Below are 144,179 nucleotides of genomic sequence, written 5' to 3'. Positions count from 1 at the left end.
GGGTACAGTGCGATTATTTTCTCATATACGATGATTCTTAAAGAATGTGAAAAGAACTCCCTCTGATACCTCTTTTTTCTTTTCCTAAAACTATATATCCCCATGTCTTTCAAATGACCTCTTCTGGGATATCCTTTCTAGTTACCTTGCTTTCCAGTTCCTTTCCTCTGAACTCATTTTACATTCAATGAGCCTTAGAATGAGGCCCCTGATTGACTAAAATCAGGGCCAGGTGGGATTTATTGGGTAGGGGACAAAGAGATGATGCAGTACAGTGACTTAGGTAATATGGAAGGTTTCTCTGTGGCACATAAATGTTCAGAGGTGAGTGGTCTGAGGTTAGCAACATTGCTCAGTGATCTTTAACCCAGGCCTCCAGGGTTTCAATAATCTTTCTTTCCCAGCTAGCAGTATGGGGGATAAGGAACATGCAATGATAGCAGCTCCATCTTTAAGGACATGATTGGAGGTTTTGCACTGCTTCCAAACTTGTTTGGGTGGCTACAATGAGCTGTTAGGGAGAAGAGAAATATCACTTCAACCTGGGTAACCATATTCCTGGGGAAGACTCAAGAGATTCTGTAACTAAAAGAGAAAATTAACATTGGAGGCAATAACAGATTCTGCCACCTAAAGTGAGGCGTAAATAAAAAGGAGAAGGTAAGAGAATGTGTCTTGTTGACCAGAGCATGAATATAGGCACCAGGAAGTTTCAGTTATTTTGTTTATCTAACCTTTAGAGAGTCACAACTTACTAACTTTACCTTTAATTCTAAAAGAAAGTTAATTGCATTTTCTTTTCTATTTCACAAAGATAACTGTGCTGTAGTTATAAAAGTGATTTTACTTGTTGAATTACATGACTTTATACTGGAGTTATAGGCAACATGATTATTCCTTAAGTGATGTGTTTGGAAAGAACAGATCATTAGGACTCAGAGAAGTAAAATTACAGAAGATAGAAGATTCTCAAATTCAGGAAACAACAATGAAGTTATTGAGAAACATGTTTCTATACGTTAAGTATCTTCAGCAATTTTATACAACTTTGAGGAAAGAGAAACAGTTTGGTGTTAACATTTTTATTTTCTATTGTTCAGCAGATTTGATGTGATTATTTCCCCCCACCCACACCTCCATTGAGATTTTTGGAAGATACAAGCTGATTCTGATAATTCTTTTTTTTTTTTTTAATGTTTTTATTTATTTCTGAGAGAGAGAGAGAGAGAAACAGCATGAGCAGGGGAGGGTCAGAGATAGAGGGAGATACAGAATCCAAAGCAGGCTCCAGGCTCTGAGCTAGCTGTCAGCACAGAGCCTGATGTGGGGCTTGAACCTATGAACCGTGAGACCATGACCTGAGCTGAAGTCGGATGCTTAACTGACTGAGCGACCCAGGTGTCCATGATTCTGATAATTCTTAAGTAGAGATATCATTTATATGGTAACTGGTTGTACCGTGGATGATTCTGAGCATTTAGAGTTTGCATAGTAAGTAAACCATAAACTCTGCTGAACCCTGGGCATTTTCACTAAGGTTTAATACTGTGACTTCTACTCACAGCCTAGAGTGCGTGGCCAGAGGGGGAGAAATTGTGACTTTCACAGGAGGGATTCAGGGTCAAAAAATGCATACCCACTTTCTATCCACCAGGGCTTTCTAGAGATGAGGATATGAGAATGCATGTAAAGGTCCCAGACTGCCCCTGCCTGGGTTCAAATTTATTACTACTTTACTTATGTTAGACCTATCTACTCTTCACCCCATGCTTCTTGATCATTTGACTCTGATGAGGTGGTCTGTGAGGAACTACTGTTTGAGAAGATTTGGATCCCATTTCCAAGCCTCATAATCACAGTTGGCGTCTGTTGCAGAGACTGCTAGAATCTGTTGTTACTTCTTCCTTTCTAACAGACTTTGTTACTGGAGTGCCAGTATGCCCAACTCAAAGTCTACATGTCCCGGTGTCTCTTACAGGTTGGGGGCAGTGGGGGTGTGCTCAATGGTACAAAAGTCCTTGCATAGTGCCACCCTGAAAGCTTTTAAGCAGAACTAAGCATATTGAGGTGTATTCTTTTTTTTTTTTTTTAAGTATTTATTTTGAGAGACAGAATACATACACATGAATGGGGGAGAGGCAGACAGAATTCCAAGAATTCTGCACTGTTAGCACAGAGCCCCATGTGGGACTCAAACCCATGAACCATGAGCTTATGACCTGAGCCAAAGTCAAGAGTTGGATACTCAACTGACTAAGCCACTCAGGTGCCCCACGTTAGGTGTACTCAAGCTTTTATCCCTTCCTCCTTTCTTCGTCCTGAAATGTGGATGTGATGGCAACATGGTGGCATCAGCTATGAACTAAGAATGAAGGGTGGGAACATCAAAAAAAGCTTGGGTTTTTGATAACTTGTACTTCCCATACAAGCCTGAGTCTGCCTATTCCCTGATTTCTTCCATATGAGAGTCCAGTAAGACCCACAGCTAGTTTTTATACTGTGTTAGGATGAGCTGTGTAGAAACAGCCTCAGGCAGGGATTTGGAGACAAACATAAAAAGAGTGATATATGATAAGGAAAGGGGAAGCAGGAGAGTGAGAGAATGTGGTCTTGGCAAAGTCTAATCATGGTCTGATCTACAGGGACCTGGGGGATCTCTGGAACATAAGTTGTCCTGCAGAGCTGTCCCACTATGAGGCAAAAAGGCTTGCCTCTTAGATGACATAAAAGGTAGCCATCGGCTGTGGACTACTACCTCCATAAGGGGATATATGCATAGTTTAATGGGTAAAGCTACTTTTATCAACTGAGAAGAGCTCTCCAGAGAAGAGTGACAGAGTGAGCAATCAGCCCATGCCTCATAGTCTGGGGTCTGTGTGTGCCAGCCCAGTGAAGTAATCTAGGCAGAGCACTGCAATGTCTTTTAACAGCCCACCTCTTACATTGCTCCCATCCACGTCTCACATTATGTTTATTCTATCCATCCACGTCTCACATTATGTTTATTCTATCCAGCCAGATTCTCCAGGATTCTGGGTTCAAGATTCCTGGGGAAATTTTCAGGAGGAAGATTAGTGGAATGAACTCTAGAGCTGCTACTGAGGCTATGAATGATATTCATTATTTCCCATCTCTACCATTTCATTTTAGAGGATTCTTCCTCATCTCAGGTTTGCCTGCTAAGGCTTGCCTTAGCATGATTCAGACCTGCTTCCCTCAGAGACTCCTTGTTATCATGCCCTTGTCAGGCCATGATTTCTTTACTTTCCCATTTAGAGTTAAAGTGGGTATGGGAGTATCAAGAAGTGACCCAGCAGATAATCTGCATGTCAAACATATGCCTTTCAGCCTCCCTTCAGTGATAGCAGTCCTTCCTCATAACTGTCAGGGCTAATTGACAAGTATGAAAACTCTGTTCTGTGGCAGCTGGTGTATTGACACCGGATATTAAATAATCCTGTGCCAGCTTTAAATATAATGGGTTCTTCACTGTGTCTGCTGCCAGAAGTGGCCCCCTCTGGGAACCAGCACCCCTAGAATCACAGACCCTAAAGTTGTGGATATAGAAAGCACATGTTTTCCAAGTGGTCACTAAGGGTGATTGTGGGAAGCCCATTCCTTCTTTCACTCCCTAGTTTCTAGAATGCTCATTGCATACCTTTTTTTCCCTCCATTTTAAAGAAATACTATGATCAGAATAATGATATAAAAGTACTTTTTCATGAGTTGAACAGAATGATGGTTTAATGTTAATTTAGCCAATGTTGTTATTTCTTATGTGATCAGTTTGGAAGAAACCTATGTAAAGTGTCTGTTGGTTTAAGAGTAGAGTGAATCCTGAAGGATGGCCCACCACCCTCATCTCTAAGTGGCACATTAGCTCTGTGTTTAATAAACCATTTCATCATTCTATTAGGAGAGCAGCTTCTGGAAGTATGTGGTAGGATTCATGGAACCCAGGGCCATAAACTGCATCACCCCCTAATAAATATGGGGAAGAATTAATTTACCACCTACCACCTATACAAGGCTCTGCTCATCTGTTTTAGTAAAGATACTACATTTAGCACATAAGCCTCAGTTGGGGCTTCTTCTTCGTTAAATTTGCTGTTTAATCCATGCTGTCTTCCCATGGTCCATCCATTTCTTTTGATATGCTGAACCAATTAGTTATATGACATTATGATATGAACTATTATTCCTGCATCCTTTTGTCTTTGACGGTGGCCCTCATCTCTGCCATTCCACCTAGATGCAGTACTGGTTTTTATTTACCATCTTACTTAGGCATGCAGAGTAGGTCTTTTGACTGCTACTTGATCGTTCCTATTGTGCTAGTTTTACCATACAGGTAAAGAAATCAATGTGAAGCTTCTACCAAATGCTGGTTATGTCCATTATAATACATTTGGGAATCTGAGAAAATGACCACCAGTTGTTTTGCAGACCCAGGGGAGGCCCTTTGAAAGATACATAGGCTAGAACTTCATAGAACCATACTGGCATTTTGGTTCTTTGGATATCACCATTTATTTCACCATTTATTTCCCTGGATCCTGTATCCACAGCCCTTGAAAGAACTGGATAGTCTGTCTTTCCCAGTGCAATATTATCCAAGAAAATGGTTCTACATCTTTCTGGCGAAAGACTGGTGGAAATCACTTGCCATGGTGCTTCATGGTCTGTTGATCCTAGGGACCTGGCCTCTTCTTCAGTTAGTGGGTCATGGGCCTGAGAAAGCATTGGTCTGGAAACTGGGCAGGGATCATGACTTTCCACTAGGGTGCCCAATTATATTGCTCCCAGGAACACCATGTTTTATTAGCCATCTCCATGAAATCCTGAGGGTCAGGCCATGCACCACCCCTGTGGCTGCCAGTTTTAACTGGAGGCTGATTACTGTCACTATGCCCACACTGCTTTTGATGCCTCAGTGCTGATACCTGGCCATGATAGCCTAGTATTCTACCATCTCTCATTGCTACTAGAAAGCCCAGTTCTGCCCCAGTATTTCCTAACATCAATGTCAGCCTACAGAAGTCAATCATCAGTGAGCAATGAGAGATAAATCATTGTTAAATCTTGTTAGAGAATGTTTCCCCATACCAAGAAATCTTCCTTTCCCTAACTTTATAGTTCACCCCTCCCACCCTGATCTAGCACTAGATTCACTCCCAAGCATAATGTCTAGATACCTGTAGGATATGTAGACCAGCTTTATACCTCTATTGACTTAGAATTCCTCTTCTCTTTTAGCACATCCACAACTTTGCCAGTTGTATCAGAATAAGATGTAACTTTAGTTTTTGGTCTGGTATCCAGAAAGTGGGTGAGAACAGATTCTGAGAAAGGCCAGAATTGTCTTATAAGGCACCTGCCCCATTTAGGATTTCTTCAAAGTCATCTAGCAAGGGAATACTTGCTCTTTCTGCAAGCCCAGAGAGTACAGGTTTAACTGGTGGTTCAAAGCATTGAAGAACATCTCTGTAAATCTCCCAATTCCAAGTGGGAATAGCTCTCCTTATCAGGGACCTAACTTTGGCATAAGAGACCTAAGATAAGAATTCCATTTTTTTCCTGAAATTCTGCCACATTTACAATCAGTCCCTGTGCCTAATCTTCAGTTTTGTCTACTCTTCAGCTACAGGGTGTAAGGATCTTTTTCTAATATGTAATATTATTAAGGCATAGTTTACTTATCATACAATTCACCCATTTTGGTTCACAACACTTACACAGTAAAATGATTTTTAAGTAAACTTATCAACTTGTAAAATCATATCATCATAAATCAGAACATTATCATCACCTCAATAAGATCCCACATGTCCACTGACTGTTAGTGGAAATGGAAGGTGTCTTAAAATGTTCTGGGCCTGTTGTGGACTACTGTCCAGCACTTTGGAGACCAAATGTCTTTCCATTTGAATGTACTTCTAGAACCAGAATGGGGTGTATGGAGCAGTAATGGAGTCTATGAATAGAACAAGTACAGGAATATGTTTTCGAGCAAAACAGCCTGCAAATGGGTAATGTGAGAATAATCCAGGTCATTGCTCTCCCTGGAGCAACAATCCTAGCAGTGATCCACACACACACACAGTTGCTCAGCTAGTGGTTCCTAAATTGGGAGGAACATCAGCTTCGCTAAGAAAATATATCACACATGCGTAATTTTGGGCCCTGCTGCCAGAGATTGTAATTCACCAGGTCAGGGGATACAGATTTACATTCTTGGTGCAATACCTTGATGATTCTCCTAGCCTGCCAGATTTGGGAGCTGTTATTTGGGGTTTGCTTTTTTAGTCGTATTTCTACATTTTTTCTAGGAATCAGAATACTTCAGAAACACTTCAGAAAGTATTGGCTATGTATTGTTTTCTAATCCATGGTTCCCTGGATGGAAACAAAACCAGCACGTTGGTTATTTTATACTCTTGTGTGTATAGAGATGTATATCTTTTTTCTGAGGTGGAAAAAGTGTTGCCTTTGCTCTCAGAGAATTAGGCCTGTAACACTTAAGTGTATTCAATTAATGATCATAAATATAAGGCAAGCAAGGATGACTTGTGAACATGATATGACCCAGAGGTAAAGAAGCTGACGTTCATAGCATATTGGAAATCGAGAATGGGAGTCATTAGGATTTCCAGAGAAGTTGTCACTTCTACAGAATTTACATAAATGAGTCCAGACCATTGTGTGTCGGAATCTCACAACTCTGATTAAGTAATATGATTATTAGAATGAAAGGGGTTATTTGCTCATAAAATAGATTAAGTATTAACCTCTTCTCCCTAGCTTTCTGGAGATGAGTCCAGGGTCACTGAAGGGAAATCTAACTCTTTGCAGCCCACATCAGGTGTCTCAGCAAATCCTCACATCTCTCCCTTTAAATTATTTCCAGAATTGGACTACTTTGGGCTACATTCCCATTATTTCTTATGAATTATCACAATAACCTCTAATTGGGCTCTCTCTAGCCCTTGCCACCTACTAAACATGCATGTACACATTCTATTTGCATTACAACAGACTAATTGATTCTGTGAAAATCCCATCTCTACTGGAAATCTTCCAGTAGCTGTGCATCTCCTTCAGGGTAAAAACCAATCCCTTTATCATGACTGCAAGCCCCCCCGCCCCCCCCCCCCCCCCCCCCCCCCCCCCCCCCCCCCCCCCCCCCCCCCCCGCCCTTCCCCATCTAGCTCACTCTTGCTGCTCTTTCCTTTGCTCATTGTGCTTTAGCCACAATGGTGAGCCCTCTGTTGGTTGAGCACACCAGGCAGGTTCCTGCCTTAAGACATTGATACCTGCTGTTTCCTCCATCTGGAGTGCTCTTCCCCAGATGTCTGCATGGCCCACTCTCTCTGCCCTTTCAGATCTTAGCACAACCATCATTATCTTAGTGAAGCCTGCCTCAACCATCCTATTTAAAACTTTAATCTTGCCCAGTACACTTTTTAATCCCTCTCCATGCCCTGTTTTATATCATCAGCACCTAGCATTATCTATTTATTATGTCTTTTACTTATGTACCTAACTGTCTGTCTCATCAACCAGGGTAATAAAAGCTCTGTCAGAACAGTGCCTGGTTCTAGGTGCTCAGTAATTACTGGCATTAGTGAAAAAAGATCTGTTCTAGGGACATCTGGGTGGCTCAGTTAGTTGGGTGTTTGACATCAGCTCAGGTCATGATCTTGCAGTTTATGGGTTCACGCCCCATGTTGGGCTTTGTGCTGACAGCTCAGCCTGGAGCCTGCTTCATATTCTGTGTGTGTGTGTGTATGTGTGTGTGTGTGTGTGTGTGTGTGTGTGTGTATGTGTGTGTGTGTGTGTGTGTGTGTGTGTGTGTGTGTGTCTCTCTCTCTACCCCGCTCCAACTCATACTTTGTCTCCCTCTCTCTCTCTCAGAAATAAACATTTAAAAAAATCCGTTCCATAATTCATGGTTAAGTCTCCATTTTAGCCTAGGAATTTCTTCATTTATGTTGTGAGTGTGATGAAGTGTAACTTTGTTCCTTGGAGCTTAAACAGGTAGAATGGATCACAGAGAAGGTAGAGAACATTGGATATTATAATCAAACCTGTTTGTGTCCAAAACCTCTGACTTCAGCAATCAGGATATGAAGGCTTCAGTGTGTTTCAAGTAATATTTAGTCCAGTTTTTGTATTTTACAAGTAAAGAAGATGGGGCTCAGAGCAAAAAAGAAACTTGGCTGAGGTCATTTGAAGTGAGTGGCGTGTGCTCAGCTGCAAAACCATGCTCTATCAGTTCTGCCTTCGTAGGTCTTTTGTTCCACAGCAAACATGTTCTGATAACTTTTGAACTGAGAAATATCATCAACAATGGTTATTCTCGAGAAGAAAAATATTTTGGATTTCCGCAAAACTTTGTTCAGTCTTTCATCCATAAATGTTTCATACCCAATGAGTGATTGTTAAAATATTTCTGTATATTAACATGCATTTTTTTTTACTACATGTAAACATGATGAACTACATGCAGTTTTGACAGGGTACCTATGTTCTGGAAACCTGAAGGGCAAAGGGCTGACATTGTATGTATTCAGGTATGTAGGAAGTACTAACTGAAAATCACCAATATGTGCAAGAAATTATCCTAGGCACTGAGATTTCAGTGATAAATAACACACTTGGGGCTTTTGTAGAAGACATGGATGATAAAGAAAATGATGAGATCACAAATAATTTCAGATAATAGTATGTGCTTTGAAGAAAACAAAGTAGAGATACACAGTAGAGTTTAGATCAGAAAAAGAAATTCTAAGAAAGCTACATCTGAAAAGAGGCCTGAAGGAAAATAACCAATCAGCCACTTGATGATATGGGGATGGAGTGATATAGACTAACACCAGTAAGAACAGAGGTTTTATACTGGAATAGGCTTATGATCAAGGAAGAAAAGAAAGGACAAGTAAATTGTGGCATTGCAAATAAAAGGAAGGAAGGTTGGTAGAAGATGAGGTCAGAAAAGGAGCACTTTAATCACTGAACCTCATACTCCCAGTGAAGATTTTGGGAAACCGTAGTGGGAAGTGGTTTAAATACAGGGAGTAACTGCTTTGGTTTAGATTTTGAAAATCCCACAATGCTGAATGAGTAGAGAACATCTTTCAGAGGAATAAAAGTAGAAGCAGTTAGATTATAGGGGGAACAATGAGTCAAGAGAATATGGTAGCTGGAGGAAAGGATGTTATAGTGGAGACAGGGAGATCCCGTGTATTTGTAGGTACCACACTAACCACTGCTCAAGAAACCAGATCTCCTAAAGTGTCTGGGTACATACAGTTGTTCCATTTTGACAAAATCAAAATGCCAGATGGGCTTGGTCAATTCCATTGAAAGGGGGGTAGGTTGTTGTGTATCTGCTTCCAAGGCACACCTCATGAGTTACTGGTTCAAGATATTATTTAAAAAGATGCAGGGAGAATTGTTCTGTGGCCAAATAAGTGTGGGAGACAGACGTAGTAGATTCCCATTTAGAGATTCACAGTGCACACTAACTTACTGCATTCCAAGGCGTCTAGCAGTAAAGAGAGACATTTAACTTTGTCTTTCCCAACTTTCCTAAAATCCTTTGATGAATAGACCTGTTTCTTTCTTGCTTTCCTCGCAGAACACTCACTAGTAAGCTGCTGGACATAGTTTTGAGTAAGCCGATAGAGTGGAACAGAGAACATTGTGCTTTACTGTCATCCCTGGCTTCATTTTGTGTGCTATTGGACACACCACTTTTCCTCCTGGAACTTCAGGTTCCTCATCAGCAAAATTTAAGGTCAGAATAATCATTAACTTGACTTTCTTTTATCAAGTTGTTTCGTGTAAAGTAGTTCTTCCTATAAATTCTCAAAGGGTAGTTGTTTTAGATAAGGCTGCCAACTCTGGTTAAATGATAGTTTGTCAGCACTGATTCAGTCTACCCTTATCTCCCTGAGCTGATCATAACTTGCTTTCTTTATACACTGTGAGCATTTTTTTTTATCATCTTCACTTGCAAAGAAGGCATTTAAAACTGGATCAGCACTGCTAGCCCAAGGTCTGAATCTTCTAGGAGCAGAGTTATGATACTGTGAAGGTGGGTCAGGCCAAATGGATTTAGAGTGCAGCTGTAATTCTCACTTAGATGTTACTAGGCAGCTGTACAGGGTGGGATGGAACAGATATTGATACTCAGGCTGTGTCTTGTAAACCCGTTTGCTTCAAATCTCAAGGGATGTATTTCTTGGCAAAAAGAGTTGAATATTGAGAACACATTCTTTTGTTCAAAAAATTTTCTGTATTCTGTAAACAATGAAAACATAATCCAGGCTTTGCATGTTGACAGCTACATTAGCTCTGTTTACCAAAAGATCCATCCTTCCTTCTGTACTTTCTTCATTTTTTTTCTTCCTTTCTCATTTTGAGAATGAGTCATCAGTCTATTTCTTAGGAGCCTGAACATCTTTAACTGTGCCTATGGAAACTGTAAGCAAGCCTGAGGAATAGGTGGAACAAAGGAAGACTATCAAGAGGCTTGTAGAGGGAATGGGGTTAAAAAGCCATGGAATCATGGAGTTAAGAGAGAGGAGGAGAGTGAGATATGATAAGAAATGTTGATTGTGAGGGGATGCCTGGTGGCTTAGTCAGTTATTTTATTTATTTTGGGAGAGAGAGAGCATGTGTGCACAGGCAGGGGAGGAGCAGAGAGAAGGAGAGATAGAGAATTCCAAGCAGACTCCATAGTCAGTGCAGAACCCAAAACAGGGCTCAGTCTCACAAAATGAGAGATCATAACCTGAGCAGAAATCAAGAGTCAGGCTTAACCGACTGAGCCACCCAGGTTCTCCACCAACAAGCAATTCTTGGGACACCACCTGGCTGTCCTCCAATTCAACTTAATTCTGATCCTACCCAGGGAGAGCATCAGATTCCACAGGTAGAGATTCAATCCCACAAGATGCCCCCCCCCACCAATAAAAAAAAAAAAAACCCTCTCTGATGCCAATTGCAAACCCAGGGTATTACCTGTGCTTCTGACTGACCTGCTACAAATTAGAGGTCCCCATGATATTCTCCTTGGACTTCAGATGCCAATCACAAGTTGAGGCTGTTTTCTGTATGGCTAACTAAGGTTTCTAAGACCCTTTCCTCAGATGCAATTAATTTGCTATAGCTGATCATAGAACTCAAACATTTTACTTAACTAGATCACCAGTTTGTTATAGGATGTAACTCAGGAAAGGAATGTATAGGGTTGGGCATGGAGAAAGGGCACTGAGCTTCTATGCTTTCTCCAAGCATGCTGCACTCTCAGCACCTCCATGTCTTCACCAACCCAGGAGCTCTCTGAACCCTGTCCTTTTGGGTTTTTATGGAGCACTCATTACCTAATCAGAATTGATTACATTGGCCAATGGTGATTGATTCACCTTCCATCCCTGCCCCCCTCCAGGAGGTGGGGGTGGGCACTAAAATTTCCGGTGTTCTAATCACTGGTCTAGTTCTCTAGGTAGCCAGCTCCCACCTTAGTTACCTAAGGGCTTTCCAAAAGTCATTCATTAACATAACCAATGACATCTCTATCTTTCATATCACAGGAAATTGCAAGGCTTTAGAGACTGTTTGCCAAGAACACAGACTTTTGTCTCGGGTAGCTCAGTGTCTGGGTTTTTCCTCAGATTCCAGTAATGAGTGTTGGGAAAGGAGGTAGGCATGGCTGGTGAAGTAGACTGAGTATAAAAAGTGAATAGGGGAGGGAAAACCTACCAGGTATAGAAGAAACTAATATGTTAGAAATACAAGGACAGGAGCAGAAGAATGGACTGATGAGGGAGCTTAATTTGGCAGGGGTTTCAGTGAGGTTGAGAGTGAATTGGGGCAGAAAAGAGACTTTGGAGCAGGTGTGGCTATAGGAAAAATAGTGTGAAGAAGGGGAAAGAAGATTTTCAGCAACGTTTCCATGGAGTGTAGATTGGAGCTCCTTCTATGACATTATTAATGAAGCACCGGTAAAGATGGCGATGACTTGTAACTGCTTCTCATCCCTGTTTACTGCCTATGACACAGGAAGGTCTAGATGACTTGCAGTGTGGTTTATACCAGGGTTGGAAAGGAGCAGAAGAGCTGAGAGGGGTAAATGAGAAGATACACATACAGAAGCAAGTGCACAGTAAAGAGATGGAAATGTTTCCTGTTTCACTGAAGACTCAGAATTCTAACTAAGAAAAGTTAGATTAAATTGAAATGCACTTGTTAGTTGTACAAGCGAAAATTTTTTGATACTCACATAACTTGACAAATCTGATTCCTGGCAGTTTTAAGAAAATGTTTACTACTACGGCATCTCTCTGGCTTACTGAGAGAACACCTCTTCTGTGTTGAGCAGGTTTCCTGTCTGAGCATTTGTGATTTAATGATTCAGTACCTCTAAAATGAAATGTTTAAATAGTCAAACACCAATTCTGAACTCTCATCCCAACACATCATTTTCACTAGCTTTGCCCTCTAGAGATTTATTTTCCATCAAAGTTCTTTACGTTGCTTTCTGTCTTACCTCCTAGGCTGCATTCAAAGAGGCTAGATAGAATGAAATCACCATCCTGTTTCTATTTGTACAAATGTTCAGCAGAGCTTGAACTTTTACAGGAACCCCAGAATCCTGTGGTGATCACTATGCCAGTGACACTGACAAAGTTCAGAATGGTTTGAGAAAAAGTATCGGCATACAGAATTTGCCACAAGTGTGCTCCCTGGAACACTGAGCATGGAAGATCTCGTTTGGCATAAGAGTTTCATAGTCAAATCAGTTTGCACACTCCAAGCTCTGCTGGATAAGCTAAAAGACATTTGATTAAGAGGGAAGGGACCAGATATCTGGTACCGGGCATGCACTTAACATTCTGTGTTACTTATATCAGCCACTAAAACTCTAGGACTATAAAACAGAGGTCACACTTTTTGTCTTCTCTAAGGTGTAGGCTTTCTGACCTATCATTTAGTTGTGGTCTGTAGATTGAAGTCCTGATTGTATGGTCCCAGAGCTTCTATTAGAATTCTGGCTCTGCCTCCTAAAGCTGTGTGACTAGGTCATGTTACTAAACTTGCCTGAATTTTAGTTTATCCTTAGGCGTGAATAACAGTATATTTATGACCCAGATTGTTAGGCTTAGATAAGATGGTTGATATAGAAAAAGTAGTTGTCATCCTAGCACTACTTAAATAATTATTAGGTCAATCATAATTAACAGTAATATTATAATTAGCAGTAACCATAATTATTATTAAACTTATTAAAAATATTTTTGTTTATTTTTGAGAGTGAGAGAGAGAGGCAGAGTGTGAGTTGGGGAGGGGCAGAGAGAGAGGGAGACACAGAATCTGCAGCAGACTCCAGGCTCTGAGCTGTCAGCAGAGAGCCCAACGTGGGGCTCCAGCCCATGAACCAGAAGATCATGACCTGAGCTGAAGGCGGACACTAAACCACTTGAGCTACCCAGACTTCCCTAAACTTATTTTTTTTTTTTTTTTGTTAAGGTAGTAATAGCAGCAGGAACAGCAGTAGTAATTGTTGATTGAGCACTTTTTTTTTTTTCCAGACCCTATTCTAAGAACTTACAGGATTTTTATGAGAAATAAATAGGTATCTAATTTTACCCACTCTTACAGAGGAGGATGCTGTGGTTCAGGAGATTGAATCTGCTCAGTCTTGTGGCAAGTATGTACTCCCATTCTGTCCAGTGCCAGAGGATTTTTTAAAAGTAATCTTCACACCCAACATGGGACTCAAACTCACAACCCCACTACCAACAGTCGCATGCTCTAAAGAGTGAGCCAAACAGGTACCCCAGTGGCAGAGGGTTTTAACCTAATTTCTCTCCTAGGTTAAATGTTTTCTCACTTGCCCCTTGGTGCTATTAGCATCTCTGATTTCCAGCTCTGTGAGGGCTTTAAGAGGAGAAGACTTATGGCTCTCTTCAGAGTTCTCCAGTAAGTCATTACCAGTGGAGGAAAAAGTTTAAAGACCTACAGACAGGATGAACACTAGAGGCACTAGATTTCCCCACTGATCTTTCTTTCTCAATGGCAATTATTATTTAAATATTTCATTGTAATTGAAAGGATAGTGCTGTGTATTGGATATAAAGGGATAATTTTTATATGCTGATAATTGATCAAAAAAATTAAAGTGGATCGTACTGAGTTATCAGAGGGCTAATTGCATTATGAATCCATGAGGGGAAGAGCTGAGCTGTCTGTGTTTTACATGTAGTACATGTTCTGGAAGTGTTGAAGGAATGGGGCTTTGTAGGTATTGGAAGAAAAATGGGCAATATTGCCATCTAGTGGACTTGGAGCCAACCTCAGCTCAAAAACATTTGTTTTTTTGGTGAAACCTACTGTCTAAAATGATAAGTAACCTAAATGGGCTCTTTATTTAAATATGTAATGGAGAAATGTAAACTGAGTCAGACCAGTACACAAACTGAGTTCTGAGTTGGTCAATAGAAGACTAACAGGCATGTTAGAGGTTCAGATGCATAGGATATTAGTGCTAAAGAGATTCTGAGATTTCAACCTCCTCTTTTCATAGCCCAAGGAAAGGTAGTAACCTCTTAGTGTCACATGAGCGTGGTGGCTTGTATGTAGGCTTCATAAACCTGTGTCCAGTGCTCAGACTTTTATACTGCGTATAGAGCAGAGCATTGTCCTTCATAACATAAACAAAAAATGGAAATTCATCCCAAATTGTATGAATCCTCCCAGTTAGCCATTAAGAATTCATATTTACAAAAGGAAGATGGATGTTCTAAGCAGTAAATTTTTTGAACTCTTTTGGAAATGTCTCTGCACACCATGGAAGCACTACTTAACATCATGGTAATGGAAAATAACAGTATTTCACTCAGGGTTCTAAAGCATTTCTCCATATCCACTGTTGAGGGATTTGCTAAATACACATAACTGAAGAGTGTAAGAGTATATTCTGGGAATCAGTTAGTAGAAAAGTTTGTTGACTTTTATTCTACCCTCATTCGGCTGTTAACCTTTGACTTTGTGCTCATGTTTTCACAAAAACAAATTGAGGGGAGAGGAAAACTTAAAAAGAGTTTTACCACATGGAAATGTCAGTTGAGATATTTCAGATGTCCACATAGGGTGATTCCTATTTTGAGTCCTGGCTGCATCCTCTCCAGGCTGTGTTATCTGGAGTTTTCCTTTTGTTTCTTCATCTCTGAAGCAGAGATTGTGATAATATGCCCCTCAGCTGAGGGTCCTTGGAAGATTTAAGAGGCATGAAGTGTAGTCCAGTGGTCTGCAAGGATTCTACTTTTCTTCCCCACCATCTCCGCCTTCCTCTCTCCTTCCCTGTGGAAAAGCTGAAAGAATAGTTCACTGTATATCCAAACATCCTTCCAGTTGATTCACCAGTTGTTAATATTTGAAAGTTGTATCTTCCACTCCTAAGTTCTTCTGTGTGCATCACCTAAAGATGACCTTTTCCAATAAAACTGCAATACCATTAAGACCACTATGAAAGTAAATAATAATTCTGTAATATTATCTAATACTATTTATATTCCAGTATATTCTAATACTATTTATATTATATTGAAGTTACATTTGGATGGCTTTTATATTGTTATTTTTTTTAATCCAGGAACCAGCCACGGTTACATTTAGTTGTTTTGTCTCTTTAGTTTTTTGTCATTGAGAATGGTACCCCTAAAATGAAATGCTTTATTCTTCAGGTTGTTGACTTTTTGAAGATTTGAGGAGGCAGATTATGGCTCTTAGTGATACCAACTTTGATCACTTGATTAAGACGGTAACTGCTAGGCATCTCTGCTATAAAAGATGTATTTTTCTGGTTGTATTAAATATTTGTGGGATAATACTTTGGAGCTATATGAGCCTTCTGTCCCCAAATATGTTTTGACCCAAAGGTTTTATTCATCATTAATGAACTTCATCATTAAGCTGATTTGTTAAGAGATTGGAAGTTGAAAAATAGTAATATTCCTCCTCTTTCTTTCTACAGTGATTATCTGGCAGTCTTTTACAAAGAGGAATTTATTTTTACTTTTCTCTCAGGGGCTGTTATAGTCACAAGGTTTCTTTTTTGTTTTTGTTTTTGTTTTTTTTTTTTTGTTTGTTTTTCTTTCTTCTTTTAATCCATAGCCATCATTTTCCTTAGAATTCAAGTTGTTGCAAAGTTGGTCAATGATAGCTTCTAGGAACTGGCTCCTTTGTTCTTAGGTGTACTTGACCATTCTCTTTCTGCCACAAGCGGTTCCAGGCTCCTCTTGCACTTTTCCTAACCCAACCCAGAATTAGGAATTCACAATTAAAGGAATGGAGAATAATACTTCAAAACAGAGACCTAAATAACAGATGGAGCAGTATACAAAAGTTTATAAAGCCCTGCTATTAGTGTAAAATAAGATTTAGAGACAAACATACCCAGTTTTGTATACTTGGTTGGATGGCCCCTCTGCTTGGTTAAATCCACCTTCAACTTTATAATTTCCTCAGAAAATATCAGAAAAATCCCAAATCCCTCAGGATTAGGATCATTTCCCACTTACATACCTGCCTTCGGAGCCCTAAACTTTCCAAACACTCATCACGTGTAAATATTCAAAGTGTAGCTCGTCTGAAGAGGGAACTCTGAGAGTTCACACATATCCCTCTCCCCAAATACGTATAGCCTCTCTGGCCATCAACACCTGCCACCACAGTGGTATATTTGTTACAGTGTGTGGCACATTATTAGCATGGTCGCATTATTATTGCCTGGTGTCCATGGTTTACATCAGGGCACACTCACAGTGCTACACATTCTGTGGGCTTTGACAAATGTATAAAGACATGTATTTACCATTCTAGTGTACAGGCTAGTTTCACTGCACTAAAAACCCTCTGTGCTCCGCCTAGTCATCCTTCCCTCTCTCCTCACCCCTGCCAACTACAACCTTTTTTCTATCTCTATAGTTTTATCTGTTTCAGATGCCCTATATTTGCAATAATATGGTATGTAGCCTTTTCAGACTGACTTCGTTCTCTTAACAATATGCATTTAGAAATTCATGTTTTCTTTGTGGCTTGATCACTTCTATCTTGTTATTGCTGAATAATACTCCCTTATGTGCTTGTCACCACAGTTTATCACCTACTGTAGGACATCTTGGTGGCTTCCATGCTTTGGCGATTAGTGACAAAGCTGCTGTAAATATCCACTTGCAAGTTTTTGTGTGCACACAAATTTTCAACTCATTTGTGTGAAAACCAAGGAGCATGAATGCTAAGTTGTATGGTATGAGTAGGTTTAATTTTATATATATATTTTATATATATTATATATATATAAACTTGGGGCATTTTTTATTGTATTAAATTCAATACAAACATCCTCAGAATTGCCTCCTTTACATCATACATATGGTGCCACAGCTAATAGGTTGGGTACTATTGTTACTTCTCTATCAATGCCTTTTTATTACTTTGCAAATTTTTCCATCCATTTCTCCAAAATCAGTGTAGTGATGTGGGTGCCATCTAGTGGACATAATGAAAATGTGTTTTCCTAGAACAACAACAACCACAAAAAGATTCATTCACAATCAATCAATCAAAATTCCAAATGTATTGTGCCACATAAGAAAAACATTTCAAGGTTCTGGAACTTGAGAAAGTGTTTGGCAGGACGCCTGTGTGGCTCAGTCGGTTAAGCGACCGACTTCTGCTCACGGTCATGATCTCACGGTTCCTGGGTTCCAGCCCAGGGTCGGGCTCTGTGCTGACAGCTCAGAGCCTGGAGCCTGCTTCAGATTCTGTGTCTTCCTTTCTCTCTGAACCTCTGCTGCTTGCTCTGTCTCTGTCTCTGTCTGTCTCTCAAAATATAAATTAAAATAAACATTTTAAAAAATGTTTGGACTACAATGGAGTCCAAAATTTGGAGAGGCATAGTAGAGAATTGGCAGAATTAGGCAGCAAGTTAATATTCTGAACCTGAATTTATTCACCAAATGATTTACACCTTGGGTGAGCTGGAGATGGTGTGGGGGGAAGGAATTAAAGGCAAATAAGTGGTCTTGACTCCAAGTCTCCTACTCTTTCTGTAGGAGAAAACCAATTAGAAACATACCAGCTAGGATGATTCAGTATTAAACTATAAATTGCAGAAGGGAGAAGAAGGGATGCCCCAAGGGCAGATGGCTCAGGGTAAATGTCACTGAAAAATTATGAATGGACACAAGTCCTGAAATATGAGGAAGATACGGATAGGTAACAGGAAACTTCATGAAAAAAGGATAAATTCAGGGCAATAGGAAAAAAAAAGCTTGAATTACAGAGGTCTATGCAGAATATCTAATTCATTTGTTCTAATTCATGGGGACTTAGAGAGGAGGCAGGGGGTAAATGAAGTAATTGAACTATCTCTAGGAGACTCCAGTAAAGAGTAACCGAGATAATAATAAAGGATAAGGCTAATACTAAAATGATGATCGGGAGAGCTAACACTTGCTGATGTCTTCTGTGTATCGACACTGTCCTAATTACTTTAATGTATATTATCTCATTTAAACTTTGTCACAATCCTATGAGGTAGGTATTACAATCTTCATCATTTTGAGGAAACTGAGACCTCAAAGAAATTATTTTATAGCTTTGACTTAATTACAAAGCCAGAAAGTAGGGGAGCCTGGATTCAATCCCAGAAGTCCCATTTCAGAGCCTGTGATCTCTTGAGTTATTATTTTTTTTAAACAAATAGTTTTTTGTTTTGTTTTGTTTTGTTTTTGCTGTATCATATGACAGTTTTATTTTTTTGAGGAGCCTCTCTAATATTTCTTTCTTTCTTTTTTTTTTTTTTTTTTTTTTCAAATAGTTTATTGTCAAATTAGTTTCCACATAACACTCAGTGCTCATCCCCACAAGTGCCCTCCTCTATGTCCATCTCCTCTCCCCCCCCACACACATCAGTCCTCAGTTTGTTCTCAGTATTCAAGAGTCTCTCATGGTTTGCCTCTCTCCCTCTCCCCCACTATTTCCCCCCTTCTTCTCCCCCATGGTCCTCCGTTAAGTTCCTCCTAATCCTCCTATACGTGCAAACATATGGTATTTGTCCTTCTCTGCCTAACTTATTTCACTCAGCATAACACTCTCAAGGTCCATCCATGTTGCTACACATGGCCAGATTTCATTTTTTCTCATTGCCATGTAGTATTCCATTGTATAGATAAACCACATCTTCTTGATACATTCGTCCATTGATGGATACTTAGGCTCTTTCCATGTTTTGGCTATTGAGAGTGCTGCCATGAACATTGGGGTACATGTGCTCCTATGCACCAGCACTCTTGTGTCCCTTGGGAAATTCCTAGCAGTGTGTGATCTCTATTATGCTAGCTCGAGGCAAACAATTGGGATGAACAGATTGAAGAACCTGAAGTATGGGCATATTCTCTGGTTATGTACCTTGGGCAAATCCCATTCCGTTCCTGGGCATGAGCTCCTTCACCTAGTTAGTGAGAATATCAAACCATATACCTCTAAGATATCTGTTGGTTCTAAAATATGTTGGTTATATTTAGAATGCTCAATGCTTTATTCTGATCATTGAATAATAATAAAATATCTAAAGTTATAGAATTCAACTACTTTAGAGTTTATGTCAAAACACAGGGGCCATGTAATATACTCCTAATTGATCACCCTTCTTTTCTGTAGTGTTGATTGTTATTTCTCCTCTCTCATTTGGGATTTTGAGTTCTTTCTTTTTTTTGCTGATACGTCTAGCTAGAAGGTTCATTAATTTCATTGATTTTTTTTTTCCCCAAAGAATCAACTCCTGGTTTTATTGATCTGTTCTATTGTTCTTTAGTTTCTGTATCATTGATTTCTTCTCCAATCTTTATTATTTCCTTCCTTCTGCTGTTATAGATTTGTTTTTCTAGCCACGCTTATTTGCTGATTTAAATTGCCTATTCCATAAGGCAGGTGTTAAGATTGTCATATGTGGACAACTCTATTACTATTGGCATGAGGGAAATAAAAACCTACTCAGTATTAAAATACTATTGAAGAGTCAGCTCAGTGAAAAGGGAAGCAGTGGAAGGCTAATCATCCTTGACTCTTATTCCTCACCACTTGTGTCTATCGAGTCCTAGTGATAGAACTCAGAAAGCTCTCCTGAGTCTATCTGAAGCTGTTGAATTTATACAAAGTTCCTTTGAATCTTTTCAGAGCACTCATTCCCACCACCTTTATCCTAACTCAGGATATCATTACTGTTACTGGGAACTGCTTTAATGGCTCATTTACAAGTCTTCTGCCTCTAGTATGGCCTCCTTCCAATCCATTTTTCAAACTATGGGACAAGTAATCCTTCTCATGTAATTCTGATTTCCTTCCAGTGTATCTCATACAATTCTGATCTCCTTCTCCATGTACTTAGGATGCCTTCTCAGAATTTTCATTTTGTTCATGTGGTTTAGGAGGTATTTCCTATTTAAGACATTGCTTAACTTCCAGCCCCAGGCTACATTGTTCCCTATCTTGAACTTTTAAAGGTTGGACTTTACTATTATTGAGAAGCATCCTTTACTTTCATACTTACAGTATAAGCTGCCTTGGCATTCTGTGGTGCACTAGTCCTTGCACCTACTGTACTATGAGGCAGTCACCTTTGTTGCCTACAGGACTGTAAGAACCATGAAGGCAAGAATCTTATCTGCCTGTTCACATTCATATTTCCCATTTGAGTACACTATTTATTAAAAGAGCAAATGCTAAATGAATGAAGGAAGGAAGGAACCAACAAACTGAAAAATCAATATTTAAATATCTAGGAGATTTACCAAAGTCCAGGGTTAGATGGGGACTAAAGATCACATCTCCTAACTGCCATGTACAGCCTGCTTGCTTTGTGTACAGTGTAAAATGGCACTCCTCATCTGCTAGTCATAGGTAAGATAAACCCCCCATTTGTAAAGGCCTCAGCTTCTGCTGCTGTACTGAGCTCTCTGACCCAGAGGCTCCCCACTGTGATACTGAGTACTGTCACCTAGATATGAGCCCCTCTTCTGCTTCCCCTGACCCTGGAGTTTCCTCACCCTCTTTCCCTCTGATTGGTGGTCCCTGTGTGTGGCCTTTGGAAGGGTCTCCTGCTTTGGGGGATTACCCTCTCCCCTCCACACACACTCCCTGCTCCTCTCCATGCAAAGTTGTCGATGTGGTATTCAAATAAAGCTTGTGTGCTACTGCCATTTCACGGCTATCTTTTTCCTATATCAGCTGTGAAATACCTTGAACTCATTACAGTCATTATAATGATGTTCAGTTTTATCTTTAGGGTAACGGGAAGTAACTGAATGGGAAGTAGTCAGAGGGGTGACGTGATCTTATGTTCTAAAGTTCTCCACAGTTGGAAAGGACCAAGAGGGGACCAACACCAGTTAGTAGACAGCTGTTTTAATCCAGGTGAGAGGAGATGAGGATGGGATTAGGGCAGCTGTAGTGAGGATGGGGACAAGGGGATGAAAGCAAGATAAATACTGCATTTAGAGTCCGTACTACTTCCTGATTGCTTAGAAGTGGGAAAATGAGGAATCAAAAATATTTGAGCAACTAGATATATGTAAGGGCCAATTATAAAGATGCATGAGATGGAGAGGAACAGGTCTATGGATTGAAGGGAGAGGAAATTCAAAGCTCAAATTTGATGTATTAAATTTAAAAAACATGAGTGATTTCCCCCCCCCTCCCTGTTTCTGGAATCTCATAGGATCTACTTTCTATCAGCAGTATCCTAAAATGTCATCATGTAATGATGCCTTAAAATGAGTCTGTTTTTTATTTATTGTTCTGGAAATTTGATGGCTGCCCTCGATCTGTAACATACTCTTTGAGTCTAAGACTTTAAAAAAATTTTTTAATGCTTTACTTCCCCAAATGTACTTTGTTCTTCATTTCTAGAATTTCTATGATTTGGATCTTAGAATGCATAGAATATTGCTCCAATTTTAAATCAAGCTATCTGGAGGCACCTGGGTGGCTCAAAGTGGTGTCCAGCTTTGGCTCAGGTCATGATCTCAAGGTTCATGGGTTCGAGCCCCGTGTCGGGCTCTGTGCTGACAGCCTGGAGCCTGCTTCAGATTCTGTGTCTCTCTCTTTCTCTGCCTTTCCCCTGCTCATGCTCTGTCTCTGTCTCTCAAAAATAAATAAACATTTAAAAATTTAAAAAATAAATCAATCTGTCTATATTTTTTAAGTTTATTTGAGAGACAGCACAAGTGGGTGAGGGGCAGAGGGAGACAGAGAATCCCAAGCAGGCTACATGCTAGCAGCGTGGAATTCAATATAGGGCTCAAATTAATGAGACTGTGAGATCATGACCTGAGTGGAAACCAAGAATCAGATGCTTAACGGACTGAGCAATCCAGGTCCCTGTCTCTCTCTTTCTCTTTCTCTCTGTCTTTTTGCTCTACTTTCTAGTTTCCCTAAACTTTATTTTGTAACACTTTTGTGAGAAACTTAAGTTTCTGTTAAACTTTTTAATATGTAAGATCTCTGGTTTTTCAGAAACATACTCCTTTTTGCATCCTAGACATGTTTTACTGATGAAATATTTGCTATTAGTTTGGAAGGTATGTTGAGATATCAGTAAGATGTTTTTTAAACTACTTGGCTTTCTGTCAGCTGCATTTTACGTTTGGGGCTTGATATTTTCTTTAAAAAATTGTCAGATGTTTGGGATTCTTGTTTCTCATTTAAGAGTGGGCCACTTGAAATCTAGTAGAAGCATTGAGCATGAGGTTGGTGCTGGTCAACAGTGGGCTTTACTGGAGGTAATCTGAAAGGATCCTTTCCCTGGGGTGGAAGGAGTCCCCAAATGTGAATATCTTTAGGTCTTTCCTCTTAAGCTAATCAGATTCCCCAGAAGATATTCTTCTAATGTCCTGTCTGAAAGTAGGGGCCTGATTGCTAGTTTCCTGAGAGCCAAGGAAGGGGCAGAGGGTGCTAGAGCTCAACATTCAGTAGTAACTATTTGTAATCCAAAGAAGAAGAGATATCCCGAAAAGAAAAAAGAAAAGAACCTAGTACCAAACCAACCAAAATGTGGTCCACCTACAGCTAGATATAATTTGGTTCCAGAAAGGGAAGTAAAATTCACTTTGCCATAAAGATTAAAGTGTTGACTGGAAATTGCTTGTTATTGAATTGAGACAAAGTTTTGTGTCTTTTTTTTTTTTCCCCTAGGAGAGAGAAAGAGTGAGCAGGGAAGGGTCAGAGAGAGAGGGAGTCAGAGACTGCAAAGTTTTGTGTCTTGAAGATTGACTTTTTACCTAAAGGTGACAAGAATAGTCTTGGAGTCTATAAGAATTTTCATTAAGGGACAGAGAAAGGTCACCCATAGAGCAGGATAAAAGAGGAAATTGCAGCTTTTATGGCAAATCCTCATAGTTCCCACTGACTTCAATATATATAGTTTTACATAATTACAAATCTAAAGTTAATCAGCATCTTAAACCTCTTTATTAAAATTACAAGGACCTTGGGGACCTGGGTGGGTCAGTCAGTTAAGCATCCAACTCTTGATCTTGGCTCAGGTCATGATCTCCTGGTTCATGAGTTCGAGCCCCGCATTGGGCTCCTGGCTGACATTGCAGAGCCTGTTTGGGATTCTCTGTCTCCCTCTCTCTGCCCCCTTTCTGTCTCTGTCTCTCTCTCTCTCAAAATAAGTAAACATTTAAACTTACAAGGACCTTACGGTATTTTCTCTCTGATCTCTTTCCTTCCAGTTTACATATAATTTTTGTATGGTATTGACATGTGTTTTTCATTTTATTGCACTTCACAGACACTGTGCTTTTTAGAAATTAAAAGTTTATGGCAACCCTATGTTGAGAAAGTCTATGGACACAATATTTTCAACACCGTTTGCTCACTTCATGTCTCTGGGGCACATGTTGGTAATTCTTAGAATCTTTCAAACTTTGTTATTATACTTGTTATGGTGATATGTGATCACTGAGTACAACTCATTGAAAGCTCAGATGATAGTTAAACTTGTTTTAACAATAAAGTATTTTTAAATTACTGTCTGTACATTTTTTTAAAGTTTTTTTATTTTTGAGAGAGAGGGCACATAAGGAGCAGAGAGAGAGAGAGACAATTCCAAGCAGGCAACCATCAGCGCAGAGCCTGATGTGGGGCTCAAACTCACAAACTGTCAGATCGTGACCTGAGCTGAAGTTGGATGCTTAACTGACTGAGCCACCCTGGCACCCGTATGGCCTGTACATTTTTTTTAAGACACACTATTACACACTTAATAGACTACAGTATAGTGTAACTTTTATATGCATTGGAAACTCAAAAAGTTCATTTGACTTGCTTTTATTGAAGTGTTCTAGAACTGAGCCTTCAATATCTCCAAGATATGCCTATATCAATTTTTAAAGCCCCCAATTTGGTATTACTATTGTTTTTTTTTGTTGTTTTTTTTTAATTTTTAATATTGGTTTATCTTTTAAGAAAGATAGAGCACAAGCAGGGAAGGGACAGAGAGAGAAGGAGACACAATCTGAAGCAGGCTCCAAGGTCCAGAGCTGTCAGCACAGAGCCTGTCATGGGGCCGGAACTCATGGATCATGAGGTCATGACCTGAGCCAAAGTCAGATGCTCAACTAACTGAGCCACCCAGGCACCCCTAAACATTTTTGAGAAAGAGGGGGGACACAAGATGGGGAGGGGCAGAGAAAGTAGGGGGACAGAGGATCTGAAGTAGGCCCTGTGCTGACCCCCAAGAGCCTGATATGGGACTTGAACTCATGAACCATGAGATTGTGACCTGAGCTGAAGTTGTATGCTTAACCAACTGAGTCACTCAGGTGCCCTGGTATTAGTATTTTCATATAATGTTTACGTTTATTTTTACATTTATTAAATTCTTGGCTTTTTTTTTTTTTTTTTTTTTAAACTCAGAACTTCTTTCTAGGCCAGTTTTTCAATTTTACATAATCAGGAAATCCTTTAAAATTTTCTTTATTATGGTTTTGCTGGTGGCAAGTTCTTAAGAATTGTGTTTAAGAGGGTGCTTGGGTGGCTCAGTCGGTTGAGCATCCGACTTTGGCTCAGGTCATGATCTCACAGTTTGTGGGTTCGAGTCCCACATCGGGCTCCGTGCTGACAGCCAGCTCAGAGCCTGGAGCCTGCTTCAGATTCTGTGTCTCCCTCTCTCTCTAACCCTCCCCTGCTCACGCTGTCTCTCTCTCTCAGAAATATATAAAACATTTTTAAAAAATTTTAAAAAGTTGTGTTTAAGTAGTTTTATTGGGTGGTTCCCATTTTGAGGTTGACATTTACCCTTTGGAATTTTTGCTGTTAAGAAGCCTGTTTTCTGTTTGTTAGTCATTGCAGAGAGTTCATCTCTTCTCTCTGGCTGACTTTAAATCCTTCTCTTTGAGTTCATGTTTTACAGTCATACTACAGTATCCTGTACAGTATGCAGTACACCCTGGTGTACGTTTCCCATTGTCTTTCCTAGTTGATATACATTGGTGTTTAATCTCCCTGTTTTTGAGATATAATTGACCTATAACATTAATTTCCATTATATAATGACTCAATAATTGTATATACTGCAAAATGATGACCACAATAACTCTTCTTAACATTTGTCACCACACATAGAATTTTTTTTCCTTATGATGAAGACTTTTAAAATCTCTCTTAGCAACTTTCAAATATAAAATACAGTGTCAATAGCTACAGTCACCATGATATCCCATGACTTTTTCATTTTATAACTGGATATTTATACCTTTGATCCCCTTCACCCATTTGGCACATCCCCTGTACCTCCTGCCTCTGGCAACCAACAGTCTGTTTTCTGGATCTGTGGGTGCAGATTTATCTTAAATTCTGCATTTAAGAGATAGTAGAGGATTTGTCTTTCTCTGTCTGATTTATTTCACTTAGCATAATGCCCTCAAGGTCCATTCTTGTTGCAAATGGCAAGATTTCCTTCCTTTTTTATGGCTGCATAATATTTCTCTCTCTCTCTCTGTCTCTGTCTCTGTGTGTGTGTATGTGCATGCGCGCATGCATATGTGTGTGTATGTGTGTGTTTGCACGTGCGTGCCACCTTTTCTTTACCCGTTTTTTCATTGAGAGACACTTAGGTTGCTTTTATTTCTTGGCTATTATAGTAATGTTGCAATGACTATGGGAGAGTGTACATCTTTTTGAGTTAACATTTTCATTTCCTTTGAATAAATACCCAGAAATGGAATTGCTGAATCATAAAGTAGTTCTATTGTTAACTTGGTGAGGAACCTCCATACTGCTTTCCATAGTGGCTGCACAAATTTACACTCCCAAGGAGAGATCACCTTCTCTCCACACCCTCACCAACACTTACTCTCTTTTGTCTTTTTATAATAGCCACGCCAACAGGTGTGAGATGATCTCTCACTGTGGTTTTGATCTGCGTTTTCCTGATGATTAGTGATGTTGAACACCTTTCTGAGTGTCTGTTGGCCATCTGTGTGTCTTCTTTCGATGGTGCTTAGTCTTTCTGTTTGCCTTATGGTAGCACTGCTTTTAACTGTGCCTGGCATTCATGAAATTTCTGCTTACCGTTCCAGAGAACAAATCTCTAATTCTCTGCTATAAAGGGAGGAGGGGATGAATACTTCCTTGAATTTGTGGAATAAAAAGGGGGATCTAGGGGCACCTGGGGGCTCAGTAGGTTAAGCATCTGACTCTTGATTTTGGCTCAGGTCATGATCTCACAGTTTGTGAGACAGAGCCTTGCCTCGGGCTCTGCACTCACAGCATGGAGCCTGCTTGGGAGGCTCTCTCTCTTATCTCTCTCTCTCTCTGCCCCTCTCACTAAAGATAAAAATGATAAAAAGGGATCTAACTACCAAAGTAAACAAACATTGGGGCTTGAGTCTTGCCTGAGAAAGGGAAAGAGGTATAGGTCTAACTGAAGTGCCCTCTGTTAACAGTTTACAAAGGCATGGGTCCTCGGGCATCAATACAGAACCCATGGTAGACATGGAAGTATGAAATCTATTTAAAAAGGATGATGCCCGACAGGATAGTCTGGTGGGACTAGGAAACCCAGCATTAAAAGGCTATGGGATATATTCCTCATAGCGGAAGCTGAAACTAGGGCTTGGGAGCAGCACTCCTTCCCGACAGGAGCCACGGCTGGAAGGGCCAGCACAGGGGACCATGGGCAACCCCAGGAAGCATCCTCCCTGCCCTCAATTGTGTTTTTGTTCTCATTTCTCCTCTCTGTTGTTGTGGCTTGATTCTCTCCATCAAATATATTGTAAACCTCATTTTAGTGAGGCTTTTGGAGGAAAAAATGAAATGTCTAGACATTCACAAAGGTTCTTAAATGTTTTTTCTTAATATTCTAATTGTATTTTATGTAGTATTTGGATTTGTCTTAATATTTAATGGGCATTACGGTACATGATAATAACCAAACATCTGTGACCCTACTACCTTCCAATTTAACAAATGGAATGATATACATTGTGCCCGTATGTCTATGTGGTATCCCTTGGCATCCCCTTCCCACTCTATTCAGAGAAACTCCCTTCTAAATTTGGGATTCCTTGCTCATTTTTATTTTATCTCTTAGCCTTGAAAAGTAAGTGTATTAAGATTTATCTTTTCTTGCTATTGATAACTCTAATATTTGAAGCCCCCTGGGGTCTATATCTGCTGACTCTTATTTGTGGTTTCCCATTTCCTCCTTTCTTTATTTCTTTGTGTTTTTGTTTGTTGTTTTTCAGTTGTCTCATTTAGGGTTGAACTTGATCACAAAACAGAGGACCGGAGTTAGGCATGTTTTGCACCATACCGTGCATGTGTTTGATTTTGCTGGACTCCAGGGATGCTGCTAAGCAGATTCCTTTATTTTACTGGCTTATGTTGGGTGTTACATGGTTTTAACTACAGACTCAGGTGAGAGCAGGCTTATATTTAAAATTCTCAAAGGATACTATATGTAGAGATATTTGCAGCCAGTATTTCTGGAAAATTCTCTTTGCTGGTGGTAGACTTTCCAGCATGTAGTCCATCTTTGAGTTTTCTGATCTGACGTAGGAGTTCAAGTTCAGCTCCAGAACTTTACAAGGGCCTAAGAGTTTCCCATTTCTCTTTTTCTACTGAATACACACATTAAAGAAAACAAAACAGCCTTATTGCTGATATAGAAAAAGTTATAGTGGTCTAGATAGAGCATCAAACCAGTAACACCATTTCCTTAAGCCAAAGCCTAACCCAGAGCAAGGCCCTAACTCTCTTCAATTCTGTGAAGGTTGAGAGGTGAGGAAGCTGTAGAAGAAGTGTTTGAAACTAGGAGAGGTTGGTTCATGTGGTTTAAGGAAAGAAGCTATCTCCATAACATTAAAGTGCAAGGTGAGGGGTGCCTGTGTGGCTCTATTGGTTAAGTGTCTGATTCTTGATTTTGGCTCAGGTCATGATCTCACAGTTCATGAGATTGCTTCTTGGGATTCTCTCTCTCCCTATCTCTCTGTCCTTCCCCTGCTCACTCTTTCTTGCAGACATGCGCTCTTGCACACACTCTCTCTCTCTCTATCTCTCTCTCTCTCAAGTTAATACTTAAAAGTGCAAGGTGAAGCAGCAAATGCTGATGTAGAAGCTCAGCAAGTTATCCAGAGGATGTAGCTAAAATAAAGAAAGTGGTTACACTAAGAAACAGGTTTTCAATATAGGTGAAACAGCCTAGTATTGGACAAATGTGCCATCTAGGACTTTCATAGCTAGAGAGGAGAAATCAGTGCCTGGCCTTGGAATTTCAAAGGATGGGCTGAATCTCTTGTGAGGGGCTAATGCAGCCAAGGATTTGAAGTTGAAGGCAATGCCCATTTACCATTCTGAAAATCCTAGAACCCTTAAGAATTCTGCTAAATCTATTCTCCCTGTGCTCTGTAAATGAAACAACAGAGTTTTGGATAATAGCACATCTGTTTATAACATGGTTTACTGACTATTTTGAGCCCCCTGTTGAGACCTGCTCAGAAAAAATATTATTTAAAAATATGATTGCTTACTGAAAATGCACATGGTCACCCCAGAGTTCTGATGGAGATGTACAACAAAATTAATGTTGTGTTCATAGTCTGCCCACACAACATCCATTCTGCAGCCTATAGATTCAGGAGTCATTTTGACTTTCAAGTCTTATTATTAAAGAAATACATTTCCTGAGGCTGTAGCTGCTATGCATAGTGATTCCTTTGGTGGATCTGGGCAAAGTCAATTCAACATTCTTAATACATGGGAAGAGGTAAAAATATCAACATCAAGTAGGGGTTTGGAACTCCTTGCTTGGTTGGTTCTAACCCTCATGGATGACTTTGAGAGGTTCAAGACTTCAGTGGAGAAATGTGGTGGAGACGTGATTGAAATAGCAGGAGAACTAGAAGTGGAACATGAGGGTGGGACTGAATTGCTGCAATCTCATGATAAAATTTAATGGGTGAGTAGTTGCTTCTTGAGGTTGAGCAAAAAAAGTTCTTTTTTGAGATAGAATCTACTCCTGGGGAAGATGCTGTGAAGATTGTGGAAATGACAACAAAGGATTTGGAACATTACATAAGCAGAGTTGATAAAGCGGTGGTATGGATTGATTCCAGTTGTGAAAGAATTTCTCCTGTGGTTAAAATGCTATCAAACAGCATCACAGGCTACAGAGAAATCATTCATGAAAGGATGATTTGATTGATGGGGGAAGCTTCATTGTTGTCTTACTTTAAGAAATTGGCACAGCCACCCCAACTTTAAAGCAACTGCTATGCCGATCAGTCAGCAGCCATCCACATCGAGGCCAGACCCTCCACCAGCAGAAAGATTGACTTGCTGCAACCTCAAATGATGATAAGTATATTCTAACAATAAAATTTTTTTCATTAAGGTATACATGTTGTTTTTTAGACATAATGCTATTGCACACTTGATTGACTATAGTATAATATAAACATAACTTTTATATGCATGAGAAACCAAAAAATTAATTTGACTCACTTTATTGTGATCCTCACTTTATCACTGAAGTATCCCATTCAAGTTTTTACTTCTTTTGTAATACAAATGCTGCTAGGAGAAAGACTTGCATTTTTTTGGTTGTGCAATCACTACTGTTGCTGTTTTTCCTGTTTGGCTTTTGCCTTTTATTATTCCTAGTTTTACTGCAGAGATTAGAAAACAAAGTCAGTATTCTTCATGCTTTATAGTTTTTTAAAGTTTTTCTTTGTGTGTTATGAGGCAGTCAGTTTTTTAAAGTTATATTGAAAGGAGTGTGTTCACTCTTTGTAGTATACTTAGTTTATTGTTAAGGTCCCCTAAGTAATTATAATAATTATTTTTCCCCTACCAGAAGTGTCAGCTTTCATAAGAAAGTAAGTTACTTTCTGCTGATTTTTGTAAATTTCCCCTTCATTGTCTTCCAGTGTTACTTTTCATGTGTCCATTCTTTCAGTGTGCTAAAAGGTTGAGAGCAACCTATCTTTGGCAGATTGTAATCTTTATCCACACTTTAATGATATAAATAGCATGTTGACCACTTTAATCTCAAATGTTTGTTATATTCTGGTTTACCTTTTAATTTCAGACTTTAAATGTTACAGTTTATAATGATCAGAATATTTTTATCCATATTTCCATCATGTAGGTGTCTATATTGAAGCAGTCTATAGTTTTACAAATTTTGGGATTGTGTAGAAACAGAATGATATTCATTCAACAAATAGTAAGCACCTTCTCTATGCCAGGTACTTGAGAGACTGAATATACAAGTGGACAATAGCCAGACCAGATAAATATAGAATTCTGACTCAGAACCTATGGCAGAAAACAATCCTCTTGTTTACATTAACCATCCAGGAAGCCAGCTTTCTATAAGTCCGGCTTGGAGGAAGTCAGTTTTCTGTAATGTTAGTCCAAAATGGTCAGGACTTGATTAATAACTGACAGTTTCTCTAATATTTGTCTCCTCTCCAACTTAGAACCAACTAGAGAAAGCTCAGTACGCTCCCCTGACCAGTCACATACATGCCATGCTTCTAGTAAGCCCACCTTTAGCTTCCCTTTGACAATAGCCTGAAGTCTTCCCTTTTTCAGCTATAAAGCTTTCCCACTGCTCTGCCTGTCTTTGTCTCCACGAAAATGCAAGCACTGGTGACTGACTCCCTTGCTAGAGCAAGCTCACAATAAATTTACTTGCTCTCATTTGGTTGGTCTTCATTTATTTCCATTTACTGTTGTACCATCAGTACTAGATCAAAACAAAAGCGAAAACAAAACACTGTCTTCATGGAAATAGTTCTAGCGGGGCAGTGATGGGAGGGCACGGTAAAACATGATAAATAAGCTACATAGAATATGCGAAGGTTATAGTACTTATACAAAAAAAGCAGGGGAAGAGGCATTAGGTGGCGGAGGGGAGGGGTTTGCAATTTTGAACAGAGTTCTAAGAAAGGTTCTGCTGAGAGGGTGATCTTGGAACAAAGACTAGAAGAAATGGAAGAAGTAAATGATATTGACGTAATACCAGAGGAGAAAGCCTTCCAGGCAGAAGGAACCTCAGAGTAAAGGCTCTGAGGCAGGAGTATGCAGGGCAGGAAAGAAAAAGTTGAACAAAGGGAGGGAGGGGAAAAGGAGGAGATAGGTCAGAGGCCTGGGTGGGGAGCAGATCATGGAAAGCTTTGCTGGTCATCTGGAGGACCTTGGCTTCTACACCAAGTGAGCTGAGAAGCCTCTGAGTGGAGGAGTGAAGGGACTGACTTAGGTTTTAAAGAGACATTTTGGCTCTCATGTTGAGATTAAATAGAGTGACCATATGACCCGGCTTGTGCAAGACAGTTTTAGTTTATGCCTATTGTTGTGGTGACTTTCCCATTCAAAATGCCTCGATTTAGAGAACGACAAATACCATATGATTTCACTCATATGTGGAATTTAAGAAACAAAGCAGATGAACATATGGAAAGGGTAGGGGAGAGAAGAAAGTAGAAACAAACCACAAAAGACTCAACTATAGAGAACAAACTGAGGGTTTATGGAGGAAGGTGGGTGGGGGATGGGCTAGATGGGTGATGGGTACTAAGAAGGGCACTGGTTGAGATGAGCACTGGGTGTCACTGAATTCTATTCCTGAAACAATATTGTATGTTAACTAAAATTTAAATTAAAAATAAAAACCCAACCAAAATCCCCCTGATTCATGGGGCGCCTGGGTGGCTTAGTCGGTTAAGCGTCCGACTTTCGCTTAGGTCATGATCTCGCGGTTCGTGGGTTCGAGCCCCGTGTCAGGCTCTGTGCTGACTGCCAGCTCAGAGCCTGGAGCCTGTTTCAGTCTGTGACTCCCTCTCTCTCTGACCCTCCCCTGCTCGCGCTGTCTCTCTGTCTCTCCTAGAAATAAAAACAAAACAAAACAAAACAAAATGCCCCTGATTCAGATGACAGAACACAGCATCACCCTCAGAACAGACTACTGGGTGGGAAGGATGAAAGTAAAGACAGTAAAAAGCTGTCAGTGGAGCCAATTGATTGCAAAATAGTCAGATGCAGCAAATGCCAGAGAGAGGGATAGGCATTGGGGGAGGAAGTCAAAGATAACTCCACTGTTGTTTGCCCACGTAACTAGGAAATGCAGTTTTTATTAACTCAGGTGGAGAAACTGGGACCTAGATTTTAGAAGAAGATGGGAGTGTAGTTTGTGAAATTGTTCTTTTGAGTGGTCTGTTAGATAATCGCGTGGAGATAGGGGGCTGACACTTGAATGAGTTTGGAGTTGAAGGGAAAAGGGCAGGGTAAGTATATAAATGTATATTTCCATGGGATGGAGACAATGTTCTACAAATATGTGGTTCCCTGTCCAAACTATAAAGCATAGTTCTGTCAACTGCTTGCATATAAACTGAGAAGTCAGTTGATATATGTTACCTTCCTTTCAGCCACCATGTCTCCTGTATTTTTGTGTGTGGGGGGTGTTTTTTTGTTTTGCTGTTGGTACTTATTTTGTTTTATTTATTTTTTTATTACATGAGGGACAATAGGGGGGAAGAGGATTTATTTGCCTTTCTGAGCCTTGTTTTTCCTCAGATAGAACTCCAGCCTTCTGCCCTATGGCATATAGTCATGTGCTCGGCCACACTGGCCTGATCTTGAAGCCATGTATGCAACAAGCTTGCCTGGCTGGAACTACTCCTTCAGAAGATGCTGATCTTGGCATTCTTTTCCTTGTCATCCTGTTTCTTTGAATTGTGTTTAATTGTTTTTGTATTTAAAATCTCTTCGTTTTCAGGAGTCAGTATGACCCCTTTCTTGGAGCCCAAGAGCAGTGCATTGCGGGAACTGTACCACCATTGGGACAGTGTGCAGTTGATGAGAATGATTCCATTCTTCACTAGGGTCTTGGTGGGACCAGTTGGGTATTAGATGCATTGCAGACAACATCAGTAATCCTTGTTCTGTGTGTACAACACTTGGAGCTCAGGGTAAGTTCCCCACATCCAGCCTCCAGGCATGCTACTTCTTGCTGCCTTGTCTGAACACAGACTGTGTTCATGCAATGGAGGCCAATTCATTGTTGGCCACGAGGCATCCCAGCTCATGCTCCCTCTTATGGGGCGGCTGGCACTTGTATTAATTGTCCTGAGAGATGCCCATTGCTTGGTGCTGGCTGGGAAGGAGCTGCTTTTAATTTTGACATATAATAACTCCAAATAGACCTATCACAATATTTATTAAACTTTCCCAGAAAACAGGGAACTCATTGGACCTTCAGATAAACAACTGCTTTGTTTCTGGATTATTTTCTTCCAAAAATAATTTTTAATTTTTTTTCTATTGCAATTATATTTTTTTCTCTTAAGGGAGAGCAATTATTAATGGCCTTCCCGGTACTTTTTGTGCTTCTTTAACCATTTGCATCTTAGTCATTTTTTTAAAAACCTAAGCCTTATATGATTTTTCCCCCCTCAAGCCTATCCTTCTGTCACTGACCTATTGTGCTCTGGCTAACTCCTAGTCCTTTTATAGAGTTCATATAATGCTAGTAGTCCTTTGCTCCACTAGTTTTCTTTTCATTGTATGTTACAGATTTATTTCCTATTTCAGAGCATTCATGTTTTGTTTAATTTCCTTGACAGGGAAAAGCAGAAGTAATAGACTATTTTCTTCACTATCTCTTGTATTTTGAGTCTCTCCCATTCTTTCAGAAGTTTTGTGTTGGCTTGTTGCCTTTGCTTATTCATATTTCAAAATGGACAATTTCTATTCGAGTCCAAGACAGTAAATATGGTTTATTGAATGAACTGAATGGGGTAAGCCTTGACGAATGATTTATTCTTTCTCACTGTTGCTGTCACTCTATGTGATGTCAAGCCTCTTTTCTATAGCCCTGATAGTACTTGGGGTTTCATAGCTTTTGCTGTCACCTTCAATAATAATAAACAGTCTCATTTTCCAGGCACAAAAAATTTTCTGTTGAGTCATATCACAGCGTCAATAACCTTTCCAGTTTTAGACTTTTCACCCCCTTCCCCCACCCCCACCCCCACCCCAGCCCCAGATTGAGCCTGGTTTGGTCTTGGATGCCTCCAGTGGAGAAGTTGGGATATAGCAGGTTAGCTTTGCCCCTGAGTTTGCCTTTTACACTTCATCCTCTACCTAACCACAGATAGGGCAGTCAGAAAAGGGACAGGACTGTAAAGTCAGGGCAGGCAAGGCTTGTAGTCCAATGTTGATGTCCTCAGCTATGGTGGATGAGCCTATAGGGGACTGCTATGTTTCCCCACTTCTTTCCCAATGGCATCCTGGGCCCCGAAGGTACAGTTTGTGACTATCTGATGCTGATACCTTCTCAGGTTCAGTGTCCGGTAGTATGAGGCAATATATATACAAAAATATTTAGCATGACATGCATTATCTATTATTACTCATCTTGAAAATATGAGTGGTACCATTGTTACCACTTTTTATGAGAGTACTTTTAACTTCTAAATTTTGGTTCATTTTGTTTAAGTATTAGTGTAAAAGAGGTGGTATTTAAATGGGAGATCATAACTACCAACTTGGCACCTAAAATGCAGGCGAAATAAAGGTGTCTGGGTGGCTCAGTTGGTTAAGCAACTGACTTCAGCTCGGTCCATGATCTCACAGTTTGTGAGTTCAAGCCCGACGTTGGACTCTGTGCTGATGGCTCGGAGCCTGGAGCGTCCTTCAGATCCTGTGTCTTCCTCTCTGCCCCTCCTCTGCTCATGCTCACACTCTGTCTCCCTCTCCCTCTCTCTCTCTCTCTCTCTCTCTCTCTCTCTCTCTCTCTCTTAAAAANTCTCTCTCTCTCTCTCTCTCTCTCTCTCTCTCTCTCTTAAAAATAAACATTAAAAAATAAATAAATAGAAAAAAATTAAGGAAATTTTATATATTATAGATGATACTCTTTTATAGAAAGAGAAGTATAACTTGAGTTTAATCCCAGTATTAAAAAATATATATCTAGTAACTGAGGCTCAAAGAGGAATGGGTCTTGCCTATTCACTAGAAGCTAACAGCAAGGACTGGAATGGGAAACTTCCACTTCTATCTTTAAACGTGAGCCTTTGTACCAGTTGTCTTTCCTGCTGAGGGGAGTGGTTTCACATCTTTATGACTTACTGAATATAAAGGATTTCTGTTCAGATAAAATTAAAAGAAAAAAGAAGGATTTCTCCTTATCTAATCTCACTTGATTCTTCCTGTCGTCTTTACAGGTAGCCCAGTTGTGACATAGGCTTTGATGTATAAGGCACCTTTCGCTTAAGGAATGAGCTTTGCCTATAACCAGTGGCAGATATTTGTGAACCTTTTAAAAAGAGCCACCAGATGTCACTCTAGACTAGCTTATGTCAAATACCGTATTCATTGTTCTCACATTTGCTTAATGGGAAAAATGGGATCAAATAAATGCCATGCATCTTAATGTTTCAAGTCATAAGGAATTGTCTATGGCTATCTTCAGATAGACGGCCAACCATGAGAACCAATCCTTCAGTGCAGAGGAGGCTGTGGATTCCTTTCTCCTGGAATTATCATTTAGTGGTGTAGGCAGAATTGGACATGCAAGAAATAAGGACCTGTTACCCTGACCCCTCTGCATGTAAATGGAGTTGAGCCAGACAGCAGAAAACAGAGTGAGTGGAAGGAAAAACTGACAACATTGTTGGGGAGAAAGTTGCAAGTTTTGAAGGATATCTTAGATTAAGATCAGTAGAGTACAGGACCTGGGAGGGCCGCTTGGTGAATTGGGAAGTGGTGGGAAGGAAGGCAAGATTGAAAGCAAGGCACTGTGACTGAGCCAGGCTTCTTGGCCTGTTTAGAGGACTGTGGGAACAGTCAGCCATTGTGGAAGGGGTAAGCGGGAGAGGAGTGAGATGCAAGGCTAGCAGTGTCTCCCGGTGTTCAGGAGCACAGGCTCTAGAGCTAGGCTGCCTGGATCCAAATCCTAGCTCTGGCACAAACTAGTTATTGGCATATGCTTTAGGACATGCTATTTATCCTTGCGTGGCCTCCATTTCCTTATTTATAAAGTGAGAAGATAATACCTCACTCATAGGGTCATGGAAAGATTAAATGACAGTATTTTTCAAGTATTTAGAAGAGTACCCAGCACTTAATAGGTGTTCCATAATGTATACGTTGAATTAACAAGGTTCTGCATAGTACTAGGCCTAAGAATGAATATGAGGTTAGTGATTAAACACAGGCTTGTGATGTGCCCAGTTTAGTGCCTGTTCACTGAGCACTGTGTAGCAGACACTGGTAGAGGCTCTGCATAAAACTTAAAACTGTAATAGTGTTCACGATAACTTCGATGTATTGAGCTGTAACTAGGTGCTAACAACTAACTTGAGTAGTCTAATTGAATTACTTTATTTAATCTTCCCTAAAACTTATGAGGTAGGTATTATTATCCTTATTTTATAGATTAGGGAAACAAGACTAAGAAGGAGTAATTTGTTCAAGGTCACAGAAACAGTAAATGGCAAATCTGGGATTTAAACTCCAGAGCCTAATCATTTTAACCACCACTCTGAATACCTAAGAGGCATAGAAGGATGTTATAAAATCATATTATTTTAGAGCCAAGATGGACTTAATTGATAATGTAGTTCAGCTCTCCCAACCCATGCGTGAAGAAACTGAGTCCCCTAGATATTACAGGATTTGTTTAAGATCATTCGGTAGAGGATTGACAGTATAAGAATTTACGTTTTCCATTCCCAGTCCAGTTCTGATCAAAAGAGGTTTTGTAAGCACACAGCTGAAGACTCAGTTCCAGCACATTGTTATTTTTATTTTTATTCAAAGAGACTGTGTTATACAACGTCTCTCATTCTGCAGGGCAACAAGTGAATATACTGTGTTTTCTCTTTGCTAGATGGCTATCTAACAACAACCTGAAATATTTTTTTCTGTTACAGATGTAGATTAAAATGTCCCTAGAGTCCATTCACTGTTCTGGTCTCCCTGCACACAATATGCTGGTTCTTGTTTGAGCACTCCTTTTTGTATGATAATCCGTTTTGTCATGTGTCTCCCCAGTTACAAGACCTTCTTCCAAAGGCAGAACCGAGGGGATGTCCAGGGCTGTCATCTTTCCACAATTTCTTTCAACTCCACCAAATTTTGACCTTCAACAAATTAGTCCATCTAGCAATGATTTTGTGATGCACTCAAAATCAAAGTAAGTCATTTCACTTTTCCCATTCATCCTGTCATGCTAATTAGCTCTAATTTCTAATGTACAGAAATTCTGTAGCTGCCATGGATAGCCCTCAAGGCCTGTGAAGACAGGATGTTCTAGTTCATGTCTGTCCTCTACCAAAGTGCCTGTTGTGGAGGAGACTCTCCGTTCCCTCCACAAGAAGCAATCCATTACTACATGAAGGGAGAAAAATACTGAGCTAAGACTGTTTGTCATGGTTTTGCTTGTCTGTTTTTACTGGCATTTTTATCTTGCCCCTGGGTTTGTGTAAACTCTGGTCACATTATAAGGATCTCTGTTATTTAGGACTTCATTAAAGAGCAGGAGTAAAGGGTAAGGAGGAAAGCTACCTGGGGAGAAGAGCAGTTAATCCAAAATGTGGGTCAGGTAGTGGGCACAGTTTTCCAAACTGTTATTTCTTGGGTCACTGGTTTAGTTATGCTAATAACTGTGCAGTAAGGTTTAAGAACTAATATACAATCGCTTCTTAGTGTCAAGGAGCTCATTAACGTAGTAAAGTCACCAAGAATTTTGGTAGTATAAAAGAGAAGAAATTAAATATGTTTGAACTTCATTTTCCAAACTTTCTGAAAGTGTGGAGTACCTACTATCTGACATCTTACAGGAATACTGCTTTAAGGAAAACTGGTTGGAAATGTGGAAAAACTACTTAGCTGCAGTCAGTCCTGCTTGAAATAATACCCAGGGACCATAAGTTCCCAAACTTCTTACTACTAGACTGTACTATGTAAGGAGCTCACACTGAATATCTGTCAATCACATTACCAAGCACCACTGGGTTCAGATAAGGAATCCATATGTGCTATTTCATAGTCTATTATAAGTCTGACACTTTGAGTAGTATTAGCTGTGGTGATTGTAGGTAAGTCACTTGACCTTCTTGATCTTAATTTCATTTTCTCAAATTATTGGATTGGAAAATAAACTCTTGAGTTCTCTAATTCTAAACTTGGTGATTTTTCAGAGCCTAGAGTTTTGGAACAAAATTGAGTAGTTCTATTCTAAATCTCTGACATAACCCGTGAGAACCATAAGGATTTGACCTGCATATTCATTTCCAACTAGCAAAATAGAGATGTTTAAAATTCTTACTCTGTCTTACTTGAGTGACCAGTAATACTAGTCATTCAAAAATACAGCTTTTTCCTTATTGTTGTTGTTCAAAGTCCTTAGATCTTCTGAAGAGACACAGAAGCTGACCATCAACTTCAGCAAAGCTGGCTAGTATTTAAATTGTGCTTGCAATAATGGTGTATCTGTTTCTCAGGTGATGAACAGATTTTGTTTAGACTTTTTTGGCACAATTGTGATGTGAGAAACAGGATGAGGATACTTGGAAGATTGATCAGGATTTTAAAAGCAGCATGGTATTCCAAAAGGAGTGTTTGTTTTTGAGACATGCACATCCGAATTTAAATCTTCCTCTATTGTATACTATCTCTGTGATCTTGGACACTGTCATTGGCCTTTATTGGTATTCATTTTCTTATCTATGTTCCTAAAGTACCTGTTAGTTTTGTAGTTTTTTAAAGGAAAGGTCTGAGTGAGGAAAAAATGTAAAATTAGAAAAGAAGTGTTTAAGGAGAGCAATGTGAAGATCATAGAATGACAGCTCCCCAAATAATTGGTTTCAATGCAAAAATCAAGCCCACTAACATTGCTCAGATAATTCAATAGATGAACAGAGCCAGATGTTTGAGGAGTTTGGAACTCTGCCAAGAACAGAGTCAATAGCCTGCACAGGAATTAAAGGGAATATCAGCTTTATGGGATAGAAAATGGCAACATGAACAAGTTCCACTCTAGTAGGGGATCAAGACTGACCCAGAGTGGGGAGCTTGTTGAGAGAGATCTGGAAGGAAGCTGGAATAATGCTCAACCGGGTGACAAGGCTAGAGGTATCAGGTGAGTTAGTGAGAACTTATCAAAGTTCTCACCCTACCTGGTGGAATTGAATTCACTTAATCCCAAACAAAATAGATAGACCTTTAGGAGCCTGTGATTAACAAAAGATCTCTCAGTGTTATATAGTGATCTCTCCAGAGTAACAAGTCCTAACTTATATAGCCCTTCTCAATATCCAAAGCACTTTTGCATACATTATTTCAGTGGAGCATCCCATAGCTAATAGGTCATGGTAGAGATGGAGAACCTGAAGCTCACAGAGACCAAATAATTAGTACAAAGATGCACAGCTGATACTGGGAAGAAGGAAGATTGGTATAAAACAATTTTTTTAAATTCCTGTAGTTTAGCTTTTCCTAGAATAAAACAGCATCTTTCTCTAAAAGTGGAAGTTACCAATTTACATCCATCCTGTTCACTTGTACTAATTGGAAGGGAACTGTGGGAGATAAGTTTCCCTGCAAAGGTCAGTAGAGGTGTAGCTGTTGATGTGGCTGACACGGCTTAAGGGTTATTTCTCAAAATAAGCCAATTTGTTGCTATTTAGCTCTATAATAATTGCCAAATGCCAATACAATTATGTATTTGAGAGTATTTACACAAAGTTGTGTAAGTCGAAAAATAGAAGTGCGGACCTTTATTAGTTGTGGATAGTCTAGGTCAGAGAGGATAAGTAGATTGCACTCAAGCTACTACTTTCCCTTTCCACCACTGTGATAGACATCAGTAATTGATCATGATCTCCTTTCCCACTGGCTCCATATGAGACTTCACAGTTCTTATCAATTTGGTGTTCCTGTCAGAGACTGCTAATTGTTCCGAATTGGCTTATTTGCCATTCTGACTTTAGGCACAGACCTGCCCAACAGTCTGCCTTAGCTTTTCAGTCCAAAGCCATTATGTAAAAACCTGTTGTCTTTTGTAGGTGATATCCAAAAATTCATTTTCATTCCCTTTATGTGGCTGAGACCTATTAACAAGATAGCCTGCATTATTACAATCTGTGTAAAATTAGGTAAACATTCCAAAGAACAAGAAATGTGTACAGGAGCTGACAACAGGTACTTTGTTCTACATCTTTGAGGATATTGTCAGTTCTGTTTGGTAAGAAGACAAAGTGGCCCTCCAGTAGTCATTGGTGAATTTCCCTCTTCAAAAACATGATTGTTATGCACTTACCTCCTGCAATTTTAAAATTTTATTTTATTCCAGGGACCCAGAGAAGTCAATCATTTCCTCTAGGAAGGAAATCTCTCCAATGTATTATATACTAGAAACCAGTTATTTGATTCATAGAATGTAAGATCTTGCTTTAAATTGGAGTTTCACTTCTGTTACCATAATTGAGCTCATGGCACTCAGTGTAAGGAAGCAACATAAGAGTGTAGGATTGTTTTAGAGCTAGGGATGTATCAATCCCTCGGGGAATTTTCTCAAAGTATATTTTGCTTATATTTTTACCTCTATTTCCCTTCTTACCTTCCCTACCCCCCAGTTTTCATTTATTCTAGTTTCCATGCAGGTAGGGGACTGCTGAGAGTAAATGGATCTATTTGAGAAGTTCCTCTAAGTGATTCTGATACCTAAATCTCCTCTTCTTCCCCACCGAAATTAGAACTTGTGATTAATGAAAAGATCACCTAAATTGTAAATTGAAAGACCTTGTTGGATTTACCTAAGTAAACTTGGTTTTTACTCAAATCTTATTTGGTTGAAAATGACAGAAGCCCAAGTCAAGCTGGCCTTAGCAAAAAAAGAAGTTTTTAGCTCAGGTGCTTAAAATGTTCAGGATTGATTCTTGCTGTCTTCAGGTACAGCTGGATCAAGAAATCAAGCAATATCACAAGGGACTTACATTTCTCCATCCCTTTAGCTCTTCTTTCCTCTGTATTGGTGTTCTTAGATTCTATGTGGTGACCTTCAGTCACTTGGAGATTACCTCAAGTAATTACTCGAATTACTTAAATTGTGATAATTCAACAAACCTCCAAAGAGGTTTTTGTCTTTCCCTGGTAAATCCTCCAAAGTCCTTAGCCCCACTCTTTGGCTTGACTTGTCTCTTGTGATCATTTCTGAACCAACCACTATAGCCAGTAGGGATGGAACAGCCTAATTAACTTTTCAGCAGAGAAGTCACTCCTTATACAGCAAAACCTTGGCTTGTGAGTAACTTGTTTTGTGAGTGTTCCACAAGATGAGCAAACATTTCTAATAAATTTTAACTTGATAAACAAGTGATGTCTTGCAATACAAGTAGTATGCGACACCAAATGTCACATGATCATTACTGAGCCAATGGTTCTTCTCTGTCTCTTGCTGCAGAATTGTGGATGCTTGTCTGCATTCAACCATGGATGGATCCAACCATCCAATGTGGTTGGGTGCGGTCTCAGGCCCCAGTTTTGGCAGAAATCAGTGATTTTTCAGAAGGTTGGAGGGTGCTTACAACTGGCACTAATGTATTTTTGTCACTTCAAAGCACTTATGGACAGTCCTGTGCTTTTCCATAAAAGAGTAAGCTTAGGAATGCTTTGCTTCATTCTGGGTCAGGCTGCCTGTAGATATAGACCCTTTCCTCTGCTGCCTTATTGCCAGGTACATTGAATACAGTGTATGACAAGGGTTTATTAATCCCGCACTGTAATCAACGTCCATGTGAGCGTATACAATCGCCTCATGCAGAAGATTGCATTGAGCCAGTACATAGCAGTGATTCCATTAGTGATAGTGAAAGTCATCTACACAGTAACCTTCCTCTGTCTTGTCTCCCTCACACCAGCCACTAAGGTTTTCAAAGGTAAGTGCAGGTTAATCTGTTTATTTGTCTTTATATTTTGTATTTTATTTATTATTTTGTATTATATTACAAATTTTGGGTTGTGGAACAAATCATCTGAGTTTCCATTATTTCTTATGGGGAAATTCACATTGATACATAAATGCTTTGGATTACAAGTATGTTTCCAGACCGAATTATGCTCCCAAATCAAGGTTTACTGTACTTGTCTTTATAGTTCTTATGGTTGTCTGTGGCTGACATCTAATTTTATGCTGTTCTGGATATTAAATATTTTATATATTTCCCCTGTTCTTACATTACAGGCTCGTTATTAGACTGGAGAACAGGTGTGATTTCTCCTGAACCCCATAATCTGAAATTAGTAAAACGATAGGTTTCCCACAGGAATATTACACCAGAAGAAAAGGAAATGAATAATCATTTTCTAAGCTATGACATCACTGCTTTTGGCCACAGTTTCCTATATGCAAAATAGAAAATATAAATCAGTTGATCTTACATTCGAGTTGCCTAGTTATTTTAATTTTCTGTGCAAAGGAACCATACTTTTGTATCCTTTTCTAGTGCCTATTAAATATTTTATATAAAAATATTATGTATGCATATATATATATCCATGTGTATATATATTGCTCATACAAAGTAACTGAGATACAGAGAAGTCACCAGAGTTCCACTAACAAATATGACAGAGCCAGTTCTATATTTCCCAGTGGACATTTTTTTAAATTGGACCATACTAAAATATTCATGTATGTCTTATGCTTTGCATATTAACCCTTTAAAAGGCTTTTATAATGTATGAGAATCTCTTTAGAAATAAGGAGCTATAACTCAAATGTATGTGTCTCAAATGCTATAATTTTAGGTGTTATTACCAGAAGTAAGCAGGTAGATCATAACATTGAGAAGAATGAACATTAGAGCAAAGACCAAGTCTGTGCCATCATTTGGAGGGGGAATAATTAGTTCAAAAAGCTATTACCTGCCTTGACTGCATTTCTGTCTGTGTTACGACTCTCCTGCTTTTGTGGGCGTCATTTCATGAACGGCTTCTTCACCCCATACTTAAAAAGATCTTCATTCTAACCTATTAAACAATAAAAAATGTGGCACTTTTCTAGAAAACGGCCTCTCCTACTTCATTAGCTATCACTCTTAGGATAATATGCTAATATGAATAAAAATTAGATTGGAGTGGAGTTTTTGGTAACTTTTAAATCCTACTATATTAAGTCCTATGTATTTCAAATCATGTTCATTTGTTGCTTTTATCTTCAGTTCACCAGACTGACTCTTTCTTTTCCCATCTTGCAAAGGTTTTGCACAGATATTGTTAGGTAAGAATTTGAAATCCAAACCACGAGCCTAACACAAGACACTCTGTCTCATTCATGTGAAAATCACTTCTCGAATACTTCTTCTGTGTAATGCTGGGTGATCCATAAAGACAAATTGCTGTCTTATAGAGATAAGACCCAGGCATAAATCATTACAGTACAAGATAGATGGTAATATGTGCTGCGGACGAGGAACGGATAGGTTGCAGGGGGAGGTAAGACTATAAAGAAATTACTGCGATGTAGATGGACTAAGGGGTGCTGTGCTTGGACATCTTCTGGCTACAAGTAAATAACTTACTTCAAATGTGCTCAGGCTAAACTCAAAATAATGTTCATGTTTAATTCTGGGAAAAAGGAAAGGTTTCACAAAGAAGAGGTTTAAGCTGAGCCCTGGAGAGGTAACTAAGATTCAGAATTATACCACTGCAAGAAATCTTGCTGAAGATTCATATCCTCCTGGAGGGAGGAACACTTTAACCCATTCACACCCATTAGATCCTTAGCTTGGGGTGACAGGTGATTGTCAGAATTAAAAGTAACCACCCTGATACTGATGCTGATTGAAAGAGGAAATGCTAAGCACGGCCCGCTGCCTGATGAGTGAAGAAAAGGCCATGGGAGCTGAAGAGCACATCGTGTGTCAAATAGTTACAAAGATCAAGGAGAGACCTATAGATTTAAAAGAGAGAACTATAGATTTAAACAGATTTTTTAAATCTTCAAAATTGGGAAGGCAGTATGAACAGCAGTAATACAAGTGAAATATTTGGGAAATGGATGCACCCTTTTCTGGAAATGAAATGGTCATTCTATAGACAAAAAGAAGGATATGCAAAGGGACAAAGAGGTCTGTGTTTTTGCACCCTGATAGGGTCTGTTCTGGGTGTTGAGAGTGCAGCAGCGAACAAAAGGAAGTCCCTGTTCACAGGGAACCTATCTTCTAATGTGTGTGGGAGGGAAGGGGGGGTTTAGGGAACAGCTGATAATTACATATGTAGTGTGTTTTATGGCAACCTCTGCTTCAGGAGGCTAGAGTTTTCCCTGTCTCAAGGCTAGAGTTTGAATCCTTTCCAAATAATCTACCCCAACTATCCATTCTAGTTCTTTGTCTTAATTTAAGATTTCCCTTACTAGTAGTCATTCAGTAATATTTTTATTATTTCATTAATTCATTCATTTATACATTGATTCAACAAATATGTGAGCACCTCTGATAGTCTAGGCATTGTGATGGGCTCTAGAATACAACAAGGAACCAGACAGACAGTGAGCCCTGCTTTAAAGGAACTTAGTTCTAAGAACAATGTTCTCTAATAGAACTTTTACAGTGATAGAAATGATACATATTTGTGTTGTCCAATTTGGTACCCATTAGCTACTATGATTATTAAAGTGTAGCTGGAGTGACTAAGAAACTGAATTTGTAATTTTTTTAAAATTTTATTTCTAGGAGAGAGAGAGAGAGACAGTGTGAGCAGGGGAGGGTCAGAGAGAGAGGGAGTCACAGATTGAAACAGGCTCCAGGCTCTGAGCTGGCAGTCAGCACAGAGCCCGACGCGNTATATCCTTTGTCAGTTATACATTTTGTGACTATCTTTTTAGATTTCTGGTTTGGATTTTCACTCTCTTACTGCTGTCCTTTGAAGTACAGACACTTTTAATTTAAAAAAAAAGCTTAAATAATAATTATTATTATTATTTTATGTTTTATTTATTTCTAGGAGAGAGAGAGACAGCGTGAGCAGGGGAGGGTCAGAGAGAGAGGGAGTCACAGATTGAAACAGGCTCCAGGCTCTGAGCTGGCAGTCAGCACAGAGCCCGACGCGGGACTCGAACCCACGAACCGCGAGATCATGACCTAAGCGAAAGCCGGACGCTTAACCAACTAAGCCACCCAGGCGCCCCCTGAATTTGTAATTTAATGTATAGATGTACGGTTGATCCTTGAACAGCACATGTTTGAACTATGTCAGTCCACTTATATGTGGATTTTTTACAGTACAGCCCTGTATGTGTATTTTCCTTACGATTTTCTTAACATTTCGCACCTCTGGCTTTATTGTAAGAATACCATATACAGTACATATAACATACAAAGTATGTTTTAACTATTTACGTTGTCAGTAAGACCTCTAGTCAACAACAAACTACTAGTAGTTAGGTTTGGGAGAGTCAAAAGTAACAAGCAGAGTTTTGAATGTAGAGGGTAGGAGCCCCTAACCTCCTAGTTGTTCAAGGGCAAACTGTAACTTTAATCTAAATATAAATAGCTACACACGGCTAGTGTCTACTGAGTTGCAAAGCATAGTTCTATTGTCTGTCACTGACAGAAAGAGTGAGTGACAATAAACTGATAACACTTTAAGGAATAAGTACCCATTACCTTTGGTGCTATGAAATAAGAAACATTTCTTCCTGAGTTAGAGAAAAATGAGAGGGAATGTGTTTTAAGGGTTGATCTGGCAAAACATGTTACCACATGAACTTGAGATCTGAAAATTGAGAAAGAGCCAGTTAAGAGAAAGACTCTCAGGGAACTGAGGGAAGAATCCACTCATAGGGAGATGGCTTAGCACCTTTGAGGGACTGAAAAAGTAGCTGGAGACTGCTAAGAAGTGGTGTCTACAAGAAGTTGGAAAGGAGGCAAGAGCCTCGTCATGTAAAAACCAGGCAGTGTGTGTGCTGATTCCATGCTATCTCCTGAGGAGTACCTAGGTCTCTTTTCTAGCACCATGGCCACTTCCTAATGGATTATTCTCCACAGAGCCCACATGCAAGAGCAATCTCACAGCATCTACTTATCACATTTGATCATCTGCCTACTGTGTATGTGATTAACTATGATAATAACATTGCCTCCCATAAAACAAAAACTTGAATTAAACAAAGTTCATGCTTGCGATAAATAAAACAAACTAAATACTATTTTAAAATGTTGTTTTTGAGGCACTTCAGTAGCTCAGTTGGTTGAATGTCTGACCTCAACTCAGGTCATGATCTGATGGTGTGGTGTCAAACCACTGGTTAGGCTCCATGCTGACGGTGTGGATCCTGTTTGGGATTCTCTCTCTCCCTCTTTCTCTGCTCCTCACCTATTCAAAATGAAATAAACTGGAAAAATGTTTTTATTTTATTTTCTTTAATGTTTTATTTATTTCTGAGACACACACACACACACACACACACACACACACACACACACACACAGCGTGAGCAGGGGAGGGTCAGAGAGAGAGAAGGAGACACAGAATCTGAAGCAGGCTCCAGGCTCTGAGCTGTCAGCACAGAGCCTGACATGGGGCTTGAACCCACAAACCGTGAGATCATGACCTGAGCCGAAGTCGGACGCTTAATCAACTGAGCCACCCAGGCACCCCGTAAAAATGTTTTTAATATTAGTAATCAATTATAAATGACTAAAAGTAAGAGAAGTATTCTTTTCATTTTTTTTAAACATTGTTAGAAGGAAAGTAGCTTATGAGGTCTGAGAACACTTATTTCCTGAAAGCTTTTGAGAGAAAACACAGAAGTGAAGAAGAGAATGGAAAATTGACTTAAAATAGCTTGTCAATAGCATAATAGCAATATAAGCAATATATAGCTTATATAGCTATAGGTTTATTTTTATAGCAAAATAGCTTTATTTTTAAAGCTGTCAATCCTTGATTTGGAGTTTCCTCTCTAAATATATAGATATTCAAACTACAGAGATTAGTGATCTATCCATGGAGATAGTCATTATACTGATGAAATTATGGTACGGGGTGTTGCAAATGGCTGTTTTTCAGCTGTCACTTTTGTGAGCTTCACTGATTTTCAAAATCATCAAGAATTTGTATTTTAGAATGTAAATTCTGGTGAAATGCTTATATACTTTCTCTGCAGAATCATGGTATAATTGTTTGGGTCCTAGAGCCAAGGAAATCACCTTTAGCTGTTACAGAAAAAAATGTAAAATGTCATTATGTGCTTTGTTTTCTAGAAATAGAACTTTCAGCAAAAGAAAAGTATGTATTCCAGATGTGCTAATTATTAATCTCTAATGACTAATTTTGACTTGAATCACTGTTTAAACCTCTCATCCTGTCTAGTCCAACACCAAACATGTACTTGTATTCTGTATTGGCAGGTTGTTTTTCATAAATGAATGTGATCTAAATTGGGCATATAAATAAGAGCATGTATTTTGAGCTAATCATCACACCAGAAATACCAGGCTGTAGACTTGCCAAAATTCCTTCAGAAGCATTTTGTCATTTCATACTCTAACATCCTCATTAGAAAGGAAGGTATGGCATGAGGCATAATCTGCCTCTTACTTACAGGGACCCTGAGGTCCTCCTTTTGTCATGTCCTGGGAGATTGAATAAAATGTGGACATAATTTGAAGCCAGAATAGAGGCCATTTGCCCTTCTTCTTTTTCCTCTTCTTCCTCTTCCTCCTCTCCCTTTCCCCTCCCCTTTTCCCCCTTCTCCTCTCTTTCTTCCTCAGCCCTTCTCCCTCCGCCCTGATGGAGGGAAGGAAGAGTAGAGTCTCCTCTATACCTTCTTTAATTTTTAATGTCATATGCTGGGGAAAAAAAAAAAAAAAACTAGGCATTACCAGTACTTTGGATTCAGAGAAAGAAAAGTCTGTGTCAATTAGGAATCTTTGTATTATAAGTAACCACAATGTAGTGGCCTAAAAATCAAAGGAATATGTTGGCTCCTATAAAAAGTCCAGAGACAGGGCTGGCTTCAGGACTTAAATAATGAAGTAATGGCCTATCAGTCATCTCCTTGTTCTCTGTATTGGTTCCATTGTCAGATAATCCCTCTTTTCACTTAGTTACTCATCTCATATTTTCAGAAGAGCTTTCCATGTTTTAAAGATTAAGTAGCACATAGCAGGAAGAACAAAAGAGTGGCAGTCAGGAAATCTGGATTCTAGTCTCAATTCTGCCACTGGCTGTGTGAACTTCCCCAGTCAGAGTGGTCAGAGAAGTGCAAGGTAGCTCCTAGAGCTACATCTTTGCAGATTGAAATCAAGAGTGTGGTGTGTGTGTAAGGGGAAGAGGGGAAGGAGATTGCTAGTGAGCACAGCTGAGAGGGAGAGATCCTTGGCCCCTACATTTCCAGAAAAGAGATTTTCTCTGTTAGGATTCACATATTTCCTGGGGCGCCTGGGTAGCTTAGTCATTTAAGCATCCGACTTTGGCTCAGGTCATGATCTCATGGTTCGTGGGTTTGAGCCCCGCGTCAGGCTCTGTGCTGACAGCTCAGAGCCTGGAGCCTGTTTCGGATTCTGTGTGTGTCTCTCTCTGACCCTCCCCTGTTGACGCTGTCTCTCTCTCTCAGAAATAAATTTTAAAAACATTAAAAAAAAAAAAAAAGGATTCACATATTTCCCATGCCCCACCCCAGAACCATTTTTTTAGATCTTGAGCAATGGAGTGCTACTGCATGCTTGAGCTACTTAAACTTCATGGATTGAGTGGAAGAGAAGGCAACTTGAAACAGAGGACTGTTAATTGCTAGATTTACAGTGAAAATGTTCTGGGTGGTCCTCTACTGAAACATTACTTCATTGACCCTCTAAAAATTAAACTTCTAATCTTGACTTTTTTAGTATCAAGACCTAATTCCCTTGCCTAACTGTTCATGGAACCAGAAATCATCTCTCTGCTTTGCTCTCATAAGGACTCCCCAGTCACAAGATACCCAGAGGGGAATTGGGCTATTCCAGATGGCTTTGATCCATGCCAGTACTCTTCATTATGTAAACTTTCCTTCTGACAGATCACGCGGAACATGTCACATCTTGAAAGAGGAGTTTCCATTAACTACTTTATTGCTGCCAAATGGAATCAGTGTATTATGTGGCCCCCTGCCAGACAGTCAGAGAGAGAGATGTTTCCTCTATTTGCAGCACCAGCCTGGCTCCCACCATCAAGTTGAAGCCTCCTGGTTTTCAAAGATCAGTGGATTTCCTACCTTATCTGGAATAAAGCCTCTTAATTCCTTTAGCAAGGGAAGGTTACATAGCCAATGGCAAAAAATGAGAATAGAATCTAAATTTTCTAACTGGCAGTATTGTACTCTTTCTACTGTATACTACTTAACCTTTAAAATCTGAAGTGTTCTTTTTAAAATGTGAATTGAATAAAGGATATGCATTTGTTTTGAAATAAAACTTGGCCAGCATCTTCCCTCTCACCTCTCTACCATGTATGGTTAATCAGTACATTCTACTGATTTTGTTGCTATACTTCAAAATATGTATAGGATTTTTTTTGTTTTGATCTCCACTATCTAGGCCATGGATTTGTATTTATCATCTAGAACATGTACTGAATACATGTTTGTTGAAAAAATTAACTGAATATTGCCAGCTTTATACTTTAATCAACTTACCTAATAATTTTGCTTATAAAACCCTTCAAGCCAAACTGTAGACTTACAGTTAGTCACAGCTAAGAATGCAACAGCTATTCTTAGAATTGACAATCTATGGCTCCAAAAACATCTCTGAGAAAGGTCTCAGCTACCTAGCAAATCCTCATAAGATTCTTCATTTGCCGTCCTACTATCCATTCTTTCTCCCCTTTATATTCTTAGTTCCTAACATAAAATTTTTTTGGTTTCCTTAACCATCTCATGTTCCCATCAAGCCTTATACCATGTTTGGCCCTGCCTTGCATTTTTCCTGAGACACATTTAAGAACAGACTTCTCTCTGCTTTCTGACAGTTCTCTATCAACACCAACTTTATGGAATATGGCCATAATTAGAAAGATAGAAAGCTAGTTTTCTGATTATTCTAACTAGATATCATAGTACATTACTAATTATGATATACATAATTTTTTTTCTTAATCTCCTTCATTTTTTTTTCACTCATTCTCTATCCCCCGCCCCCCCATAACCATCTGTTTGTTCTCTTTAGTTAAGAAAATGTTTTTTTTTGGTTTGTATCTTTTTTCCCCTTTGTTCATTTATTTTGGTTGTTAAATTCCACATATGAACAAAATCATATAGTATTTGTCTTTCTCTGACTTATTTTACTTAAAATTATACTCTCTAAATAGCAAGATTTTATTCTTGTTTATGGCTGAGTAGTATTACATTATATATGCATATACATGTGTGTATATATATATATATATATATATATACGTGTTTCTACATATACATACATACCACATCTTCTTAATTCATTAGTTGATGGACATGGGTTATTTCCATAGTTTGGCTATTGTATACAATGCTGCAATAAGGGATGCATATATCTCTTTGAATTAGTATTTTCATATTCTTTGGGTAAATACCCGGTAGTGTGATTACTAGGGTGGGAGAGTTCTATTTGTAACTATTTGAGGAAACTCCTTACTGTTTTTCTAGAGTGGCTACACCAATTTGCTTTCCCACAAACAGTGCATGAAGATTCCTTTTTCTCCACATTCTCATTCTAACCAACACTTGTTTCTTGAGTTTTTGGTTTTAGCCATTCTGACAGGTGTGAGGCGATATCTTATTGTAGTTTTGATTTACATTTTTCTGATGATGTCTGAGGTTGAGCATCTTTTCATGTATGTGTTGGCCATCTGTAGGTCTTTGGAGAAATGTCTGTTCATGTCTTTTGCCCATTTTTAAATTGTACTTTTGGTGTTGAGTTGTAGAAGTTCTTTATATATTTTGGATATTTACCCCTTATTGGATATGATATTTTCAAAAATCTTTTCCCGTTCAGTATGTTATCTTTTAGTTTTGTAGATTGTTTCCTTTCCTGTCCAGAAGATTTGTATTTTGATATAGTCCCGATAGTTTATTTTTGCTTTTGTTTCTCTTGCTTCAGGAGACCTATCTAGAAAGATATTTCTAGAGTTAATGTCAGAGAAATTACTGCCTGTTCTTTTTTCTAGGATTTTTATAATTTCAGGTCTCACATTTAGGTCTTTGATCCATTTTGAGTTATTTTTGTGGATGGTGTGAGAAAGTGGGCCAGTTTCACTCTTTTCCCTGTAGCTGTCCAGTTTTCCCAACACTATTTGTTGAAGGGACTTTTTCCCATTGTATAATCTCGCCTCCTATGTTGAAGGTTAATTGACTGTATAATTGTGGGGTTTTTTTTCTGGGCTTTCTATTCTGTTCTCTTGATCTATATGTCTGTTTTTGTGCCAGTACCATACTGTTTTGATCACTACAGCTTCATAATAAAAGTTGAAGTCTGGAATTGTGGTGCCTCCGTTTTGTTTTTCTTTTTTTAACATTGCTTTGGTAATTCAGGGTTTTCTGTGGTTCCATACAAATCTGAGAATTGTTTGTTCAATTCTCTAGTTCTGTGGAAAAAATGCTATTGGTATTTCATAGGGATTGCACTAAATCTGTAAATTGCTTTGGGTAATACAGACATTTTAATAGTATTTGTTTTTCCAATCCATGAGCATGGAATGTTTTCTCCATTTCTTGGTGTCATCTTGAAGTTCTTTCATCAGTGTTTTATAGTTTTAGGAATACAGGTGTTTCATCTCTTTGGTTAAACTTATTCCTAGGTATTTTATTATTTTTGGTGCAATTGCATTTGGGATTGTTTTCTTAATTTCTCCTTCATTATTAGTGTATAGACATGCAGTGGATTTTGTATCCTGTAACTTCATTGAGTTCATTTATCAGTTCTAGTAGTTTTTAGTGGAATCTTTAGAGTTTTCTTCATATAGTATATCATTCCATTGCAAATAGTGGAAGTTTTACTTCTTCCTTTCCAGTTTAGATGCCTTTTATTTCTTTATGTTGTCCAATTGCTGTAGCTAGGACTTGGAGTACTATGTTGAATAAAAGTGGTGAGAGTGGGCATCCATGAGGAAAATCTCTGTGTTTTTTTTTTTTTTTTTTTTCCCCATTGAATATGCTGTTAGTTGTGGAGTTTTCATCTAAGGTCTTTATTATGGTGAGATATGTTCCCTCTAAACCTATTTTGTTGAGAGTTTCTATCATGAATGGATATTGTACTTTGTCAAATGCTTTTTCTGTATATATTGAAATGATCATATGGTTTTCTATGCTCTCTCTTATTGATGTGATGTATCATGTTGATTGATTTGCAAATATTGGACCACCCTGGCATCCCAGGAATAAATTCCACTCATCATGGTGAATGACTGAATGATTTTTTAAATGTATATTAGATTCAGTTTGCTGATATTTTGAGGATTTTTTTTTTTTTGGATCTATATTCACCAGAGATATTGGCCTATGGTTCTCTTTTTTTCTCCTCTTTCTCTCTCTCTTTTTGTGGAGTCTTTATCTGTTGTAGATAGCAGGGTAATGCTGGCCTCATAAAATTAATTTTGACATTTTCCTTGCTTTTCTTTTTCTTTCTTTCTTTTTTTTTTTTGGAAAAGTTTAAGAAAAATAGGCATCAACTTTTCTTCAATGTTTGATAGAATTCCCCTGTGAAGCCATCTGGTCCTGGGTTTCTGATTACTGACTCAGTATCATTGCTGGTAATCAGTCTCTTCAGATTTTCTATTTCTTAATACTTCAATTAAGTTTCTAGAAATTTATCTCATTTCTTCTAGATTGTCCAATTTTTTGACATAAATTTTCATAATCTCTTATAATCATTTGTATTTGTGTGGTGTCCGTTGTTATTTCTCCTCATTCAATTGTAATTTTGTTGGAGTTCTCTGTTTTTTTAAGTTATTTTTTATTGTTTTATTTTTTATGAGTCTAGCTAAAGATTTATCAATTTTCTTATTTTTTTTCTTTAGAGAACGACCTTCTGGTTTTATTTTTTCTGTTCTATTGTGTTTTTAGTTTTTATGTCCTTTATTTCTGCTCTAATCTTTATTGTTTCCTTCCTTCTGTTTGTTTTGGGTTTGTTCTTCTTTTCCTAGCTTCTTTAGGTTTAAGACTGGGTTGTTTATTTGAGATTTTTCTTGTCTCTTGATACCACTTTTGCTGCATCCCAAAGATTTTGAATCATTGCATTTTCATTTTCATTTCTCACTATGTAATTTTTTACTGTTCTTTGATTTCTTGGTTGACCTATTCATTAGTAAGCATGTTATTTAACTTCCATGTATTTGTGCTTTTTCCAGATATTTTTTTTCCTGTGGTTGACTTCTACTTTCATAGTGTTGTGGTCAGAAAAGATGTATGGTATGACTGATTTTTTTGAATTTGTTTAAACTTGCTTTGTGGCCTAGTTAGTGATGTGTTCTAGAGAATGTTCTCTGTGCATCTGGAAAGAGTATGGATTCTGTTGTTTTAGGATGTAATATTCTGAATAGATCTGTTAAATCCATTTGTCAAGTGTGTCATTCAAAGCCACTGCTTCTTTGTTGATTTTCAGTTTGGATGATCTGATCATTGATGTAAGTGGGGAGGTTAAAGTCTCTTACCATTAGTGTATTACTATCAATTAATTCCTTTTTATTATTAACTTTTATGTAGTTGGTGTTTCCATGTTGGGTGCATAAATATTTATAATTGTTTTATCTTCTTGTTGGATTTTTTTACTTGATTATTATCTAGTGTCCTTCTTTGTCTCTTGTCACAGTCTTTGTTCTAAAGTCTATTTTGTCTGATAGAAGTATTGCCACTCCAGCTTTCTTTTGACATTCATTTGCATGATAAATGTTTCTCTGTTCCCTCACTTTTAGCTTTTAATCTGTATGTGTCTTTAGGTTTGAAATGAGGCTTTGTAGACAGCACATAGATGGGTGTTGTTGTTTTTTTTAATCCATTCTGTCCTTTATGGTATTTTGATTGGAGCATTTAATTCATTTACATTCAAAGTAAGTGTTGATATATATGTATTTATTGCCATTTTGCTACTTGTTTTGTCGTTGTTTTTGTAGTTCTCTGATCTTTTCTTCTCTGGCTCTCTCATAATTTGCTGGCTTTCTTTGGTGACATCCTAGGATTCCTTTTTCTTTATCCATTGTATATCTATTACTGGTTTTTTATTTGTGTTTTTATCATTAGGTTTGTATATAGCATCTGTATATGGCTGTCTATATTAAGTTGATGGTCATTTAAGTTTGAACTCAATATTTACTTCTCTCTCCCCCACATTTTTGGTATATGGTATCATATAGTATATCCTTTTATTTTGTGAGTCCCTTGACCGATTTGTACAGATACTCTGCTTTTGTGTTTCCTATTTTTCCTACTTTTACTTTTGTCCTTTTCACTCAAATGGTCCCTGTTAACATTTCTTGTAGGGCTGGTTTAGTGGTCATGAAATATTTTAGCTTCTGTTTTTCTGAGAAAATTTTGATCTCTCCTTTATTCTGAGTGATAGCATACTGGATAGAGCATTCTTGGCTACAGATGTTTTTTCTTTTTTCTTTCTTTCTTTTTCTTTCCTTCTTTCTTTCTTTCTTTCTTTCTTTCTTTCTTTCTTTCTTTCTTTCTTTCTTTCTTCCTTTCTTCCTTTCTTCCTTTCTTTCTTCCTTTCCTTTCCTTTCCTTTCCTTTCCTTTCCTTTCCCTTCCTTTCCTTCCCTTTCTTTCTTTCTTTCTTTCTTTCTTTCTTTCTTTCTTTCTTTTCTTTCTTTTCTTTCTTTCTTTTCTTTCTTTCTTTTCTTTCTTTCTTTTCTTTCTTTCTCTTCAGTTTGAATATATCATTCCACTCCCTTCTGGCCTGGAAAGTCTCTGCTGAAAAATTATCTGGTGACCTTGAGAGTTTCCCTTGTATGTAGCTGCTTTATTTTGCTGTACTGCTTTTAAAATTCTTCATCACTACTTTCACCACCTTAATTACTATATGTCTTGGTATAGATCTCCTTGAGTTGATTTAGTTGGGGGATTTCTGTGCCTCCTAGATATCTGTTTCCTTCCCTAGATTTTGGAAGTTTAAACTATTATTTATTCAAATAAATTATTTTCTGTCCAATTTTCTCTCTCTTGTTCTTCTGGAATCCTTATAATGTGAATATAGTTACATCTATGTATAATTACATATAAGTACATAATGACACCTATGGTGTTACTGAATTCCTTAAGTCTATTGTCATTTTTTTTTTTTCTGTCACTTGCTTTGCTTGATTACTTTACTCTGTCTTCTAGGTCACTAATTTGCTTCTCTGCTTCCTCTAGCCTGCTATTTATGCCATCTAATGTACTTTTACTTTTATTGACTGTATTCTTCATTTCTTATTGGTTCTTTCTTATCTCTTTGCTAAGGGTTTTGTTCTTGTCCTGCACCCATTTCTCAAGTCAGTGAATATCTTTATGATCATTACTTTAAATTCTATAACAAGCATATTACTGATATCTGTTTTGTTTAAGTCTCTTGCTGTGGTTTTGTCTTATTCTTTTATTTGGGACATATTCCTCTATCTTCTTATTTTGTGTAACTCTGTTTCTGTTTCCCACTGTTTCTTCTGCTCTTGAAAGTAGTGGTCTTATGACAAAGAGGTCCTATATTTCCCTGTGGTGAGGTGTCCCCTGTTCATCAGAACCTTGCAATTTAGAGAGTGTCTCCTATGTATGTTGCATGTGCCCTGCTATTGTGTATTGGGGGGGTTTTTCTTTCAGTCCAGTTGTCCTACAAGGCTATCTTTGCTTTCTGTGGGAAGTGTTTGATCTCTGTCAGGATGGGGCATGCAGTTTTAACAAAGTGCATGCAGATCTGCTTGCGAAACCACTGCCTCTGAGACCGAGGCCCCACAAAGCTTCCTAGTAGGGATGTTTAGTGTTGGCAAGGTTTGTGCTGGTCTTCAGGGGGAGGGGATTTGCAGTGCTGGGACTGATGCAAATATGACTGAGAAACACTGGTCCAATGAAGCACAGAGGAGGGGGCAGGGTGCAGTGTAAACAAATTAGGCAGTGATTGTTGGTGCTCTGCTGGTTCCCACAGGTGACCATGCTGGGGTGTTGTGGAGGGAGATGGCACCTGACAGCTCCTTTGTTCCCAGGAGTCTCTGTCTGAACCTGCCCCTGCAGGACACACCCTGAAATTAGTGAACTACTATTCCTCCTGTGTGCCTCTGTCTTTTTTCAAACTGCTGGTTCTACACTGTAACTCCACAGGCTTTTTGTTGTCCTGTCTCTTTAAGGTTAGGAGCTCAGCTTCCTATTGCCCTCAGGGCTCTCCCAGAAGCCAGACTTTTATAAGCTGCTAAATTTTAAAATTCCAGGCTTTAAGTCCCACTGGTTGCAAGAACACAGGAAATTCGGCCCCTCTTACTTTCACAGCCAAATGTTACGTCTTCCTTTTGCAGGCTTCCTGGTGTGATAGTCTGTTTCTTTCCCTTATCCATGCCCAGGGTTCCCTCCACCCTTCCATGGCCCCCACCCTGTGGAAGGCTATTGTCCAGTTAGTTCTCTACCATATCTCTGCCTTTCCTACCCTCTTTAATGTGGCCTCTTCTCTACCATTCGTTGTGGAGTTTGTTCTGCCAGTCTCGGGATTCTTTTCTGGATTACTCACATTTACGTAAGGGTTATCTAATTGGATCTGTGGGATGAGGTGAGCTTAAGGTCTTCTTACTCCACTATCTTTAAGTATGATATATTTAATTTATAGAGTGACCTAAATGCTTATTCGGAACTTTTTTATTCCCTTATATACGATTTCAAAATCTTTTTTACTACCCCAAAACTTAGTGGCTTAGATCAACAACAGTTAATCTTTTTCATGAATCTGAGGTTTACTGAGCTCCATCGGGTGGATGTGCTTCATGTGAGCTGAAGCCATTCAAATGGCTACCTTCAGCTAGGATCTGGAATGTGGCTACAGTGTCCACTGAGACCTCCAGGATCTCTATCTCCTGGTGGGCTCTCGTTTTTCCACAGTCTGTTCTCAGTTTCTTTTCAACATGGAGGCTGGCTTTCTAGGGTGAAGCTGTCGAGACTGCTAAGGGCTAGGTCCAGAGGTAGCATAGCATAACCTCTGAAGAATTCTGTTCAAAGAACAGATTCAATTCAATTCAAAGCAACTCATAGAGCTGATCCAGATTCAAATAGATCTGCCTGTTAATGGGAGGAATTGTAGGTAGCCATAGGTGCAGATAAACGACTAGCATTTTCTTAGAAGATAAAGAAGTACAATTCAAAATGTGGAGCTAAAGACAGAGATTTTGCTCAATTAGTGTATGTGTTGGTGGGTGGTAGTAGTGGAAAACATGTAACGTATAAAAGGTTCAAGATTTCCTGAAGTACAGCACTTTGTGTATTTAATGTGAAAGCAAAAAGCCTGGTGGGTCCCCAAGAGAGTTAATGTGTGTGACATTGCATAGTCATTTATGTACCGGACTCTAAGTAGTCAAGAAGGAGGTTGATCTAGCTACATGTATGTTCTGTTAAAGCAGATGAGGAAATGTTTAATTTATTATAGATATTTTACAGGGAAAAGGGCTAATTTATATTTCAGGACTGAGAAAGATTAATTTTAATTATGTGAAATTAACTTCTGTATAATAATTTTTTCCCATCCACATCAGGAGGAAAAAGAGTCTTCTTTGTAATTTTTGAAGTTTATTCTTTAAGAAGAGTTCTGCATGTGTAGTAGGTTCTTGGTAAATACTGATTAAAATCAGGCCATAAGCAGAAGCTAGAGCGATGTAGATGTTACTGTTCTATCCAAAGGCAAATTTCCTATTGAATAAAGGTTCCTTACAAGCTTCTAAAAAAATGAAAAATAGACTTCTCCACAGAAGTAATGGTACCTGGGTGGATTAATTATCTTTTTGTTCCCATTAACTTGTGGCAAATATGCAGGGCCCATAGCATAGAGCCAGGAAAGGGATATTAGTCATGGTTTTGTTGCAGATCATGAGAAAGAAAATTGGGTTAATGAGAGGGCATGGGGATTCAGCACCAGAGCCCATGGTGGAGCACACCAAATAAAGAGGATTAGATAATGAGTAATAGGATGAGAAGGAACAAAATGCATATTCTGAAAAATCAATGGGTAACTGAGCAATTTCCAACAAAGGAGACAAAAGGTAAATTCTCACAGGAAGAAAGACAGTTTTCATGTTTTAGAACTGGACTCACCTCTGATTGCAGCTCTGCTCAGCCATTAAAAGAATGCCCAAAACTAAGGATGAGCTGGTATTTAAACCACTGACCATGTTTGTAGAGCCTGCATTCTCTAAGAATGAGCCTTAGAAGACTCCATAGTCTGGTTCCAACCTAATACAAAAATTTCACACTCATGGAACTCATTTTTCTATCCTCTGTTTGGACATGTTCAGTGAAAGGAAACCCATTCTTACATGACAGGGTTTGGGTTAGTTTAAAATGCAGTTTCTGAAATTAGAAAGGCTTACCTGAATCCTGGATTTATAATTTATCAAGTGCTTTCCTTGAGAAAGTGACTTAACAGCTCTAAACCTCTGGCTGAAAATGCTGAGTGTGGGAGGGAGTGATAGTACTTGCATCACAAGGTGGATCTGGGGGTTAAATGAGGTAATGAAAGGAAAGTGCTTATCAGAGTTCCTGACCCATATTCAGTCCTCTATAACAGTTACTAGTTTTTTTAATTCAATCCTACAAAAGTTTAGCTGAACAACTCTTTCCACTTTAGATGCTTGCAGTAGCTCTGTGTTGGAATCATTATTGTTCTTAGTCTTCTAATGAGAAGACCAAGACCTAAGCTCTGTGCTAGTAGCTTGTCTCCGTGTGCATTTTCTTTGTCTTTCAGGCAAGGAATACAATTTTATCTTGGTATTAAGTCTTGCTAGGCAGAACTAGTTTTGGACAAAGTGTATGGTTACCCCCTTTCTTTTTTTTTTTTTGTCCCACCCCACCCTTAGATGTCAAGGAATTACATGATATAGTTAGCATCTAAGTAATTTTATCCATTGAAGACTCCGACATAAGTCATCTTCACCTTGGAAGATGACCCCTTTCCTGAGGGTTTTATACTTATAAGTCTGACTCTGAGGGCTGTTAGACTTTTCTCACCAAAAGGAAATCCAGTCATCAAGGAACAGGTACAAGCAGACTTCAGGATCATTAAAGTTCACAACACGTGAGCAGCTAATTTGTTCTATCTCCATAGACAGGTGTTCTTTTTCCTAGGTATCTGGAGGCCAGGGAAATTTCTGGCTTCTCGGTAGCTACAATTTTGTTAAGGAAAAAGCCTGGAATATTTAGACATGAACAGATTTTCATGGAAAGTGGAAAAGTCATATTCAAGGGTTCTTAGCACTGGAAGAAAATCACTTTGTTCTTATCTTATTCTTTCAGAAGGGGTGGGATAGGGATTTAACCTGAGGTTGAAAGGTAAAATACATTGTGCTCAAAGTCACAAAGACTGAATGTAGAAACTTCACTAGGATCCAGAATTTCTACCTAAGAATCCAGACCTCCAATTCAGCATCACTGCTTAAGGACCTCAACATCTCTTTGGAATGGTTTAAACTCACTGAGCCTGTGAATGACATACTGACCTTATATATGATTTTAATGTTTATTTTTGAGAGAGAGAGAGAGAAAGAGAGAGAGTGCACAAGTGGGGAAGGGGCAAGGAGAGAGGGAGACCTAGGATTGAAAGTGGGCTCCACTTTGACAGCAGCAAGCTTGATGCAGGGTGAACTGCGATATCATGAGCTGAGCTAAAGTCAGATGCTTAACCAACTGAGTCACCCAGGCATCTCTGACCTCGTCTTTTTATTTATTTATTTATTTACAAATAGTTTATTGTCAAGTTGGTTTCGATATAACACCCAGTGCTCATGCCCCACTCCGTGCCCATCCCCCCTCCCCCCCACATCCATCAGACCTCATCTTTTTAAATGATTTCCTATTATGTAGACATCATTTTCTCCAAAGGTGGTCCTGTATATGCACACAAGTTAAGCACTTTTGTTTTATAAAGAGTACTGAAAGAGAGTCCCTCAACACCAGGAGGGTGCTTGGCTTGGCTACTGGCCAAGTATGTGTCATTCTCTATGTTTGCATGTTTAGGTCACCCTGCCTTCTGTAAAAAAGTAGAAGACAGTGGAAATTGTGGCTGTATTTGGAGATTCCTTTCACATAATCAAAACAAGGCTGGAGTCAACAACCTGAATTTAATTACTATCCTGACAGCTGGCAGGCAATTAATCCTTCAGTCACTCCTTCTTTCTCTGCCCCAGCTTCAAAGTGTCACCCCCTTTCCCTCTTATACTAATTAGAAACATGCTGTAGGGTGAAAGGTGACCAGTGGGAAGCTAGCACAGTGTCATCAAAGTCCCTTTGATAGAAGAGTTTACAGTTGGACAAAGCTGATCTCCAACATGGGAACATCTGCTTCTAGGGCAGGGAAGAAGAGCTGGGTGTGGAGCTGTTCCCAAGGTCTGACACTGTCTCTGCCACACACATGCTTTATGATTTGATCAAGTCTCTTCAGTATCTGTGTTTGTCTCCACATCAGGACATCAAGGACTCTTAACTTTTCTATTGCCCAGTGTGTATGGGAGCATAAAATGACTGTGAATGTGCATCTAATAGTAAAAGCATCATTCCAGTGTATGAGATGGAGATTTGGTGTCTTTGTCAGCTCAAATGCAACTTCAAAATACCACAGACCGGGGGCTTAAACAATAGACCTTTATTTCTCACAGTTACAGAGGCTGGGAAATCTAAGATCAAGGTGCCCCCAGCTGCTTTCTCTCTGTCTTCGCATGGTCTTTTTGTTTGTTTGTTTTGTTTTGTTTTTTGTTTTTGGGTATGCATGTGGTGGGAATAGAGAGATCCCTTCCCTTCTTAGAAAGCTACCAAGTGTCTTTAATAGATTAGGACTCCACCCTTATGACCTCATTTAACTGTAATTACTTCCTAAAAGCTTTACTTCCTAATACAACCACACAGAAGGGTAGGGTTTTAATATATGAATTTAGGGGGAACATAATTCAGTCTGTAGCACCTGAAAAATACTTTCCTTCAAATAAAGCCATGAACTAGATTTGAAGACCTAGGACCCAGAAATTTAGAGGATTCAGACTTTTTAGGTAATGTACTTAAATGTGGGGTTAAGTTTTTACACGATGTTCTCTCTTGGCAAATTGTTCCCTTCATTTCACAATGTTTCCCTAGAAGCAATGGCAGTCTCAGCTTCAGGGCTGGGCTCTTAAAAGCAGTAAAGAGAGAAATTCTAATACCCAAGGCCAAGGGCAACACACCCAGTGTTACTTCCTTCATGGATTCCTCCATTGTGGCATTGAGTGCTTTGTTGTCTTGTCCTAAGTGCTAGATTGCTAAATACTTGTTTTAATCATTAAAAAATAGAAAAGGTTAAACAATTTTGGAATTGAGGGAGATTAATCACCTCAGGGGAGCTGTAGAGGTAAAGTGACTTTTCCAAGTCACTGGGTACTTAGATCTCAAAATGGGGCTGTAACAAAAACTTTCTAAGTCCCGGTAGGAATTTTAGATTGGTAATTAAGTTCCTCCATAATTCCTTTCTCCTATTTAAAGATGATTATGGCCCCAAATCTCATTACGTTAACTGGATAACTCATTCCAGATGTAAACTGCTTGTAGAAGCACAAAAATAATAATAATTCAGCTTAAATACATCTCTTTTTTTTTTTTTCCCTCCAAGTAGTTTCAATCCATCTGGGCTACATTTCTTACCCAAACCAGCATGCTGTTGTTTGTTTTTGTGTTTGTTTTCTGGAAAACCATATGAACCAACTATAGATGAGAAGTCCTCTGCTTGTATCACTGTAGTTGAGACTTTTGCCAAATGCTAGATGTAGCAAGATGTGCCTGAGAGAAAAGATAATGCATGAGAAATAAATTATCAGTACTTCTATAATTAAAGGTACAGATTCTGTTGTTGTCTGCCTCTGTCTTTACTGTTGACTAACCATACGGTCTTTGAAGAATCCCTTCCCCATTCTAGACTTCAGATTCCTCTCTTTAAAATGTTGTAGTCTTTACAAAGTCAGTGACAAATGGGAGGTCTATGGGCTGAGTACTCCTTTGCAACCTGCTTTGAACTTCACCATGTTTTGAAAAATAGGGAAATATTACATAAATTCTAGAGTTCTGCCTTTGCTTGGAATATCTGCAGATCTGGCAAGAGTGGGCCCACATTCTTGCATAAAAACAAGTTGCCGGTTCTGATTTGTAACTGTCCTCTCAGGACAGAACATTCATTGCTCCTTGGTTGGTCAAGTACACCACCACCATGCCAGTTCACTTATGTGTATGCTCTGCCTGGTCCATAAAAGAATGACCCTTGAACTAGGTCCTCATGCTCCTTTTAACTCTGATTCCATGATTTGGTGCCTTGCTTCTCCATAGCCATAAAAGCTCCCATGTTAAAGGTCAAGAAGAGGTACACAGACTCCTACACTTCTCTGGTGGCCCTGACCCTGCCATTCATTGTGACCTGGAAGTTTGTACTTTTGTTTTGTATCCTCTGCATGGCATCATTTTTCAGGAGGAAGTGTTGAAAATGATATAGACATAACATGCTGTGAATGAAGTTCTTAGATTTTAGGGCTACCATTTGTTACCTGAGGGCCATTTTACGCAGATCTACTCAAAGTAATAATAGTATTAATTATTATTATACTTATTAATAATGGCAGTTACTGTCTATAATTCTTAAAACATTATAAATTAAAATTATTTTAAAAATTCTTTTTAACATTTATTGAATCCAACTATGACTCAATCACCTTAAGTGAAGCATCAGCATCTTTGAGTGCTCTTCCCTAGTGACCTGGCATAACATCTAAACCTGTTCCCATGATGTGAGAAAGGAGCAGAAAAATGTGATCACTTGGAAAGTGCCAAACCTTTCCAAAGAACACAAAAGTACAATGTGAAACAAAAGTCACAGTTCTATTTGTTCTGCAAAAGTGTGAAAATCAGATTTTTTTTCTCTAGATAAAAAAAAAAAAAAACAAGTACAAGGAACAGTAGTTTATGGGACAACTCTCTGTTGCCACCTCTTAATGATTGCACCCCCCCCACCCCCCACCTGAAGTACCCCTGTTAGTTGCTTACCTGGGCACTTTATGTTTTCATCCATTTAATTTTGCTACCAACTTACAAACTAATTTGGGTCTCTACAAAAATAAGGAGGGTATGGAGATTCAGAAAGGTAGACACTGATGTTGGAACCCAAAGTCCATGCTCTTGATCACAACCCTATTGTGCCACCACTGCAAATGGGAGAATTTGCTTTATGATCTTTTGGAGCCCTTCCAACAGAGACTGTCTATGTGACAATGGCAGAATGGTATAGTGGTAAGATGATGCCTTCTTGCTGTCTTTTCTACATCTGGAGGGAGTATTCAAAGTGAATCTGGTTCTTTGCTTTCAGTAAACTAAGGCCATGATTGTTATTAGTGCATATATCCTCAGCACCCATAAAATAATGGGCACTATAAGAGCAAAGATTATATCTATTTTCCCCACAGATATCCCCAATATCCAGAAAAAAATCTATGCTATTAGTAGGCAATCAATCAATATTTCTTGAATAAATGTATCTATAATGAACCATTGAAAGATTGAGTAACCTGGAAGATTGTCCATGTCTCAAAGGAGCAATGTATGCTTTTGAGATTGTCGCTGTTGAGCCTATTACTGCAAGTTAACTGCAATTGGGACAAAAACAGCTTTATAAATCACCACCATCCATCATGCCAAATGCCTTGTATTGGGCCCAATTTCTACAGCTTCCTGAGCATTGCTTCTGTTGTGTACACAGTCCTGTGGCTTCCTATGACCACGAGGGGGCAATGAATGTTCACTCAAGCAGGAAGCTGAATTTGTTTTGAAGAATTCTATCTGACAAGTTTTGTGGTGTTTTATTCCTTGGTGATGTCTTTGTGGTGCTTACAAATATGAGACAAAATCGCTTTCTAACTCCCTGCACTGAAAAAAATTATTAAATATTTAAATAGTGAGGGTCATAAGCAGATTTAGTACTTTTGTAGAGCTGACGCAGATCTAACACTATAGGGTAGGAAGTTGGTAAATGACATATCTAACCAATATTACAACTGTAGTTCTTACTGGGGTGAAATCCATCTATACATGAGAGGCTGGCTCAGACTTTATTCCATGACTAGCACACAAGCAGCACAGAATTTCAGGAGCTATGATTTTTATTGTTTTTCAAATAGAAAACAAAAGGGTAGAATTTCAGGCTACGAAGGAACATGAGTGTGTGGCATGTGTGTTCTCTTGGCCCCGTGACAGTTCTTCTAGCAGAAGTTCTCAAAAAAACTTAGCTGTGGTTTCTGTGTTCTTCCATGAACTACTTCATAGCTTTCAAGATATAACAGATGAAGAGCCTCCTCTCTTGCTGATAAAGGGTTTCGTATTTACATTTAGTCACCTGAGAATTATTTCCATTTTTTAGAAGAAAAAAAGGATAATTTCACTAGCATGATCAAGGTGTTTGGGGGAATTTACTTTCAAAAGATGGATTTGAAGTGATGCTCAGTATTAAGCTTGGGATAAGATCATTAGGCCTGATGGACCAAGGTGCTGGTGCTGATGATAAATTGATGATAAATAAGCTGTTTGAGCCTATTTAGTTTGAGCTCTCTGCCATCTCTCTAAAGAAATATTTGTGTGTTTCTGAATTTTTATTTTCCTGTAAATATCTTTACTTTTGTTCTAGTATTATTCTGGTGCTCTGAACCAGAATATATGGGAGTCAGTCAGGGTTGCCATATTGTACAATTCCAGGGACACCATTCACTTTGCATTATGTATAAATGCCAGCCCTTGAAGCACAGCTCCATACAGAGGTAACTGGACGCTAGAGATCAGCCATAGTTGAGACCCTAGTTCAGATGCTATCTTGCAAGACCTAGCCAGATGCATCTCAAACTGGAGTCCAGAAAATGTTCTCTATAACAAGCTTTCAAGATCATTCCAATGCAAGGAATCAATGAATCACTATTTGGAAAACATTATCTTTTATAGAATATCTCTTTCAATAAGACAGGGGAATGAAAGTAGGAGACTGAACAGAAGTACACTAGAAATTACGTAATACCAAGTCAGCCTCAGGTATTGAACTAAGCATCCGTGTTCCTGTTCATTTAATCTGATTGAATTCTGTCCAGTGTTTCTCTGTTCAACTTTCAGGAGAAGAACCAGAGCCCTATTGACTAAAACATAACTCTTCTGTACTCCTGTGGTCTCGAAGTGCAAAATGCCTGTAATAATAGGTACCGAAACTGTAGCTGGCCATCTGGGGATGCTATCACTCTCTAGAGAATATATACACATGCGTGGAACTCAACTCAACTTTTGGCTTATATAACTGTTTGTTGTCTGACTGTCTGGAATTTTCAAAGGAAGCCAGAAAGATACATTTTTTTTTATGTGAAAATTTTTGGGTTGTAAAAAATGTTGGCTATAAGTTCAAATTTATAAAATGTACATTATGATATAGTCAAAATCTGTCCATGGGCCAGACCCAGATAGAGGGTTGCCAGCCTGCAGTCCTGGTCCTAGTCTTTGACAGCCATTGTTGGCTTTGAGAGGAAAGAGGCCTTTGATTATGGTAAATAAATGGAAAGGATACAAACTATGTTCAGGGGATATGGTTTTAGCCTCAGTTCTCTAGAACTTTAGCTATGAGATCTTGAGTAATTCAACTCTCAGAGTATCAGTATTTTATCTGAAAGGAGACATGCCTAATCAATTAATAGTACCTTCACAGGATTTCTACAAAGGTAAAGTGAAATACTCTGTGTCAGCATTTTCAACGTGAGTAATTTATAGACAGCCTTCACAATTTTTGCTACATCTAAGTAACACCCTTGCTATTATTTACTTAATGTTTTCTTTTGATTCACTTTTAAAAATATAAAATATCTACATTGCTTTGAAAGAAGTAATATCTGCAAAAACATGAGTTCAAGTCACATTTCCCACAAATCATATGATAAATTAAATATGAAACAATTTTGATAGTTTGGCTATATATCACTTTATACTTCCACAATCTTCAGTGCTTTCATAAGACTAACATATTGGTAAAATTAATAAAATAGAAGATGAATGACTATATAAGTGATTATAAACAATTCTACAGTAAATGTTGACCATTATTTTTAATGAGGTAAAAATAGATTTTATATTTATGAAGTAGCTATTCAAACTATCAACTCTTGGTTTTATTTATTTTCTCGTCTTCAACTTGGGGCTTGCAATTCCTCTTCTACATTTAGTAAAAAGCAACATAGGGTCTGTAAGATCCAATAACCTAGGATGTATTTAATATTGTGGCTTTCATTCAACATTGATTGTACATTAATAAACATTTCAATCTTTTAGCATCTCTTTTTAGTGTTAAGTCAATGAACAGCAGTATCTTGAAATGGATTTTTGTAGCACATGATTGGTGGGTCTTTGAGTTTCTGAGGTTGAAGTTAGACAGTGAAGGGACATAGTTCCTACATTTCAATTCCTAAGACTTTCTCTAGTGGTATGTTCAACATATGTAATGGGCACTGGAGATCCAGCAGAGGATAAAGTGTTTGTCCTTATGAAGCGTTACTCTGGTAGGGGGAAATGGGTAATTGAAAATAATGTTTTATTCTACCAGTAGCGATAAATGCTGTGAAATAAAAATCAAGGTAGGAAGAAAGAATGAGAATAGGGATCGATTACTCTTTCAGAGGTGTTAATCTGAGAGAGAGTCTTATTGCATTGCTATTTTATTAGAACCTGAATAAGGTGAGTGAGTTAGCCATGATGTTACCTAGAAGAATGGCTTGGCAAAAGAGGGAGGTGTAAAAGCCTTGAGGAAGGTGTTTGGCATGTTTGTGGAGGAGCAAAGAAGCCAGAATAAATGGAGAAGACTGAGCAAGAAGGAGAAGTTTTAGGTAATGGGGTCAGATCAAATAGGTTAAAAATATAATAAAACTGTGAGCAACTGGGAAGCCTTTGGGGGATCTGAGCAGAAGAGTGACATGATCTGATATGATTTTGAACCATCTGTCTAGCTGTTGGGTGGAAAAGAGACTAGAGGGGGATAAGAATGGAAAGATGAGACCAATTCATACCATTGTCATGGTCCAGTGAGAGATTATTATTGTGGCTTGGGATAAAGTGATAGCATTGGAGGTTTAAAAAACAAAAAGTGAGATTCTGGACACATTTCAAAAGTAGAGTTGATGGTATTTTCTGGTGAGATGGATGTGTAAGGTAAGAGAGAAAGTAAAAACTAAAGTTTTCAGGAATGGGAAGAGCATGAAGAATAATAATAAAATATTAAGTTATTGGAAATTTTCATCTTTGCTAAGTCTTTCTTACTTTTTCTATATGAAGGGCTTCTTCCATCAGGTACCCTGATAGAACTTACTTCCCTAGGTATTAGAAACTACTTAAAATTCTCATGCCTTCTTGTGCAAATGCATGTGCTTTGGGACAATAACTGATCACTTTTGTTTCAATGAAAAAAATCATCAAGCAAAGAGCTCCAAATCAGCAGGGTATATAACTTGCTTTTGATCATTGTTCTCTACTTGGTCTTTAGCTGTGAGGATGTACCACCTGTGCCCACAAGGAGGGACATTTCTCAGGAAGGTTGAATTTCAAGTAAAATAATTCAACTCAAATTGAGTTATTTTTCTCTTTTTATTCCTATAAGCCTAATCATCCACTCTTTCTTTGCCCAATTCCTGGACATCAGTTAGGACTCCCTCCTCTTTCTCTTCATTTAAATACTATGTACTTTCACACTTTAGATATTATTAACAAGCTTACTAATATGTTTCCATTAATCCTAAATTGGCTGTATTACTCCCTTTAAGAGCAGAGAAAACTGAAGTTTAGAGACCTTAACTGAATTAACTGAGGTCACAAATCTCAAAAACAATGATGCTGATGGAGAAGCTGCTACTCCTTGACTCCAAGTGCCAGCTCTTAAAAGCTTCACTTCTCTGCTTTTGCTTTATCACATAAGCAATAATCACTTTCTTCCCATTTTACTGCTTCTATTAAGATGTTATCTTAAAAAAATAATATTTGATGTTTGGAGTGAGAGACCCGCCTCCACTATTCAGCCTTCCCTAAATGCCTCAGCATTTCTATAAGTCTTATTTTCTGAAATATTGATATTCAGGTAGTATCACTGACCTACCTAAAATATCACCTCCTTTGTGAAGGCTTCCATGACTACTCCCTCAGAATTTCTCTCTCCTTCCCTTTTTGTCCCCATGGCACTTAACCATTTCTGTAATAGTTCTTATCATAGTCTGCCTCTGATAATTCTAGCCCTGTAGTATTATAGTATTGGTAGCATTGTAGTTAGACACTGTAGGAAAGAATGTCTTCTTTCCTATTAGACATGAGCTTCTTGAGGCTGGGAGCATCTTTTTCTATTCTTGAGATCCCAGCATTGGTACTTAATATATTTAATTCTTTTAGCATAAGAATATGACCTGTTTCTCATATGTGCTTCCCAGTGCCTAGCATATCTGAATACAAAATGGGCATTAAACATATCTTGAATGAACAAAGGGAAAAATGACAGTTGCTATTTTTCACATTTCCTTCTTTAAAGAAAAACGGAGATGGTAGGCTTCTCTGGCCTTTGCAGCCTCATGAATTTCCCTTCATACAGAAGGTTTATTTTTTGTCAAATGAGTTTCTCTAGATACACACAAGGCTTGCTGAGGTTCAGCTTTCTCTTTCATGCAGTAAAGGCCAAGTCAGCAGGGAAACTTGCTACCCACCCCCAGCCTACTCCAAACTTCATACAATTTTTATTTGCCTTCTTCTGGCCAGCCAACTCAGTCTTGAGCTTACATAAAAATTCAACCCTCTGGCATTTGATGAATAAAATAACTCCTTGGCTAGAATATACTTTTGGCAGAGGGAGGACTCAAACGATATCCAGCTGTCCATGTGCTCAGATTTCCTCGGTGGGATACCATTCCATCTCAGTGCCTGTCAGTAATTAGCCCTATGCCATTTGCTTACCTGGTGGGTCTTTGCAATGAGAGGCAGTGAAGGAAGACATTGAAAATAACAGCCTTGCAATCAAGAGGTTTAGTCCTCTATTTATGAACTCCTATTTATGAACTTTGCAATCTCACAGAATAGTTCTATCTCTGCAAAATGAGAATAATAATTTCAACAATTAACTCATAGGTTGTTTCTAGAATCAAATAAGAGAGGGCACAGAAAGTATTCTATAACCATAAGATAATTTTTTTTTCTTTTTACAAAAGAATACTGACAATATCTCTCTTTGAAAGATGATTATAAGTAAAAGAAGGTGTGAAGGAGAAAGCCACAGATAAGGATGTGAAGGATATGATACATACAAAACAATTAGCACAGTCCCCACCCAGTACATGACAGATTCTCAGTGCAGCTGAAATAATTGCTGCTGTTACTATCTTAATTATTGTTACCTAGTTTCTTGACTTCACCCCTACCATGCAGATGATCTTATATTTAACAATTAACACTTTCCTCTTCTTTTTCTCTTATTATTGTTATTGTCGTCATCATCATCATCATCATCATAAACAAAAACAATATTTTACAAATGAGTGAATTTATACTAGTAGAGGTTACAAGTAACTTGCTTAAGATAACATAGCCTATAAGCAATGGAGCTAGTCTTAACTCCAGAGCCCCTATATTTCTTGGCTATGAAATACTGGCTATTGATGGCATATAACTCTGACAAAATAAAATATAATGGAGTTATCTAGCTCAAATCATTGTGGAATTTTATGTTAATAATCTTCCTTTTATCTGTGAGTTAGAGAAAATACATTTATTATCTTCACAAATAAGGAAATTAAGGTTTAGAGGCCTAAAATGACTTGATCAAGGAACTTGCTGTTTGGTAGAATTCTAAAATTCATGCAGCACATCTTGTTTAAAATTGTCATTTTAAAGAGGACATTTTCCAGGGAGAAGGCACCATTTATTCAGTGTTGGATATTGCTAAAAATATTCTTTTTAATTGCATTCATGAACAAATTGACCAGGTATGGGGACATTATTTATACTTAAATATCAGATGGCATTACATGATGTACACAATTTTAGAATGACTAGTGGAACTTAGAACCCATCTTAACTTCTTGATTGTCTAAAGATATAGTGATAAGTCAGTTACTAGAGGAAATCCATGCTATTATTTCCACCATAGGGAACTTTAGGTGGAATTAAAGGAATATCTTTGAGGATGTAACGAAGGTCCTTATGAACACTTTGAATGAGAAGTACACTGCAAGTGGACCCTTTTGAAAGGAAACTTAAAAATATAGATTTGTGGCCTGAAGGAAGACTGATTCCCTTATTAAACTAGAGACACTAGAGGGGGACAGAGTCTCATTGACCTATTGCATCTGACTTTTTTGGGAGTGACTGAGAATGCTAAGTCTTTGTGATCTGACAATGAGACGCCAACTTTGTATTTGTAACTATGGTTTCTGGGATTGTTTTTCTCCCTATTGAAACAAATCACTTGTCAGCAGAACACTTATTTTTACTAAAAACCTAACAACAGTTCTTTTCTCTTCTAAAATCTTAAGCCTTGCCAATGATAGTTTTGAGATCTATGGGTTTTTTCTTCTTCTTTTCTTTGCTTTTTGCAATGACACCCTAATAATAATGATGATGCTTCTTAAAGAAAAAAAAAGACAGCAATAATCACTCCTGAAACTCCTCAGTTGTTAGACAAGAAAAAATGCCAAGTTGGAGGTTTTCTTGAGATTTGGCAGAAATTATTTTTTTGTCATTGGCTTATGTGCTTCATCAAAGAACTTCCTATATATCTTGGTGATCACTCAGAAGTCAAATGCTCATGAAATATGGATGCAGCATCTGAAAGTATCATTGCATCTCTTAGTTGAAGAGAAAAACATACACTTGATATTGTGAAAAACACTGGACAAAGGATGCATAGTACTTATGGAAAGGACTTGTACACCGGCCATTGTAGATGAATAAGTGGAGCTGTCCATGGTACTGGACAAAACCCAAAAATTTCTGTAAAGCCATCTGGAATATTTAAACCTTCACAATGGGGGCAATCAGACTTCCTCTAAGAGAACTGATTGCTAGTCTTGTTAACAGGGAGGAGTTAGTGATCAATGTGTTTAATCACAGCCTGACAACAACTTTTAGTAAATAAGGACTTAAGAAAGGAAAAAAACATTTTAGAAATGAATCAGTGTTCTGTGGTGTTTGAAAAGTTTTGTCTTATTTTCTCCTTAATCTCCCAATGCAGGCAGTAGGCAGGCAGTAGGCAGTCTTTTTTTTTTTTTTTCTATCCAACATCTGCCTTTTCTTCATAGTAAAATCCTATGGATAAAGTATAGTAAAATCTGTAAGACACAATGATATTTACTTCATAGAAATGTATGAGTAGAGGTGACTGTGGTTAGCGCTTATATTTGAATAAGAATATAGAGTCACTTATGGATGGTTATTTTATTTCAATGAATAAAAGTCCATTTTTAGTAGACCCTTCTTTGGGGCTGACTGAGAGCTATTTCAGGTGCAGTTCTAACTTATGTTAAAGAACAATAATGCACAATCTCTGATGTCAAATTTAAAGTAATATAAGGCTTACCAAGTGCCATATTATCTACTAGATCTTTAGTGTGGGTGGAATAAGCTAATCCCTTTACTCAGAAGTAAAGAAAATGTAATTGGAGGGGTGCATGGGTGGCTCAGTCAGTTAAGCATCTGACTCTTGATTTCAGCTCAAGTCATAATCTTACGGTTCATGAGTTCAAGCCCTATATGGATTCCATGTTGGCAGTGTAGAGTCTGCTTGGGACTCTCTCTCTCTCTGCCCCCCCCTTGTTCTCTCTCTGTCACAAAACAAACAAACAAACAAACAAACTTTTAAAAGTGTAATAGGAATATAAACCAAAGAGAGAGTTCATAAATTGTGATAGGAAAACCAAAATTAAATGTACAAGTTGGCATTTGAGGGGATCTTTGACAAATAGACAATACTTAAATAATCAGTAATGAGTCATGATGAAGCATCATTTTACCTCTGTAGTAATCTTCTATTTTAACTATGAAGGAGAGAAGATAGGGCGTTAACTTGACAGTGACTATGATATGAAATATTCAAGAACTAAACTGATGGCTTCAAAGTTTTGTAGGTACTCTAGGTGTTTTACCTGGGCATTTTATTACACATGCCCTTATATAGAATTTTAAAGATAATCTAACTAGTGTTTTGCTTGGTTGCAGGACAAGCTGCTTAGTACACGTTTGTGTATATCCACCAAGCATTATGATAATTTTATTAACTGCAGGCATTTGAATTTGTGACCTCTGGCCTAAACAGTAATGGGTTCATTTGATTTTTCTGGAGACAGGGCTAATGTAGGCAGAATAGGGAATTGAATGTTTTGTGGAAAAGAGTGAGGGAGCATTAAAATAAAGCAAGTGGTTATAAAAAAAAAAGATTATGAAGCCCCTTCATATAGAAGTTATTAGTTCCTCTTTTATAGATATAAAACTGAAGCCTAAGACTGTAATTATAGCACATAGTCAGTTCATAGCTAAACTTGGTACTTGGTCAATAGGCTCAACCTGTTGTTTTTCCTATATCCTGATAGAAGTAGAGTTCAAAGATCAGTGCTTTCTAAATTTGAATGTTTTCTAGAGTTAATCCTGACCAGATTAGCCTACAGGGAAGTCTCAGATTTAGGGAGCTGATATTTCATGGTGATGGTGGTAACTTGAACCAAGAAAATCTTAGAAAAATAGGTTCTGTATCAGTGAAAGAAGATACAGATTAAGACAATAACAAGTTCACTCTTTTCTAATTGTTGAGTGAGGCATTAGGCGATCTATTTCAATTATTTATTTGGATGATATGTCATATTGAAATATGTTTTACAGAAATATATATTGTTTATTATTCTGTGCTGAGAGAGAAAAGCATCCTTGCTACCTCCTTGTCAATTATGCTTTGTCCTCTGACTAGCAATGTCTTCGTTTATCCTTTTTGCAGCAGGGATTTATAATGCTTAAGAGCATTTGGTTATAGGGGAAAATGTTGACATTAGAGATGATTCATTGAGTAAATTGACACAAATGTATTGTGACTGTGGGTCCGTGTGCTGACATCAATTCACACAAGAATTACTTTATCAAAATATAAATCAGTGAAGAAAAATTCCCCCTTTTTTTCTCTTGAAGAAATCATTCTTGGACCTTCTGATCTAGAGTGCTGAATATTTCTGAAAGTAATTATTCCTCTAAGAAAATTAGCTTTAGGTAATTTCCTGAGTTGAAAAAAACAAAATGCCAATGAAGAATATGTGGTTTTCTGGCTACAAATAAGACATTGTCCTTTCATGAGATTGTAATGTTAGAGTGGACTGAGACATGCAATTTGAGTTTAATGGCACTTGAGTATATTTGTATAATATTTTATGTCAGTTTCTCAAGCTTTAGGACACATCAGAATAATGAAGAGGGCTTGTTAAATGCACACTGCTGGCCATCACCCTCAGCCTTTCTGATTCAGTAAGTCTGGGGTAGGGTATAAGAATTTGTATTTCTACATAGTTCCCAGGTTTTGCTAATGTTGGTGACCCAAGGGCCACATTTTGAGAAAATGTTTGACACTACACTTTAAGAATTCCTTTCTCATTATTATCAAGTTCATTTGTCAGGTAAACTTAACAAAATAGGAAAGACTAGCATATTTTTCTTGTATGTTATGTATGGTAAAAGGAGATACTGAATTTAATTTGCTAAAGATCATATAATAAATAAGTGATGAAGTAAATATTGCAACCACAACCCATCTTCTAACACTTACTATTGGCTTTAATGATATAAAATCTCCTTTAAATAAGATCCATATGATAAGGGCAAGGAATAGGACGTGTGATGCTCTTTATTGCCAGGAAGATAGCATATAAATTAAGTGCAAACTCCTTTGTCTGGCATTCAAGGTTTTCATGATCGGTCCTCAATCTAACTTTGCTGAATTAATTCTCCAGGTAATCTACAAATTAACTCTATTCTAGATTCTAAACACTGAATCTTCCTCAAATAAGGCTGGTTATTTCCTGCTTTTAAACAAAGAGATGCCCAATTTTTCCCCTTCATATCTTCTTACTAAAATTGTTTCTATGTAGTTAATGTACCACCTTTTCCATAGAACTTTCCATGTTCTTTCTAGTTTTTCCCCAACCAGAAGTGAATGCTCTTTCCTTTCAGGTAGTAATTGCTACATCAACATTCATAAATGAATATAACATAAATGAACATAAACAAACAAATAAATAAAAGCCCAGCATTGTGGAGGGAAGAATGTGTAGGTTTTTGTTTCGGGGAGAGGAAATCAGATAGGTGGGAGAAGCTAGTCATTGTTTTTCATATTTGATATGATTTTGCTTGTCTTTTTATTTACTATTTTTGTGTTTCAGTTTAATTTTTAAATTAATTTACGATAAAATTGAATTTTTGTCTGTATATAGTTCTATAAATCTATGTATAGATACAGGTAGCCACTGCCAAAATCAGGATATATAACAGTTTTACTCTATAAAACTCCCTCATACTATTCCTTGGTATTCATATGTTTCTCACACCCCTAACCTGTAGCAACCATTGATCTGTTCTGTCACTATAGTCTTTATGAGAATGATATACAATTGGAATAATGTGGAATGTATGTTTTTGAGACTGGCCTCTTCGGCTCAACATAATCCCTTTCATCCAAATGGTTAAATATATATATCTACATCTACATCTACATCTATATATATGTAGTAGCCCTCTATTCAGTTACTAAAGGACATTTTGATAAAGTCCAATTTGTCCATGTTTTCTTATGGACCTTGTTTTTAGAGTTGTGTAAGAATTCTAAGAAAGATTAGTGCATGTGTAAGGCTGGAGAGATGGGAAAGAATGCAAAGGGACTGCGAATAGGTACACGATTTATTTTTAGCGTGATGAATCTGTTTCAAATTAGATTATGGTGATAATCTCACAACTCTGTGAATATACTAAAAGCCACTGAATTTGTGTCTTTTGGGTGAATTTTATGTTAGGTAAATTATACATCATAAATTTATATTTTATTATATCATATGTATCTCAAAAGTACTATTTAGATTAATCACATTAATTTATAATTATTATACCAATAATAAGCTACACTTGATTAGATTAATTAAAATAAATTGATTCATTACACTGATTGGAATAACACTATTTTAAAAATAACTCTTTGCCTAACCCAAGGTCATGTAGATTTTTGTTTTATGCTTTCTTCTGAAAAAATATGTAGTTTTATATTCTACTTCTATATTTTTTATTTTTATATAATTTTAGTTCAATTTTTTTCTAATTCAAATATTTTTTGGTTATGTTTTTGGTTCACATACAGTGCAATATTGGTTTCAGGAGTTAAATTCAGTGATTTTTTAAAAATAGTTTATTGTCAAGTTGGTTTCCACATAACACCCAGTATTGAATTCAGTGATTTATCACTTCCATATAAAATCCAGTGGTCATAACAAGTGCCCTCCTTAATTTCCATCATACATCTAGCCCACCTCCCACCCACCTCCCTCCATCAATCCTAAGTTTGTTCTATATCATTTAGTCTCCTATGGTTTGTTTCCCTCTCTTCTTCTCTCCCCCTTCCATATGTTCATCTGTTTTGTTTTGTTTTTTAATACTTAAAAATATATTTAATATTTATTTATTTTTGAGAGAGAGACAGAGAGTGAGGGAGGGACAGAGAGGGAGACATGGAACCCAAAGCGGCTCCAGACTCTGAGAATATAGAGGTCAGTGTAGAGCTTGACCTGGGGCTCAAACCCATGAACTGCAAGATCATGACCTGAGTTGAAGTTGAATGCTTAACTGACTGAGCCACTCAGGTGCCCCTTTTTCTTAAATTCCACATGTGAGTGAAAATGTATGGTAATTGTTTTTCTCTGACTCGTTTCACTTAGCATAATACATTCTACCTCCATCCATATCATTGCAAATGGCAGGATTTTAGTTTTTTTGATGGCTGAGTAATATTCCATTGTATTTATATTATACTTTTAAATCTATAATCTATGTCAGATTAATGTCTACATTAAGTGTAAGATTCAACTGAGGTAACTTTTTTTGTTGTTATTAGATGGCTTTCCAATTGTTCTGGCACCATTTGTTGAAAAGACTCTTTTCTCTGTTGATTTGCTTCTGCACCTTTTAGTCATATCTATGCTGGTGTATTTCTGGACTCTGTCCTGTTGGTTTATACTTTTGTCAGTTCCACGCGGTCTTGATTACCATAGCTCTAGAGTAGGCTTAAAATTTAGTAGTGTTACTTCTCTGACCTAATTTTTCTAATTTAAGTTTCTTGGTTATTCTTAATGTGTCTCCATATAAATGTTAGAATAAGCTAGTCTGTATCTATAGAAAACCCGGGGGGGGGGGGGGGGGATTTTGTTTGGAATTGTGTTAAATCTATAGATCAGTTTGGGGAGAATTAACATCTTTATAAGTCTTGCAATCCATGAACANTGTGAGTTGCTGGGGCCGGGTGGCAAAGCCTCATTTAGAGCCTGGTATTAGCTCTGCTTTGCTAGAACAGGGAGGAACAGGCTGGGGGGGGGGGGGGGGGGGGGGGTTGGGGGGGGGGAGTGCTCCATAGGGAGAATGGAAGGAGCTAATCACAGCCGCCAAGGCCCGGCAAATGAATGATGCAGGAAATCAATACCTGGGGGCGGGAGGCGGGATTGTGTTTGGAATTGTGTTAAATCTATAGATCAGTTTGGGGAGAATTAACATCTTTATAAGTCTTGCAATCCATGAACATCTTATATCTCTCCATTTACTTAGGTTTCTAAATTTTATTTCATCAACATTTTGTTATGTTCGACATACAGATACTGTACATGTTTTGTTAGATTTATACTGCGGTATTTCATTATTTTGGAAATCTTATACATTTAAAAGATCTATTCCCAATTGTCCAATGTTAATATGTAGAAAAACAATTGATTTTTGTGTGTTGACCTTGTATCTTGTGATCTAAAATCAATGATTAATTCTAAGAAGTTTTTGTGGATTCTTGGGATTTTCTACAATCATCTTCCTTTCCAATCTGTTTGAATGTATTTCTTATTCTAAGCTTATTTCACTGGCTAGGACTTCTATTATGATGCTGAATAGGAGAGGTGAGAGTCAATATCCATAATACAATCCCTATTGTAGGGAAAAACCATTCAACCTTTTCCTGTTAAAATGATATTAGCTATAAGCACACACACACTATTAGGAATATAAGAAGTTCTCTTACATTCCTACTTTGCTTAGAGTGTTATCCTGAATGAATGCTGACTCTTTTAATATGCTTTGTCTGTGTCAATTTATATTATCTTGTAGCTTTTATTCTTTAGATGGTTAACATGGTGGATTACATTGATTGATTTTCAAATATTGAACCAACAGTGCATTCTTGTGATAAACCCTGCTTAATTGTGGTGTATCATTCTTTTTACATACTGTTGAATTAGATTTGCTAATATTTGGTAAAGGATTTTTATGTTTATGGTGGATATTGGTTTTTACTTTTCTTAAATTGTAATTGCCTGTTTTCAAAAATTGTATTTATCAATACATTTATTAATATAAAATAGACAGAAAATATGATTTCCATAGTTTTGAATGGTGTATACCCTGAGTGTTGTAGATTTCATGGCGGAAGGTAATCAATGTCATTGCCTGTTCTTCTGGAAATACTCTGTAGACAATATTACCTGTTCTTGTAATGTTGGGTAAAATTCACCAAAGAAGCCATTTGGGCTGGGAAACTTCTCTTTCTAACGACTTTTAACTAGGGATTCAATTACTTTAATGATTCTAGAGCCATTCACTTTATCTGTTCCACCTTTTTGGGAGTTTTTTTTTTAAATAAATTGGTCAATTTTATTCAAGTTGTTAAACTGATCTACCTAGTAATATTTCTTTACTTCAATACCTGGAGAATCTGCACTGGAATCTCCTCTTTCATTCTTGCTATTGTAATATACTATTAAATATATCAGATGTAGGTGCGCGCGCGCACGCACACACACACGCGCACACACAAAACCTCTATTAGATTAAGTTACCTTATCTTCCTACTTTGCTTAAAGTGTTATCATTAACGAATGTTGAGTTTTTAAATAGGCTTGTCTGTCTCTCTCTGTCTCTCTTTTTTTTTTTTCAGAAGTTTATCAGTTTTAAAGATCTTTCCAAGAAGTAGCTATTAATGTTGTTGATTTTCCCTATTATATTTATATTCCATGGACTTCTCTTACCTTTTTCATTTCCCTCCTTATGCTTGTTCTTATTCTAGTTCCTTAAAATGAAGGCTTGGTTTAGTGATTCGGGACAATTTTTACTTTCTTTTAAAAAAATGTTTATTTATTTATTTGAGAGAGAGAGAGACAGTGTGAGCAGGGGAGGGGCAGAGGAGCGAGAGAGATTCCTAAGCGGGCTCTGCACTGTTAGTATGGAACTACAGCATGGGACTCAATCCCACAAACTGTGACATCATGATCTGAGCTGAAATTAAGAGTTGTACACTCAACCAACTAAACCACCCAGGTGCCTGGGACCATTTTTTTTCCTAATACAAGCATTTAACAGTGTACATTTAACTTAGCACTGTTTTAGCTGAATTCCACAAAGTTTTGAATGTTGTATTTTCATTTTTGTTTTATTCATGATATTTTCTAATTTCCTTGGAGATTTTCTGTTTGATCCATGGATTATCTAGAAGTGTGTTGTTTAATTTTCAAGTGTTTAGAGATTTTATTACTATCATTCTGTAATACAATTCTAGTTTACTTCCATCATAGTAAAAGAAAATGCTTTTTACACTTTGAATTTTTAAAAATCTGCTAAGATTGTTTTATAATCTGAGATATGGTTTATCTTGGTGAAGATTCTTATGTGTACTTGAAAAGAGTATATGTTCTGTTTTTGGGTCAAGTGTTGTAAAAAAATGTCAATTAAATTCAATGGGTTGGTGATGTAGCCTAGTCCTTCTATATCTTAACCACTTTATTATCTATTCTATATCTTAACCACTAGAATAAGAACAAGCATAAGGAGGGAAATGAAAAAGGTAAGAGAAGTCCATGGAATATATTACTCAGAGGGGAATATTGAAGTCTCCAACTATAATTATGGATTTGTCTGTCTATACTTTCTATTCTGTTAACTTTTGCTTCATTATTTTAGCTATTTTATTAAGTGTATACATAATTAGGATTATTTATTTTTTTAAAAGCTTTTATTTAAGTTCCAGTTACTTAACATACAATGTAAAATGAATTTCAGTTGTACAATATAGTCATTCACAAATTCCACACTGATGGTAACCATCAATTTGTTCTCTATAGTTAAGAGTCAGTTTCTTGGTTTGCTGCTCTCCCTTATTTTTCTCCCTTTGCTCCTTTGTTTTGTTTGTCAAATTCCACATATGAGTGAAATCATATGCTATTTGTCTTTCTCAGACTGACTTATTTTGCTCAGCATGATACCCTCTAGTTCCATCCACATTGTTGCAAATGGCAAGATTTTATTTTTTGATCATTGAGTAATACTCCATTGTATACATATATACACAACATATTCTTTATCCATTTGTAGATCGAAAGACATCTGATGTCTTTCCATAATTTAGCTATTGTTGTTAGTGCTGCCATAAACATTGGGGTACATGTGCCCCTTTGAATCAGCATTTTTGTATCCTTTGGATCATTACCTAGCAGTGTAATTGCTGGGTTGTAGGATAGTTCTATTTTTAACTTTTTGAGGAAATTCCATACTGTTTTCCAGAGTGGTTGCACCAGTTTGCATTCCAGCAGCAGTGCAAAAGGATTCCCCTTTTTCCATATCCTCGCCAACATGTGTTGTTTCCTGAGTCATTCATTTTAACTATTCTGACAGATGTGAGATGGTATCTCATTGTGGTTTGATTTGTATTTCCCTAATGATGAGTGATGTCAGGTATCATTTCACATGTCTATTAGTCATATGGATGTCCTCTTGGGAAAAGTGTCTATTCATGTCTTCTGTTCATTTCTTCACTGGATTATTTGTTTCTTGGGTTTTGGGTTTTAAGTTCTTTATAGATTTTGGATACTAACCTTTATCTGATAAGTCATTTGCAAATATCTTCTCCCATTCCATCAGCTGCCTTTTAGTTTCATTGATTGTTTCCTTCACTGTGTAGAAGCTTTATATTTTGATGAGATCCCAATAATTCATTGTTGCTTTTATTTCCTTTGTCTTGTGAGATGTGTCTAGTAAGAAATTGCTGTGGCCCAGGTCAAAGAGGTTGCTGCTTGATTTCTCCTATAAGATTTTGATGGTTTCCTATCTCGCATTTAGGTCTTTCATCCATTTTGAATTTATTTTTGTGTATGGTGTAAGAAAGTGATCTAGTTTCATTCTTTTGCATGTCACTGTCCAGCTATCCCAGTACCATTTCTTTTCATCCCTTTGATTTTTAAACTGCTTATATCATTACATTCGAAATAAGTTTTTCAAATCAGTTGAGCTTCTATATACAAATAATGAAGCAACAGAAAAAGAAATCAAGAAATCAGTTCCATTTACAATTGCGCCAAGAACCATAAAATGCCTAGGAATAAACCTAACCAAAAATGTAAAAGTCTGTATGCTGAACACTATAGAAAACTTATGAAGGAAACTGAAGAAGACGCAAAGAAAAACATCCCATGCTTATGAATGGAAGAACAAATATTGTTAAAATGTTGATACTACTCACAGCAATGTACATATTCAATGCAGTCCCCATCAAAATTGCACTGTCATTCTTCCCAGTACTAGAACGAACAGTTCTAAAATTTGTATGAAACCATAAAAGACCGCGAATAGCCAAAGTAATGTTGAAAAAGAAAACCAAAGCGGGAGGCATTACAATCCCAGGCTTTACCTGAACTACAAAGCTGTAATCAAGACAGAATGGTATTGGCACAAAACAGATACACAGACCAGTGGAATAGAATAGAGAACCCAGAATTGGACCGACAAATTTATGGCCAACTAATCTTTGACAAAGTAGGAAAGAATATCTAATGGAAAAAAAGACAATCTCTTTAGCAAATGTTACTGGGAGAACTGGAGAACAACATGCAGAAGAGTGAAACTGGACCACTCTCTTACACCATACACAAAAATAAATTCAAAATGGATAAAAGACCTAAATGTGAGACAAGATACCATCAAAACCCTAGAGGAGAAAGCAAACAACAATCTCCTTGACCTAAGCTTACAGTTACTTCTTACTCCACATCTCCAAAGGCTATGGAAATAAAATCAAACGTGAACTTTTGAGACCTCATCAAAATAAAATGCTTCTGCACTACAAAGGAAACAATCAACAAACCTAAAAGGAAACTGATAGGATAGGAAAAGATATTTGCAAATGACATATTATAAAGGGCTAGTATCGAAAATCTATAAAGAACTCACCAAATTCCACACTTGAAAAACAAATAATCCATTGAAGAAATGGGCAGAAGACCTGTATACACACTTTTCCAAAGAAGACATCCAGGGGGCGCCTGGGTGGCTCAGTTGGTTAAGCGTCCGACTTTCGCTTAGGTCATGATCTCGCGGTTCGTAGGTTCGAGCCCCGCGTCGGGCTCTATGCTGACTGCCAGCTCAGAGCCTGGAGCCTGTTTCCGAGTCTGTGTCTCTCTCTCTTTCTGACCGTCCCCTGCTCGCGCTGTCTCTCTCTCTCTCTCCTAGAAATAAATAAAAATAAAAAAGACATCCAGATGGCCAACAGACATATGACAAGATGCTCAACATCATTCATCGTCAGGAAACTACAGATCAAACCCACATTGAGATACCGCCTCATACTGGTTAGAGTGGCTAAAATCAACAACTCAGACAGACGCTGTCGAGTATGTGGTGAAATGGGAACCTTCTTGCACTTTGGTGGGAATGCAAACTGGTGCAGCTGCTCTGGAAAACAGTGTGGAGTTTCCTCAAAAAATTAAAAATACAACTACCCTATGACCCAGCAATAGCACTACTACGAATTTATTCAAAGGATACAGCACATGCACCCAATGTTTATAGCAGAGCTATCAACAGTAGCCAAATTATGGAAGGAGTCCATCAACTGATGAATGGATAAAGCAGATGTGGTTTATATATACAATGGAATACTACCTGGCAATGATAAAAAATTAAATCTTGTCATTTGCAACAATGTGGATAAAACTGGAGGGTATTATGCTGAATGAAATATGTCAGAGAGAAAAAGATATCATATGGTTTCTCTCATATGTAGAATTTGAGAAACTTAACAGGGGACCATGGGGGATGGGAAGGGGAAAAATAGTTTCAAGCAGAGAGGGAGGCAAACCATAAGAGACTCTTAAATAGAACAAACTGAGGGTTGATGGTGGGAGTTGGGGGGAGGGGAGGGGGAAATGGTTGATCGGCATTAAGGAGGGCACTTGTTGGGATGAGCACTGGGTTTTGTATGTAAGTGATGAATTATGGACATCTACTCCTGAAGTCAAGAGCACACTATATATACTGGATGTTAGCTAATTTGACAATAGATTTTATTAAAACAAACAAATAAATAAATAAATAAAATAAAAACATTGTAAAGAACAAAATAAATTCTCATATATAGTTCCTTTTCCACCCTCTTCATGTTGCAGTTTTCTTATAGATTACATATACATCCTTTGAAAAACCTTTCTAGACAATGTTAAAATTTTAACATTCAGTAGTCAAATTTATATTTTAAAAGTCAATAGAAACTTAGTAGTATGTATTTATTGTCTATAAATTTACTATTTTAGTTGCTTTCTATTCATTCCTGATATTCCAAGTTTTCTTTCTGTTTAATTTTCCTTCTGTCTGAAGACCTATCATTAGGAACTATTTTTAAAAATTTATTTTGAGAGAGAGAGAACACGCATATGTGTGCATGAGAGTCAGAGAGAGAGAGAATCCCAAACAGGTTGCACTCTGTCAGTATGGAGCTGAGGCAGAGCTTGATTCCACAAACTGTGAGATCATCAGATCCCAAATATTTTAGACTAATTTAAAGTTTGTTTGTTTATTTTGAGAGAGAGGGATGGGCAGAGAGACAAAAGGAGACAGAGAATCCCAAGCAGCTTCATGCTGTCAGTGTAGAGCCTGACCTGGGGCTCTAACTCACGAACTGTGAGATCATGACCTGAGCTGAAACCAAGAGTTGGCCACTAAACTGACTAAGCCACCTAGGTGACTCAGTAATTGCACTAGTTACTTTTCTTTTTTAAGCAAGTATTTTAAAGCAATGGTTTTTTTCTTTTAATTTTCTTTCACCTGAGAATAGTTTTACTTTATTTCATAGAGAGGGAAAGAAAAAAAAAGTACTTGTTAGAAGGTGCTTAATGGCATTAAAAATAATATTTAAAATTGATTTCTAAGGATTACTGCTAAAATACCTACATAGGATCCTTCTGTCATTAAAATTGCATTAAATATTTCAACCTCAAATTTTGATCTTGAATAGGTCCTGTTGGTAGATTACTAATTAATGGACTTGGCTGGGAAACTTCAGAACTACCTTTTATTATTTGGTAACATTTCTTTAGGAAATATCAAACTTCTACACTATGCAATAGTTTTGATAAACTAGTTGGATACAAGAGTGTATGAGAAACAATTGCTTCCCTCCAAGATAGAAGTTGATACAATTTTTTCTTTCTGCAAAGGGCCACATGGTAAATATTTTAGACTTTTCGGGCCAAATGGTCTCTGTCACAGCCACTCAACTCTGCTATTGTAGTGCAGAAGCACGTCAACAATAAGTATTTGAATGGACATGGCTGTCTTCCAATAAAACTTTATTTACTAAAGCAGGTGGAAGAGTGGATTAAGGCTATGGTTTCACTGTTCTCTAAAAATTGGATTGTAGAGGAGGGACAAAAGTTGAATATGTTAAGTCAGAACAGTGATGAAATCATGTAGTATGTACTCTGAGAATGCAGAATATGAGTCATTAACTTTGTCAGTAATGATACTTACCAAAGTCTTCCTAGGGGAGGTGATGTTTGAGATAAGTTCTAAAATGAAAGTGAAGTTAGATGAAGAATTATTCTAGAGGAAAGGGGGGGCAGTTAAGGGACATTTAATTAAGAGTAAATAACAGCAGAGGTATGTAGACATATACAGAGAATTATATATAGATTTTTACTTTCTGTGGCTTAGAAGGCCAAGAGTGAATATAGTGCTCACATGGAAGATGAGGTTGGAAAAGTAGGTCAGTAGGTATCCAGCAAAGGGTTTTAGGTAACACATCAGTATGTTCAGATTTTCATTTCATGTAAATACCTCTGGGCAGCAGGTAGAAAAAGTATTAGAAGGAAAAACACCATAGGCCACCATATCTCTAGAAGTGCTGTCCATAAGAGAAATAATATCCAGAAATAAGGTTATCAGATTCAAGAAGTATTTAGAAGCCAAAATCAGTAGAACTCCTAATGATTGATTAGATAAATGGTTCTACTGCATGTGAAGGTGAGATAAAGATGAAAGTCAGGGATGACCCTCAGGTTTACATCCTTTTGGTACTAACAAGTAAAATTCAGAATATTGGTAGGAAAAAGAAATGGGGGAGGGGGAAGATGTAAGTTTAGACAAGCTGTATTTTAGACAGCGATGCGAGATCCAGATGAAGTTGTTCAGCCTACACTTGACTATATATAACCAGAAGGTTGAGAAAAGGATGTAAATGTAAGAGAGCAGCTTCTGGAGGGAATACCAAAGTATATTATTTTCAAAGACTACAGTTATGAAGGTGAGGATTGGTATAGATATAGGCATGTTAATGGTTAGAGTAGAGTAGGAAGTTGATACAAATCACTTTTGGTGGCCTCAGTTGTTTGATGAAATAGATACAGCCATCTAAAGGCTGAGTTTGGAGCCTGAAGAGAGTGATAGAAACTTGGAAATCCCCAAAAAGGATGGTGAAGTGAGCTGACCAAAAAAAACCCCAAAAAAACCATATAGCTTATAAGTATGCCCAGCTCATGAAGTTGTAGAGACACTAATGTACACAGTGAAATGGATTTCTCCGGCAATGCTGGGTGGCCTGATCAGAGGAGCAGAGAGGGAAAATTGTAGAATTGATCCAAGATCATGGGTTTTGTGTGTGTGGAATTCAGGTGGAGTGGAAACCCCAGGCATAAAGCAAGAAAGAATGTGCCACAACCCCTGAGCACTTCTTCATTTCTCTTGTGAATTACTGGAATTTTCCTCCTTTAGAATCTTGTCTATAATAATAGACCTTACCCCGTGACTTAAGGCAAACTTCAGATGATTCTTTTTCTCCCTTTGTGATTCTAAGGCAAAGCACAGCTCTGGTATTATCTGATGATAAATTTGTTTTCCAACCTTACAGAGTACTAATTGACAAATATATTTGTATATACTTAAAGTATACAATATGATTTTATACACACATACATTGTGGAATGATTACCAAGACCAAGATAATTAACACATCCATCACCTCACATAGTTAACTCTGTGTGTGTGCATGTGCGTGCGCAGGTGTGTGGTGTGTCTATATGGTGAGATGTTTAATATCTTCTCTCAGCTAATGTTCAAGTGTAAATATTGTATTTTTAACTATAGTTGCCATGCCATACGTTAGGTCCTCAGAACTCAGTCTTATAACTGAAGGTTTATACCCTTTGACCTACATCTCTGCATTTCTTCGTTTCCCCCAGCCCCTGGAAACCACCATTGTTTTCTATTTCTATGAAATTGGCTTTTTAAAAAAATTCCATGTACAAGTTATGCCTTTTAGATTCCACACATAATTTATACCATATAATTGATACTTAAGCTTATTTCACTTCACATAATATCCTCCAGGTTCATCCAAGTTGTTGGAAATGACACAATTTCATTCTTTTTTAATGGCTGAATAATATTCCTGTGTATGTGTATGTGTATATATGCATATGTATATGTTTATGTATGTACGTATACATATCTCACATTATATATTCCTTTAGATAATACATATTATATTGCACACACAAATATATTTACATACATACATATCTCATGTCTTTATTCATTCACTGTGGTAAGACATTTAGATTATTTCCATACCTTGGCTATTGTGAATAAGGCTGTAATGAACATGGGCAACTATCTCTTTGAGATATTAATTACACTTCCTTTAGATATATATCCAGGAGTAAGATTTCTGGATTATCAGATACTTCTATTTTTTATTTTTTGAGGAACCCCATACTATTTTCCTTAATAGCTGTAACAATTTACAGTCCCACCAAGGTGTGTGAGGATTCCATTTTCTCCACATCCTTTTATTATCTCTTGACTTTGTGATAATAGCCATTCTAACTGATGTTGAAGTGATAACTCATTATGGTTTTGATTTTAATTTCCTTAATGGTTTGTGATATTAAAAACCTTCCCATGTATGTGTTGTCTGTTTGAATTTCTTTGGGAAAATGTCTGTTCAGGTCCTTTGCCCATTTTTAAATTGAATTACTTAGGTTTTTGCTATTGTATACATTATTCCTTTATTTTGGATATTAACCCCTTATTGATACATGATTTGCAAATATTTTCTTCCACTATGTTGGTTGCCTTTTTAATTGTTTCCTTTTCTCTACAGAGACCTTTTAATTTACAATAGTCCTACTTATTTTAGTTTTTGTTGCCTGTGTTTTTGGTGACTTATCCAAGAAATCATTGCCAAGACCAAAGTCAGGAACTTTATTTCTTCTTTACTTCTAGGAGTTTTATACTTTCACATGTTTTATTAAAGTCATTGATCTTTTTTGAGTTATTTTTTGTGAGTGGTGTAAGATAAGTGTACAATTGTATAATTTTGCATATTGCTGTCAACTTTTCTTAACACCATTTACTGAAGAGACTATCCTTTCCCCATTGTGTGTTCTTGGCACCATTGTAAAAAAATAGTTGGCTATATATGCATGGAATTATGTCTGGACTCTTTAAACTGATCCATTAGCTTATGCTTCAGTTTTTATGCCGGTATCATATTGTTTTGATTATAACATAATGTAACTTGAAATCATTGAAAAATGTATCCCATAAATAGAAATGATACATTTTTAAATCTAGACTTCCTTAAGTCACTTTATTTTCATCTGCTTGAGAATTAATATAATATCTCAACAAATATATAGTGATCAGGAGTGTAAGTGATATCTTCTCATGTTGGGAAACAGAAAATGTAACAATAAACAATGGCCTTGGCAAAATAAATAACATGATCTTCCCTCCACAAAAACAAAATTAAACAAAACAAACATAAAAGAAAACCAGACTCCCAATTTAGTTACATTACTTTCTTCCAGTTTATTGAGTCTGTTTCATTTTCCTACTCTGTTCTAATTCTTAATCCAGAAGACCAGCATCTCTGGGGTGAACAAATATAAACCTTCTTGTTCATTGTACTTCACTTGAGAGAAGATCTCATTTCCCAAATGTCAAGGGGGGACTGTTTCATTACAGCTAATACATTTCATTCTAAATAAACCATACTTAATCACAAAATATGACACTGACAAACCAAATATTAAAGAGGATATACCTCCCCAATTTTCTCTTTTTATGGTTAAGAAATGCAATCCTTTTGACTTTTAGGAAAATCACACAGTTAACAGTTGTTTGCCTGGAGTCATCCTAAAGGATGTGTGAGTTTTAGAGTTGTTTGATCTGGGTTTAAATCCAAGCTTTTACACTTAACTGCACTTAATGTCTAAAGTGAGAAATTGAGATGTTAAATTTTACTTTCCTTTTCCATATATGTGGATAAGGTCACATAAAATAAAACTCATAGGATTGTTATCACGATCAAATTAAATTTTGTAGGTGTTATTACCTCTGTATAAGTGAGGAAACAAAGGTTTCGAAAAGTTAAATATGCTGTACAGTTATGTTCTATAATAGCAAGTAGCATTTTTGTACTTAGAAAATGTTAGTGCCATGTATTTTTCTGATATAATCTCTACTTAGAGTTGATTTATAGGCACTTTAAAAATTGTTCATCTGTGTAGACTGTTCAGTCAGGTCAACAGAATTTGAACGGGGTGAGAGCGGCATACTATCTGCCTCATAGGAATTTTTATTTGGATATATCACCTAGTCTTCTCTGGTTTGAGAAATATAAACTTAGGTTAATGTCTGTGAGTACTCATATACTTAGCAGAGAGACCAGTCCAGCAAGAAACCAGGGGAAATCTCAAGACTCTAGTCCATGTCATTTCTAAATTCAGTTGCTCTGAGCTGACTTATATCTGTGTCTCTTCTTCTGGGAAGACTCTCTGTAGAGACATGGTAGCTATGAGTCTGTGGCTTCATCTGGTATAAAACTGCTTTATAATGAAAGGCCTAGAGCCAAAGACCTCATTTCATTTCCCCCGAGCCTTCACAGATGGAAGTTAGGATTTCTATTTCACAAAGCAAAAGGGCATGCTATCGGAACTACAGTCCCTGCTTCTCTACTCAATAAAGCAAATTCAAAATCTAATGTCCCCTGCTGCTGACCTTGTTACAGTGGCTGTGTTTTTTCATCATGGTTGTGTCTCCCTTTGGCTGTGTTTAACTCACTGCAGGGCCAGACACTTGCATGCATGGGAATGATACTACGTGAAGCATAGTTCTGTTGGATGCCATAAGAGAAAAGGAATCTGCCGAGATGTTGGGACAGATGTATGGCTACCAAAGTAAGGATTTAGAGAGTCCATATTTACCATTTTGGACTTTCCTTTATGTGCTACACAGGAATGGCCAGTAGAAATCTGTGGATCTATCTTTTTTCCTTATAAATGAGGCATCTGAGGCCGAGCAGATAACTTGCTTGGCTTTATACAGTAACTGGTAGAGGTAGAGCCAAAAACTAAATCTCAAATGAGAGCCTCTTTATAGCCCTAGTTATATATATATTTTTTACTCGTATTATCATTGATTTGGTTACAGATCAGCGAGATCAGTGTTTTGTTTTGTTTCAGATCCAAGTTTCTCCAGCTATGATCCCTGAGAAATTTGTATCAGGATCTCCTTGTGTGCCTGTTGGAAGTAGACTCCCGAGTTTTGCCCCAGGACTATCATTTCCTTATCTCTGAAATTGGAAACATTTGCATTTTCAACATGTACTCGATGTGATTTCTAAGGAATACAGTTTACCTTCTTTTTCTTTTGAAATTTACTGCTACTAATAATAATTAATAACAATTCAGACTTATAGAAAAGTTGCAAATATAGTACAGAGAGTGCCCCTGAACCCTTCATTCAGCTTTCCTTAATAGTAACATTCTATCTAACCATACATTACAACTATGAATACATTGACATTGGAACAATACTATTAGCTAACCATAGACTTTATTCATGTTTAATCAGTATTTTTTTTACTACATTTTATTATTGTTCTATGGCTCATTTTAGGATTTCACATTTCTTTTAGTTATTATATATGCCTTTTTTTGTGTGTGTGCTCTAGATTATAACCCTATTTTTCATACTATAGTAGCTGAATCCTGGCTCTGAAGGCGTCTGAAGGGTTAATTCAAGTGCTGGTGTGACTAAAATTCAGGCTTCAATTAAGTACTGGTTAATAATGTTGTAGACTCAATCAGCCAGAAACCAAACCGGAGGCATAAAAGATTCAGTCTTGATCCCACATTTTAGTGATGGAGACACTGCATCCCAGAGAAGAAATACCATCAAGTTAGTGAAAAGATGGGAACTGAGTCCATATTACTTGACTTTCCTTCTTTATTTTCTTCATTGCTTGTAATTTTTTTAAGTATATATCGTTGCTTATATTTATCTCCTTTATTCTCAAAGTGAGGATCATGGACAGTTTTGTTTTGTTTTTTTTTTACATGTGTCCACAATCTCCCAATGAGCCTCACATCCATGAGAGGAAAATGAAAAGCCTCATTTACCCTAGTTTCAGGATCAGGAAACATGTTCAGTGAAGGAAACCAACGTCCCTGAGGTCCTTTTGTGAACATATAGCTGAACCGTATCCACACCTCCTCAGACTGACTCCTGAATCAGTACTATTCTGAAGTATACCCCACGCCTCCATCCCTGAATTTATGCACTCTGTGCTGAAATGAATATTTTGTGTATTCAAATAGAACATTTGGAGGAGTGAGTATTTATACACAGATTCAAATAGGGCACCTAAATGGGAAGACGTTGTGAACCTGGCATATTTAGCAATTATAAATGGGAGACATGGTTGTGGGAAGTGAACAGACATGAATTAGTGTGAAATTCTGCACTTGGTAGAAAGGACTGGATAATTCCAAGGTTTTTTTGTTTTGTTTTTTTAATTTATGCACTTCTGTCCTTTTCCGTCCTAGGAAAGAATGAATTGAGTAATTCCTATGAATTTTATTACTGCTCACAGCTTGACATGGTTCTGGAAAAAAATTCTTTATGGGAGAATGAATATAATTTAAAACACTGTCATAAACACAGCCACCAGCTAAGTTGTATTCAGGAAAGATCAAGTTTGTAGGGGAGGAAAACTTTCCCTTCCTTTCTAGGTTCTTTGGCTGATCTAATAATTAAATTGGCATAAGACAGATTAACAGGAGAAAAACAAATTAATTGTGTATGTATGAGAACCTAAAAGATAGGAGGCTCAAAGAAAGGCATTTGAGGTTTATATGCCATCCTGAGCTGAGGAGAAGTGGTTAGAGCGTGGGGCTCCCAAGGGAAGGAAGACAGACAACAGGAAGGTGGGAAGAGCAAATATTTGGCAAACAAATGTTGGTCATGCAATGCAGAGACAAGGGAACAAACAGGCCTCACTTGGGCTCCCCCCAGCTTATCACACCCACTCCACACTCTTTCTACTTGTCTCTGGTGATAGATGAAACAGGCACTAAAGGGAAAGGTAAAAATTCTTCCTGAGTCTTTTGGGTCTTGGTTATCTTCAGCTTGAAATAATCCACCTGCCAAAATGGCTCATTCTGGGGCAGCCTATCCTGAAACCTATCAGTTTCTATTCTTGTTTTAACCACTAAAACTAGTTTTTCATCCACAAGCAAATAATTTTTTCTTGATACTATCCCTCAGCCACTTTAAATGTGAATGGGGGAGTTAGAATAGGTGATTTCTTGGCAAAGCAATATTTAGGATCAGCCATGGGGGAGGACCATGGAAGGAGTTGGTGAGTCAAGCCCTCCCTGTAGTGTTGGTTGATGGAAGTGTTTTGATGTGAAAAAGTCACCATCCTTTTGGTGTGTGGTCTAGGACTCCCTAGGTCTTGCTTTATGACTGTTTCCTCTGATATCTTTTCATCAGAGTCTTAAGAAAAGCCATTTATATGACTAATCCATTTATATAAAACCATAATTGGTATAGAAAGTTCTCCCCTGCTTCCCTACCAGCTTTGTCTCTGCTCTGGGGTTCTCTTCTGAATTTCTGTGCTTCCTAGGTTTCCAAGACTGGGTATCTCAATAAATAGAATGAAGAGACTTCAATGTTCTTTGAGCTCAAGATGACAAAAATTTGGCAGAATGGGCAGCCTTCTGGGCAGAACCATATGAAATATTCATCTATCACATCTAAAGGCCTTGGCAAGTTATGGAATAAGGGGAGTGTGGCTTTCATGCTCTGTATCTAACTTTGTATTTCTTTGTAGAAATACAAAGTTATTGTATTAAGAAGCTGCCCAGCCAGTAGGATTTGCCTCCTAATAGGGGAAGTTAAGAGGCTCATCATCTCAGAAAATACATCTTTAAAGGTAAAATTTCTAAAAGGTTTCTGGGGTTGTGAAAGATATGTTAATTGACCTGGACATACCTTAAATCCAGCCATATGAGGCTTTACGTTTCACTGTATACTCAAGGAAGCCTTGGGAGTTATCTTGGAAATTTTAGTTACAGTTGGAAAACATGACAGACAAAAATGGGCTGTTGCTTTTCTGTATTACCCAAATTTTCAAACCAGGCCATCATTACAGATAGTGGTAACACCAGAATTTCCCTACTAGAGAGTCGTAGATGGGCTAGAAACCTTGTCTTGATACTAACATACTGTTTTGATTTATATACTTATTTGGAGTAGCTGGAGTAAAAAGTTGCCTTGCTAAGGATGGAGGCAACCATATATATCACTTCTTTTGACCTTTCTTTAAAGTGATGATGATACTAAATTCAAATATGGGGAATAAATTTCTGAAGGTCACAACAGAAGTCCGTAAAAGAGCTTAAAAACCAAATCTCAGATGCTCATGAAAGCAAATCTTTTCCTATAAAGCAATTAATTAACCTCAGTTTCAGGAAGAGAGAATCTCTGCTTTCTTAGGTGAGTGTTCTTTTTTTAAAGCCAGCTCAATACTGCGTGCATTGCAGCCATATTGATTTTATAGACCATCTTATGCAGTTCTTCAAGGTGTGATTGTGTGTGTGTGTGTGTGTGTGTGTGTGTGTGTGTGTGTGTGTGTGAATTTTTAAATTCTTAGCCAACAAGCATTTTACAGGTATTCTGAAAAGAAAGGGTGATTTCTATTTAGACTCACAAATATTTTGGGAGTCAGAAAAAAAAGTCAAGAAAGGAAAATTCTGTTTTAAAATTATAGAATATCAAGGTGTTAAGTAAAAGGAAGGTTTAATAGAACTAGTGGATCACTGAAGACCAATGTGGCAGTCAGGTCTCATCTTAGGAAAGAGTTAGACTCTCAAGTTAGCATGTGAAAAAAATGAGTTTGGCTATCACTACCCTTGAAAATACCCTATGCAGGTAGCGAATACCACAGGAGTCCAAGAGGACTTCTGCCAGGTACTGTGCTCATAGGGGGAATGATGTGTAGAATCATACTGTCTTGATCTCTTCTTCTCTCACTTGCCTTTTCACTGCTCCTCCTCACTTTCCCAGAAACAGTCTGAGTTTGCCTAAATGGATGTAACATAGAAGAACTTAAAATCCAGGTTGTTTTACTTAGACTTAATCCAGTCTGACATTTCTCAACACCCCAACTTCTTATTTCCCTCTTCTCCCTTTTTTTATTCACACACATTTAGTTTGCGCCTGCATATATTAGAGACTACAGAAAGCACTGAAGTGAACCAGACAGACAGAGACTTACCCATATGGAGTTTTTAGGCTTATTGGGGAAGAAAGTAAAAACAAAAATTGATTACTGATATATTTATTTTGCAGAAAGCATGTAGAATTCCAGAGTACTATGAAATCATATAATAAACAACCTAATCCCATAGGCTCAGTTTTGGAGGAGCAGTACTTAATACCTGCAAGACCTTAGACACATCACTTAAATGTTTCAACTTCCATTTTCTCAACAACTGCATTAGTAGGTTGTTGTGAATTTCAACTGAATAGGGTATGTAGGCATACCTGGTAACCTGTTATTGGAATATAAATTCTTTGTGCCATTGTTGACCATCTATCTTGTTTCTGTATTTGCGTTATGCTGTACCAGAACTACATAAGAGGAAGAAGATATGGATTTGGCTGTTGCTGCTTGGAAAATGAGATTGGTTCAGAGAAATAATAAAGAGATAGTATTGTGGAAGTCAAATAATACATGTTATATGAGTTCAGAGAAGAGAGAAATTCATCAAGGTGAGCAGGAATATAGGGGAATCTTCAAATAGTTAATTGGACTTTCTGAGTTTATCTGGAGGAGAGAATAGGTAATTTAGGGTGTTATGGGAGGGGACATGGGTACAGGTATAAGAATGCTATCACATTGGACTACCTTATCATGGGTATGGTGTGTAGACCTCAAAGTCAGCTGAGCAAACCACTAGAAGGCCAGAGTGGATGGGTTTCTACTTCATTGGTATTTCTCCCCACAACTCTAAAACAACAAAATGTCCAGCTTCCATACCATTAAAAAAATGTTTCATTAATATAATGTCCTTGTTAGTAAATGAATATGAGAATGTTTTCTGTACTGACATCCAACCATTAGTTCTGAAGCCACAAGACAGAAGTCTGCCACTACTTCCTGGGATAGTCTTGCCTTTGAAGATAGAGTCCATTGTGTTCTTTCCTTCTCATATCTCAAGTTTGTGTGTTCTCTTAGGAATTGCCATACTATTCCATAATTTTGTAATTTGAAAACCAGCTGGAAACAGTTTTTGAAATTCTTTTATAAGTTCTATAGACTATGGAATTGTTCTTAAGGTAAAAAGTCCTTCTTTCTGACCATCAAGTTTTTTCACTCTTCAAGGAGGAATTCTGGTAGTCAGGATGCTGAAACTTTATAGTGATCACACAATTTGTGAAGGTATTCAAAATTCATTAAAACATATTTTATTTATTTTTGAGAGAGAGACAGAGAGAGAACAGAGTGGGATGAGGGACAGAAAGAGAGACAGAGAATCCAAAGCAGGATCCAGGCTCTGAGCTGTCAGCACAGAGCCTGATGCAGGGCTCAAACCTATGAGCTGTGAGATCATGACCTAAGTCAAAGTTGTATGTTTAACCAACTGAACCACCCAGGCACCCCTTCAAAATTCATTTTTAACTATTGTTTTTTATAGTATACATTTTCTTTTGCTTTAGATTGTATTCTACAAGATTGGCTGGTTATTAGTCAAAGATATTTCAGGGCTAAATCTGACCTTTGTATCTCTCACTTAAAATATCTAACAGAGCTAGGCATATAATTTTTTATTTTGCATTGCTTAGGATTCTTTTGTTTTTTGTTTTGCTATTTTGTTTTGTATTATTTATTATTTTTTATAAATATAATATATTGTTAAATTGGCTTACATACAACACTCAGTACTCATCTCAACAAGTGTCCTCCTCAATGCCCGTCTCCCATTTTCCCTTTCCCCACTCCCCTATCTACTCTTAGTTTGTTCTCTGTATTTAAGAGTCTCTTATTGTTTGCCTCCCTCCCTCTCTGTTTGTATCTATTTTTCCCCCTTCACTTCTCCCATCGTCTCTTGTTCAGTTTCTCAAGATCCACATATGAGTGAAAACATAAGATACCTGTCCTTCTCTGACTGACTAATTTCACTCAGCATAATACCTTCCAGTTCCATCCACATATCTGCAGATGGCATGATTTCATACTTTCTCATTACCAAGTAGTATTCCATTGAATATATAAACCACATCTTTGTCCATTCATCAGTTGATGGACATTTAGGCTCTTTGCATAATTTGGCTATTTTTGAAAGTGCTGCTATAAACATTGGGTAGATGTGTCCCTATGCATCAGAACTCCTGTATCCCTTGGGCAAATTCCTACTATTGCTATGGCTGGGTCATAGGGTAGCCCTATTTTTAATTTTTTGAGGAAGCTCCACACTGTTTTCTAGAGCCACTGCACCAGTTTGCATTCCCACCAACAGTGCAAGAGGGATCTTGTTTCTCCACATCCTCACCAACATCTGTAGTGTCCTAACTTGTTCATTTTAGCCACTCTGACTGGTGTGAAGTGGTATCTCAGTGTGGCTTTGATTTGTATTTCTCTGATGATGAGGGATGTTGAGCATCTTTTCATGTGTCTGTTGGCCATCTGGATGTCTTCTGGGAAAAATGCCTATTCGTGTCTTCTGCCCATTTCATCACTGGATTATTTGTTTTTTGGGTGTTGAGTTTGGGGAGTTCTTATAGATTTTGGATACTAGTCCTTTATCCGATAGGTCATTTGCACATGTCTTTTCCCATTCTGTTGGTTGCCCTTAAGTTTTGATTGTTTCTTTTGCAGTGCAGAAGCTTTTTATCTTGATGAGGTCTCAATAGTTCATTTCTGCTCTTAATTCCCTTGCCTTTGGAGATGTGTCAAGTAAGAAATTGCTGCAGCTAATGTCAAAGAGATTGTTGCCTACTTTCTCCTGCAGGGTTTTGGTAGTTTCCTGTCTCACATTCAGGTCTTTCATCCATTTTGAGTTTATTTTTGTGTATGGTGTAAGAAAGTGGTGTAGTTTCATTCTTTTACATGTTGCTGTCCAGTTCTCCCAGCACGATTTGCCAAAGAGATTGTCTTTTTCTCCATTGGATACTCTTTCCTGCTTTGCCAAAGATTAGCTGACTATACATTTGTGGGTCCAATTCTGGATTTTCTATTCTATTCCATTGGTCTATGTGTCTGTTTCTGTGGCAATACCATACTGTCTTGAGGATTACAGCTTTGTAATAGAGGCTAAAGGCTGGAATGGGAATACCTCACGTTTTGGTTTTATTCTTCAGTATTACTTTGGCTATTCAGGGTCTTTTGTGGTTCCATACAAATTTTAGGATTGTTGTTCTAGCTTTGAGAAGAATTCCAGTACAATTTTGATGGGGAGTGCATTGAGTGTGTAGATTGCTTTGGGTAGTATTGACATTTTAACAATATTTATTCTTCCAATCCATAAGCATGGAGTGTTTTTTCCATTTCTTTGTGTCTTCTTCAGTTTCCTTCATATGCTTTCTATAGTTTTCAGCATACAGATCTTTTGCATCTTCGGTTAGGTTTATTCCTAGGTATTTTATGGTTCTTGGTGTAATTGTAAATGGGATCAATTTGTTTATTTCTCTTTCTGTTGCTTCATTATGGGCATATAAAAATGCTACCAATTTCTGTACATTGATTTTATACCTTGCGACTTTGCTGAATTCATGGATCAGTTCTAGCAAGCTTCTGGTGGACTCTGTCAGGTTTTCCATGTAGAGTATCATGTCATCTGCAAAAGGTGAAAGTTTGACTTCTTTGCCAATTATGATGCCTTTCATTTCTTTTTGTGGTCTTATGCTGATGCTAGGACTTCCAACATTATGTAAAACAATAGTGATGAGAGTGGACATCCCTGTTGTGTTCCTGATCTCAGGGGGAAAGCTCTCAGCTTTTCCACATTGAGAATGATATTAGCTGTGGGCTTTTCATAAATGGCTTTTATTATGTTTAAGTATGTTCCTTCCATCCTGACTTTCTTGAGGGTTTTTATTAAGAAAAGATGTTGTATTTTGTCAAATGCTTTTTCTGTATCTATTGACAGGATCATATGGTTCTTATCCTTTCTTTTATAATATGTATCATATCGATTGACTTGTGACTATTGAACCAGCCCTGCAGCCCAGGAATGAATCCCACTTGATTCGTGAATAATTCTTTTTATATGCTGTTGAATTCGATTTGCTTGTATCTTGTTAAGAATTTTTGTATCCATGTTCATCAGGGGTATTGGCCTCTAATTCTTTTTTGTGGGGTCTCTGCTTGTGGGGTTATCAAGGTAATGCTGACTTCATAGAATGAGTCTAGAAGTTTTCCTCTCATTTCTATTTTTTGCAATAGCTTGAGAAGGATAGGTATTAACTCTGCTTTAAATGTCAGCTAGAATCCCCAGGGAAGCCACCTGGTCTAGGACTCTTATTTGTCAGGAGATTTTTGATAACTGATTCAATTTCTTCACTAGTTATGGGTATGTTCAAATTTCCTATTTCTTTCCATTTGAGTTTGGGTAGTGTGTGGGTGATAGGAATTTGTCCATTTACTCCAGGTTGTCCTGTTTATTGGCATATAATTTTTCATAGTATTTTCTGATAATTGCTTGTATTTCTGAGGTACTACTTGTAATAAATCCATTTTCACTTGTGATTTCATCTCTTTGGGTCCTCTCTCTTTTCTTGTTGAGAATCTGGCTAGGGGGTTATCAATTTTGTTTATTTTTTCAAAAACCAACTCTAAGTTTCATTGATCTGTTCTATGTTTTTGGATTCTTTTTCTTTTTTGGATTGTGTATTGTTTATTTCTGCTCTGATCTTTATTATTTCTCTTCTTATTTTGGGTTTGGGGTTTCTTTGTTGTTCTCCTTCTAGTCCCTTTAAGTGTGCTGTTAGATTTTGTATTTGGGATTTTTCTTGTTTCTTGAGATAGGCCTGGATTGCAATGTCTTTTCCTCTTAGAACTCCCTTTGCAGCATCCCAGAGGATTTAGATTGTTGAGTTTTCATTTTCATTTGTTTCTATATATTTTTAAATTTTTTCTTGAATTGTCTTGATTGACCCATTCATTCTTTAGTAGGATGTTCTTTAACCTCCATGCATTTGGAGGCTTTCCAAACCTTTTCCTGTGGTTGATTTCAAGGTTCATAGCATTGTGATCTGAAAGTGTGCATGGCATGATCTCAATTCTTTTATATTTATTGCTGGCTGTTTTTTGAACCAGTAGATGATCTATCTTGGAGAATTCTCCATATGCACTTGAGAAGAATGTATATTCTACTGCTTTTAGACAAAAAGTTCTAAATATATCTGTCAAGTCCATCTGGTCCAGTGTATCATTCAGGGCCAATGTTTCTTTATTGATTTTCTGCCTAGATGATCTATCCATTGCTGTAAGTGGATATTAAGGTCGCTGAAATTACCACATCCTTACCAATAAGATTGCCTATGTTTGTGATTAATTGTTTCATATATTTGGGTGCCTCTGCATTCGGAGCATAAACATGTATAATTGTTAGTTCTTGATGGATAGACCTCATAATTATTATATAATGCCCTTCTTCATCTCTTGTTAGTCTTTAGTTTAAAATCTAGTTTATCTAAGTATGGCTATTTCAGCTTTCTTTTGACTTACACTATCATGATAAATAGTTCTCCATCCCCTCACTTCACTGAAGGTGTCGTCAGGTCTAAAATGGGTCTCTTGTAGACAGCAAATAGATCAGTCTTGCTTTTTTTTTTTTTAATCCATTCTGATACCCTATGTCTTTTGATTGCAGCATTTAGTCCATTTATGTTCAGTGGTATTATTGAAAGATATGGGTTTAGAGTCATTGTGTTATCTGTAGGTTTCATACTTGTAGTGATGTCTCTGGTCCTTGTTGGTCTTTGCAACACTCACAGAGTTCCCCTTAGGATCTCTTGTAGGGCTGGTTTAGTGGTGATGAATTCCTTCAGTTTTTGTTTTCTGGGAAAAAAATTTATCTCTCCTTTCATTCTGAATGACAGGCTTGCTGGATAAAGAATTCTTGGCTGTATATTTTTCCTCTTCAGCACAATGAAATTTTGCTGCCACTCTTTTCTGGCCTGCCAAGTTTCAGTAGATAGGTCTGCTGCTACCCTAATGTGTCTACCCTTTGTAGGTTAAGGCCTGTTTATCCCTAGCTGCTTTCAGAACTCTTTCTTTATCTTTGAATTTTGCCAGTTTCACTATGATATGTCATGCAGAAGATCGATTCAAATTATGTCTGAAGGGAGTTCTCTGTGCCTCCTGGATTTCAATGCTTGTTTCCTTCCCCAAATTGGGGAAGTTCTCAACTATGATTTGTTCAAGCACACCTTTGGCCCCTTTCTCTCTCTCTTCTTCTTATGTAACATCTATGATGAGTATGTCTTTCCATTTCATTGAATTACTTAGTTCAGTACTCTCCCCTCATGATCCAGAAGTTTTTTTTTTATCTCTTTTTCTCAGTGTCATCTTTTTCCATAATTTTATCTTCTATTTCACCTATTCTCCCCTCTGCCTCTTCATTTCTCACTGTCACCAACTCTAGTTTATTCACCTCATTTACAGCATTTTTTAATTCATCATGACTATTTTTTAGTTCCTTGATCTCTGCAGTAATAGATTCTCTGCTGTCTTCTATGCTTTTTTCACGTCTACCAATTAATCTTATGAATACGATTCCAAATTCTTGTTCAGTTATATTGTTTATATCTGTTTTGAGCAATTCTTTAGCTGTCATTTCCTTCTGGAATTTCTTTTGAGGAGAATTCTTCCATTGTGTCATTTTTGCTAGTTTTCTGTCCCTTATGTGTTTTAAAAGCCTGATATATCTCCTGCACCTATGAGCACTACTATATTAAAGAGCAGTCATACAGCATCCAGGGCCTGACCCTTCAGGAGGTGTTTTTTGGAGAGTGTTACTTTCTCTCTATTGTTGTGACTTTGGCCACTTTATCTCCCTACTGTAGTGATGTTTTGAACCCTCCACTAGGTGTGCTTTGATTCGTTTGTTGAAGTAGCCCTGGAAAGAAAAATAAGAAACAAACAACAAACAAACAGAAAAGAAAAACACGAAACACACAAACAACCAAAAAACCCAAAGACATAAAACCCAGAAACACTAGCTAAAAGTAAACACCAGGGTGGAGGTAGTGCTGGTGGAAGGGACCTTATCCCATAGAAAGAGAGAAATGATGGCGGGGGGGGGGGAAGAAGGGGGTAAACAAAAAGTAAAAATTGACCAGAGAAATTATAAAGGCTTAATCCAGAGAGAGAGAAAGAAAATAAAAAAGAAGTTGGGAGGTAAAAGAAAAGAAAAGAAAGTTATCCAGGCAGAGAAACTATACGGCTTAATCCAGAGAGAAAGAATAGAGAATAAAGAAGGACGTGGCAAACATCTATCAAGAGAATGGATTAAATCTGTCTGCTTAAACAAACCAACAACCAGAATAACCCAACTAGAGGAGGGAAGAGATAAAAAGGAGAAAAGGAAGACAGACTATATCTATATAGTAAGAACTGAGAATTAAATCAGGCAATGCAACAGCGCTGGTCTGGAGAAGAGGCCATCTGCTTAATCAGCGTCAATCCAGCTCCAGTAGGTTTGCAGTTACAAGGCACAGAGGGGTGTGGTTTGGTGTAGGCGGATCCCGCCTCCACTGTGGGCCCTGCTGTCACTTTGCTGAAGTCCCCCCTTGTTGGTGATGAGAAGAAAAATGGCAACACCCTAGTCTCTCCTCCACTGACCCGGTGTCCCAAACCACTCTGTTCCAGCGGTCCTCACTGTGCTGCGGGTGCAAACGAGGCAGTTTGTCTCGCTCCGCCAAACTCCAGTGCCCTAGTGCTTGGCTGGTGTTTTAACTCCCGCTCCATGAGCCCTGGTACTGGGGAAGCACCACTCTGCACTGGCTGGTATTTGGTCCCCAGCTGGTGGGTGCAGGCAGGCTTTATTCTATCCCACAGCACTCCAGGAAGGGGTAGGCTTTCTCCTACTGGAGACTGTGCCCCTGACCTAGCCACTGAGCCTGGGGCTGGCGCCCCTGCTCCTCAGGTGCGCAATCTGCAGCCGGCCCACACACAGTTAGATATCGGATCTTTCTCCACCCAGGTCTTTGTTTTTTCTCTTGTCCAGATACAGTCCTATGCTTCCCCAGCTGCCCTTTCTCTTCTCATTGTCTCTCCACAGAAGGGAATCCTTCCTTTCCATTCATTTTAGTTCTTGTTATCTATCCAGTTCCTAATCACGTACCTATGGCTCATCAGGTTGTCCTGGTGAGTCCCTGGAAGCCACTGTCTCTTTTCCTCTCAGACCCTCAGAGTTCATAGTCCTTTAGCTTCAACACTGCTTTGTTTGTGAGAGGAGGGAACTTCGTATCCCTCTACTCTCCCTCCATGTTGGCCCCTCCTGCATTGCTTGAAGTGCTAATAGGTACTTAATTAGTTTCTTATTCAGATACCTAACAAATACTAAGCTATAAGTAAATATCAGCTGAAAAAACTGATTGAAGTTGGTCAGATGACATGGAGAGGATCAGCATGTCATGATCTTAGATGTCTTCACACTGGGCTATAGGAGAACAGTGATTATCTTTGGCAATGTACACAGTGCCTGCTCTGAAATGAAACAGTCTAGATTTGAATATCATCTCCACCACTTAGTAGCTGTGATATTGTGTGTCTCAAAATGTGGACAATAATGATACCTACCTCATGGAGTTTTGAGGATTAAATGAAACAATGCATATAAAGCAATCTGCAGAGTAATAGAATATTATTAGCACTCATTAAATGTTAATTCTCGTTATCTTCAGGAATCTCATATGAATTTGTTTTGAATGCCTAATTAGGGAAATTTTTCAACCCATTATTTTTTACAAAGAATCATTAATCCATAATGGTCCAATTCAGGCACATCCCCTGAAGATCATTACAGTGGAGGACAGAACTTCTGTGGTCTTAATTATTACCTGACCAATCCACTTCAGCTAAATTAGAGCACTGCATGGAAATCACTGAAGGTTCTCAATACCATGCCTGACATTAGCAACTCACAGGAAATGGCCTGGAATTCCATGCATTTAGGCAGCTGTTTCCTCCTTACCAATTAAAGATTTAATGATTCCTTACTTATTGCAGAGTGAATCAAGAGCTCACTCTCTTTGCTTGAATTCCAACATCTAATCAATCAATATTTGCTGAACCAGGAAGCTAGCTACTCATCCCTTGGGTCCTAAGTCTGAATTGGTTCCTTTCCTTCAAATTGTATTTCATCAATGTGGAAGTTCTCAAGACTTCAAGACCACATGAAAATCTTTAGAATAATCAGCCTGAAAAAAAAGTCGTTTTCTTTTATTTCAAGAACCAGAGGTATCTGACTGAAATAGTTTTGGGGCCAGAAACTGGACAGGAAAAGAAAATAGACTCTACTCAAGGGGTTCCTTTGGTAGCAGCTGTTTCTACTGGAGAAGTTGGTAGTTATTTGTTCACCAAGGGTTATTACAGGCATCCAGTCACTCAAATCCTATCCAAATATAGTGCTTTCTTTCACACCATGGGCACTCTACCTCAAAATGTATCCTGAATCCTGCCACTTCTTTCCATCTGTGCAGTCATCTCATCCAGGCTACCATTTCTCTCGCCATAATATACTGTACCCATCTCTTACTAAGTTTCCCCCAAACAATCCATTCTCAACACAGTAACTAGAATGATCTATGATTAAAAAAATAAAACTAAAAATAATAAAAATAATATAAAAATAGATAGTAATGGCTATCCCTAATGTAGTATTCACTATGCACCAGATTCCATTTTTAAGAAAATGCTTTATTGTGATATAATTCACATATCACAAAATTCACTCCTTTAAATTTTACAAATCATCAGATTTTAGTATATCCACAGAGTTGTGCAGTCATCACTGCTAATTTTATAATATACTTATCACCCTGTAATGAAAATCTTGTATCCATTAGTAGTTACCTCTTCTATCTCTTAGTCTCTGGCAACCATTCATCTTTCTGTCTTTGCAGATTTGCCTAGATTTTGCTGGATATAGAATTCTTGATTGATAATCTTTTTTTAAGTTTTATTGTTTTAAGAGAGAGAGGGAGTACAAGTGGGAGAGAAACAGAGAGAGAGAGAGAGAGAGAGAGAGAGAATCCCAATCAGGCTCCACACTGTCAGAGCAGAGTGCGATCTGGGGCTGAACTCACAAACTGTGAGATCACCACCTGAGTTGAAATTAAGAGTTGGATGCATAACTCACTGAGTCACTTAAGCATCCCTTGATATTTTTTGAGCTCTTCGAATTTGTCACTTTTCTGTGTTCTGGCCTCCATGGTTTCTGATGTGTATATATATATATAATATATATAAGTATATATATAATATATAATATGTATGTGTGTATATATATATGTATAAAGAAATGAAGTACAGTATATTCTTTAGCATCTAACAGCAATTATCCCCTTTCTAAAGTAGCATATCATAGAGGAAGAATAAACCAACATTGTGCTGAGTCACTCACTTGTAATTAACCATGTGACTGATGCTGATAGAGATACCAGTCACACATAACAGGAACGTGTGAAGCCCATCAGTGAGATGTATAGTGAGGGACCAACCCATAATAAGGGGCATATGAAAAGATCCAATGGTACAAAGTTTTGGGAATTAGGCACAGTTCAAATCCTGACTCCATTCCTTATAAAATTACTATCTTGGTTAGAAAGTTTTTAACCTGTGACTTTTATTTTTCATTTTTAAGATGAGTATAATTACACAATGCTTAAAAATGACCAGGACAATTGAGTGAGATAGCTTATGTGCTATTATTGGCATATAGTGCATACTCAGTGTAAGTTCATGGAGGAATTTCAGTGCTAAAAGAAACAGCATCAGAGTAGGAACTCTCAGAAATGACTTGCTGAAGGAGCCTGAAGGTCTAGCTAATAACTATTGTAGAAGGTAGTACATGTTGCATGTCAGAGGAATGGCACAGGTGATATGTATTATTGTAAAGACAGTGTAGTTGACATGATTTACCATAACCCCAGGGTTTAAAAGCTCTAGGTCTGCCACTAATAACTGTGAGAATGCAACCAATTTTTTTCTAATCTGATAAAAAGGAAATTAAGTTCCTTCTCTCTTAGTGTTACTAAAATTACACAAGTAAGAATACCTGAAAAGCACCTAGCAAATGCCTGGTACTGAACATATTGATCATAAGGATTTATTGGAGAAAAGGGAATATTTCAGATCCAAATAGCCAGGAAAGGGTTATTTAGATGGTAGAAGTTTTATAACCCCCACCCAACTATTGAAGAGTTAGATTTTCATAAGCACAGAGCATTCAAGATGTGACAACTTGTTAAAGCTCCCGTACTACCTGCTCTTCACCTGAGCACTAGAGTTGCTCTGTCTCTGATTGTTATCTGATTGCAGGGTGATACCCATTGGAGGGAGTGGTCATTCAGTGATGGTTTCGATCAGAGATTTTCAAAATGGAATGTGTGCATACTGAGTGGTGGCAACACAGGTTGGGGGAGGCAGTTAGAACTTATATTCATTTGTATTTTAATATATTGCTTTAAATATGTAAAATTTTTGTATATGTTTATAATATACATAATATGGGGTCTGTATGGATTCATAAATAAATATACTGAGCATGCACAATTAAAAATTACTTACTAAAGAGAGTATGCAACTAAACTTTGGGAACACTAGTCTAGATATCAGCCTGATAACTCTCCTGGTTTCTGTTCTCATTCCAGTGGTAATGGAGAAAGTATAGAAGGAAGAGGAAGCAAACTCTCTCTCATAGTTTTAAGGATAGGTAAGCAAGACTTTAAGAAGCAGAAAGACCTGATCAAGTAAAGGAAGGAATAAAACTAGGAGGCAATCTCCCATGGAAGTCTTGTTTTCCTTGGTGGGTGTTGGGGGATGGAGGGTAAGAGTATGTCCCTTGATATTGTCACAGGAGGGGAGGGGTCATAACTAGTTTTTTGTTCGTGTTTATTTTTTTCTACTAGATAACCCTGGCAGAATTTATTTATACAAGGGTCCTCTAAACTCTTGTTAGAGAAGCTAGTGATAAGAAAATTAATCATCTCTTCTCCTGCCAGGGTTCTTTCTCATGACTCTTGATGTCCTCAGTTGATTCTTTTTCAAAAATGTAATTTCATTGAGTACCAGGTGTGCAGCACACAGTCCATGTGACCCCAGGTGCCTGAAGGGAGTGGAGGTTTCTCTGTGGAATCACTGTGGGAATCAGTGAAACATCTGGAAAGTCATTCTTGTCAGGCCATGTTTCTTTCTTTTCCTTACCCTGTAAGGGAAGTGGAGACTGGAAGTCTGGCTGGGGAATCTGTCCCCATTGAGAATTCTTTGCATTTTAAAAGAATAGAAGCCCAGGAGTCACCCGGTCTATTAACTCTCATGGAAATGCTTATAATGCTTTGATCAGTCATTCATTAAAGACACAGTTTTGATTTTATGTTTAAAAGATATACAGATAGTAACACCTTTGGGCAGCAGAAAAGTCCTCGTTTATTGACCTTATGGAAAAGGATTTTAAAAAAGAGAAAAAGGAACAGTGTGTTTTACAGATTAGGTTATTAGGAGGAAGTATTGCCCTTAAGCAAATGTTGTATTCATTTAAAATGTAAATGAACTTCCACCATCATTCACCCTGAGTCCTCTCAGCCTCAATTGTGTAAAATCAAATGAGCTTTTATACTGAGAAGCTGTTCAGCTCACAGCAGGCTATTCTTTTCCCACACATTGCTAGTTGTCCTGCTTCAGAATCCTCTTGGGCTTTCTTTCAAAAAGAAGTCCTATATGGAAACCAACTTGACAATAAACTATTTGTAAAATAATAATAATAATAATAAATAAGTAAAATAAAATAAAATAATATTTGCTAAAAAATAAAAAACAAAACAAAACAAAAAGTCCTATTGTGCATGGTATATCCAGGGCCAACTCAATAGGATGGGCACATTCACACCAGTGAGAGTCCCATCAGCATCCTGTTAATGAGAACCTTCTAGTGTCTCTCTCTGAAGGAACCAAGCCTGCAGAGGGTAAAAAGTCCAGCAAAGAGAGTGCTTTCATGAGGGACAGATAGTTAGAAAGCAATGGATTCTGGGGCCATGGCTTCAGATAAACTAGCAAGTGATTCAGATGAGAAGCAATGGGTTAGACCTAATAGTGAAAGAAATGTGAGAAGGAAGGTATCATGGTAAAGAGGAAAGAGCAGCAAATTTAAAATCTGGAAGGTGGGTGCCAGCCTAGGTTCAACATTAGCCATTTGTGTAAATTTCTTCAAATCATTCTATCCTTTGCTCGTTGGTATTCCTGTCTGTAACATGGGTAGTTTGGATGAGCTGACCTCCAAGGTTTCTTCCAGCTTCAGTACTGTTCTGGGCACAAAAGGCTATGCATTCCACTTTCCCTTTGGCTATGTGTCTATGAATACATAGAAGGGTTAAGGCCTTCTATTCTAGGTTTCCATATACCTTGTATTTACAGTTTTCTGTCTGTGGAACAGACCCTCAGCACCCTTATTTATAACCTGGTAGCCTATAAAACAGATATGTGTAAGCTAAACACAGTGGTTATTACCTGAGACCTGGATATTCCTGAATTTAAACAGGGCTTTAAAGCAAGGGATTAAGGAAGAAGTACTGCCATGGGAAAAGGAGTTATTATCTAGATGTCTGACTTTGGGAGTATCCTTCAAGCCTGAAACACACAGTGTGGTGGTGATGCTCGCCCTGTCTAAAACACAGGGCACAACTAGATTATCATTCTAGGGTGTCTGCAATACCAAATCCCATATTACAGAATGCATAATATATTGCTAGTTTTTGTGGAGAGTTTAACTCTCTGGAGGCCTGTTGCTTTCACTCAGCCATTCCCACAGTTGTCTTTTCAGCCAATCCAGAGAGGCAGCATAATGCAGTGATAAAGTCTAAATCCCAGTTTGAATCTTGGTTATGTCACCTGCCAGCTCTTTAACCTTGCACCACTCTGGACCTCAGTTTTTCTACCTCTAGAATAAGAACTATAATAATACTAAATGTATAGGGTTTCATAAGGAAAAACCAAAATCATACATCTAAATTACCTATTTCAGGATCTGATACATAGTTAGAACATAATAAAAAAAAAAAGTTACTATTCTAATATAGTTGAGAGCCAACCTTAGGTGCCACCTTCTCAATTAAGGCACTTTTTCTTACTTTGACCCTTAGAGATCTATTCAGTCTCAAATGATAGCAGTTAATATTTCTACAGCCTAATTTGGGTCTTGCCGACTCACTCTCTTGGAATAGTCTATGGAAAAAACTTTCCAGTCATATAATAAGTTCTCTAGTGATGGTGGAATGGCCTGAGACAAGTTAAGTGTCAGTCAAAGTGAAGCAGCTAAAAAATGGCTCAGTTCTTATTTTCCGGCTCCAGGGCCACTCTGTTCCTCACTGTTTCTCAGAATACTCCTCCACTTTTTTTTATTTAAAAAAAATTTTTTGTGTGTTCATTTATTATTGAGACCGAGAGAAACAGAGCATGAGTGGAAGAGGGGCAGAGAGCAAGGGAGACAAAGAATCCAAAGCGAGCTCCAGGCTTTGAGCTGTCAGAACAGAGCCTGATGCAGGGCTTGAACCCACAAACCATGACATCATGACCTGAGCTGAAGTCGGTTGCTTAACCAACTGAGGCACCCAGGCGCCCTGTCCTCCACTTCTTGAAGTGAGATCTGGTTGAGTTTTCTCATAGGTGGCACTAAGGAGAGAACACTCTCTGGGAAATTGGTAATCCAGGCTTAAGGGGTGTCCCCATCAGACTTCTTGACTAGCGTGTTGTGGATATAGGGGGTTGGCACTTTCCTTCTCTGGGTCTCCATTTCCCTAGCTTTAAAATATGGTGGTACTGTTAGTAATTACTAAGAGCTTGGGTGGTTGGACTGGCATTGGCCCCATCCTGGTGCTGTCATCAGCTGTGCAGCACTGAGCAAGTTGTTTGAATTCTCTAAAGCTCAGTTTGTTCAGGTAAGCTGAAGATACTGATACCACATCCCAAGAAGAACTGAGGGCTAAATGAAATAGTTTATGTAAAGTACTTGTCACAATGCAGGGAATGTGACTGTGGTTTTTTATTGTTGCTGTTGTTATCCTTAACAATATCATTATCGTCTCTATTAGCTTTTATTGCACAATGGTAAAGAACTCTACTTACAGTCTACTTTGATTTTAAAACCAACTCCATTTCTTATTACCTATGTGACCTTTCCCTTCTGATTCTTAGCTTCTTCATTCGTAGAATGGGGATAATGATAATTCTTATGTTAAAGGGTTTCTGTGAGGATTAAGCGAGGTATTATTAAGTATTTTGTACATTGGCTAGCATGTGAGTATTCAAATATTAGCTGACATAAGTAATAATGATAGTATATATCAAGTATAACTTTTGTGAATCCCTACTTATGAACTGAAACTTGGGAAAGAAATCAGACTTATGCTGTGAAACTTGGTAAAGACATCTGTGGGTAGGCGTGGAGTGAATATCCTCATATGTAGCCTTCCAGACGTCTGTCTACAGCCAGTGCAATGGCCTTTGAAAGAAAACAAATGGGATGTGGCAAGTTTCAGATTCCTTTCCTAGGTCCTGTATCTTTGCACTAATGTGCATGAACTTCCACAGACCAGCTGGCTAAAGGAAGGCCTGCTGACTTTCTCTCCACCCCAATCCTCATGTTAGCAATTGAAGGAAGAACAGACAAGAGGCTATTCTAGAGAAGGTGTAATGAAGCCCAAGACCCTGTAGTCTGTAATGAAATGAAACATTGATGAAGATGTTCTGGGGGGGAATAAAGGAGACAGGGAGGTAATGGTCAGTAGGAAAGAATGTTCTTTGCAAAAGTACTTTGTTTTCATTAAAAGGGACCTCTGATTAAATGTATTATCATAGAATCCTAAACTCAGGGGAAGGAGGATGTGGGAACTGCCCCACTGAGTCAAAGAACATGCTCTAGTAAGTAGAAGTCACTTTATTTATATACAATATCATAGACTTAAGAGTCAGGCATACGTGGGTTCAAATCTACCACCATTTAGCTGTTTGATTTGGGACAAATGATTTCAGTTCTCTGTTTTTGTGATCTATAAATGGGAGATGCTTTTGTTTTTTTTTTTTTTTTCTACCTTATTGTTGATGAGAGATTTTTAAAAGATGATGGTAAAGCACTTAGTTCAATGTATGGCACTTGGTAATCACTCAAATAAAGGTAAGATTACCCTCTTTTCAAAATCCTCTCTTCGTAAATGCAAGGCTAGAAACCCCTCCTTTATCTTTCCTGAATCTTAGTTTCCACTTCCCTACAATAGGAAACCTAGACACAAACTAGGAATATCTTCCAAAGATCTTCACATAAGGAGTCTGTTTCAAGTAATAACCCAAGAGACAAGGATGGAAGAAAACAACTGTTTAGTGAGATCTTAGTTTCAAAGGTTAGGGACATGATAAAAATACTATAGGCTCCTTTGATGATACATTAGTTTTTCTAACTCTGTGTTTTAGTTCTGCATAGTTCTTTGGAAGTAATAAATTTACCAAATGTAAAAAAAACACATTGAAATAGGAAATGCCGCAGCAGTTTTATGATGTCAAGTAGTCATGTGACCTGAGGCAGATGTTCATTTTCCCCACTGGCAAAATAGAGAAGCTTGGTTCGATGAATTGTTAAGTTCCCCATGAGCTTTGAAGTTTTGAGTGTAAACTTTATTTCCTATAATTTATTCTGAATTTATCTGATTAGAGCCTTAGAGTTCTATTAGCTCAGGCTTCCATAACAAAATATTATAGACTGAGTGGCTTAAACAACTGGAATTTATTTTTCACAATTCTGCAGGCTGGGAAGTCCAAGATTAAGGTGGTGACCGATTCAGCTCCTGCTAAGGGTCCTGTTTCTGGCTTGCACGTGGCTGTCTTTATGTCCTGTCTTCCTGATGGCAGAGAGAGAGCCAGAGCAAAGTTCTCTGGTGTCTTCTGGACCCTTAGAAGGGTCCAACTCTAATGACCTCCTTTTAAACTGAATTACCTCCAAAAAGCAATATCTCCAACTGAGGATTTGGGCTTTAAAATATGAATGGAGAGGTGGGTGCAGTTTGTTCCGTAGGACAGTGAATGTGGGAAGATGGCTTTTGAAGTGTTCCTAGGTCTATTCATGAGACACAAAGTTACTGACCACTTACAAATGCCAGGTACTGTTTCAGTCACTGGGAATGTAATAACAAAAGAGGCAAACTTTATACTCTTGTGGTAGAGTTGATACTGTAGTCAGTTGATGTGTAAACTATATGTTCATCTTTTCTATAAACATTCTGATATCATTCATGGGGAAATGAATTGGTGACTTCCCAGGGAGCATAGTAGTAAACTAACCATTTCTTTCCACTTTATTATATGAGAGCATTTTAATTCCTGGGGATGCTGAGTTGTTGTTTCTTTGAAGAAGCCAATATCCTTAATTTATACTTGGGCTTCATAGGCATTCATGAACATGATATTAATATTTAATATAAACAGTGGATTTACAGGAAGAATATTCGGGTCAGAAAAAATTTTTACTCTAAAAATGTGGCTTTGTGTTTTACTAGTAGATGATTTTGGTCAAGTTACTTTAATTTCTGTGGTTTTAGTTTTCTGTGGTTCAATTTAATTATAAAAGCTGTGGGTTTCAACCACTGATTTTTATTATCAGAGTCTGCTACAGTAAATTCAGAAATGAAAATGTTTACCATGCTTTTTTTAAATAAACATCAAATAGACATGAAAGCATTTTAATAATGGCTTTATCTATCTGATTATGAAGCAAAGTGAAACTGTTACAGATGGCCACTCCTTTTACCATTGTGGTTATCTAATAGTGCAAAACAAATTACCCCAAAATTTAGTGTTGCAGTATAATTACTTGTTACATTTCCAAATTCTTGGGATCAGGAATTCAGACATGGTACATCAAAGAAGGCTTGTCTCTGCTCCCTTGCTTCCTGGAAGCTCTGATGGAAGACTTGAAGACTAGGAGCTGAGATCATTTGTACATTTGTTCACTCACATGTTCTGGTGGTTGATGCTAGCTCTCAGCTGGGTAACAACGTTCCCTTCCATGTGAGCCTCTTTGCATAGGCTGCTTTGGGGTTCTTCAAGGAATGGTGGCTTGCTTCTCCAGGGCCAATATTCTAAATAAAGAGAACATGTGGAAGCTGTATCCTTTTAAATATCTGGTCTTGTGAATTATGTAGTATTACTGTCAGCATACTTTATTGGCTAGAGTAGTCACAAGAGAGTCAAGGTCCAAGAAGAAGAGAAATACACTCTATAATTTGATGGGGAAAAGCAAAGTTATAGAAGAACATTTGAGATCTGAAATGCTTCTCTGACTTTTTTTAAAAATATTTATTTTTTATTTTATTTATTTATTTATTTTTTGAGAGAGCATACATGTGAGCAGGGGAGGAACAGCGGAGGAGGGAAAAGGAGAATCTTAAGCAGGCCCTGTGTCCAATGAGGAGCCTGATGTGGGGCTTGATCTCAAAACCATGAGATCCGTGACCTGAGCCAAAATCAAGAATCAGACGCTTAACTGAGTCAGCCACCCCAGCACCCCTTCTGTGACTATTTTCAAAAAATATAATTAGCCCCAGTGAACCCTTTGGCCATAGTAACTCATATCCTTCCCCCATATATACAAAGTACATTCACCTTTCCATCAGTGTACTCTCATCAAAGTCTCATGCCCCCCATTACATTTTCAGGCTCAGATCTGAAGTCCAGGATCTCATCATCTGAAACAGGTACAAGAGTGGGTGAGGTTCCTTGGAACTTCTAAGGACAGTTTCTCTTGATTCAAAGAAGTGTGGTCTATTGAGACAGTTTTATTCCCCACAAACATCCAACATACCATGGTATTGGCATAGAATAACCACTAAAAACACTTTGATTTAAAAATGAGAAGATAGGGCACCTGGGTGGGTCAATAGATTATGCATCAAACTTCGGTTCAGGTTATGGTCTCATGATTTGTGGGTTCGAGCCCCACGTCAGGCTCTGTATAGACAGCTCAGAGCCTGGAGCCTGCTTCAGATTCTGTGTCTCCCTCTCTCTCTGCCCCTCCATCGTTCGCTCTCTATCTCTCTCTCAAAAATAAATAAACATTAAAAAATAAAAGAAAAATGAGAAGATAGGAGGCAGAAATCAGTCACTGGTCCATAGTATTTTTGTAATCGAGTGAGGCATATTTTGCTGCTGCTTTGATTGGTTTTCAGGACTACTGTCTGAGAATGATTCTCTATGGCTCATGGATCTGCCCTCTGAGTCATGCTTTCATTCCATAAGAAATGTCTAGCAGTGTTTCTCTCAAAATAATTATCTTGTAAGTGTTAGAGATTTCCTACTGATCTTATTGGGGTTAACTCCATAAAACAAAAACCACAGCTACTAATATCATTGAGATAAACCCTTATCTACCTCAGACTTCTTGTTAGGCTACAAGGGAAATGCCCTTAAGATTCTTAGAAATCCCACATTTAAAAAGAGAGGATCTCTGCAGCATACCCTAAGATCTTTAAAGGGACTTTTTCTTTCTTTTTTTAAATTTTGTTTAACTGAGGTAAAACAGGTATATAACATTAAATAAGTTTAAGGCTTACAACATTATATGTAGACATATATATTCATTGCAAAGTGATCACCTCCAAAAGTACAGTTATCAGTCGTTACCATACATTTGATCCTCTTTGTCAGTTTCATCCCTTAGCATCATCCCCACACCCCATTCCTTACGGTAACCAGCAATCTGTTCTTTGTGTCTATGAATTTGCTGTGTTCTTTCTTTGTTCAGTTTTTTTCCTTTAGATTCCACATAGGAGTGAAGGCTTACTGTTTTTGTCTTTCTCCTTCTAGCTCATTTTACTTAACATAATACCCTCAAGGTCTATCTGTGTAATCATAAGTGGTAACATTTCACTCATTTTTATGGCTGAGTATTCCATTGTGTATATATGCTGCATTGTCTTTATCCCTTCATCTATTGATGGACACTTATGTTGTTACCTTGGCTATTGTTAATATTATTGCTGTGAATATCAGGGTGCATATATCTTTTGAAATTAGAATTTTGTATTCTTCGGCTAAATACCCAGAAGTGGAATAGGTGGATCATGTGGTAGTTCTATTCTTAATCTTTTCAGGATCTCCATACTGTTTTCCACAGTAGCTATACCAGTTTACATTCCCACATTGAACACCCTTTCTTGTACCAGTTGTCTATCTGTATGTCTTTTTTGGAAAAATATCTATTCAGATCCTCTATCCATTTTTAAATTAGGTTATTTGTTTTGTTAAGTTGTATGAGTTTTTATGAATGTAGGATATTAACCCCTTATTGGATATGTGATTTGCAAATACCTACTCACATCCAGTAGGTTATCTTCTATTTGGGTGATGGTTTTCTTTGCTGTACAGCTTTTCAGCTTCATGTAGTTTTTGCTCCATTTCCTTGTCTTTGGTGTCAGATTTATAAAACATCACTAAACCGATGTCAGGAGCATAACACCTATGTTTTGTTCCAGGAATTTTATGATCTTTTAATTAAGTCTTTAATCCATTTTGAGTTAATTTTTGTGCATGGTATAAGATGGTGGTCATTTCTTTTTTTCTTTTTTTTTTTTTTTTGCATGCAGCTGTCCAGTTTTCCCAATACCATGTATTGAAGAGGTGGCCTTTTCTCAATTGTATGTTCTTGGCTCCTTTGTCATAAATTATCTATATATGTGTGCTTATGTTTCTGGGCTGTTAGTTCTCTACTATTGATCTTTGTATCTGTTTTCATGGCAGTACCATATTGTTTTGACTACTATAGCTTTGGGATATAGCTTGAGGTCACAGAACATGATATCTCCTACATTGTTCTTTTTTCCTCCCAATGTCACTTTAGCTATTTGGGATCTTTTGTGGTTCCATGCAAATTTTAGAATCATTTGTTCTAATTTTGTAAGAAACAAAATGCCATTGAATAATTGATAGAGGTTGCACTGAATGTATAGATTGCTTTGGGTCAACAATATTGATTCTTCTGATTTATAAATATAAAATATATTTCCATTTCTTTGTGTCATCTTCAGTTTCCTTCATCCATGTCTTATTTGTTGCCAGTTGCCAATCACCTTCTTAATTAAATGTATTCTTTGGTGTTTTATTGTTTTTGATGTAATTGTAAATGGGATTGTTTTAATTTCTCTGTTAGTCTATCTTGGTATATAGAAATGCTATTGATTTCTATAGATTGATTTCATGTCCTGCAATTTTACAGAAATCATTTATTTTAACCATTTTGTGGTGGAGTCTTTAGGGTTTCCACATAAAATATAATGCCATCTGCAAATCATGACCATTTTACTCTCCTTCTGATTTAGATCATTTTATTTCTTTTTATGGCCTAATTGGTATGGCTAGGACTTTAAATATATTAAATAAAAGTAGCAAGAGTAGGCCTTTCTGTCTTGTTCCTGTTGTTAGAGAAGAAGCGTTCAGCTTTTCTCCATTGAGTAGGAAGTCAAGTGTGGGTTTGTCATATATAGCCTTTATTATGTTGAGGTACATTTCCACCATTACCACTTTGTTGAGAATTTTTATCATAAATGGATGTTGAATTTTTTTCATCATCTATTGAGATGAACATGGTCCTCTGTTAAGTTTCTCCTAATCCTTCTATAAGTAGAAGCATATGGTATCTGCCTTTCTCTGCCTGACTTATTTCGCTCATCATAACACCCTCAAGTTCTATCCATGTTGCTACGCATGGCCAGATTTCATTCCTTCTCATTGCCACATAGTATTCCATTGTATAGATAAACCACATCTTCTTGATCCATTCGTCCGTTGATGTACACTTAGGCTCTTTGCATGATTTGGCTATTGTTGAAAGTGCTGCTATGAACATTGGGGTACCTGTGCCCCTATGCATAAGCACTCATGTATACCTTGGGTAAATTCCTAGCAGTGCTATTGCTGGGTCATAGGGGAGTTCTGTTAATTTTTTGAGGAACCTCCACACTGTTTTCCAGAGTGGTTGTACCAGTTTACATTCCCACCAACAGTGTAGGAGGGTCCCTGTTTCTCCACATCCTTGCCAGCATCTATAGTCTCCTGATTTGTTCATTTTAGCTACTCTGACCGGCATGAGGTGATATCTCAGTGTGGTTTTGATCTGTATTTCCCTGATGAGGAGGGATGCTGAGCATCGTTTCATGTGTCTGTTGGCCATCTGGATGTCTTCTTTGGAGAAGTGTCTGTTCATGTCTTCTGCCCATTTCTTCACTGGATTATTTGTTTTTCTGATGATAGGGGGTTTGGTGAGTTCCCTATAGATTTTGGATGCTAGCCCTTAATCTGATATGTCATTTGCAACTATCTTTTCCCATTTCATCGGTTTTATTGTTTGTTTTATTAGTTTTATTGATTGTTTCCTTGCCGTGCAGAAGCTTTTTATCTTGATGAGGTCCCAATAGTTCATTTTTGCTCTTGATGCCCTTGCCTTTGGGGATGTGTCAAGTAAGAAATTGCTGTGGTTGAGGTCAAGGAGGTTGTTTCCTGTTTTCTCTTCTTGGCTTTTGATGGTTTCCTGTCTCACATTCAGGTCCTTTATCCATTTTGAGTTTATTTTTGTGTATGGTGTGAGACAGTGATCTAGTTTCATTCTTCTGCATGTTGCTGTCTAGTTCTCCCAGTACCATCTGTTAAAGAGTCTTTCTTTTTTCCATTGGATACTCTTTCCTGCTTTGTCAAAGATTAGTTGGTTTTATATTTTTGGGTCTATTTCTGAGTTCTCTATTCTGTTCCATTGGTCTATGTGTCTGTTTTTGTGCCAATACCATACTGTCTTGATGATGACAGCTTTGTAGTAGAGGCTAAAGTCTGGGATGGAGATGCCTCCCGTTTTGGTTTTCTTCTTCAATATTACTTTGGCTATTCGGGGCCTTTTGTGGTTCCATACAAATTTTAGGATAGTTTTTTCTAGCTTTGAGAAGAATGCTGGTGCAATTTTGATTGGGATTGCATTGAATGTGTAGATTGCTTTGGGTAGTAATGACATTTTAACTATATTTATTCTTCCGATCCATGAGCATGGAATGTTTTTCCATTTCTTTGTGTCTTCTTCATTTTCTTTCATAAGTTTTCTATAGTTTTCATCATACAGATCTCTTATATCTTTGGTTAGGTTTATTCCTAGGTATTTTATGGTTTTTTTGTGAATGGAATCAGTTTCTTGATTTCTCTTTCTGTTGCTTCATTGTTGGTGTATAAGAATGCAACTGACTTCTGTACCTTGATTTTGTACCCTGCAACTTGGCTGAATTCTTGGATCAGTTCTAGTAGGCTTCTGGTGGAGTCTGTTGGGTTTTCTATGTAGAGTATCATGTCATCTGTGAAAAGTGACAGTTTGACTTCTTCTTTGCCAAATCTGATGCCTTTGATTTCCTTTTGTTGTCTGATGGCTGATGCTAGGACTTCCAGCACTATGTTAAACAACAGTGGTGAGAGTGGACATCCCTGTCGTGTTCCTGATCTCAGGGGAAAAGCTCTCAGTTTTTCCCCATTGAGGATGATGTTAGCTGAGGGCTTCTCATAGATGGCTTTTATGATGTTTAAGTAGGTTTCTTCTATCCCGAGTTTCTTGAGGGTCTTTATTAAGAAGGGATGCTGTATTTTGTCAAATGCTTTTTCTGCATCTATTGACAGGATCATATGGTTTTTATCTTTTCTTTTATTAATGTGATGCGTTACATTGATTGATTTGAATATTGAACTAGCCTTGTAACCCAGGAATGAATCCCACTTGATCATGGTGGATAATTCTTTTTATGTGCTGTTGAATTCGATTTGTAAGTATCTTGCTGAGGATTTTTGCATCCGTATTCATCAAGGATATTGGCCTGTAGTTCTCTTTTTTTGCTGGGTCTCTGTCTGGCTTGGGAATCAAAGTGATGCTATGCTGTTTCATAGAATGTGTCTGGAAGTTTTCTTTCGCTTTCTATTTTTTGGAATAGCTTGAGAAGAATGGGTATTAACTCTGATTTAAATGTCTTGTAGAATTCCCCAGGGAAGCCATCTGGCCCTGGGCTCTTATTTGTTGGGAGATTTTAGATAACTGATTCAGTTTCTTCACTAGTTATGGGTATGTTCAGATTTTCTATGTCTTCCCTTGTGAATTTTGGTAGTGAGTGTGTGTTTAGGAATTTGTCCATTTCTTCTAAGTTGTCCAGTTTGTTGGCATATGATTTTTCATAGCATATCCTGATAATTGCTTGTATTTCTGAGGGGTTGGTTGTAATAAGTCCATTTTCATTCATGATTTTGTCTACTTGGGTGCTCTCTCTTTTCTTTTTGAGAAGCCTGGCTAGAGGTTTGTCAATTTTGTTTATTTTTTTAAAAACCAACTCTTGGTTTCATTGATCTATTCAACTGTTTTTTTTGGATTCTATATTATTTATTTCTACCCTGATTTTTATTTCTCTTCTTTACCAGTTTTACGGTGCTCTTGTTACTCTCCTTCTTGTTCCTTTAGGTGTGCTGTTAGATTTTGTGTTTGTGCTTTTTTTAGTTTCTTGAAATATGCCTGGAGTAAAGTCGACTTTCCTCTTAGGACTGCCTTTGCCGCATTCCAAAGCGTTAGGATAGTTTTATTTTCATTTTCACATGTTTCCATATATTTTTTAATTTCTCCTCTAATTGCCTGAGTGGCCCATTCATTCTTTAGTAGGGTGTTCTTTAACCTCCATGTTTTTGAGGTTTTCCAGACTTCTTCCTGCTGTTGACTTCAAGTTTCATAACATTGTGATCTGAAAGTGTGCATGGTATGATCTCAATTCTTTTATATTTTTTAGGGCTGCTTTATGACTCAGTATGTGATCTATCTTGGAGAGTGTACCATGTGCACTTGAGAAGAAAGTAAATTCCATAGCCTCAGGATGTAGAATTCTAAATATATCTGTCAAATCCATCTGGTCTAATGTGTCATTCAAGTACATTGTTTCTTTAGTGATATTCTGTCTAGTTGATCTATCCATTGCTGTAAGTGGAGTTAAAGTCCCCTGCTGCAGCATTCTCAGCAATAGCCAAAACATGGAAAGAGCCTAAGTGTCCATCAACTGATGAATGGATCAAGAAGATGTGGTTTATCTATACAATGGAATACTATAGGGCCACGAGAAAGAATGAAATCTGGTCATGTGTAGCAACATGGATGGAACTTGAATGTGTTATGCTGAGTGAAATAAGTCAGGCAGAGAAGGACAGATACCATATGCTTCTACTTATAGAAGGATTAGGAGGAAATTAATGAAGACAATGAGGGCGAAGAAGGGGAAATATAGTGGGGGAGAGGGAGGGAGGCAAACTATGAGAGTTTCTTGAATGCCGAGAACAAACTGAGGGCAGATGGGGGTGGGGAGGAGGGTAGAGGGGTGATAGGCATGGAGTAGGGCACTTGAGATGAGCACTGGGTGTTATATGGAAACCAAATTGACAATAAACTATTTTTAAAAAAATAAAATAAAGTCCCCTGCTATTAGCACATTCTTATCCATAGGATTGTTTCTGTTTGTGACTAATTGTTTTGGGTGCTCCGTATTCGGTGCATAGACATTTATAATTGCCATCTCTTTCTGATGGATGGGCTTGTAATTTTTATATAATGTCTTTCTTCATCCCTTGTTACTGCCTTTACTTTAAAGTCCAGTTTGTCTGATATAAGTATAGCTACCCCAGCTTTCTTTTGACTTACAATAGCGCGACATATATTTCTCCATCCCCTTACTTTCTATCTGTAGGTGTCCTCAGGTCTAAAATGAGTCTTTTGTAGAAAGCAAACAGATGGATTTTGTTTTTTTATCCATTCTGCTACCCTATATCTTTTGATTGGAGCATTTAGTCCACTTATATTCCGTGTTATTATTGAAAAATATGGGTTTAGAGTCATTGTGTTCTCTGTAGGATTCATGCATGTGGTGGTGTCTCTGGTACCTTGTGTGCCTTGCAACATTTCCCTCACAGAGTCCCCCTTCAGATTTCTTGTAGGGCTCATTTCGTGGTGAAGAATTCTTTCAATATTTTTGTTTATTTGGGAACTTTATCTCTCCTTCTATTCTGAGTGCCAGGCTTGATGGATAGAGGATTCTTGTCTGCATATTTTTTCTGTTCATTACATTGAAGATTTCCTGCCATTCCTTTCTGGCCTCCCAAGTTTCAGTAGATAGGTTTGTAACTACTCTGATAGGTCTCCGTTTGTATGTTAGGGCCCTGTTCTCCTTAGCTGCTTTCAGAATTCTCTCTTTGTCCTTTTATTTTGCCAGTTTCACTATGATATGTCGTGCAGTAGATCGATTCAAGTTACGTCTGAGGGGAGTTCTCTGTGCCTCTTGGATTTCAGCGTTTGTTTCCTTCCCCAGATTGGGGAAGTTCTTTGCTATAATTTGCTCAAGGACTCATTCAGCGCCTTTCTCTCTCTCTTCCTCTTCTGGATCAGTATGATATGGACATTGTTCCATTTAATTGTATCACTCAGTTCTCAAACTCTTCTTTCATGCTCCTGAATCAGTTTGTCTCTCTTTTTCTCAGCTTCCTCTTTTTCTATAATTATGTCTTCTAATTCACCATTTCTCCTCTCTGCCTCTTCAATCTGTGCATTGGACGCCTCCATTTTATTGTGCCCCTCATTTATAGCGTTTTTTAATTCATCACAACTATTTTTAAGCTCCATAGTCTTTGTAGCAATAGCTTCTCTGATGTCTTCCCTGCTTTTTTCAGGCCCAGCGATTTATTTTATGACTATTATTCTAAATTCTTGTTCAGTTATGTTGCTTATATCTGTTTTAAGCAGCTCTTTAGCTGTCATTTCTTCCTGGAATTTCTTTAGAGGAGAGTTCTTCCGTTTTGTCATCTCGGCTGGCTTTCTGTCTCTTGTTAGTTTTTTTTTTTTTTTTTCTGAGAGAGAGAGAGAGAGCAGAGGAGGGTCAGATAGAGAGGGAGACACAGAATCTGAAACAGGCTCCAGGTTCTGAGCTGGCTATCAGCACAGAGCCCGATGTGGGGCTCAAACCCACGAACCGTGAGATATTGACCTGAGCTGAAGTCAGATGCTTAACTGACTGAGCCACCCCCGCACCCCAATCTCTTGTTAGGCTTTAAAGCTTGTTATGCACTCTGCACCTGTGAGTACTGCTATATTAAAGAAGGCTCATTGACTGTCCAGAGCCTGTCAGTTCAGGAAGTGTTCTTTGAATGGTGTCTCTTGGTCTCTCTTTTTGAGACTTTGGTTATTTTATTTCCCTACTCGTAGTGGTATTTGGGACTTTCTACCATGTGTACTTTGGCTTGCTTCTTCTGGTAGCCCTGGAAAAGAAAACAGACAGACAAACACACAGGGAACAAAGGCACAGAAACACACAGACAAATCCAACAATTGAGGAAGCTGAAAGGGAAAAAGAAAAAGAAAAGAAGAAAAAGAAGAGGAAGAAAAGAAAAGAAAAAAGAGCAAACAAAACAAAACAAAACAAAACAACAACCCCAAAAGACAAAGGACAGTCTAAAAGCATAAAACCAGAATTCCCAGCTATAAATAGAGAGTAGGGCTTATGCAGTGCTGATGGAAGAGCATATACATAGAAATGTCAGGGCGGGGAGAAAGGGAAATTGGACAGTGACCAGGCATATAGACTAAGAGGATTAATTCAGATAGAGAAAGGGGAGAATATGGTAGGAAGTGAGGAGAAAGAAAGGAAGAAAATGTTACTCAGAAAAACTATATAGTCTGAATACTCCAGAGAGAGATAGGAAGGTAGTGATGGAGGTGTAGAATATACGTCTAGAAAATGGATTAAATGTGACTGGTTAAGTAAACCAATGACCAGAGCACCCATTCCAGCAGAGGGGAGGGATAGAAATGAGACAAGGGAAAATATATTTGAATAGAAAAAATTGATCTAGAATTAATCACGGCAGTGAATCCATGTTGGTCTTGCTAGAGAAAAAAGTGCAGCTCTCTAGCAGGGATGGATGAGGTTTGGTATAAGCAGGTCATAGCCTACACTGTGATACTGTCTGAAACACAATCCTGCAGGTCGGCTGCTTCCCCACCGCGGGGGATTGGGAGAGCTGAAGTGCAGTTTCTCCTGGTGCAGCCTGGGACTGGGACACCCAGTCCAAAGTCAGCACCCCAGCTAGAACTAAGATCACTCTCTGTCTGGAGCTGAGATTTTCTCTTCTCCAGGGACAGTTCTATGAGCAGTTTCAGCCACTCTGTCTTTTCCCCATGACTCACCACCTCACTGTGGCTCCTCTTGCAGGGGGTTCCCTCCCGCTCCTTCTGTGTCTCTGGTCCCGGCCCATTTTTGGTTTTTTTTTGTTTTTGTTTTTGTTTTAATGTTTTATATATTTCTGAGAGAAGGAGAGAGAGAGAGAAAGAGAGAGAGAGAGAGATACAGCGTGAGCAGGGGAAGGTCAGAGAGAGAGGGAGACACAGAATCTGAAACAGGCTCCAGGCTCTGAGCTGGCTGTCAGCACAGAGCCCGACGCGGGCGCTGGAACCCATCAACTGGGAGATCATGATCTGAGCCAAAGTCGGAAGCTTAACGACTGAGCCACCCCCCCCCACCCCTGCCCCCCCGGCCCGTTTTTATCTTCCCCAGTTCACACTCACACAATTATGAGGTTGCCATCCCAGTGTACTCTGTCTCATTTCTTCCCAAACTCCTGCAGTTCAATGTCCTATGGCTTCAGGTCTTCTGTGTTTGAAAGATGGGGGTGAGTGAAATGCATGGAGCTCCCTACTTCTCCATCATATTGCCTCCCTCCCGGAGCCCTCTCTTTTTCTTGGTTAGTCTAGCTAAGCATTTGTAAATTTTCCTTTCCTTTTCACAGAACCAACTCTGTTTCATTTAAGTGTCTTTTTTAGTTTCCACTTCATTTATTTCCTCTCTAATCTTTATTATTTCCTTCCTTCAACTAACTTTAAGTTCCATTTGTTCTTCTTTTTAAGTTCCTTTAGGTGTAAAGTTAGATTGCTTATTTGAGGGTTTTCTTGGTTCTTGATGTAGACCTATACTGCTGTGAACTTTCCTCTTAGAACTACTTTTCCTGCATTGTAAAGATTTTAATAGGGCATATTTCTGTTTTCATTTGTCTCTATGTATTTTTTGGTTTCTTATTTGGTTTCTTTGATGACCCATTGGTTGTTTAGTAGCAAATTGTTTAATCTCCACATTTTTCCCCTTTCTTTTTGTAAACAATTTCTAGTTTCATATCTTTGTGGTCAGAAAATATGCTTAATATGATTTCAGTCTTCCTAAATTCATTGAAACTTGTTTTGTGGCTTAACATTCATCTAATCCTGGAGAATATTCTGTAGGCACATGTGAATGAACTATTAAGTTCACCTGGTCTGATGTTTGTTTAAAGTTAGTGTGTTGTTATTGATACTCTGTCTAGTTGATCTATCCATTGACATATGAGGTGTATTAAAGGCCTGTATTCTTATATTGCTGTCAGTTCCTCCCCTTAGGTTAATAGGTTGAATTACTCCAACGTAGGTAATAATATTTGCTGTATATATTTTCATGCTCTATTTTGGGAGCATACATATTTATAAATGGTATATCTTTGTGATGGATCTTTCTGACCCTTTTATCATTATGTAATGTCCTTTACCTTTTATTACAGTCTTCATTTTAAAGTCTATTTTGTCTAAGTAAAACTACACCAGCTTCCTTTTCATCTCTGCTTGCATGAAATATCTTTCCTCATCCTTTTACTTTTGATCTGTGTTTATTATTACTTCTGAAGTAAGTCTCTTATGGGCAGCATGTAGAAGCATCTTGGCTTTTTTTAATCCACTCAGCCACTCTGGGCTTGGAGAGTTTAGTCCATTTATATTCAATGTTATTTATAAGTATGTAGCTATGCCATTTTGTTAATAGTTTTCTGGCTGTTTCCATAGTTCCTCTCTGTTACCTTCTTTTCTTTCTCTCCTCCCTTGTGATTTGATGGCATTCTTTATTGTTATGTTTAGAATCCTTCCTCATTTTCTTTTGTTTATTTACTGAGTATTGGCTTTTTGGTTACCATGAAGTTCACATATAGCAGTCTAGGTATATAACAATCTATTTTAACCTGATAGCTTAAATTTTAACATATCCAAAACTTTACACTTTTATTTACCCATCCACATTTTATATTTTTGAGGTCACATTTTAAATCTTTTTATTTTACGTATCCCTTGACTAATTACTACAGTTTTAGTTAATTTTATTTTTGTCTTTTAATCTACTTTACTTTCTTTACTGTATATTTACCTTTTCCAGTGATATTTTTACTTTTGTATGTTTATTATTGATTAATTAATTTCTTTCCGTTCAAATATGTGTCTTTAACAGTTCTTGTGAGTCTGGTTTACTGGTGATGTACTCCTTCAGCTTTTGTTTCTCTGATCTCTCCTTCAGTTCTGAATGATAACTTTGCCAAGTTGGGAATTCTGGAATTCTGGGGTTGGGATCTTATTTTTTTCCTTCTCTATTTAGCACTTGAATATGTCATGCCACTCTCTTCTGATCTGCAGTTTCTGCTGACAGATCTGCTGATAGCCTTGTGTTTACAGAGTCTCCCTTTTAGGTAAGAAGCAATTTAGCTGCTTTTAAGATGCTCTTTTTACATTTAACTTTTGACATTTTAATTATAATTTGTCTTGGTGTGGATCTCTTTGGGTTTATTTTATTTGAGATTCTCTATGCTTTCTGGACATGAATGTCTGTTTCCTGTCCCAAATTATGGAATATTAGCCATTATTTCTTCAAGTTAGTTTTCTAGTTCTTTTTCTCTGTCTTCTGGTACATGCAAATATTATTCTGCTCGATGTTGATGAGAAGGTCTCTTAAGGAATCTTTACTTTATTGTATTTATTTCATTTTTCTTTTTGGGTGATTTCCATTGCTTTGTCTTCCAGCTTGCTAATCTGTTCTTCTGCTTCATCTAGTCTGCTGTTGACCCCTCTAGTGTACTTTTCATTTTAGTTATATTCTTCAGCTGTATAACCACTGTTTGAAATTTTCTTATATTTTCTGGGTCCTTGTTGAAGGTCTCACGGTGTTAATTGATTCTTTCCAAAGTTAATGAGCATTTTTATGACTATTACTTTGATCTCTCTATGTTTTAGATTGCTCATCTCCATTCCTTTAATAACTTTCTGTGGCTTTGGCAACATATTCCTACATCTCCTGATTTTTCCTGCCTCTCTGTGTTTGTATCTATGCATTAAATGAAGTAACTGTCTCTCCCAGTCTTGACGAAATTGCCACTGGAAGGCTGGAAGTCTGTCCAGTGCCCTCAGGGTGGTAGCCTGTCAAGTACTGTCTCTCTTAATGTTTTAGTTTTATAGGGCCCAGAAATGCAATCCCCCCCGCCCCCCCAGACGGACATTCACAGATGTCCCCAGTATGGATGTGTACACCTTCTGCCAGAGCAGGGTAGGGGCTGTGGTGGAGGGATGCCAGCCCAAGGCAAGCCTTTGCACTGGATCTGTCAAGGCAGGGGCCATGGTAGACAATAACTGGGTCAGGGTGAACCACCATTCTGGGTCTTGTGGGCAGGGACTGTGGTGGATGAGCACCACTAGGCTGGGTGTAGGGGAGGGTTGCAGAGGAATATAGGACAGGGTGAATGGCACTAGCAAGGAAAATTGAGAGCATCAAAAATGGCACCTGCCAGTGCCAGGCCAGCAAGAAATAAGGAGAGTGGGGGGGAAAAAGAGCACAAAACAAGCCTCCTCTCAAAAAAAAACTTGGGGCGCCTGGGTGGCTTAGTCGGTTGAGCGTCTGACTTTCGCTTAGGTCATTGTCTCACGGTTCATGGATTCAAGCCCAGTATCAGGCTCTGTGCTGACTGCCAGCTCAGAGCATGGAGCCTATTTCAGAGTCTGTGTCTTCCTCTCTCTCTGACCCTCCCCTGCTCACGCTGTCTCTCTCTCTCCTAGAAATAAATAAAAATATTTAAAAAAACAAACAAACAAAACCCACACCCGTTAGTTCCTCTTTTCCTAGAGAAATCTCTATCGGACTCCTGATCCTCTGGTCTACTCTATAAGACTAGTCAATTAATCTTCCTTACACACTACCCAAGCACTTCTCAAGCTACTGCCCCTACTGTAGAGATTCATAGTGAGTGTGGATCAGCTCACAAGCCCTTTGAAAGTGGACTGTTGGTTTTCTGCAGCCCTCCTGCTCTCCCAGAGGTTATCCCTCCCTCTTTCTTCCCTCCCTCCCTCACTCCTTTCCCCCTTGTGTCATGGAGGAGCTATTCTGCTAGTCTTCAGGTCCTTTTTAGAGAAACTTGTTTTATGTATATTTGTAATTGGTATGTCCATGGGAGGAGGTGAGCCCAGAGTCTTCCACAGTTCCATTTTCCTTAAGTGGACTTTTATCTGTTTGAGATACCACTTTATTGTTTATTTAATTATTTATTTATGTATTTATTATTCATGTATTTATTTATTTATTTAGAGATCTTAAAGGGTTTTAAAGTCACAAACTTGACTTTATCTTTAGTTCATGTGTTTCTGACAATACTCCAGATTTGATGTCTTCAACAAAGCTCTTTATTAATTTTAGCTTCATTTACCATCTGGAGAGGCTGAGAATGAGAAACACTGTCATTTTAAAGCCCAGAAAGTCCTGACTCCATTATATTTATTAGTCCTTCCTTAGAATGTCTCTGCTTTCTTACATTTACTCTAGGTTTGTAGCCTGTAGTACTAGGTCTGCCCAGAAATGTCCATGTCTCAATTATCCAAACCATTGAATACAATTATATTTCTATATTATCATAGGAGATGATGTTTTCAAACTTTTCATCACTACATAACAGGTGTCTTGTTTCTTCCAGCTTTCAGTAATACTTCTCTCCCTTTCCTTAATCTCCTACTTAAATTCTTCTTGATGGTTGTCAAGGTTCTGCTGATAGACTTATTAAGGTGCTTTACACTAACACTCGCCTCTGTGTTTGTGCTAGTCTTTGCCCACCACTGAGTCCCAAATACACTACACTGATTTTAGGTATTTTTGTAACGGCAGTGACCTATTTCCTGGTATAAAAATCTATTCCAGCAATTTAATGCTATGTAACAAATTACTATGAAACTTAGAATATAATATATCTATTTATTTGTTCATGGATTCTCTAAGTTAGGAATTCAGATAAATGTAGAGTAATGGTTTGTCTCCCCTGCATGATGTTTGAGTCTCGGCTAGAAGATTCATTCTGAGAATTGGAATCATGTGAAGACTTGTTGACCCACAGGTATGGTGGTTAATGAAGGCTGTTGACCAAGGTCTCAGTTACTTTCTACAAGACCCTCTCCATAGGATCATTGTGTGTGGGCAAATGTGGGTCTCTTCACAGTATGGCATTTGCTTTTTCAGAACAAGCATCCAAAAAAGAGAGATCTGGATGGAAGTTGTATTCTTTTTAAGACCTAGCCCCAGAAATCACATAGCATCACTTCACTTTATTAAATGGAAAATTCACAAGCATTCCCAGGCTTAATGGGAATTAAAACAGACTACAACTCTTGATGGAATGTTGTAAGGTTCTGGAAAGACATGTGGGACTGAAAATATTAATGTGACCATTTTTAGAAATTATAATCTTCCATGCTATGTTTTATTAACCTTATTTAAACATTCTTGGTTTTAAGAAATAATTAAACTTATACATGCAAAATGAAATGATGACAAGAAATGAAAATGAGACAAAAAATACAGTATGAAAAACTAAAAGGTCTTTTTCTTTTTTCCTCACCAGAGTATGTACTTTCGGTTAACAATTATATAGTGACTAAAAAAGAATTTTTTTTAAAGAGCACCTGGGTGGCTCAATCAGTTAAATGTCCGATTTTGCTCAGGTCATGATCTCACAGTTCATGAGTTCGAGCCCCGCATTGGGGTCTGTGGTGACAGCACAGAGCCTGGAGCCTGCTTCAGATTCCATATCTCCGTCTCTCTGTGCCCCTTCCCTGCTCGTGCTCTGTCTCTCTCTCTCAAAAAAAAATAAACATTAAAAAAATAATATTTAAGAAAATGAAAAAAAAATTAGTGACTAAATTTAGTCATTATTAACTGTGTAATCTTTCAAAAATGTTATGCATATACCAACATATGTATACAAATATTATTGTATTCTATTAAGTCTACATATATTTGAGTTTTAACATCCTTTCTTTTATCCATACTGACAAGACTAGAAATAAAATAAGCTTGTGGGGTTTTTCTCTTGAAAGGTTTTATGAATCTTGTTCTTCAATACATCTGCTATGAGAATGGATTGTTTAAGCTAAAATATAACTCTATTTCCAATTACACACTGATGATGACAGATGGTAGAACAGACACTAACCTCAGGCCAGGATCTAGCGTGGCCATTTAAAAGGAAAACAGTTGATGGTCTTGATGGTCAAAAGTGGGTTTGATTTTTTTCTCTCATGATTCATGTTCTTAAGACCTTGATAGGGTAGAGAAAAAACTAATTAGGTATTTTTGCTTGTTAGGTATAATAATCTCAGAACATTTAAAGATTTAAGGACTACATAATGAAGAGGAAATGTGTTTTGGGTTTCTGATGCATGCTATGTAGTGGGAAGGAACCTGGGTTAGAATTCTAGAGATTTTGTGTCTGGTATTGGTCTTCCTGCTGCAAAGCTCTGTGACTTTGAGTAAGTTTCCTTTTCTTGTCCTCCTATTGATTTTTTCATTTGTAATGTAAAGAGATTAGAATTGAACTTTGCTACTCAGTGCGGTCCATGAAACAACAACATCCATATCACCTGGGAGCTTTCTAGAATTGTGGGCTTCTCTACAGACCTACTGCATCAGAATCTGCATTTTAACAAAATCCTCAGGTAGTTCACATTGAATTTTGGACAGCATTGAACTAAAGAATCTCTAAAGGTCACTTTCTATTCTAACTTTTTAGGACAAAAAGTATTTAAGAGAAAAATAAGAAATAAAGCCAAAACATCTTTAGTAATAGTGATATTCTTTCTGAGAAAAAGAAGTAGGACCCACATATGTGGGAGATATATGTTTATATATATGTATATATGTGTGTATCTACATATATATGTATATATATGTATATATGTGTGTGTGTGTATCTATCTATATATCTCCCTACTGATATAGTAAAAATATTTTATTTTTTGTTAGTTGAAAATTATAGAGGCAAAAATTGCCAAGGGATACAAGATTTCTTACTGTATTTAGTGATCTTTTATCTTGTTGTAGTTTCTAGCCATATCCTTTACTGCTTCTCTGGCTCTTCTCATTTGTCACCTTCTCAAGGTTGTTTTCAAGAACTCTATTAGAAACAAGCTAGGAAAACTAAAGTGACCTACCAAAGGTCATTCTGCAAGGCAGTGCTGGAAATATGGATGACAACAGTACTTCAGAAGGAGCCCCCAAATAAGTAAAGGATTTAGTTAAATGAAGCCTAGAATAGTAAGTGATGTTCCAGGTGATTTATTACATGGTTGAATAAATAAGGGAAAGAGAGTTACTTTTTTATATTTTAAAAGCATTTCTCTCTCATTGTAGCCCAGTACTTGGACACAATAGGATCCTCATATTAGTGAATTTATTCTTTTTTTTCTTTCCAGCAAATATTTGTTGCACGCCTATTAGGTATCAGGTATTTTTCATTGTGAAAAAGAACAGAAACTTCATTCTTTTATTTTTTTATTTTATTTATTTCAATTCAAGTTAGTTAATACATAGTGTAGTGCTGGTTTCAGGAGCAGAACCCAATGATTCACCCAGAGCTCACATATAACACCCAGTGCTCATCCCAACAAGTGCCCTCCCTAACTTATCACCCATTTTGCCCGTCACCCCCACTTCCTCTATAGCAACCCTCAATTCTCTGTATTTAAGAGTTTCTTATGTTTTGCCTCACTCTCTGTTTTTAACTTGTTTTTCCTTCCCTTCCCCTGTGTTCATCTGTTGTGTTTCTTAAATTCCACATGTGAGTGGAACCATATGATATTTGTCTTTTTTCTACTGGAACTAGAGTGTATTATGCTAAGCAAAATAAGTCAATCATCCTTTTATTTTTAATAGTTTCACTGAGATATAAGTCATATAATATGCAATTCACGTTTAAAGTGTAAAATCCAAGGGTTTTTAGTATATTTATCAATATTTGCAACTATTACCAAAGTCAATTTTATAATATTTTTACCACTTCAAAAATAAATCTTATACTAGTTAATATTTCCCCTATCTCCTCTATCTCCTAGCCGTAAGCAATCTCTAATCTACTTTCTACCTGATAGATTTTTCTATTCATATGAATAGAGTCGTATTAGGGGTCTTTTGTGACTGGCTGCTTTTGCTTCATATAATGTTTTCAAGGTTCAGTTATGTTATAGTGAGTATCAGTACTTCATTACTTTTTATGGCAAAAAATATTCAATTATTTGGATATATCACATTTTACTTAATCTGTTTCTCAGCTGATGGACAGTTGGATGATTGTCACCTTTTGGCTACTATAAAGTAGTACTACTATAAACATGTACATACACGTTTTTGTGAGGACATAGGTTTTTTTCTCTTGTACATAACTAGTAGTAGAATGGCTAGGTTATATGGTAACTTGTTTAATGATTTGAGGAACTATAAGACTGTCTTCCAAAGTAGCGGCATGAAATTTAACTCTTGGTGAATGTAAAGAAATAGAGTCAAGTTAGAGGAGGCTGTGTGTGGGATGTTTGACACTATGTAGTCTGTTTCTCATCACTCCATCCATTTCATTCTTCCCACCTCCATCTGGATAGGCTACTTAGAACATCTCTTGCAGAATGTTATTTTCCTGCTCAAGAATCTACCATGAAAATCTACTGGCTGGTAGTATTAAACCCTCAAGGCTATGATAGTCAAGGCCCCAATATTATGGTACAGGCAAAGGAACAGAGGTTTGAACTTAGAGTTTAACATTACAAAGACAGGATTTAATTAAACTTTGGAACTTTATTAACTTTATATCTTTGGTTATATAATTTATTCTTCAGTTGCCTTGTCTCTTAAATAATAGACTGTTGTAAAGATTTTCATAGATGTTTAGTATAATTTCTGGCACATTATAATTACTAAGTGCATAGTGATTGATATAATATCGATATAAAATAATAGGTTGTATATCTATATTGGCTGCAAACATTTGAAAATGAAATTTAAATGTAACATTTACAATAGCATAAAAGATACTCATAAAATTTAGAGAGAAGTTTAATAAAAAGATATATGAGACTTCTCTACTAAAACCTTAAAAATATTCCTTAGAGATTTAAAGAAGACCTAAATTGATGGAGATAACATGTTAATGAACAAGAAGACTACTGTTTTGATTAAACACAATTTTAAGAAAAATTTCAACTTTTTGTGGAAACAATTTCATTTAATTTATATGAAAATGCTCATTTATCTCATTTCTTAAATTCCACATACAAGTAATATCATATGGTATTTGTCTTTCTCTGACTGACTTAATTTCATTTAGCATTATACTCTCTAGCTCCATCTATGCTGTTGCAAATGGCAAGGTTTCATTCTTTTTTGAGGCTGAGTAATAGTAACGAACATGGTAGGGGGGAAGGAAAACCAAGAAACAGACTCTTAACTATAGAGAACAAACTGATGGGTACCAGAAGGGAGGTGGATAGGAGAATGGATGACATAGGGGATGAAGATTAAGAGGGGCAATTGTGATGAACACCAAGTATTGTATATAAGTGTTGAATCACTAAATTCTACACTTGAAACTCATATTACCCCGTATGTTAACTAACTGGAATTTAAATAAAGACTTAAAACTTTATATGAAAATGCAGGGTATACAACATTTGGGGCTATCTTGCAAAAGAACAAAGTCAGATGAGTTAGAATACTTGATATCAAGACTTCCTATAAGTCATAGTAATCAAGATAGTATTGTATTAGCATAAGGATATACAAGCTTATCAATGGGACAAAGTAGAGTTCAGAAATAGATTGATACACAGTCAATTTTAGTAAAAGCTCAAAGAAAATTCAATGAGAAAAGGGAAGTCTTTTTAACAAATAGTGCTAGAATAACTGGATAAACACATGGAAAAATGACTCTCAACTGCAACTACACTGTATTCTCAAAATTAATTTTGGTAAATTATATATTTAATCATAATAACTAAAATTAAAGCTTTTAGTAGGCATCTGGCTGGCTCAGTCAGTAGAGCATGTAACTCTTGATCTTAAGGTTATAGGTTCAAGCCCCACGTTGGGTGTAGAGATTACTTAAAAAGAAAATCTTAAAAAAATAACTAAAGCTTTATGAAGTAAACATAGAAAAATGTATTAGTGATTTGGGGGTAGGCAAAATTTCTTATGAAAGAAAAAGCACTAAACCATAAGAAAGTGACAGATTTTACCAAACCAACCAAACCAAACCAAGCTTCTTTTTCATTGAAAGAAAATATAAAGTTTAGTTATAATCTTGGAGAAAATATCTGCAATACATATTTGACAAATAACTTGGTGCAGAATAAATAAAGGAGAAATCAGTAATAAAAGGACAAGCAAAAAAATTTTTTTGGTGGTTTTACTAGGCCAACGTTTGGACACTTCACAAGAAAGAATATGTAAATGGTGACTATGAACTTGAAAAATTATTTAACATTGTTAGTTATTAGAGAAATGCAAATTGAAACCACAATGTAATACCACTTCATTGTGTCAACAACAAATGTTAAGGATGTGGAGTAACTGGAACTTTCTTATTGTTCAGGGAAGTCTGTACATAATAAAACATCCACTTTAGAAAACAGTTTGGGAGTTTCTCATAAGGTTAAACATGAGACTATGTCTACTGACCCAGAAATTCTGTCTTTAAGTATTTACCTGAGAAAAATAAAAATATATTTCTACAAAAAAGACTTGAACAAGAGTGTTGGTAGCAGCTATACAAATAAATGGTCAAAGAGGCTTACTAACAATGGTAAAATGACCAACATCAGGACAATGGGTGAACAAATTTTGGTATATTCATATCATCAAATATTCCTTAGTTACATAAGGGTAGCCAACTATTGATACATGGAAAGATGTGGATAAACCTTAAAAAATATGTTGAGCAAATTGGTAAGAAACAAATCAGAACACACTATAAGATTTTATATCTATGAAGGTCTAGTTCACTGTGATAGAAATGAGACTCATATGCAGGCTGGAACAACTGGAAGGCTACAGGAGAGAATTTTCTAGGGTAATGGGAATGACCCACATCTTCGTTGCAGTGTTGGTTACAGGAGCGTACACATTTAACAAACTCATGGAATCCTAAACTTAACTCTGAGAATTTCCTTCATGTAATTTTTTTTACCTCAAATAGGTAGATATAAATATATAGATCGATATAAATATATCCTTGGAAATTTATTAGCTTTGTGTACTTGGCAACATTATTTGTCTTTAATTGTCATTGCATTGTTACCACATTTATGTATGTGTATTAAGTGTTTAATTGTTTTGGGCATGTTATAGGCATTAATCATATCATTAATGCAGCCAAATCACTAACTGGTCAAATATTTGCTAGAATCAAAAAATAATCTTAACTTTCTTACATTACCCTTATATTCCACTTTGTATTTGCTTCTAGGCATCTTCTAGCTTGGAGCCTAAGAAGTTAATCATTGATAATTAAGGCAGCACTTGCTGCCTACCAAGTACTGATATCATCTTGAACAAACCCCTTTACTTCTTTCAGTTTTAGTTTTCTCACACTGTATCTCATGTTTAGCTATACGTCAGAATCACCTGGTAGATTTTAAAATCACACTGATGGTGGTTCCCACTCACAGAGATGCTTATCTAATTGATTTCCAACTGGGGAGGCCAACACTATGCTTTCTATTACTTCATAACCAGCCTTTTTATGTATTTACCTCATCTGCCTGGGCCTTTAAAATATACTTTTTTAATTTATGGTTTGATTTGTAGTCTTTGGTTCTAAATCTATATAACATATAAGGAAAGCATTTTTAGTTTTCTACTATAACCATTGTTATTTTTATTGTCCTCTTATGAATGGAAGCCAGATCTTACTCATTTGGAAAGACAGAACTGTGATACTGAATTTTGAATATAGTTCTCCTCCTTCATTGCTTAGTTGCAGCAAGTTGGCTAGAAAATTGCCCCACACAGCTCTTGTGTCTAATGCTGTATCAGCAAAGCAAGGTAAAGAAAATCTGACATAACACCTTCTGAAAACGCAGAGAGATTTATTTTTTTAAACTGGAAATTGCAGAACAGATGAAAAATACGTTTCTTTCTTTCCTTCCATGTATAATAAGGTATTCAGCTGGGGTGAGGGTGATGAGGTCACTAACTGCATTACAAATAGTTTGATCAGGTGTGCTGATTCTTGCAAGGATAATGGCTTAGTAGAATTCATAAAGAGAGAAAAGAATAGGATATTGGGATTGCTTCTGAAGCCCATTTCAGTTCAAAGGAGCTGACTAATGCTATCCACCAGTGATAAATGATTCACTATTGTCCAAATTTTCTTGAATGGCTGGAAGTATAATCTATAGCTTAGAAGGTCAGAAGTCCATATGGATGGGGCACTTTTTGCTCTTATATGGGGAAAATAAAAGCATAAATTCCATGATGATTCAAGTGATATCTCACCCCGGACATCTTGGTCCATTCAGTAATGTGACATGCTTCCTCTCTACTTAATTTGGATTAAAATTCTGAGTCTTTTTACAGAAAAACTCTCACTCTTCTTACCCAAGTTTCTTCTTGTGCTTGCAAATAAAGCATAAAGCATACCGAATCTTTCACACCAGTATCCAGTAAAGATGAAAATATATCTAAGAATGTATATGACTCTGACTTGGTTAAATGCATTATTTTTAAACGTCACTTCCAGCCATTTGTAGAGAGATTTATAAATATGCTTCTCTTGAATAGCTCTGATATTAGTGGTGATCACCACTTCACAGGTATCATTTTTCGTTTTTGGACAGGTATTGGAACTTCCACTTACAAGTCTTTGTCAGTTCTCTAAAAGGCATAAAAACATCTGAACACTCTTCAGTATGATAGACCTTTAAGTATTAACTATTAAGTTAGTTAAAACATATTTTCAAGGTCTTTTTATAAGAGTAAATACCCTCTTTTTCTTCAGGCATCACCACATGCCATGATTTTGTGCCCCATCATCATCCTGGTCACCCTAAATAGATGAGCTCTATTTTCTCAAAAGACCTTGTGAAGTATTTTTATGGAATCTAGGACTCTCTTCAATGTGTCACTTGGAAACCAAAAGTGGAGTGAGATTTTCATCTAATTGTTTCTGGACACAATTGTTTATTGGCTCCTTAAATCTTTCTTGAAGGAGGGTAGGGAAAAAAGATAAATGGCTGTTGTTCTATTAAACACAGTCTTTGATTACATTAACTTTTTTTTTTTTTTTTTGGCAGTCTCATTTTTCCTGTTCAGTGAACTCAATCTATGTGGCTGGTTAATTCTGTCACTTGAGAGTGTGATTCAAAAGAAGCCAGGCTGAGTGCCAAGCTGTGCCACAGTCACAGCCCACAGCCTTCTTCCTTGCCAGCCATCAGCCCATAGACTCTTGGTTATAAGATAGAGACATGCTTTGTTTACTCCACTCCCCAAATGGCAAACTCAATTTTTTTTTGAGACCCAATAAATAAGCTGGGTTTAGAAGTTTGGGGTAATAGTTCTGGATCTGCTCAGAATGACAAGGTACCTTGAATAAGTTTTCTAACAGAGCTTCCAACGTTCTTATAAAGACTAAATTGACCAAGTATTTCAAGTATTTTTACCAATTCTTATCACTGTTAAGTATTAAGCATCATATTCTTTTAGGAAGGTGAGCATGTTTATTACATTTTTGGACTTGTAGAACTGCCACACCTTTTGGGTGTTGTTTAAGTGTTAGAATTTCAACTACCTTATACTTTCCTTTTCCATTGAACTTTTGTGAATATGGAAAGTCACTTTGTCATATTACTTTTGGATGTGCATTTAAATCCCCACTGTATTTATAAACACACAGAGGAACTTTACTGTGGATTGAATTGTTTTTTTTTTAAATTTTTTAAATGTTTATTTTTGAGAGAGAGAGAGAGAGAGTCTGAGTGGGGGAGGGGGAGAGATGAGGGGGACAGAGGATCTGAAGCAAGCTCTGCACTGACAGCAGAGAACTCAATGCAGAGCTCAAACTCACAAACCCTGAGATCATAACCTGAACTGAAATCAGACGCTTAAGAGACTGAGCCACCCAGGAGCCCCTGAATTTTGTTATTTTTAGTAATAAGTGTGGGGATGGGTGGAATTTAGGTAATAAAGATTGTAGTCATGAAATCACATTCTAAACTAGAGAATAATGATCTAAGAACTTAGGGTGTTAGGCTGTTCTAGCCATCCAGCATTGTGCTACGAGGCCCTTATGATATTCAAACCCATAATAATATTGCTAAACTAGTGATACTATCTTTGATTCCTTCAATTTTCACTGGCCATTTTGGGCAAGGTCACACATTTGGTTAATGGTTGCTCATCCTCTGAAACCCATATCAGTGTTGCAAATACTCATTTTGCCTACTTTACTCACCTTTTTACCCACTGCACACTTCATAGCACTCTTTCTTTACAAGCCCAGATGCAGTCAGAAGTACACCATATGGCATTACAGAAAGTTACTACTAGTTAGTAGTTGGCATGGAATGAAATATCCTTATTTTAGCATAATATTCTAGAACTAGATCACCTGGATTCACATTCAAGCTCTGCCCCCTTTTTAGCATAATTCCTCTGTGCCTCAGTTTCTCCATACACAAAGTAGAGATAATAGTGCCTACACTACAGAAACATTGTAAGGTTTTAATAAGATAATGTGAATAATTTTGGAATAGTGTCTTCTCATAGTTGGTTCTTAATAAATGGTGGTTCTCAAGTGAACTCACTTGCCCTTTCCTTTGTGCAGTATCATTTTCATATATATGACTAAAAGTTTATTTATAAACAATTCAAACCTACATATGGGCATTTGGAGTGATGTATTTGATAATTACAGATGTTCAAATGTATTTTTGTATATTTGTGTCTCAGTTAATTCCTATGTGCATTTGGGTAGATGGAACACAAATATAGTAATTTATGTTTTTATAACTTTCTATTTTAGTAAGCATTTGTATAGGACCATTTGGTAAATATTCCACTTATATATTCTTTCTAAAATGATCACCAGTTTGGCTACTGATAGCATTCAGCCATTAACCTGAATGTCTTCTATCTTTAATTCTGTTTACAGTAATACAGAAAAAAAATTACCAACTGCTTTAAGGAAGCAGCAGTTAGTCATGCTGACCTTCTTATTGGCATTTGTAGTTTGGTCTTCCTGTTTTTGTTTGACTCTTGGTCAGACAACTTCTGTCCCTATGTCTGTCTTTAAAGTATTTGTGTACCTCATTTCTGTATTTGTTTCAGACAGCTTTGCTGAAGTGCTGTTGATACTCTTGTGTATGAAATGAAATATGCAAGGTGGGGGGAGTGTGTGTGTGTGTGTGTGTGTGTGTGTTTTGTGGGAATGTATTTATGTGTGTGCATAGACACATGAGTTGTACATATTGAGGAATATGAGGAGATTGTGTATATATGTGGTGTCTGTGGGTGGATGTTCTCTTTTGTTTCCTTTCTCCCTTTACCTCCCCATTTTCTAGTCTTTGTCCCTTTTCCTTCATCTCAAATTTTACCCTCTCAGATGGCACCACCAATCAATAATCTGTACATTACCATCTTTATCTTTGCAGTGAGAGCTTCCTTGTATTTTTACCTGCAGAGAGCATCACATGATAGATCTTGTTTCTCAGTGTTTCTAAGCAAGATGGCTCATGTTCACCCATGGTGTGTATCACTTCAGGCTTTCTTGGGTACAGAATGCTTGAAACCTTGAATTTTAACTCTTCTCTGCTGCTCAGTGACAAAATATTCCCTTTCTGCCAGTTCCAGTTAGGCAGGGTAGATATGTTACTTATGCCCCTTTTAATGCTAAGGAATTTGATGCTTTTTTCATTAAGTCATTTCTATAGAAGGTTGGAGAGGAAGGTACAGATCAGACATATGTGGAAGGGTCTATGAATATATATTTCAGAAATATTATTTCACATCCTAGCCCTGTCCTAACCTCCAACATTGTTGAGTCTTGACCCATCACAGGACTTAGTGAAGATCTGCTGTTTGATTGACTGTTAGCTTAAGGCTTGAGTGAGACATGTGTTCTTTTCTTTTGTAGTGGCATTTCTTGGATAATTCAGCTCTGGGTAAAGGATTCTTCCTTGCTTCATACTTAGTACCCATGCTGACAAGCTGCCCTGGCAAAATTAATAGTAAATTTAATAATCATGGCAGGTCATGAATAAAATCTGTCAGTATTTCTAAATATTCATGCTTTCTGCACCCCTTATGTTGTGTTTACAATTCTGATAATTAAGCATCTCAGAGCTCAGAGAAATAGCAACTGTGTTTATTAATGATAACAACTATTAATATGAATTTATACAAGGTATCATTTACATAATGCAAATAAATGAATTAATTACAAACCTAGAGAGGGAGAAGGTTTTGACTTGAGAGTGAACACTATGCCCACAAGATTCATAGGAAAGTTTTTTCTTTTTTTCCAGCAGTGACATTGACCTACCATGTATCTGTGGAAGGAGGACTACAACTTGGGAAGTTAGAATATATAGTCTTAAATATGGTTGCTTTGTATCCAACTCACAGGGTCATTCATGCTTGAAGCTGGTGCCTGACAGATGTAAAGCCCTTTTCATTCCACATTTTTTCCCTTGTACATAGTATCATTTAAGATTTATAACCACATGAGGGGAGAGAAGTTGGATTTTACTTTTGAGGGAGTACAGGTACACAAGTGAATGGACATCTTTGAAAACGTCTCCACTCACAAACAGTTCCTCTGCAGTGGGGATGAATCTGCTTTCTTGTACTGAGTCAGAGGAATGGGTCTCAGGCATGGTATCTAAAATTGATGAATATTCCTTTTATGCTTTTGAGCCTGGGAAAGACACCCAACATTAGGTAAGCCAGTCAGATAATTAGGCTGGGAATCAGACATGGTAAAGAGATTAAGAACTGAGAATCATCCTTCCTTGTGGATACCAATACCATGAAAACTTGGGTTATTCTGTCTTCCATCAGAAAACTAGAGGTGGGGGCAAGAAGAAAGATGGACAGAGGAAAGAGAGAAGAAAATTCACAGGGGAAAAAAAGCAATAATTAAAGAAGAAATGAGGCCCCTTCTTAGATTTGCAGTGCTTCTTAGACCCTGTTGTGTTCCTGCCCTTGGCTTCCATGAAATGTCTGTTGATCCTTGAGATAAATTGTTTTATTGTTTTTGCTTAAAGTAGCTTTAATTATTATTATTAATAGATTTGTTATTAAGACAAATAGTTTGCCTAAGTCAGAAAACTGAAGAGTAGCAGAGAGTGAGAGAGAACTCCAGTTTTTTAATCACTTCTCTGCCATTTTTCCTATGGCTCTGCAGTTGTTGCATGTATTTCTCAGTCCTCAGCCTCTATTCAGGACCCATGCAGTGCTGTCATGAGGGTGGAGCCTACTTGAGAGTTTTCGGATCGCAGAGTTTGGATTGAGAGCATTCTGCTTTGCTTCTAGCATGTACAGATGTACTCTATCAGAATGCTTCTTGATTCATTAAAATTCTACAAGAAGGAAATGCAGCCAGCTGCCATTCTCCTTGCTCATCATCTTTCCTGGTGTCAGTCGCACCTCATTGCATTTGGCAATGCTTTTGACGTGAGTGACATTAGCCAGAGCACAAATCAGGTAGCATCTGCTGAGGAGTGGGAAAAAAATCACAAACACATTTATAAAAGGGAAAACAAAATCAGGGTGACATCCAGGTTGTCTTTTTTATAGTCTCTGTTTCTGGGTTTGTGTTTAGGATAGATGGCTCTTTTTTTTTTTTTTTTTTCTGGTGTTCTAATTTAACTGTTTCAAAGGCTGTCTCTAATCTTTATCTCAGAGGGAACTCGTACACTGAATAGATTAACAGAAGTTATAACTAGGTTAAACATATGGTCTAATTTGTCTAGGATGATCTCGATTTATAGTTGTTGTTGTAGAAGGACCCCTTTCCCTCTCAAACATACCCTGATTTGGGTGATAAATTATTTGATCCTCCTGGTTAATAGTCTCCATTTGATAAATCAGTGATATTTACAGAGCACCTATGATGCATAATTAAAGGTGGTGTGAATGTGTATGTAAGTGTAGATGTAAGTATTTCATGGTTTCTGCCCTTAATGAACTTCCTTACAGTTTAGGGTTACAATAATGGCAAAATAGAACTATAACTCCAGGAGAGATGGAAACTTGTTTAAAAATTTAAAAAAAAAATATTTATTTTTGAGACACAGACAGAGCATGAGCAGGGGATGGGCAAAGAGAGAGGGGTGGGGGAGACACAGGATCCAAAGCAGGCTCCAGGCTATGAGCTGTCAGCACAGAGCCCAACCCGAGGCTCGAACTCATGTGAGATCATGACCTGAGCCGAAGTTGGCTGCTTAGCGGACTGAGCCACCCAGGAGATGGTATCTTCTTAATGGTGGAACCAGAGAGTGTAAACCAACTGGTTCTTAGTTTACTGTTCTTGTGGGAGGCATTGTACACATTGGTCAAAGACAGAGAGTCTAGAGACAGACAACTTGGATTCATATTTCAACTCTGCCATTTACTAGCTGTATGAATGTGAGAAGATTAACTCGTCCTTCCGCACTTCTAGTTTCTCAGTCATGCAAGTGGATGATACCAGTATCTTCTGTCTTGTTAGGGTGTTGAGGATTGTGTTATGTGTGGGAGGTGGTTAACATAGTATCTAGTGGAAACTAGAGCTTAGTAAATAAGAGCTAAAGTCTGATCTGTAATAATAGGTCCTTACTGGATTATAAATCTTTGCAATCAGCTCTTGCCTCTTTCACTCAAACTCTGTGATGTATTACATAGGGCTAATCATAGAATCTCAGTATTTTATCCAGCTCCAAATCCCTACAACTCAATGGTGGATGGTGAGTAGGTAAACAACATTCCTCAGAATCATTCATCACATTTCTTCTCGACATTTTCAAATAGAGTTGTGACAGCAAGGCAAACTGGGTGCTGTGGGCTTAGGAGAACAGATGGTGTCAGAAAAATGTAGCATGTGATGGGAAAACATGGTGCATTTCTATCCAGCATAGGGAGGAGAGGGAACAGTGTGTACTGAATAATTCCAGGTGGTGGAGGTGGGAAGAGAAAAGAGATAGTAGGATACCAACAGCAAATCGCTTCATGGAAAAGGTCTAGCTTGCTGCTTCTCTAGAATTCCTCCCTGGTCCTAGAAGAGTACTAAGTTTTCTTAAGTTCTATTTGAACACATTTCTTGGAAATGTATTAGGAACTCTTGCTTTGTGTTGATTGCAAACGTTGGGGCATCTTGTTCCTTGACGAAAGAATGTGGACCCCTCAAAAAAATAACTCAATATAAAGTTGAATATTTACTTATTTAAATTACTATGATTTATTATCATTTAATGACTAACATTTATTGAGCCCCACATACCAGATCTGAGCAAAAAGTCTTATGTGTTATATCTTATTAAATAAATACCTACCACGGCACTGACATAGGTGCTATAATTCTCATTTTGCTTATAAGAAAACTGGTTCAAAGACGCCAAAGGATCACACAGCCATTAGGAAGAGAGGCCTTTTACCTAGGTCATTCTGAGTCAGATTTTATACTTTTGATTACTATGCTGTATGTGCTTTGATAAACTTGCCTTAAAAGTAGTGGATTATAGAACTTAGGTAAGCAAACCATCTGATGATCATTGTGTTCAAAGATGGAAGACTAATGAATGTAAGAAGAGGAATTAAAATACTGAGGGTAAGAAGGGCAATTCTGATTTGGTTGAATCTTTATACTTTCTATCTGAATTTCTATATGAATGGCTCTGGACTTATTACAGTTGGGTGTCTAGTCTTGTTTCAAAGGAAAAACCTTTTATTTTTCTACTGGAAAACATTCCAAGATTTTGGCAATACCGAAATGTGAGAAAAAGCTTCCTGATTTTTGAACCTAGGGTCTAACTGGATGATATGAGGCAGGAAATGGAACACAAGATCTTTCTGCTATAATGGGTAACCTACTGATTTCTTCTTTTTTCCTTAGTCTCTAGTTCTATAAATATTTAACACTTCTATATGCCAGGCTCTGTGAAGCATATAGAAGACAAAAAGGCAAGGAAAATAGACACGATTGCTATGATCATTGTTTATTATCTTGCTTTTTCCTAGGAAACAAAAAAGGTTATGAAATCCTGCCATATTCAATAGTGGAGTGTATTTATTTGCACTTTGCTAATCTATATTTAAGATTTAGTTGCTTGCATATCTTTCTACATGCATACAGATGCTATCTGAGAATAACGCTATGAAGACATCAGTAATATAGGGTTTAATGGTTGATTGATTGCCTTGATTCAGAAGGATAAGAGGGTTATAGCTTTGCTGAATAATGCAGACTAAGTTGCGACATTTCTCTAGGCTTATTTAGTAATTTGGAAAGTGACCTTTTGCCCTTCTTTTGCAACAGGCAAGCTATATATATATGCATATATATATAATACACATATATATATGTATGGCAAGCTATATATATTATGTATTATATATATGATATACATATATATATGTGTGGCAAGCTATATATATGTGTGTATATATATATACACATATATATATTATGTATTATATATATGATATACATATATATATGTGTATTATATATATATACATATATATATAGCTTGCCTGTTGCAAAAGAAGGGCAAAAGGTCACTTTCCAAATTATATACATATAAAATCATTTTGCATATGAAGATGCATCTGTCCCAGAGCTGAACAAGTACCTGGAGCCAGAGGACTCTGAAGAACTGGTTTTAAAGAATAATCTTTGTCTCCTTATCTCTATCAACTATTGGGTAAGTCACCTCATCTTCAGTTATGTGGGAATGCCATTCCATGTTGTGCCTACTTTGACGTGGCTCAATGTTAGGATCCAGTGAAAAAGACTTGAAAGTGCTCTATGAATTCAAAGGCTTCTAGTTAAATGGAGTTTACATCTGAGACAGTTAGTTGATAGGCATGAAATAATTTCAAACTGTGTGGTTGTATACCTTGTAATATTAGATGATTTCTTTGTTTTATGGGTTAAGAAGATGGTGATATGAATGGTTCACTGAATTCAGATTCCACTGTGATAAAATACCTTCTGTAATATAATTTGGGTGAGTCATCAAGTAGAAATGCATGCTTGGTCATCTATCAATGTATGCAATAGTACGTGCAGTAAAATGAGTTGGCCCTCAAACCTGTATTCACCTTCCTATTTAGGAGAGATGTCCATAGCTCCTGGCACTATGTCCCTAAATCTGCCTCCATATTACAGAGTGTGTTCAGTAGGGAGTTGTTCCCTTGTCAACAGCGAGCATTAGTACAGCGGTTGGACTGGAAGGAAAAGCCTTTGTCTGTTAGAAAGCCTGCAGAGCTTGGTTGCTAGGCAACCCAGTCTGGAGGCAGCAACCAGTGTGCACCATGAGAGAATCCAGGGAGGTGGGCCTGGAAAAAAGGGGGAAGCAATTTTTTTCTTGGAGAGGCCGGAAAAGAAAAATCACTGCCTACTACCCAGGTAAAGAGGTGGTGTGTACACTGTTGTGCATTTTAGCATCAAAGTGCTAGGTGCCAGCACTTACTGGTAACTATATTGTCATCTGGGAAACTGTATGGCGTTGAGGAGTCTTTTTTTTTTTTCAGCCTCAGCTTTTCTGGCAAAAGCAGAAAGCCAAGGAGAGAGATATTGCTAATTTCTCACTATCCTTACCACTACGGTTACCACACATATACATACTTCCTTAAATCAGAGAAAACATGATTTAAGGAACATGATTCTTATCTTTTATGTACTGTATTTGCATGAGAGGATGGGAGGAAAATGATATATTACTAAAAATCCTGGAGTAAATGGTGTTTGGGTTTCCTTAAGCTTAAAGTTCTAAATAAAATGACTGTTTCCCACTCTTAAACATAACTAAATATTTACACAGGGCAGAATATGCCAGAATACAGATATGGGGGAAGTTATCT

At 37.6% G+C, this 144,179-nt stretch overlaps 1 pseudogene; it reads right to left on the bottom strand.

Moving 5' to 3' along the window:
• Positions 1-33,126: 33,126 nt before the first annotated feature.
• On the bottom strand, positions 33,127-33,990 carry LOC120222638 (annotated as a pseudogene).
• Positions 33,991-144,179: the final 110,189 nt, after the last annotated feature.

This window comes from Hyaena hyaena, unplaced genomic scaffold, assembly GCF_003009895.1.
Source record: "Hyaena hyaena isolate Hyena2069 unplaced genomic scaffold, ASM300989v1 scaffold_897, whole genome shotgun sequence".
Taxonomy (NCBI): domain Eukaryota; kingdom Metazoa; phylum Chordata; class Mammalia; order Carnivora; family Hyaenidae; genus Hyaena; species Hyaena hyaena.
Note: the sequence above shows the minus strand (reverse complement) of the source record. Positions and strands in the feature narration are given on the sequence as shown.